The sequence below is a fragment of the Streptopelia decaocto genome (genome assembly GCF_964273445.1).
Source record: "Streptopelia decaocto genome assembly, chromosome: 2".
Lineage (NCBI taxonomy): Eukaryota > Metazoa > Chordata > Aves > Columbiformes > Columbidae > Streptopelia > Streptopelia decaocto.
In genome coordinates this window covers 144571671-144713060 of record NC_138655.1, presented here as the reverse complement: position 1 = coordinate 144713060, position 141390 = coordinate 144571671, and the positions used below count along the sequence as shown (strand labels likewise).

Here is a 141390-nt window from a genome sequence, read left to right as displayed (position 1 = left end):
AGAGTGGCTGGAAAGATGCCTGGCAGAGAGGGATCTGGGGATGTTGATTGACAGGCAGCTGAGTATGAGCCAGCAGTGTGCCCAGGTGGCCAAAAAGGCCAACAGAATCCTGGCTTGTATCAGGAATAGCGTGACCAGCAGGACTAGGGAAGTGATTGTGCCACTGTACTCAGCACTGGTGAGGCCGTGCCTTGAATCCTGTGTTTAGTTTTAGGCTCCTCATCATAAGAAGGACATTGAAGTACTGGAGAGAGTGCAAAGGAGGGCGACAAAGTTGGTAAGCGGCCTGGAGCACAAGTCTGATGAGGAGCGACTGAGGGAACTGGGGCTGTTTATCCTAAAGAAAAGGAGGCTGAGGGGAGACCTTGTTGCTGTCTACAACTACCTGAAAGGAGGCTGTAGCATGGAGGGTGTTGATCTCTTCTCCCAAGTAACAGGTGATAGGACAAGAGGAAATGGCCTCAAGTTGCACCAGGGGAAGTTTAGATTGGATATAAGGAAAAATTTATTCACAGAAAGAGTTGTCAGGCATTGGAACAGGCTGCCCAGGGAAGTGGTGGAGTCACCACTCCTGGAGGTGTTTAAAAGGCCTTTAGATTAGGTTCTTAGGGACATGGTTTAATGCTAGAGTTAGGTTAGGTTATGGTTGAACTCAATGATCCTGAGGGTCTCTTCCAACTGAAATGATTCTATGATTCTGTGAATGTGGAAAAAGAAATTTCAGATTCTACAGAACAGTTTTAGTATCATTGCATTGATGTATTGATAAAATACTTCAGGCCTATAGATTTGACAATTTATATTTGTGAAAATTAGGCAGTTATATACATTATTCTGTTACCTAGTCATTAGCATTTGAAAATGTAATAGCTAAGTTTAAAAGATTGGAATTAAATATTAATAGACATAATAATATACTGTTAACCAGCTTGTAACTGCTAAACATTTCAGACAGGTAATTTTGTACAACTGTGTTAATAATAATCAGAGTTCTTAAAAACAAAACTTGTTTTCTGTGATGTTAGGCTACATTTTTCTTTAATGTCTTTCTTATTGCAGTCTTAAATTAGATTTTAAGCTATTAATATTCTTTTTTGACCTATTTGTTTCTCTTTGTCTTCTTTCCTAATGCCTCTCTTTCCCAGAATTCTTTTTCATCTCTCTTGTTTCATAGTTCTTCATTTTCTGTCACTACACTTTCTCTGTCCCAGAATCACAGTGTTTGTTTCTAGCTTCTGTGTGATCACAGCTCTCCTTTATGCATAGTGTTTTCCTTAGCCAGTTTTTTCTTCTGCTCTATCCTTTGTCTCTTGAATCTTTGTCTTTCTTCTCTATATTCTGAAACATTTTGGCTGAAAAATGCTGATTGTCAAAACCCACAAATTCCTTCTAATCACCAAATGTAATGAGCTTTAGCAAAAGAGCACAGAGGCTCCCGCCAAGCTCTGCTCAGTCATGGAGACTAGCTGAGAACTGTAGTGCTTGTAGGTCACACAACGCCAGCACAGCTCCTTGAGACTTAGCTTTCAGATTTGCCATGAAGCTGTGACTGAGATTGAAAACCTTGGAAAAGTTAGTAATTCCCTTGATCTAAAGCTGGTACTAGTATAAATCTCACCCCTTGAAAAAGCTTTGTGCTGCTTCTTGGGCAAGTAACACTTGGACAGCCAGATGTGCTAGAACTGCATCTATACTGACAAATAATTTTAATGGTGTAGATACTCGCATTTGTTCTTGGGCCTCAGTTCTCTCTCAACTTCGTTGTGTCTCTATTGCTTCACTCACATTCTTTTTTGGAAAAGAGCAAGCAGTTCCTCAAGACAACCCCGAGCAGTTCTGGTGCTGGTTTGTTCCACATGGGCAGTACACATGAGATGGCATGCCCACAGAATTACAGAATGTTAGGGATTGGAAGGGACCTCAAAAGATCATCTAGTCCAATCCCCCTGCCAGAGCAGGAACACCTAGATGAGGTTACACAGGAAGGTGTCCAGGTGGGTTTTGAATGTCTCCAGAATAGGAGACTCCACAACCTCCCTGGGCAGCCTGTTCCAGTGTCTGTCACCCTCAATGAGAAGAAGCTCCTTCTCAAATGTAAGTGGAACCTCTTGTGTTCCAGTTTGAACCCATTACCCCTTGTCCTATCATTGGCTGTCACTGAGAAGAGCCTGGCTCCATCCTCGTGACACTCACCCTTTATATATCAGTAAACATTAATTAGATCACCCCTCAGTCTCCTCTAAGCTAAAAAGACCCAGCTCCCTCAGCCTTTCCTCATAAGGGAGATGCTCTACTCCCTTAATCATCTTTGTTGCCCTGCGCTGGACTCTCTCCAGCAGTTCCCTGTCCTTCTTGAACTGAGGGGCCCAGAACTGGACACAATATTCCAGATGTGGTCTCACCAGGGCAGAGTAGAGGGGCAGGAGAACCTCTACCACGTAACGTCAGGCCACATCTTAGAACATGCAGCGTATGTATTCGGCACCATGCTATAAAAACACCTCTCTCATAGACCAGTGCTATCTTAGGACAAAAACTACAGACTAAGAATATCTAAAATCCACACATGAGCCCCATGGGACCGAACCTGGACCAGTATGAATGCGACCAGTCCACTCTGGAGGTCACTAGTACTGATCAGATAAACTGAATCAGATAAACGTTAATTTCAAATTTATGGAGTCCTGATGGAATCTGCTTAATCTTGTAAACGTTGCATTTAATTTTTTCCAAGGTTTGTTTGTTTGTTTCAGAATTTCAAGTGTATTTCAAATCCATCTGGACTGATACCAAATTTTAAAGGACAAAATTATTCACTAATTGCATATTCTACTGTATTTCAGACAGATCTTTTCCTGTATTTTTTTATCTCCACAACACCAATCGAAGTTGTGGAAATGCAGTAATTCCGGTCCTACAAATGGTGAACTCTAATGAAGGTACCTCCATTGCACAGCAAACGCTCTGCATTGTACTTCATGCTTGTTTAGTTTGATACGATATCTCTAAGGTCAATGGAGAGTTTCTCATTAAGTTCAGTATTCATTGAGATATACCCTCAGTTATCTTCTTATCTAAAAATGGTAAGAATAGACTATATTGATAACATAACAACAGTGTTATCAGTGTTTTTAGTAATAATACAAGCCTCTGTAGAAAAACAGAGTTCTATTATTCTTACCAGCTCTACTTTCATGAATATACACTGTGTTACCTGAATAGATAGGTACTGGAGGAGAGACTGTTAAGATTAGTTGCTTAAATAAGAGGTGAATTTGTCATTTTATACATAGCTAATTGTTGTATCGTCATAGAAACAGATTCATTTTGATGAAAAACCAATCAATGATGAGACCATACTTATTTTTGCTACATTTTTTGCTGATAGTTTATTAAAGAACCAGGCAAATTATTTTTTCATGACAGTGTGACTATCTGGACAGTAGGTATTTGCCTTGAATTTAGCCTGAGTATTGTTATAATTTTATAGTATATTTTATTAAAAAAAAAAAAAAAGAAACTATAAAATATGTGAGCCCTCTTGTGGCCAAAATATCTTCTATGTGTCTTATGAAATCATCGAAGACTGTGTGACCTGGTGACTGAAGTGCCTGAAAAATATCTGGAGAACACTGAATGTAAATTTGGTTAGTACTTCTAATGTCACTTCTCCATCCTTCATAACAATTAAATCAATTTAAATTTTCCCTTACATCTTTCTTAATTTACTGTTTGTAGTTAAAATGCTCATGGAGTTCTGGGTTTGTAACCAGACATAGACAGTGCAAAGAACTTGAAGATTTCTAAAAACTTTGTTCATTCTGATATAAATGCTGTGAAAGGTGCTGGGTAATGTAGAATAGTTTTTGTGAAGATCTTTTTATGATACAGGGTTTTTTTTACTTAAAACTCTTCATGCATATCAATGATTTGAGTCATAGGGCAAAATATGACTATCAGACACAGTTGTCTTTTAGTTATTACTGAACGGGAGCTGAACTCCTATGGTGATTTTGAGGCAGAAAATACTATGTCATTGCCACTTACCACTCTTTCCTCACATATTCAAGGGAAAATAAGCCAAGCCATCCAAACTACATGTTGTTCTTTAACAAAATGTTTGTCACCTGCTACAATATTTTTCATCTTTTTTAAAGTTTTTGTGCTTCTCTTCATTAAAAAGGTCTGTTTCTCTAGTGTAACACCTTTATTTGTGAAGAAAGATGAAAAAATTTTGCAGCTGTTCAAATTACCTCATGAACTGGACCTTGATAAATTAGATATCAGTTTTCATTGATTAGATAAAATATCAGCACTCTGTGGTTAAAGTTATAGTAAATTTACAGACAGGAAAAGGATGGTATTTAAAATTCAAAGTGTCCGTTCTCCTCCTAACAGATTTTTCCACTTCATAAGGTCTGTTACTTCACTCATACATTTAATGTAATATATTAATCTCATTTTAATGCATAAGTGTCTCGTGGATTGCTGAACTCTTACTGGTTACTTGTTCTAATTTTGTTGATCAATGGTATTTGCTTAATTATTTCCCCTGAAGCTTGAAAAATATATTAAAAATGTACATTTTTTGTAACTAGCTATTTTAAAGTTGTGCTGGAGAGTATTGATTACAATACACTAACCTTCTTCTGTATCACAATGTTTGTGGTACTTGTGTAGAATTATTTATTTAAGACACAGCTACATATATGTATGTTAAAGAAATACAAACTATCAACGCATATATTTGTATTTTTCGCGTTTAATCTGGTCTTTCATTTTTGTTTTATGCTATTTTTCTTTGTGTTTGTCACAATGTTTTCTGTAATATGGAACCAGATTAAAGTTGGAGTGTGTTTGTTCATTCTTGTTCTGTTAAACTGTTTCTATTTTTTTCTAAAAAGTGCAACATACATTCACACATCAAAAGAGATGACATATTCAAAAACATACTTTATGTTCATTGTTAAAATGCATTGTATCATTGCATCCTCTGTAAATGCTTGAAGTCAGCTTTGCAAAGAGTCACTGTAGATCAAAGAGAATTGAAGATTTCTAGTATCTGATACCCTATAGAAATTGCCTGCACAGGAAATACACAGGAGTTTGTAGAAAATATGTCAGAAAAGAGGCAAAGATTAGTGAATTTAGCCAGGACAGAAAAAAAATCAAACCTCATATCCATTACTGGTGAAAACTCTTAAGTTTCTCATTTTCAACATTTGAATGAGTATGAATATTTATTGTGCAGAGTAGTGGGTCGTAATTCACAGACTGATTTATTTCTTTAAATAAGAGGAATTCAGCTGCAGTGGTTTTTTACCAGCTTTCAGTGTTATTTTAAATGAAAGCGTCTCCTCAGATCAGCCACTGATGGTGAAATGGCTCTGAACTTGAATTCAACTGATAAATGATCATACAAGACAGACTGAGGCTATGCAGAACTGACATGCTCCATCTATAGTTAAGGGTCTCTTAGATTTACAGCTCTTGAATGAACATCAATCAAATGTCTGCTTCATTATAGTTATTTTGATATTTTGGAGAGTCAATTTCAGCATGTTTTTAATTACTTATCGTAATTCTTAAGAATGGCAACAGGCTAATGTAGGTTAATTTAATGTGAAAGTCTTTCCATTTTGCATACAATTAAGGGTGAGACGTTTCTTAGGCAAACCCCACAATGCCAGTTACCAGTACTTAAATGTACATTTCTCTGTGTGATTAAGTAAAGACAAGACAATGGCTTTGTTGCATTTAATGCTTCATTTCTATCAAAAGAAATCTTTCTAACACAGCAAGACACAGAAACCAGTTCATGCCATGAAGTCAAACGGATTTGATAGTGAAAATTGTGAAACAGAAAGTCGAACAGAGGCAGATTGTCAAAGTTGCATGTGCTCAGCTGCACATGGTACAATCTGGTGTACATAATTTGTGTGTACAAAGAGCACAAAAATGATGTCTTTGCTGGCACACATCACTAGGTAAACATGGCATCCATCTGCACTATATGGATGAACCATAATGACAATTTCAGTTAGTTTGTGAATTCAGACTCGTGCTTGTAGGTTGCCCCTTGTAGCCACCTGACAGAAGGCAGACAGGTCAGGAACTCTGAGGCTGGCCATACGGCCACTCTGGGGACTGCGCATGTTATAAGGTTTAACTCTGCAAGGGCAGCCACCCCCAAAAAGCCAATTGTCCCCTTGGGCAAATGTGTACAATAGGTGAGAGGGAAATTCTGGTCCTTCTTTTTTCCAGGGAAGTTAAATGGGAGAAGAGATTATAGTGCAGTTCCACAGGAACTGAGAGTCCCTTGGAATTTAATTTAAATCCTATAGATTTCAAAAAGGTCTTCAATCAACCCTCCTTTGGATGGACCTGGATTAGCACAACTTCATATTGTTCTTCCAAATCAGACATACAATGCACCGTGCTTGGAAGAAATGAAGAAAATTATTTTGGCAGAATGTAATTGGCAGGTGTAAATGTTTAAAAGTAATTTATTGCATGGCAGTTTGTCCTAAACAGAATAATTATTTTTGTCTCCTTCATAAAGAGTTGTATGTGTTTTGTCCCCTTTCATGCTGTTTGACAGCGTGGTAAGAACTTCAGGGAGAATAAACAAGTGTGGAGCTTCTCAAATTAAAAACATTTTGAGTTTACCATCACTAGCATAATGAATGCTCAAACACGGAGTTGCATTAAAATAGTGCCTTCCAATGATTTTTTTTCTTCCTGACTAAAGTCACTTATCAAATGTAGTTTCAAACATATTTAGCTCTCAATGTAAAAGATGTACAATTCAGCTACAGTCAAGTTAAAACATAATGCCCTGATTTAAGAATGATTATACAGTGATGGCAATTCCATATTCAATGAGAGTCAACAAAATGTTGCATCCTTTTAAGAATCTTCTATTAATGTTGATTTCTCACTTATCAGTTTATATGCCTTAAGCTGCACTGTCTTGAAGTGTGTTTAGTATGTGATTAGCATGTTACTCAGAGGTGGCTTGTCCTGTTTGTGTTTAAAATGATACAGTAGATACAAAGGGATTCAGAAATGGGTTATATTTACCTCCAACTTTGGTATGTAACATCTTTATTTTTTCTAAACATAAATGTTTCAATGTGTTGTGTACTTAATAATTATAACATTTTTTATAACTTTGTGAAGCATAAGGTAAGACTTTTATATATACAGGACTCAACATTTATCATCGTTTCAATGGGAGAATTTCTTAATGTCAGACAATGACTTGCTGCAGACATATATGGCATTTCCCATTTCTCTACAATATGAACTATGATTATTTACATGCATTTTATATAATTGTTTATTTTCTGAAGTATTTAATTTTCAGTTTGTGAGCACAGGTAGAATCTTTATGAGAAATATATGTCACTCAACTGGGATTATTGTTTGAAATTCTGAGATGTAATGTGAACATAAAGGTCTATATGATACAATTATTTATGACAGAAAATGACAGGGATACAGAGGCCAATGTAGAACCGGAAGATATTCAGGTGGAAAAAAGTTACTTTTGAGAAAAGGCTAGTGAAGAATGAGATATTGTTCAGGTTGCTATAGGTGATTACAGAAAATATACCAAGGTTACAAAAATAATGAGTTTTCCATTTTAACCATCAATTCACATAAAGTTAATAAAGAGCAATTTTCAATTCTGTAAACAAGTCTCTGCAAAAGCAAAGGATTAATTGACTTTCAGATGCTTCTCTCAGAAGATAACATGAAAATATCTTAGCAATTTTTTTTAAAGTGCAGCTGATTTAAAAGGAATATTAGATGCTTAAGTGCTTAAAATTATGGGTATTAATAGTCTATATAGTATACTAATGTGTCTAACAGCAGTCAGATTCACTGTATCCATGATTACATGACCTTCTTTAAATTACTGAACTGAATAAAACTAGTTCCTTAAGCAAGATGGTAGGAAAGTGCCTTATCACATCATAACAAATTGCCAGTCAGAACTACATACAGGTATAGGTATAGATATATACAGAAATAGAGACTTGTCTGGATATATTTGTCTGAAATATATAAATATATATCTGAAAATATGCCTGCAAAGGTTAAATTTCTCATTTTTCTATCCTGCAAAAAGGGCATATTGGAAACAATTTTGGTTCTCAAAACTCAGTGGAAAAATGTATTCTTATTTTAATTAAAATTGAGACAGGCCCTGAAATAGTCTCTCCAGAATTAAGGCCTTATTAGGTTTGGCTTAAATGCTGGTAGCTGAAATATCTCTCAGGGGGGTTTCTTCAAGATTCATTCCTAATCTAAGCTCAATAATTTTTTATATAAGTCTCATTCTGTATTTTATAGAGGATTAGCCTCTCTCTGTTTTAATAACAGTTTTAATTTTATTTCTTTTTCCTGGATTTCAGATGAACTTAACCGTAATTTTGGTTTCTAGTTATTTCTGATTGTTTAGGCAGCCAATAGCTTCTAATCATCTTTAATAAGAAAATATTTAGCCTCCAGCACCCAATATATTGCCAGTCTACAGAAAAGCAGAAAAAAAAAGCAAGCTTAATTTCTTAGACTTCCAAATGCAACAAAAATCAACAGTGTTTAAAGATGGTGGGTCTGAAATTTGTGATGCATAGTAACATACTCTGTAATTTAAGTATTTCTTTCTAACTACTTAGCATATAGTTGGACATGGTAATATTTCTCCAGGTCTCTCTTTCTTGTAAGATTTTATAGAGGTTTGATGGATTATCATCTCTTTCTATGAGAAATCACAGATTAACTTAATTCCATTTTAATATTGAATTCTAATAATATCATTGTGAAACCGTGTGCTTGAAAAACATTATGAGAACTTTTTTTAACCCCTAGTTTTGTTTGCTATGTGGCGGGTATCAAAACCATACTTCAACAATAATGCATCAATACTGTAATACCAATCTCTCTTCTCAATATCTCTGCTATTAAAAAAAATTAAAAGTGTGGTAACCATTAAGCACAACACTGTTCATTACATCTCTTAGAATGCTAGTTAGAAGGCTTTTTCTTCTGATATACAATGTCACAGTTTCTTTACCCAAGCCTTATGATTCTTTCTCCAGTGAGATGTTTTAAAAACATCTGCTTAACATCAAGCCTGTGGATAGCACGCTTTTAGTCCCATATCTATTCTTATGGCTAAAACCAGCTATGCACTCTTAAATGTTTTGGTGTAAATAATTCTTCATGCATGTATTTCTCACACGCATGTAGGGAATTCTATATTTGTATCTCGGAATGCATGAGTATCACTTAAACATTTATCTTTGGTTTTGTTCTATACTTTAACCAATGAAAGCTTTTACCTTGGGCATTGTTCTACTCCTCCTTGTTTTCTGTTTCTGTAGCTGTCCTCCAGTCCTTTTTCTGACTCTGTCTGTAAAAGCTACTTTTATTTTGGAATTAGTTAGAGATAGCACGGGTGTGGGGGTTGTTCTGACAGGCTCAGTCCCTGGAACAGTCTTGATCCTGGAAACGTTTAGTTGTCTGTGATGTTTTTCAGCTAGCATTAACTGGCTGGAACTGATAAATAATATGAACTAGGGCAACCACAAGGAGATACTATGTTGTACATCACAGTACTTTACCTTTCTGATTAACCATCTTCTGTTTCCTTCTTCTAGTCAGCTGTTCACTGAGGCCATGAACAAACTGCTACATTCGCTCTGTATGAATTTGGAGCATGGTTTCAGTGTCAGTGTCTGTAAAACTATTCCCCATATAGAAGGCCAAAAAAAGAAATGAACTTGAAGACAACAGAGGTGGTTACATTCAAAAGGACTCGGATGTGTTACATTTGGTGGTATTCATGCTATCGGTAACTATTTTATCTAACCCAGAATTCAAGCAGAGGAGTCTTTTGGGAGCTGAGAAAAGACTTCTTTACTTCTAGATTTTAAGTTTCTTGGTAAATGCCAATGTTTCTGGGAATTCAAGCCAAATGTTATATTATTTTTTTCTAAAAAACAAACAAACAAACAAACAAAGTTCATCTATGTGGAAGGACTTCTGAACTGTCTTCTTTCTCTACTTTCTTCAGCCTCTAACGTGTACAGCAACCTGCTAGTCTTTTGAGACCAATCTGGAAAGTTTCTTGACTGACTGTCACCTCCTTTCTGACACCATTGCTGCAGTAATTTCCACCTGAGTTTTTCACAGAGGAAAAACAGGCATAATAAAGCCTGTGATTCTTTGGTTTTCCAAGTGCAATCTACAACTCCATCTCATATCTAGGTGCCAAATGTTATTTGGCAGTCTTCATGGTCTTTAGCTTACCGAAGTCTCAGCGGAAGAGGGAAGCTATGGAGCTTCAGACAAAGCATAACAAAGCATAAATGCATTTGCATTTCAACCTGGTCAAGAACTCATGGAAAATCTTCTCTGTTCTGTTTTAGCAAGCCAGAAGCACATTTCAGCTTGCAGAATAGTAACATGGACTTGTTTTGATTCTTCAAACCTATCACTCTTACTGAATATTGGCTGAATGAAGAAAAAAATGTAAATTTTTTTTTTGAGATACTGAAAGGTGATCAGCTAAAATGTGACTGTTAAAGTAGAAAGAAACCACACTTTCAGCAACAAGGTTATCGCATTTGCTGGTGGTTTGAAAGAAATGTTGCTAGCTTCAGTGGGACAAAGTGGAACACTAAGGAAAACAACATAATTGAGAATATTCCTATTTCTGAAATACTTCAACAACTGTTCCCTTAACAAGACCATTCTGTCTGCTCGTCTTGTTCTGATGATGCTCAATGTTTATATAATATTATATAAAAATATTTATAGCATTCATAGATACTTGGTAAATGCCTGCTCTAAGCTATTTTAGACCTCATATGTACCCAGGTTCAAAGTTAAGAGTTCAGGTTCATTTTGGAGCTTGTTGGAGTAGACGAGGTGACCAGCTGGGGTAGAGCATGGATTGATCCCACTGTTCACAGGACCCACCTTTGGCATATGGCAGTCTAGAACATGAGATGTTAGTATGCCTTACTCTGATCTTATCATTCAAAGCAGCAAAAACTATTTTTCACTAAGTGGTAGTGGGAAATGTTCCTGTAACCTGAATTTCTTCTCTAGAAAATGCTTCTAAGGTCTGAGAAACTTTGAGTTTCTATATGCCGGGGACCAATTTTCTTTATGTTGTCCTGTGTTTGGCTTTCAGCACTTTTGAAATGGAAAACAAAACAAAACAAACAAAAACCAACCAACCAACCAAACAAACAAACAAACAAAAACAAAACAAAACAAAAAGGCATTAGTTAGTTAAACAAGAATATTCACTGCAGCATCCATGTTACTGAAAGGAAAATATTCCCTAGAAGAGAGAAGATTATTAGAAACAAAGTTCTTGATTAATTTCCTTTAAAGCAATCCTAACCTTGATCCTTTAAAATTATTTTAAAATAGTTAGAATAAATTCATCAGTTCAATTATGCAAAGGAGTATGTTGAAAACTGTTCCTCAACAGAAGATTTCTCCAACATATAGTGATGTTTTGTCTTCTGCATAGAGCATATCTTTCTCATGAATAGTTGATTAGATTGCAGAGTGTAATGTCTGCATGCATAATTGAAGCTATACAGAAATAATTGTTCTAATTAGCAGTGCTATATGTCATTCCACTTACAGACCTGTGCTGCTGGGTGATGTTGCCCTACAGGTTCCCCTCAAAGAGGATATGGGGTATTCTGAAGGAATCCTTGATACTTTTAATTACTCTTTTGCCCTGTGAAGTCTCTTCTTGGCAAGTGATAGACTCTGTGTAATATTCTGTAGTAACTTACCTCACCTGTGCTTCCATGTCTGAGTGAATTTTTAGGTGTCCAGTCTATTTGGCCATAAGAATTTTCTGTTTGCACCTCTGCATGCTCTCTTGTCATAGATACTGCTGCTGGTGGAATTAGTAAGACAGGAAAAGTACTAATTAAATGAGCAATAGTCAAAGAAGAAAAAGAAAAACAAACAAACAAACAAACAAACAAAAACAAACAAACAAAAAACCTAGTCTCACCTCTTCCAAATTTTCAGTATTGACCTTCCTATCTTTAATTGCAAGATACGCTTGCAAAATGCTTTACCTTTCCTCTTTCATGTAATTATTGCCACCGGCTTTCTGTGAAGATTTAACATAATCAGCTGTGGCAGTGTGATAGTATGCACGGATAGAATTAAAGTGGTGTAAGTGGCTTCTTTGCAGAATGTCCAATTTCCACGTATGTTATTGCTGAAGTATTGATACATGATGCTCCATACGGGATTACAATCCCAGAGTCCTTATTCAATACTGACTGCAGGAACTTTCTCTTGATATATGGAGTTTAAAGAGGTGCACTGCTTGGAGTCACAAACTGTGTGAACGTGTATATATAAGCACACACCAAAAGAAGAAAGTTATCAGTAACTGTTTGTCTTCAGATTGATTTATTTCATGTGCATATGCAGATCCTCATGGTCCAACCCACCCTCCTACCTCACCTCCTGAGTCCTCTGAAGACCTAAAACAAACAAGCAAACAAAAAAACCCACCACACAAGCAGACTGTTCTTTCCCAGAGCTTATGATCAGTGTGAGTCAGGGATGAGGAAGGGGCTTCCCTGCCTCCCCAGTCTTGAGCTCTTGGGTTTGTATATCTATAGTAACAGATAACCTACCTTAATGAACAGGAGCAATAAATAAGTACTAGTTAGAAAAATAGAGGTTATTAAAATAAGATTTTTAACTACCAAACATGATAGATAGTCTGTCCAAAACTGGGCAAGGATTTACTCTTCCATTAATAGAAAAGTTTGCTTGATTTGCTTCTCATCAGATGTTCAGGGAGAAAAACTCTGTTAAGTTTCAAACTGAAAATACTATGTTTGAGCTTTCCAAGGGAATATACTTGGGACACTGCTACCCCAGTTCAAGAAATAAATGTCCATATGTTACAAATGCAATTGATTTTTAAATTATGAGGTTTATGTCAAGAATAACAAGCTAGGATTTCTTTTCAAGAGACTGGAGCTCTCATAGCTGGTGCAAACATTAATAAATGCTTCAGGTATATTATTCTTATTTAAAATATCCTTGATTCATTTTCTTGCAAGCTGTCAATTTATGGAAAGATTTTTACATCAGTTCATACATTTTCATTTACTGAAATGAATGTGAATTTCTTTTCTAAAATGGTGAAATGTATCATTTTGATGACACTGGCAAACAGTATGAAAATTAGAAGTTTCAGTGCTCCCCATCAAAGCACCAGTTAAATCATCTCCTGGCTGCATTCACATACCTGTGGATAAATCCATTTAACTGCTTATGCTGAGATAGAATTAATTGCAGTAGATCTTAGGTGGATGCATTATTTAGAACTTTTTCAGACTGGAAAATTGTTCTTAAAAAAAAAATGGCACAATGCTTTAATGCATAAAATGTTCTGTGAATAAATAATAATAATAAAAATAATAAAAAGCACCATCCACCTTAGTGGACAGTGAATTACAATAAAACACTGTATTGTCAGGGAGAGTTAATTCAGGAGAATTAAATGAGATGCCAGCTGTAAAGCATCAGGCATATACAGGCACACAGACTGTCCTGAAGTTACCTCCCTCCCCTCCAAATTGAACTGGTGCACTAGGGAAGATGCCAGGTCTACCCTGCTGTTGGGGGGGGAATGGGGGGGAAACGTTGATTGCACTTCAGTCTGCAACGGGATTGCTTTTTTAGCATGTGTGCTGGACGATATGGAAACGATAAGTCGATGTAAATACAAAATGTGAGTCACTGAGAGCATGGATTGGTTTAGAGTGCTCTGGGCATTTTCTCTGAAAACGATTGCTCCTATTAATAACACGTCGATGAGCACAGACTCTCGGGAGGGAACGAGACACCTGTGAACTTGAGCCCACGTTCAGCCCCGTTTCCTGTCCCTGCTCCAGGCAGCTGCCGGTGGCCGCTCCCCCGAGTCCGCCGTTCAGCACCAGGACACGCTCCGCGCCCGCGGCCGCCTCCGCGGGCCCCGCCCTCCCCTCGGCCGCGGGCCCCGGGGTGGGTTTGTGCTGAGCCCGGGGGCCCACGGCGTGGTGCTCCCGTCCTTCCCCCCGGGGACCACTGTCCGCCCCTGACAGACGCCGTTTCGGTCTCAAATAGACGGCCGGGCAGCGGGCCCGGAGCAGTGTCGTTCTGGCGGGGGCAGGGGGACCTTCTGCGAGGGATGCCACGGGGCTCCTCAGAGCGAGGTGACTTCATGATCTTAACTATATTTTCCCTTTAAAAGCGCCAGATAGACATAACTAGTAGGCATTGCAGGGCAGTTGGACTGGATGACCTTTGAAGGTCCCTTCCGACTCAAACTATTCTATGATTCTGTAATTCTATTCTGTGTGACAGGGTTGCCTAAATGCTCTTCCCAAGCCCGCACCTTGCTGCTTGGCTGTGCCTGGCTCTGTGAGGCAGGTGAGTGAGTGTCCAGTCCCCACAGTCCCCATGGCCGTTGACGACTGGGCCTTTCACAGACAGCAGCAGTGCCGGTGCAGGCACCAGGTTCCTCTGGCGTAGTTTCCCACTACAGACCTGCTGGTATCCAAAGAATCATTGGGATTTTTTTGTTTTCCAGTTTTTAAAGGTGGTCCAAATTACTTATTGCAGATATTTAAAAGAGTATTATTGAAATGGATATTCGATTTGCTTGGCAAAAGCTTGGCAACATTCATCCAGCTGAGCACTTCAGCTTGCCTATGGCTAAGTGGCCTGTCATGTGGATTGGGTCAAAGCTGAGAGTTTTCTCTGGTTTTTATTTGTTTTGGTTTGGTTTGTTGGTTGGTTGTTTTTTTAACTTCAGTCCCACTTGGGAGTAAAGAGGAATATTGGAAATTTATAAATTGCAGCATTAAAAAAATGTGCATATAATAACTTGGATGCATTAAGTCAGGAAATACTGAAAATCTGCACCTAGAGGCACCTTTCAACAACTGAAGGAACATGTCCAGGCCCCAGGATCCCCCACAAACTTTTAATAAAGTGAAAGAGCTCCACTGGGTTCAGTCATCCCTTTACAGGATAAATCATAAAAGTAAAGCTGTGAAGTCATCCCAACCAGGTTCTGGTAGGTGGACTGATAATTAGCGCTGTACTATAGGCAGAAAACTCCAACTCTTGTAAACTCTGTTTCACTTGAATCTGCCATTCAGAAATGATGCTGCATAAGGGATCCACCTTTAGGAATGGCAAAAGGAAGTGTGCAACACTGGAAGGTGAGGTTTTGCCACAGTATTTACTCTCTTCTTTGTTTAAAGATGATAAAACTGAACACCTAACACATCTATGCTTTCCATTGTATAGCATCCACTGCTGTTGATTTTTATGTACTCAGGGAGAGTTTTCTCACAGTCCGGTGTTTGCATCTATTGACTTTGTAATCTGTAGATAGACTCTTAATGAGCAGAAAAGACAAGAATCTCAGAGATAAACCCTTGGAATAACAGTAAGCCTTTACAGCTTGTCAGTAGGAGAAAGCTCAAACATAAATATCTAGTTTACAGAAGTAACACAACTTATTTTGGTAGATTACATTGTTTCTGTTTCAAATTACCCTGTCAATCGAGGAAATAGAGGTTAAGAGGTCATATTTTAAAAAAATGCTTGAAAGGGGTCTTTCAAGGGATTTTTTGTAAATTTCTACCCCATACTCAATTACTTATTTGTGATGGTGCATAAGCTGTACTTTCATGTCAAAGATGCTGATTTTGTTGAATTTCGTTTTACAAAGCCCCTCAAATGGGCAGAAACCCCCTACACGCAGCCTGAAGTGTGCTGGTTTGCCCCACACAGTAGTTCCTGTCAGGTTTTCATCACATCTTCATTTCAAGTTTGATCTTTTATTCCATGTTGGGTAAAGGCTTTGTTGTTGTTTTAAGCCACTTTACTCCAGAGTAGAGGATGCAAAAGCGGCATGGGCTTCTTAAGCAGAAGCGAGGTCAAGTTTGAGAGTCTTCTGTGTTGAGAACTTTTAAAACACTTATTACTCAACAAAGGGTGGGGAGGGAGAAGGATTAGTGTTTAAAGTGTTGAGGCAAAAATCCCCTTGGCCACAGCGGTGCTTGACACCACTGCCGAATATCGGCACAAGCCCTCATGTGAGCCTATAGACGGAAGATGAACCCTTTCGCTTCTCCCACACCCTGTACGTGCCACCACCCCCGTGGCGGCACCCAGGGCAGGAGTGGACCCGTCCCCCGGTGTCCACGGAGCTGGCAGGAGACACACGGCGCCCGCGGCCACCCCGCCGGGCCCCCCTCCGCCTCCTCCGCCGTCGCCCGGGGCCAGGCTGCGCTCCGTGTGGCTGCGGGAGGGCCCCGGTGAGCCCCCCGGCAGCCCACGCGTGCCGCACCGTGGGTCTGGCCGCTGGAGCCCAGGCTTGGCGCAGCCATTGCAGAGGCGGCGGGCAGGCACCGGGGCCCTGGGGCTGCCACCCACTGACGACGCGGAATGCACACGACACATCGTGCCTCAGGCAGAGGCTTTTGTGGGCCCGTGGGTGGTTTTACCCAGAGAGCAGTCTCTGGACCCCGGGGCGGGTGTTTACCATCACTGCCGTCCGCCCCGTCCAGTGCAGAGCGGGGAGGCGGGAGCTGTGCCGGCGGTGTTGCACGGCGGAGACGACTTTATCAGCGGCGTGTGACACGCGGGGACGGCGGAGTGGAGCGTCCTCGCCGTGCGTGGAGCGGCCACGGCCTGCGAAGAGCGGCTGCTCGGCCCCGCTCCTGCCCGCCGCTTCGCTTTTCCAGGGCCCTCGATTCCCCGGCAGCCGGCAAGACGAATAAATTACAAACCCGCATTTAATGTTAGTGACTCTTTAAATGGAATTTTTCATTCAAACTTTGTCATTAAAATAGAAAGGCCTTTTGGTTGTGACCATACAAGCATAATAAATTGTATATGTTTGCGATACTGAATGAATCTTGCCCATATGCTGCACTGCAAGGCTACATGAATGAAGCATTTACCAAATCAGGCCCACCACATTAAACAGAAAAACAATCTTTATTCATGGTAACTTATCAGTTTCAATTAATCAACCTCAACAATAGAAATTCTGATGTGTTCAAGCAACTTGAAAGCAATAGGTCATCTCCCGGGCAGCCATGTTGTGTCTTTGTGCCTATGGTTTCAAACAAAGCAACATCTCCAATAAATGTACATCCCCACACACAGATGTGTGTGCCTATATGTGTATAAACATCTAGGCACGCCAAGGGCCGTAGTATACACCTACGGCTGTACATTGAAATGTTTATCTTTTTGTCATACAAAAAGTAATTGTTTTCTAGTATTTTTTTTGAGCTCTGCAAGTTTAAACAAAAGAAAAGAAATTTCCATTGGATGACCATCCTTTCAGTTTCTCTGCTGCTATGTGAATAGCATTGTGCAAACCATTCCAATGGTATTGAAAAGGGGTAACCATTGGTTTGATTTGGTTACACGGTTTCGTAAAGAGCTCCCTCCCACTGCCTTAGGGTCTGTGAAAGGTCCGTGACCTGTTTAGAACTGCCAAGTGAAATGTCATGTCGCCCCTCCCAAATGGGAGTATCTGCATTCATTTGATCAGTATAAAAAATGATTGGGGATGGCGAGATCAGGGCTTTTGAATTGCAATTTATAGCAGTTTACAAAAATGCACATTGTTGGAAAAGAAAACATGGAAGTGTTTCTTTCTAAATTGCATTACCTGTGAAATGTCATTAGTCTTTTTTTAGGATATCGCATCCTGTTTTTTATGATCTCAGAGAGAGACTTAAACGAAGAAGTTGGGTGTTTGCTTGAGATATGAACGCATACCGCCCTACCTATAGCTGTCTGCGAAGTTTCACCATCAGCTGCTAGAGGAAACGTTTCCCAGGTTGTGTTCATATTTCTGCTGTCATCGCTTGGTGGTACCGTGATTTTCACGAGATCTTGCCGTTTTAGTGAAATGACACGAGGCTGCTGCTTTCCGGGAGGAAGGTTTGCTCAAGTCCGTGGCTCAGCATCCTCCTACCTCCCGTCGAGCGCTTTGACCACTGCCGCCTTGTCCGGGACAGATTCACTGAACGCTTAATTTGTTACTCTTGCAATTGTCTTCGCCGCCATGCACCTTAAAAGGAGGGGAAAAAAAAAAAAAAAAAACAACAAAAAACAAACCGCCACAACCAGAACACCAACACAACCCATAGAAAAAAACCCACCACACGCATACAAAAAATACAAATACAACACACCACGAAACATGAGGGAACGGTTACACTTATTTCAAACTATCAGCCCTGGAACTGGGCCGTTTACCCCGGGGGGCTGGCCGGGTTGCCCTTTCATGCCCCCGAGCGGCGAGCGCGGTGGCCGGGGGAGAGGGTACCCGGGCTGAGTGCCGCCCGGTCCCTCTCTATCCCTTCTCCGCCTCCGTGCCCACCGTCGTCCCCGCATCTCTCGGCACCGGTTTGGAAGTGTCAGCGCTGCCGGTCGTCGCTGTCAGTTGTTGGACCGGGGTAGGGACTGCGGGGTCCGGCCCCACCGGGGCTACTCTGGGCGCCGTGTGGGACAGACAAAGGGTCTGTGAAGGGGAAGAGCGGGGACGCAGGGGTATGGGGGACAGGTGAGAGGCAAAAGCGGCGGCTGAATCTTCCGCAGGTCTGCTCGGGACGGTGGGAACCCATGGCTGGGCTTGGGCCAGGCCCCGAGGGCGGGGGCCTCTAGGAATGCTAGCGGTGGGGCCGGGGGCTGCTCCTCTTCCTTCAGGTGCTGGGATGGATGGCGAAATACCCCCCATCATCTCGCCCCTTCGCCTGGCAGGTGTCCTGCTGCCAGCAGCGCAGGAGGTGGAAGCTTCCTCTGAAAACATCATCCTGCCCTCTGGTCCAGCTCACCACGGCCTTGGCCCAGGGCCAGGTCTCCCTGGGACTCGCCTCCAAGGCCTAGACCCTGTCTTGAGGTGCCCAGTGTTGCTCGGTTAAAAACAAAAGCTCAATAAAATATACCCCCACGTCACTGAGCCTCAGGAGTGGGACCACCATGGCGTTCCGCTGCCACACGGACCCTGGGCAGGTCCTCGCAGGCACAGGGGGCTGCAAGGGCAGCGTGTGTCCTTATATCCGTGTGTCCCTACTTGGGCTGATCCGGATCCAGAAGAGTTGAAGTGTCGCCGGGCAAAAGTTTGACCCTATTTCCACGTCTGTGTTCACTGAGTCCCGGCAGAGATACTCTTCGTAGCTGTTGCCCAAGGCTGAAACGTTTAAACGGGGCAGATAAATTATTAGGAGTAAAAGCCTTGAGCGGCTTAATTGGGAAAAGCGGTCCTGGTTCCAACCAATGTCCGTACAATTGCACACTGCAGTCCACCATTATTCGAGCTTCATCTACTATGCACTATATACCACCGTCTCCAAAGGATTGTTGCCCTAGAAACTTGTTTTAAATCTCCAGCTATATATCAACACCTTGTTTTAGCAGTCCTTGGCTGAATTACAGTTACACAGTTTGGCGCTTCTTTCAAATTTCCTCCCATCAGTTTGGCCAAAGAAAGGAATTTTTCTCCTTTAGAAATGAATTGGCTTAATTAGTAAGTAGATTAATGGCAATTGCTGGTGAGTTGGTTTCCAGCAGAGTTTCACCAGAGAGGGTTAATCGGAGTCAGGTCTGGAATCTTTCCCAGAACTGGCTGCCAGCCATTTCCGTCAACCAATCAACCCCGTAAACAAACGCGCTATCCGCTGAAATAGAGTTTATTTCTTACTGTCATCCCGCTGGAGTCATTTCCCTAAACAGCCGCCACCTCGCAGTGGGTTTGAAATGGATCACCCTGAATGCGGGGCTGCTAATTTCCAGCTATTTCCTCAAAGACTTGGAAGTGTTTCCCCGGCAAGAAAAGATTTGTTGGGCACATCAGCATTCGATAAACATGTAACCTGCTTTCATCAGCCTCTGGCTGAGATTTTTCTCTTCCAAGAAGTTGATAATTTGGGGCAAAAACAATTAACGTCACTGGGCGATCCAAAATTCTTTTCCAAAGCACTGCCTCAAACACGGGGCAAGCAAGAAAAACATCAGCATAGACTTTGACATCATTTTCAGTCTTTCCACTCATTTTTTTCTATACCGATAAAACGCATTCATACTTCGACTTGCAGCTGCATTAGTCTTGAAAAAAAAAAACCCTGCTGAGAAATGCATATAATAGGAAAAACAGATCGGCTGGACAGCAGCGTAATTAATGCCAGAAAGGGCTGAGGCCGGTTTCATAGTTTGTCTTTTGAGGATATCAAGACGAGACCTGGTGAAAAATGACGCATGCTTTAACACTTCAGAAAGCTGGCAACTAGCAGAGCTCCCCCCCTCCGCCCCTCCTTTTTTTTTTAACTTTATGCCTCTGAACAAAGGGGTCGGCAGAACTAGCTAGGTTGTAATGAGTTCTGTGTCCCTAGCACATTAAGTGCATCATGGAAACATATTGTATCGAAATAGTTTGGAGGAGAATACTGGGGATGAAAGAGAAAGGGTGCTTTGATCAGCTCCCTGGGGTCCTGAGTGCGCGCAGACCGACTTGCAAGGACTTATTCAGCTCCAGCGAGACACACTTACAACGCCATTCAAAGAAATTTGCATATCTGTAATTTATCACATTTGTCCCCAACATTTTTGCAAGGTAAATAAAAGTTGGCTGAATAAAAAATATCAATCATCACAGAGCGAGGGAGGGCGAGAGCGGGAGCAGGGTGAAGTGTTTGTTTAACCAGAGTCGGTTTGGAAAACTTGTGCTGAACGCGGGGTAAAACCCACCCCGGAGTGTTTCGCACAGTTTATTTCAAGCCGGCGACTGCGTGTGTGTCTGCGGCCGAAGCTCCGCGCCCCGGCCCGGCCCGGCCCGGCCCCGCGCCCACCCCACAGGGCGCGCAGCTCCGGCACTCCGCCCCCCCCCGCGCAACACCGCGAAGGGCCCGTCCCCTCGGTTCGCTTCCCGGCCTCCGCAGGCCCCCGCAGAAAGCCTGGCAAAACCCAAGTGGACAAGGGGAAGGGGGAAGTTAAAAATCTAACGTCGGGGACGGTCCCCATCAAGGGCCCCGCGCCGGGCCTTGCTCAGCATCAACCGCCGGCGGCGACACCGCCACCGGCGTCTTCAACTTGACCTTGGCGAGGGTTCCGCGCCTTCGCCTCATCTGTCACCCGCGACCAGTGACAGTGATGCATTTCGCGGCATTGTCGGGGCAGGGCATGGGGAGAGCCGTCGGGGACGGGATGGGACAGGATGGGCTGGCCGCGGATCGGGCGCTGTGTCTTCGGGCGGTGGCGGGGAACAAAAGCCATAGCAAGACGCCTGTGCGGCTAATTCCGTGAAAGGCGCGTCCCAGTCCCCCCCGCGGGAAGGTCAGTGTCGCAGGCTGCGCTCCGCCGAGGGGTGCCGCACGGCTCCCCGCATCCCCGGCCCCGCCAACCACGCCGTCGGGGCGCGACTGCGGCCGCTCTTCCAGCCGGCGTGTGCGCCCGGTGCTGACACGTCCCCAGGGCTCTGTGCTTTCCCCTCTTCCCAGAACTCCGCCGAGCCGACGCCACTGGCGGCGGCCATACACCAGCGGGCATGTCCGAGCCCCGCCGGGACCCACAGTGGCTGTCCCCGCCCGCCCCATCGCGTCCCTGGCTACATCTCTTTTCTGCGACTCGGGACAGCTCCCCGTGGCCTCGCCCGTGTAGGGGCTGGCGCCGTCGGGGGTGCTGGTCCCGCTCCGGCGGTGTCCCCTCTGCCATCCGCGAAGGAACCGTCTGCTTTGGGGCCGGGCAGCAGCTCTCGCCCGGGAAATCATTTTTCCCGCGGCCGGAGCGCGGGAGGCTGAGGAGGTGAGCGGCTGTCTGAGCCGTCTCCCGTCCCCGGCGCACTCCGGGGGCAGGGCAGCCGTGGGGCCGCCCGGCGGAGACGTTTTCCGGAATAGGAAGCCACCTCCGCCCGCCCAGCGGGAGCGGAGCTCCTTGGCGGCAGAGAACTCCCCTCCGCCCGGTCTTGCCACCGCGCCCCACGGCGGCAGAAGGCTTGTGGCTCCGTCGGGACGCGGGGCGGTGGCGGCCGCGTGCCACCCCCCGTGCAACCCCTCCGCGCTGCCTCCCCTGGGGAGCGGGCAGCCTCCGCCCGGTGAGGTCGCGTGCTTGGGCCGCGCGGCTGCAACCGGGAATCCTGGAGAGGCGATGATCGGGGGGACCGGGGAGGCCGTGGCCTGTCCAAGCCATGCATGGCAAGGCCGGACAGAACGGCCGGAGCCTCTTATCGCCCTGGGGCTGCCCCGCGGGGCGCCCCGAGAGGAGAGCGTGCGGCGGGGCCGAGCCAACCCTGCCCTCTCCAAGTCGCGGGGCATTACAGGTTGCGCAGAGCAGGTGCACGGGGAGAACGGGGGGACTCAACGGGTCGCGGCAGAGGGCGGAGGCAAGGGGCGCGGGGGCCGGAGCGAGCATGGGGGCGGGCGCTACCGCGGTGCCACCCGGGGGCCCGCTCCGCGCTGTCCGGGTGGGCGCCGCGCCCGTGGCCGGAGAGCCGAACGCTCTCTCCGCAGCCGGCGCCGCCGCCCCAGGGGCCGCCCGGGGGTGGCCCCGTTCTTCTCGGCGGGGCTGCCTCCAGACGGGACCCGGCGGGTCTGCCCGGCGGCCCCTCGCTAGCCAGCCCCCCGGGGCCGCCCTCGGCGCGGCCACCTCTCAGCGACGGCCCCGCCGTCGTTCCCGGGGGCGCCCCGCAGCCGGGCCCCCTCTTGGAGACCTCCATGCGCAACGCGGGCCGGCAAGCGGGAGAGCCCCGCCGCCACCGCCCGCTGTCGCTCCCCGGGACCTCGACGGCGGCGGAGCCTCGGCGGGGGCTGCGGCCGGGAGTCGCCCCCGGCTCGGGGCCGCCCCTCCCGCCTCCTCCGGGCTGCGGCGGCCGCGCGGGGAGCGGCGGGGAGCGGCGGAGCGCACGCGCGCCCGCGCGGGGTTCGGCCCCGCGGCAGGGCGCGCGGCAGCGCGGGGCCCGGGGCAGGCGCGGGCCCGGGGCGTGCGCGGGCGCGGGGCGGCGCGGGGGGGGCGGGCATCGGCGGCGGGGGGGGCGGACACTCCTCCGTGCCCGCCGGGGCGGCCCCCGGGCGCGGCGGCGCGCTCGTCCCCGCCGGGCGGTCTCCGGAGAGGCCAGCGGCGGCCGGGCGCGCCTCGCCTGCAGCCGGAGCCATTCATCCCCCGCCCCTTTGTTCGGCCCGAGAGTAACGCTGTGAATTAAAAGAAATGACAATATTTCGTATCTGCTCGCCCGGCCAGAAGAAGGGCCCTTGAGCCTGGCAAAAATCAGGCGGATCATTCATCGTGCCACCCCGCACCTGTGGGCTTGGCATTGAAAACCCCGCGGACCTCTTCCTATTAAACTTAATTATTCCCCCAAGGCGCACAATGGTTGAAATGGAGCAGGTTGGAGTCTGTTTATTGGTCGTAAATGTTTTTCTGAAGATCTTCTGAATCTCATTGTTAGCTCGTTGTTTGAGGCTGCCCTCTTTCTTTCAGACGAGAGTAGCCTTGGACTTTTCAATTTTCAATCGTAACATCTGCTTAATCGTACGGATCAAAATATGGAGACACAAAACATATGTAATGGTTGATTTGTTAAATCCTGGTAATGAGTTATTAACAAGGGAAAACAATAGGGCAGGATGGTGAGAGCCTTATGGTAACAGAGTCACTTTATGTAACGCCTGACGTTTCCCTTCTTGATAAATGGAACTAAGGTCTGAGCGCCAGGTGATAGCAAGAAAATCAATGTCTTTAGGGGCCGGCACCGAGACTTTTTTTCTATGTGAAAAATTAGGAGACATAAAATTTAATTGGCTGATCAGGGGAAAGCAGTGGTCTTAAGTTTAATTGCCAGTAGGCTTAGCGAGGGAGACAAAACAAGATTTGGGCCTGTTTGTTTGCTTGCATCCCAGCACCGAGTCCAAGTGTATCGTTGAAAATGTGTTTTATTATAACACATGTCATGCTTTACAGTTCCCATATTGTGTAAAGACAATAGTTAATGGTACATTAAAGACAAGCAAACCATGCCAACACGTCTTGGACACATTGTAAGGGCCTCTCTCTTTGCTCGCTTTAGGCAGCTGCAGTCCAGGACCCAGAAGCACAAAAAGAACAAGTTTGAAATACCAGGTGCATCTGAGAGAACCACGACAGGGATTGATATGTTATAGCCCAGGACATGAACCTAGCAATAAAGATATCATTGCGATTGTTTGCGGCTTCCACGCCATGTAAAGCTGGAGGCGCCGGAGCAGGCTGCTTTCTGGCAGCGAAGGCTCTGCCTCCCCGGGCTCCCCCGGCGCCCTCCGCCAAACCCGAGCACCTGTTGGCCAGACCCCGGCCCCGTCGTGGGAATCGCCTCCCGCCCACGCTTCCAGGTCTCGGCAGCGCGGTTTGTTGTGGAGTTATTTAGGACCATTCCCACCGTCTGCGGGATGCTTTGGAAAGCGGGAGGTTTACCAGGGGACACTCAACTGGTGTTTGCTCGACCTCGCAGCTGGTACTCGGTGCCAGCGAGAGATGCGTGAATGAAAGAGGGATGAGATCCCGGGCTGGGGAGGCTTCACGCCCCGCGCCTCGCAGGGCGCTCGCCCGACTGCCAGCAGATGAGAGGCCCTGGGAACCGCGGCGGGACAGGTTCACAGTGCCCGTGGCAGCCCCTGCCTGCGCACAGCGCTGCTGAGGAGGCACGCACGCCTTCCCATCCCCTTGCTGGCTCTGCAGGCCAGCGGACTGGTGCCTCCAGTATTTTGGGCTTCGGTGGGGGTTTTGTTGTTGTCGTTATTAAAAAAAAAAAAACTCAACATATTATTTGAGTGGGAGATTGTGTGTTTCAGATAATTAAATTGTCTTTTCACCTAGAGCATCACGAGTGACGGGTAGTCCTGGGAGGACAGAAACAGCCCGCACACCCAGAGCCCGCACCTCCCTCCTGTGAGACTGTGGGAAGCGAGTCGCCCGCAAGTGCCTCTAACACCTCCCCCCGCGCCGCCCTCCAAGCGGCTCTGGGGATTTCCCCCTCTTTTGTTCACGCCTGCCCCACTTTGCAGCCCCCGTGGCGGTGCGGAGCCGGCAGGTCGGATCGGTCCTGGGCCCCGGACGGGCCTCCCCCGTTCCCCGGGGGCGCCGTCGGGGCATCGCGGCCGTGGAGGGGCGACTCCCGCAGGGGCCGGTGCGGGATTTAGGGCGGGTGGCGGAGGCTCCTGGTGCAGGGCAGGAGCTCGGGGGAAGCGGGGAGCCGCTGTCCAGGGCACGCCGAGGGGCAGCGCTGGATGGGGCAGCGATCATCCCGATTCCCCCCGCTCAAGGAGACGAGCGGGGGAAAGCAGCTGGGAACGGGGGCTGCGTGACTGTCAATCACGCCGGCCCCACGCTGGTCCTTACCGCGCCCAGTCGTGTTCCCCACCGGCAAACCCCCCCAAAGCTGCCGCAAAAGCTGCGAGCCAAGCTTGCGGGAGCCTCCGGGTCCCACCGGGTCCCTTTGGCCCGGGGGACCTGCATAGGCGCTTTCCTCCTACTCTGTGCGGCGGGATTTTGTCGCAAGAGCGCGGCGCTGGGGTGAATGGATGATGAGTCAGTCAAAAGGAGCTGTCAGTCTCTTTGAAGGTTGCGTTTAAAGGGACTTGCCAAGTCAAGACGGGAGAGTGACAAGATAGAGACCCTGGTGTTTTACATGCGAAGGCCGGCTCTTCCGCTTCATCTGCACCATACTAAAGGATGTGTTGAAGCATTGAATCACAAAAAAAGTGGCACGCCAAAGAAAAGGTGCCACATAACAATGATTGTAGTGTTTTAATTGTGGGGGACCGCATCACCAAAGCCAATTGAGACGGACGGGGCTATACACAGAAGGGAACGGTACAACACTTCCATAACTTATAATTAAGCTGAAGTCCGACTAACATTTGACTTTCTAATGAGTGTAATGAGATTACATGCCTGATGGAAGCATTTGTGCAAAAGCGACTTTCTGTGTTTAATGAGGTCCTAATACAGGACAAGATCGAATTATAGGTCGGCTCTTTTTTTCGCTCAAAGAGCCCCGTTTAAGTTCAATGACACCGGTGCCGCCCGCCTCCCGCCCGCTGCCGGACGGGGCGAGGCTCCCAGCCGGGCAGCACCACCGGCAGCCCAGGATAGCACGAAAAATGAGCAAATAAATAAGCAAAGCACCTCCCCGCCCTCGGCCCGGCCTCGCCGTGTTTGTGTGGGTAAGTAGCTCCTCTAATTGCTATTGGAATAGATCCATGCCATCCGCGCTAGGGAACTAAATGTGTCTAACTAGGTTAATGCAATTAGCATGCATGCAACATATTGCTCCCACTTTGCGGCAGCTTTGAAAAAAAAAAAAAAAAGCAACGGAAGGAGCGGGAGAGATGTACAGTATATGATGAGTAATAATTATACCTTGGCTCACCCGGGCCGTTCCCATCCGCCTGGGCACCGCGCGGGGACAGCTCTGCTCCGGCCGTGGGCCGGGCCGGGCATCTGGGGCTCTCCCGGGGGCCGAGCCGTCGAGGCTGAGCCGCGGGTGCCACGGGAAAATCAGCACCTGCAGCGCCGGTCCGAGCCCCCCGCCCCAGCCCCGAGCCGCCCCCCCGCCCCCGCCGGTAGCACTTGCAGCCCCCCGGCCCTGCAGGCCCCTGCCGCCCCCTCCCCTCGATCCCGGGCAGGTGCAGCCCAGCCCCCTCCTCCTCCCTCCCCCCCCCCCCCCGCCCCAGCAGCCGGGCACGCTGAGCTGGGGCTACCAGAGAGACTCTGCCACCAGTTGCACGATGGCTTTGCCATCTCCCCCCGCCAGCCCCCCAGCGGCATCCCCAGGGCCAGTGATGCGGGGGCTGTTTGCCAGGCGCGGTCGGAGCGCGGCCCGCGGAAGGCTGGGAAGCCGGCGAGCCCCAGCGCGGAGCTGCGCACCAGCAAGGACCAAGGCTGCCCGCCCCCCAGGCTGGTCCCCCCTCCTTGGCACTTTTGGGAAGAGCTTTGTCCTGCTCCGGGTAGCGCAACCGTCCCCGTGGAGGCGGGGCTGGGGGAGCAAGGCAGAGACGAGGGCGGAGGAACCCTCTCAAGGTTGGTGTTTCGGGACTCGGGTCTTTCATCTGGAAACCGCGAGCAGCGGCACTGAAAGGAGGGAACCTCATAGAGATAGACAAAGACATCAGTTGGAAGCAGTTCAGGAGAGGATGTCAAAAGGGGTGGAGAGAAGGAGACAGCGTCTCCATCCACTTCCCAGCTGCATAAAAGCAGCCGGACCCGGGGACGGGGCAGAGCGGGGCCGGCACCTGAGCGGAGGGTGCCGGCCGGGATGTGCTCCCGCCCCGCAGGGCCCCGGGGCTCACCCCGCCTGCCCAGGGACCGGGCCGGGCTTTCACTGCCGCGGGATGCGGTGAGGCTCTCGGCAGCCGCCTCCCACAAACACACTGCTCCACAAGTTACAATCCGGGTTTATTATTAACAAACGCAGGAAGAGTCCACGTGCAGCAATAAATTATTTTCCCAGGTTCTGGCTTTTTTTTTTCCCAAAAAAAGGTGCTGGCGGAATAAACCTATTGCATTTTAAAAAATCAGGATAAATTATATAAATTATACATTAAAAACAGACGATTCTACCTCATTATTACTAGTCCATAATAAATAGATAAATAAACTTGATTGCCCTTAGAGTCTGGATCTTAATATACATTTACAATATAGGTCTCTACATACAGCATTGTACAGGGAGGGGCGAGGGCCACCCGCGCGGGGCCTCACGCCACGAAGTCGAAGGGGGGCTCATTCTCGATGTCATTGAGGGACGGTTTGTTGTTCACCTTCCGCGGGTCCTCGGGTGTCCACACTTTGGCTGTCCGGATGATGTTTTGTTCCTTGAGTTGCTTTTCATCAGTCCACGACAGTGAGTGACCGGCCAGAGGGGGGAGTCCGTAGTCGGGGTCGCTCGGGGAGGGAGATCCTGGGGGACAGGGGGGAGAAAGGCAGAGGGTTACTGCTGGGGCCGGGATTCCTGCGGAGCGCGGAGCCGGGCCGCGCCGGGACGGGCTTTACGGGACAGGGCGGGCCGCCACTTACTTGTGCCGCGATGGCAGATGATGATCTTCTTGGGCTGGCTGGGGCTCTCGCTGCTGGCGCTGCGCAGCGGCAGGTCGGACTGCACCAGCTCGCTGAGGAAGTTGATGTACCCGATGGCCAGGCGGAGCGTGTCCACCTTGGAGAGCCGCTTCTCGTAGGGTAGGGTGGGGATGTGCGAGCGCAGCCCCTCGAAGGCGTCGTTGATGGACTGCATCCGCCGCCGCTCTCGCACGTTGGCGGCCTGCCGGAGCTGCTGCAGCTCCGCCTCGGAGCGCACCCGCCGCCGCCGCTTGGCCGAGCCCAGCGCCTGGAGCCGCCCCCCGGGGGACAGCAGCGCCGCGCCCGCCGCCCCGCAGCACTCGTAGGCGAATCCGGGAGAGGCGGGCGACGGCGGGAAGGTGGCGGACGGCGCCGGGCAACGGTAGCCGCCCTCGGGATCGCCGCCGTCGCGGTAGTACTCCTGCAGCTGCCGGCTGAGGAAGTCCACGTCCGTCTCCAGCAGCCCGTCGGCGGCCAGCGCGTCCCGCGGGGGCGGCTCGCGAAAGAAGTCCTCCTCGTCGAAGTAGGGGGGCGAGGAGAAGGCATCCAGTGCCCCGGGGAAGTGCTCCAGCAGCACAGTCTCCATGCTGCGCCCGGTCCCGGTGAGGACGAGACGGGCCGGGGTGGGACGGGGTGGGACGGGGCGGGGGGCAACCCCGCCGGGACGCACTTCCAGCCGCTCCCGCCGGCTCGCTCGCCGAGCCGCCCCGGCGGCGACGGAGCCCCCGCCCCTGCCCTGCCCTCCCTGCCCCTGGGTGGCCGGGAGGCCGGGCCGCTCTCCCGCTCTCCGGGGAGGAGGCCGGAGCCGGCTGGCGCGCCGGGCCGGCACGCGAGGAGTCTTATAACGACATCCCCGGGCGCGTGCCGCTGACCGCCCCCGCCAGCCAATCAGCGTGCGCCGGGGAGGGGGACTGCGGGGGGGACCGGTCCCCCCGTCGGGGGACACCGCGACGCTCCCGCCGCCCGAGGGGTGGCGCTGAGGCGGGGACCTGGGGGAACGGGCGGGCCCGGCGGTTACCCCCGCCCGGCCCCGTCCGGCCCCGCCGGCCAGGGACGAGCCCGGAGCCCGTGGAGCCGCTCAGAGCGGCGCTCCCCGCACGTCGAGCGAGGAGCCCCCGGTCCGCCCCTGCATTTCTCCGCACCAGCCGCTGACCGAAATGGGCGCATTGGCAGCGACCAGAGGGCGGGAGGCGACACCCGACTTCCCCCAGAACTTTTGCTGGACTCCCGGGCCGGCCAGCTCCCGCCAGCGGCAGAGCCGCCGTCGTAGCGGGCGCAGGATGGATCGATGGCGCGGGGTTTCTCGCTGCGTTTGAGCTGAAGACAATTCTACAGTAATATCAAAATAAGTCCTTGTGCCCGGCTGTGCGTTGATTTTGACCACATCGGGCCCTGTTGCGCTTTTCCTTTTCCCACTGCCATTGCCCTCTCAAGACAAGTTATTTTGGCAGTGGCTCTGTTAATAATTTCCTAACTGACTCTCACTGATTAAAGCCTTAAAAATTCTCACTGGGGTGAAATGGATTACCCAGCAGATTAGAGGAGGATTATCTCTGTCATTAGCGCTGCAATAGTTTGTCCGGCAAAGTCTGTCGAGGTTTATCGAAAGTGACTTTCCAGTGTGCCACCAGCACAAGCAGAGATCAAACCCCGAGTGGAAACGTATCCCACTCTATCAGCAGAGCAAGACAGGGCCAGCTCCAGGCGAGTAATAAATGACTCGACTTCAAAGCCGCTAACAACGCCGTGATAACGACAGTGAGACGCGTGAGTCACGGGATGAAACAAAGAGCTTTGCAAGAGCCACTTCTTGGAAAGTCCTGCCTGCAAACAGACCACGCGATAAAACGAGCAGGGAAGGAGGAACCCTTCGTGCGAAGGCCCTGAGGTCCCGCTGCCACCATTCTGGGACGCGGAAACGAAGGGAGTACGTACGTACTGGCCGCAGTACGTAGATAGGGTCTCACGAGTGCCTAGTGTGGGGTATAACCCTTCCCTCGGTCTCCTGAACTGTGACCGTGTTCATGCAACCCTGAGATGCTGCTGGCATCCTGTGCGGCCAGGGCACACAGCTGGCTCCCGCCCAGCTTGCTGCCCACCCGCTCTTCCAGCTCCTCCGGCGGTGCTCGGCGGGGACCCCTCTGAGCCTCACGGAGCACAGCGGGCAGGAAGCCCCTCTGTCCTCCCAACCGTAGCTTGGCAGGAGGGATCCTCCGTCCCCGGACCTCTCCTCCCTACCAGCTCTGACCCACCGAGCCGAGACACTCACCTGGGAGAGCAAACACAGCTTCGGCACTTGCAGATCGTGCATGGGAACTGTGGTGCTTCCATTTCCCCGCCCCGGGGCTCGCCGGGGGCCCGCGCTATGCCCTTATACCGCGGGCATTCCCTGAACCCTCTTTTGTGCTCTCAGCGCCGGCAGGGTAGATGCGTGGGGATCCGCAGCAGCCGGGAGTGAGGCGCTGGTGGGACGGCAGGGACCCGCCATGGAGAGTGGAAGGGCGGAGGACCCCAGGGAAGCTCACGACCCCCCGCATCCCCACGGCCCCCAGGGGCCTCCAGCGCAGCCACAGCCCGTCCCAGAGTCGCGCTGCGCAGCCGAAGCGCGGTCCCCACACCCCTGTGCCATATCACCCGTCAGTAGCCCGGCCCCTAGTCCTGTGCAGACCCCGGGGGACAGGAGCACGTTCCTGGTGCTGCTGGCTCAGCTAGGGCACACCTGGACGTGTGCCCCGTCCCTCCTCACCGCTGTCCCGCGGACCGCGGCTGGGCGGACCGGGCATGCCGGGAAACACCTGAGGTTGGAGAATCTCCTTTTTTGAAAGCAAATGAGCCAGTTCCTTCCCTTCCTGCCTGGCATGACCTTATCCGGGACGAGTGCAGCCCGAGAACGAGCGCTCTGTGTGAAGGCGTCATATCTGGAAACACATGTATAAATTTCTCAGGTATTAAACCCTCTCGGATCTGTGTCACTCTTATCGCGAAACACCCGAAAAAAAGAAGAAAGCAAAACTAAATCTTAACAACATTGAGGTGATTTCGGGGGGATTTCCTTGTCACAGGGCTGGCTCTGTTCCCTCTCCTACATGCCCAAGGAGTCATCAGCCATGGGATGGCGAATCCTTGCTTGTGCCACTCCGGCTGGAGCCGGGCAATTCAAAGCCGGTGAGCGAACTACGTCGAGTGACGCCTGTCACTACCGCACCCACTCGATACACACTCCACACACTCCGACGCTGACCCACGGCCCGCCTACAGCATGTTCCCCAGGTCAGACAGACCAAGCGCTGCCAGATTCAGAGGGGGAGCACCCCCCCCGAAAAAGACCCTTTTCCCTCAAAGCCTCTGCCACCAGCCTTCTCTCAGAACAGCTCTTTGACCACAAGTTTGTCCCTGTCCCTACCCTTCTCCTTGTCCCTGAGGGCGAGACAGGCACAAGGGCATTTATCGTTAGTGTGTTGGTGAAGCATCTTCCCGAGGACCAGGTCTGAAGGAGAAGCAGGATCTCCGCTGTTGATCTAAGAACTGTCTGTGCTCAGAGAGGCTGGGGGAGCCCATGCCCGGAGACTTCCACCCTTCCCCAGGCGCTGGACGGGCGGATGGGCAACGTGTGCCCTGGCCCCACTTTGCTTTGGCGAGCCTTGGTACTGCAAATCCGGGGTGAGCCCTGCCGCGCTGGGCACGGAATGTCACACTGTGGAGGCGGCACAGCAGCAGCACAGGGGGAAGCAGAGGGATTTTTCGGGAACCCACTGTTTCCAAACTACTGGGGACTCAGAGCCTCTCTTGAAATCCTTCAGACCTAGCAGATCTTTGGAAAGTTTGCGTGTAGCCCCCCAGGGGAGATAAGCGATACGCGGGACGCGTCTCGTACAGACAGCCCTTCTCCTTCTCGCCGGGCACGGCTGGGACTCTGCGTGTGCGCCGGGGTGCGAAGGCAATGAAACATCGCTCCCCCCGGCGCTCGGTGCGACGCCCGGCTCAGGGGCAGAAGCGGTCCCCGCCCTTTGCCGAGTTCAGCCCTCGCCCTTGCAGCAACGACGGTTTTAAAGATGAACGATTCCAGTCTTGTACTTCGAGAAATTAGTACGGACCGTCCCCATAAGGAACTGCCTGAGTTGCTGGAAGTCTCCTCTCGGGTTGCTTAAGACATTACGAAAAGGAAGCTTGCGAAAACCAGGACCGGTACCAGCGCAGCCCTGGCCACGGCAACTCACCTGGGCCAGCACTGCTTGTGTCGCAAACGCCTTTCTTTCAATATTTGTCTTGCCCGGGTGTCTCACCCGCCTCCCTCTTGCCCCCCAGGAGGGCTAGCGACGTGCTCAGGGCAACGACACCATCCCGCACCACTCTCCAGCAAAGAAAATACATGACTAGAGCCTGACACTTCGTTATTTCAATTCCCCGAGGGCAGGAACCAGTGAGGGGGGCTCCAAAGGGCACACCGCCTTCCCTCCAGAGTCAATGATGACACGAAAAATCTACCTGGCAGCCTCCTTCACGGGGACCAGGAGTCGCTAAAGGTTTAGAGATGGAGTGGGAGATGGGGACAGGGCAGTGTTGCATGCGGGATCTGGCCCACCAGCCCTCCGTGGGCCCACGCAATGCCCCCCGCCGAGGGCATAATGAGAGGACGCGCAGCCTTGCATCGAGGGGACCTTGAGCGCCCAGGCTGCCGGGTCCTCCGGCCCTGTCTCTGCCGGGGTGCTCGGCGCTGTACACGCCGCGGCCCGAGGAGTCCGAACTTTCACCCAGGGATGCGCCCCGATCCTGGCTGGGAAGGCGATGAGGACCTCCTCCGCGGGTGAGCGGCCCGGCGGCAGCGGCTCTGCTTCTTCAGGACAAAAAGAGCGCCCTGACGCCCAGCGCCCAGCCCTTCCCAGTGACAAGATTCATTTTGGGGTCTCTCGGGGCCGGGCAGCGGGAGCAGTTTCCCCTCCCGCCGGCGCTGCAAAGCGCGCACGAAACCCGGAGACGCTCTGGCACGAAACGTGGATGGAAACGGCCCCTCCGGCGTTCCGACTTCCGCAGCGCCGGCGGCGCTTAGTACGGCGGGCCATGCCAGAGGGTTCGGGCCCCGGCGGGATTCACATTTCCCAGGGATTTGCCCCGACTCCGATAGACACCTTTTCTATCCGTACACCCATACGTCTGGCTGCCTTAGCGCGGACGGGGCGACAAGCCTCTCCCTCCGGGTCACCCACGCAGAAACAAGAGACCGGGAGCTGATCCCCAGTGCCTCCGACGGGGTATAAGCCCCACGGTGATAAGCAGTAGCGCTCGTCCTCGTTGCCGCTTCGCGCCCGCGGAGCCCCGCGTGAATGCTGCGTGGGGAGTGCAGCCCCGCGCTGTCCCCAAGCGGGAAGAGGCAGCCAGGCGCCCCGCTGTCCCCGAGCTCCCCAGCCGCCGCCTCCAAAGTCCCCCATCCAAACGTTCCTCCGCTTCTCCTTTCTGCTACGTTTTGCCCTGACGAGTTAGGAGACAGAAAATGGGTAGAAGGCAGATAAGTGAGCAGGAGCGTGGTCTGAGGTAGAGAGGAGCCACAGGTCCAGTCTTCTGAAATAGCTACAAACTTGTGTCGTGCTCCAGAATAAAGAAACGCATTAGCTAAAGCTAACGTAAAGCCCCAGGTCCCCCAAAGAGACGTCCGTCAGGTTTCCCATTCAGGCCTAAAATCCAGCTCCTACTCTTACATTACCTGCATATTTTTCCTAAGTCTAATTGCTGATCCAATGCCATGAAACCACAGGCATGGAAAGCCAACCAGCGAGAGTCCCCCCCCTTCCTGCTTACAGGCACTACGCTATTTTCTTCTCAAATCTTCGTCTTCACCCTGTCAGAGTTTGGTTAGAAAAAAGGTCGAGGGTCCTAAAAATCACAGGGGGCAAATACCGAATATGGCCATATTTTCCTCAAGATTGTAAAGCCAGCTTCTATTTGCATACTTTGGTGTGCTGAACTCTTTCAGGGATGCAAATTTTGATGCAGGAGGCTTTTAAAAAACGAGTTCGGAGTTCGGCCAACATCTATGTAAACGATATTTTACCAGGGAAGGATTAAAACAAACAAACAAACAAACCGTATTGCGACTCCTGATTTCAAATGGCACGTTATTTAATTGAAAAATATAGCGTCTTCTCAGGTCATTTTACTATTGAAAAAGCGTAATTTAAACTAAGCTTTGCTCAGTGCAACGTTGGGGATTGTGTTTCCTGCTAGTACACTTTTATACAACTTTCCTGCTCTGAAGGCGAGGGGAGAAGACCCGCACGCCTCCCTGGGGCTTCAGGTTGTCCCACCGTACGCCTGACCCCGGGCAGGTCTGCGCGCTGCCAGGCACCGGAGCCCGAAGCCTGCTTTGCAGAGACGTCTGCGGGAGCTCTTTTGCTTCCCGCGGGCCAGCAAAGCCCCACCAGCCTTCACCGCCTCCGGGTTGTGCCCCTTAGCACCCCTGGCCCCCGGAAGCAGGTGCCCGGGACCCGTGCGGCCCTGCGGGCGGCACCCCCGGAGCAGGGACTCATTGGGGGGTGCGAAAGGAGCGGACCTGTCCGCGGCCATCCCTCCCCTTCCCCCGCGGCCACGTGGGACCCATCAATAAGGGGGGGAGAAGCGCTGCCCCCTCGGCATCGCTACCGGAGCGAGCGCGGCGCGGCGGCGGCCCCACAAAAGCGGCGGGGCGGCCCCGGGACCTCGCACGCCCGGTGGAGGGGGAGGCACCTGCAGCCGGGGTCGGCTCGGCTGTGTGCACTCCCCTCCGAGCTGGTACCTGGGCGCTGGGCTGGTAATGCACCATAAACAGCCTCCTTTCAGGCTCTTTCAAGCCGAGATCGCGGAGGTCACCGTGTCTACAAACCCCCCTCTGTCGGCCGCTCGGGCCGGGGTGCCAGCGCGGCAAGCTGGAGAGCAGGCACAGCCCATGGGAATCCCAACACTTGTGCCGCCGGCTCCCCCGGCCCGCCCTTCTCCCCCGCTCTCCCTCCCCGAGAAGCCGCTGAATGTAACAAATGAGCTGCAATCGATCTACGGGCACGGGGGAAAATCAAATTATATGGTGCGGCTGGGCGGCCGCGGCCGGCAAAAGGTGCGGGCGAGCGGCGGGCGGGCTGCCGGCTTCGCTCCGCCGGAGCGCAGGGGCTGCCAGCCCCTGTCCCGCTCCCAGCGGGCTCAGGCACGTTCGGCTTCGCCTCCTGCTGCTTGAAGGGGCCTGAACCTCGCCCGCCACGCCAAGGCAGGAGGTTGCCGGCTGCGAGGGGCTCACCCCACTAAACGCGTCTCCTTGCAGGTTGCTCGGCGTGCGGAAGCGCGACCAGCTACTGCAAAGCACCTGAAGGGGGACAGGATGGGGGAACTCCAGCAAAGTCATGCATTAAAGGTCTGTCCTCTCCTTCTGGTGCTACTTTCAGGTCTCCTTCCTGAGCCCCTCTCCCGAGCTTGGCAAGGGGAAGCAGCCTCGCTCCCGGCATCGGTGCCGCTGAGCCTGTCCCGCACCTGCAGAACCACCCGAGGGACGCACCGCCCCAGCGAGAGGAGAGACAGGCATCCGGCAGCCTGGACGGGCAGCACCGGCCGAAGCCGCGGGTTGTGAGCAGAACGGGTTCGGACAGCGAGCTCGTACCTGAGCCCTTCTCGTGCCCCCCAGACGTGCGTGTGGTGACGGCTCCGCTTGGGAAAAGCCCCGCGCAGGGCCGGCGGTTGTCTGCGGGTCCATGGGAATCTGGCCACTTGTGCCGGCCGCAGCCGGGAGGGGGCTGTGCTTCCTTGACAAAAAGAGACACAATTAAGCAAAATGCTCAATGAACATTATAAATGATGTGCAATCGCCTCGCAGATTGCTTAGCAAATCAAATTATATGGTTGCTCACGGATGATTTCCATGTGGTTTAAAACGCAAACAGGTACTTTCTGATTTTTGAGGAGGTTGTTGGTGTTTTTTTCTTTTTCTAAACACACACACACACAAAAAGCGCAGCGCTTTAAATATTGCAAAGCAATGCCACACGCTGAAAGGCGGCTGTGTGAATATTCACGTTCTCCTTTGTTCGCCCCTGAATTTCACAATAGCCTGGGGAGGGCACGTCCACTGCACTCTTGTAAATTTACCAATCCTTGACTAAAACCGCCAGGCACCTGCTTGGCAGAACACAAAGCTCCCTACTTTTCCAGCAACAATTTACTGTTTCATCAACTTCTAAACTGGCCCGACAACAGAAGGGCTCAAAGCTAATATAATTTAAATCAACGGAGATGGCCGAGTTCAAGGCTCCGCCGGCTGCGGTGGCAGGGCCATGGCTGCCGCCGGGCTCCTGTTGCCGGCGCCGTTCAGGTGCGAGCGGGGCGGGTCGTGCTCTGCCTGCGGGGCGAGCCATGGCTGCACCGCCGGGCCCGGGCCGAAGCGCGGCCGGAGGAGAAGGCAGCCGCCGTGGGGGGTGGGGGTGCTGGCTTTACCGGACGGCCAGGACGCAGTGAGTCCTTTAGGCCATCGCAGAGGAATGGGACAGCAACAAACCCGATCGTGCCCCGCAGAGAACGGGCTCGTAAAGGGACCGTGAGCGGCCCAGAAGGCGCGGGCACGCTGGGAGCCGGGGCCCGCTGCCCCGGGCGGCCCGGAGCCCTAGCCACTCCCCCGCGGGGGATTCGTAAGCAAGGCCACTGGAGAAAAGCAGGATGTAAAAAATCACGTTTTGAGAAGGAGTCCCTTGTTTTCCAGTCCACAAAACCACACATGGGGAGGAGGAATGGCTTCCCAAGACAGCACTCAGCTCTGATCCAGAGGATGTCTCCTTTGAAAAACTACACAAGACTGTCACTCTACCTGCAGAAGGGTTAGTCGACAACAAAGCAAAGCAGGTGACTGTTGATGAAAACGCTAGTTGCACTCCCTTGAGTTTTTAAAAGGGTAACAAGGCTCCCGAACAACAGCTGGCAGGAGACGCTGTGACTTGGTGTTCATTTTTTTATTCCTCACAACTTCTGAGGACTAAGAGCCCTATCCCAATAGATAACAGGGCACCTTTTCATTCCAGTAAACAGCTGCATTACACCATCTTCTCCATAAATATATCCAGGTATAGATTAAATAGAATCATAGGATAGTTTTGGTTGGAAGAGACCCTCAGGAACATTGAGTCCAGCAATTAACCCAACACTATCACTAAATCATGTTCCTAAGAACCTAATCTATGTGTCTTTCAAACACCTCCAGGGATGGCAGTTCAACCACTTCCCTGGGCAGCCTGTTCCAATGCCCGACAACGCTTTCTGGGAAGAAGTTTTTACTGATTTCCCATCTAAACCTCCCCTGGCACAACTTGAGGCTGTTTTCTCTTGTCCTGTCACTTCCTACTCGGGAGAAGAGACCAACACCCTCCATGCTACAGCCTCCTTTCAGGTAGCTGTAGAAATCAGTTTTTCCAGTCATCACTCCTCTTTGTGGGTCAGACACTCCTGTTTTCCGTCCTCATCCCTTGATTTCTTCCTCCCTGGTTTATGCCCATTTGCTCTTGTGCAAATGTGGGTTCCCATGAAAGATCTCAATCTCCACGGGATTTTCCCTCGGGTTTATATACTGCTGCCATGTTCCTTCCCAGTTCTTGTTTTGCTAGGGCAAGCAAAGCCCTAGGATTAGAGTCCTTGTTTCTTTATCATCCAAATCACCTTTCCCTGTCTTTTTCTCCACCTGAGTTAATCTGCTGGGACAACCAGAACCGTAACTGTACGCAGTCGTCCACGACAGACCTTACAGGTCCTTGGAGAATGTTGTCAGCACTTGTCTTTCTGCCAAAAACCCTCACTTCGTACTGTGAGGGTTATATTTACCATTTTCATGGCCATGTTCCTTCAGCAGCTCATGACCACTTTGTCATTAACTAGTGCCTCAAGGTCTTTTTCCTCCTCTCTCTGGTGAGGACTACCGAGGCCACAGCCATAGCACATGTTCTTATGATGCATCCCAAATGGGATGCATTTTAATACTGGATTTCACTCCTTCTTCAGCACTCTGATACTCACAGTCCTGATGCTTCTGATGACTTTTCAAGCCTTCTCCATGCTGGTATGCCCTTCCTGCTCTGCGACTTTGTCAGATGTTGTCAGCAGAGTCCTTCGTTTGTTCTAAAACTGTTCATGAAAATTTTCCATTGAGTCCATAAGAGCAAAGAGATTACTACCCTGGGCTATGGCATAGGTCCGTCCAGTTCCCTCACCTGCCTGTGCCAGTGGCAAGAGCTCAGGGACTTAATTTGCCAGAGATTGTTTCTGTGTCTCTAAGAGCTCTCAATACTTTTCTCTCTCATTTTTCTGTGAATTTGTCTAATGGCTTTTATAACTCAAGCAACAAATTGTTTTATTAAAATTATGAGATACTATTTAGTAGAGCTGAGTTTTAAATTAATAATTCCTGTCTTTGAAATAGATACAAGATTTAGAGATGCAGGTAAAATCAGAGGCCTAAAAGCATCTTAGGGGTCCACATTCCTCAAGGATCTCTCCTCATCTACCATCTAACCCTACAAATTTCCCTTCTGAGGAGACATCCTGCACAGCTGGTGTTTTGTTTAACAGATTTGCTGTAATATGATGTGAAAATGATTCTGAGGATTTTTAGCTAGGAAATGCTGACCTGTCATAGTTGTTCAGTTCCAGAAGAGGATTTCCAGTGGAGACCCCTCAACCCCCACTTCTGAGTGCAGTTAGGTTTTTCTCCAGCCCAGAGTTAGACATCTTACTTTTGTTGGCTCGTTGCTGAGCCCGTTGGCTCACTCTTGCATTCATTGTTGATCACCCGCCTCTCACCATACCAGAAGCCTTGGGGCTGGGTGCCCAGCACCTATAATTTAGGCATTGCAAAACCACACCTCTGCATCCATTTAGCCCTGAGGCTTTTATCTTTGTGGCAAATTATTAACCAAGTCAGGGACATGAAAAACATCTATAGAAGGGGATGCTGCTTTTCCGTTGGAAGCTGTCCACACATGAACAGTACTGTTCCACCTAGCCTTGTAGCTCTTCTCTTATGCTCACCTTCCAGTAGTCACGCGAGAACATTGTTCATTCCACTCTGTGAGAACCTTTCTCATAATGAGGATTGTTTTGATGTCTCCTCTCAATGATCTCCTCCTGAGACTAAGCAAATCCATTGCTTTCAGTGTGTGCTTTTTAAACATCTTAATATTTTTGCTGTTCCCTGTTAATTTCCCTGTAGCTTTTCTTCAAGTGTAATGTCCAAAACCAGACACTGCAGTTAGGTTAAGCCTCACCAGTGCCAAGTAGAGCAGAATAATTACCTCAGTGTTGTATCCAAAACACTGCTGCTAATATATCCCTAAGTGACATTTGGTTTTCTGCATAGGTTTTGTCCTGCTTTACCTGGTTTACAACAGCCAGTCAATCCGTTCCTGCACTATTGCTGCTTTATGAGTTATTCCTCTTTTCACAAACTGGACATTTCCTCTGTCTTTTGTCCCAAGACTGCACTTTGTACTTGTCTTTATTACTGTGCAGTTTATTGATTTCAGGCAAGCTCTCCAATCTGTGAAGATCAATGCAAGTCCTGATCCTGTTCTCCAAACCAAGCTCTCCCAGCCTCTCCCAGCCAGTGCTCCCAGAAGTTGAATTAAATACTCTTTTTTCTAGTAGCCTATTGATTGTTGAAAACATTGAGGCCACAACACTTGCCTGCAGGACCCCACTTGGCATGTTCAGCTTTGACAGTGGACCACAGATGTGTGCTTTGGTATAATTCTAACATTCTGTGCTCATTCTAATCCCAGTTTCAGTTAGATCTCATTACATGGTTTTATTTATAAGAAGAGTAAGGTTTTGATACTAACAAAGTTGACACATATCACGTCTTTGTCTCTATACACTTGGCTAGTTAGTCCTTCAAATAAGGACATGGAATTAATCTGAAGTGATATGTTCTTGATTAATCCATGTTGATAGGTTCTACTGCCTTCTTATCACTTATGTGCTTACGAATTGATTAATAATTGACTCTCATTATCACGGTTATGCTGATGAATTTATACTTCCCAGGATCCTCTTCTTTGCTCTTTTTTGGGCTTGTAAACACATGCCTCTGGCATCAATGTCTTCCAGCAAGTCACTGAGTGTGTGAGTCATCATTCCTTTTAATTTCAGCCAATCAAAAACTGGACACTAATCAGGATAGGGATTCAGTTCCTTACACACAGGAGTATGACACGCACAGCCTGGTATCATGTTAAGTACTATACAGGGTTCAAGACATTTAATTTGGCTCGCAGATATGACACAGGACCCACAGGAGACCTGCACATTTCTGGAACTTCAGCTGGAGCTTCCATGCAGGCTATCCATGTGAGATACCTGAGAGCATCTTGAATGGGACAGGGCATCTACATCTATGTTAGAGTAACTGCATTCTTTAGTATAAGGTGTTCATTAGCAGTCAAGGGGAAAAGATGGGTGTAACAAACCACCGTCAGGAGAAAACTTTCTTAATATGGAGTCTGCTGGCCTTTGGAGAAGCCATGCCTGTTTTACCGGCAATAGAAGGAACAAAAAAAAAAAAAAAGCTGCAAGCTACAGGACTAATATTTAGGCAGCTACGAGTTTTTCAAGGTATTCTGCCATTTCAGTGGTTCAAATGCCTAGCAAGAGTTTTGACATAACCAAATGCCTTGGTCCCAGACTGGCTCATGCTCATTCTGGCTGATTTTCAGCATTGCTGAAGACAACCAGTGTAGGAAGCACATTACTCTGAAGGCTCCTGAAATCTGGAGTGCACTCTTTACATGCTTATAGCTCTGTAACAATTACCAAGAGAACCTGCACTGATTAAACCCTAGCTTGGGTGGTTTTGTTCATTGAGAGGAATCCAGGGTTTTATAACTCAGCCCTACCTATTAAATGCAGAAAACAGCATTTCACTCACTCTCGGGTGCTATAAGGATAACCACATGAAAGCTCAGAGAGATCTGACAGAGTCACATGCACCGAAGGCAGAAGGTTTTGAAGCACCATGTAGTACAGACTGCAATATTGGAAATTCACCTGAGCTGCGCACAGCCCCGAGCTGTATTAACACATTCCTCCAGATCTACAGACAGGACACTTATGGCAGGACACATGTAACACAACAACAAATGCAGTAAATTAAGAAAACATCAAAAATCACATAGATGACAACTGCTTCTTTTTGTTACTGAAACACTCAAGACCTCTTCTGGACATAGTGAGTCCCAAAGGTACAGGAGCACTGTAAATCCACAGGTTGAGCTGCATGCATACACTTATGATCATCTGATGTACAAGATCTTTATGATCAAGGATAGCTGAATTAATGAATGATATACAGTACTGGTGAAGAAGGGGTAGCTGAAGGAAGTAGCCTTTCCCTCATCTGTGTCTTTAATTGCAAGCTGTCAAATCTGTAGGAATAATTCCACTGCCAGTAGCTTACAGGCTGTTTGATTTAATCCATGCCTCCATCGGCTTCCCCATCAACAGAGCCCACAAGGAGTTATAATAGTTCAGATCCAAATAAGCTGCTGCGGTTTCCCACCCCAGCATGAGGACTGAACCCGAATTACCCCAGGCCACCTGTCCCCGCTCACCACTGCAATGTACAGTAGAGGGATTTAGCCCTTATTTGTAATCTTTTGTCTGCAGCCTTGTTGTTTGGGTGGGGCTGCACCTGTTCATGGCGAGTGGGAATCCCTTAATTGCGGCTGCGGGGCTGGGCAGCGGGAGCTGGCCCTGTGCGCTGGCACACAAAGGCTCAGGGGAACGCGTGTGAATTCAGTGCCCTCTTTGTGCCATGCCAACATGCGCTGTGAATCCTCCGCAGGTCTTCACGGCTCAGCTCCTGCATTCCCAGGGCTTCTGCCTGGTATTTCACACACCGGATTGTCCTTGCTTTAGAGGGCAGGGATGCTGCTTCCCTATATTTTGGATTCCCGGGGTTTGCAATTGCTTTGGAATTGTGGCTAAGGTTCGATAACAATAATAGATTTTTAAGGTGTGCTTTGGCTACAGCAATACCAGCTCTTTTCTGTTATCAAATGCAAATTGAGTTTACTTGGTGAGCATACCCCCATTGCTTTGAAGTGTAGTGTTAAGTGATGACAGCTCGAGCCATAAAGATACCCAGGTTATTCACTCTACTGAACGTTCAGAGATGATGTGACCCCGATCTCTTCCTTCACTAATCCCAGTTACCTGCTGAAGCCCCTCTCCACACCCCCTCACTTCAGTGAGTGCCTCATCCCCTCCCTCCCCTGCCCTAGACTACCGTCGACACCTAACCTAAAACTCGCAACACAACAGTTTATTCCACCCTTTCCCACGCCAGCTCCACAACTTCTGCCAGTTTTGGTGACCCCTGACAGGAAAAGCCGGCCAGGCGGCGGGAGCCCCGAGGGTTCGGCCCTGGGGCTCTGCCGCCATCTTGTGCCGCCGCGCGGAACGGCGCAGAGCGGAGCGGCCCCCGGATGGCGCCGCCGCCGCCGCCCGGCCCCGAGGGGGAGCTGGCAGCGGGGCGGGCGCGAAGGCCCCGAGCCTCCGTTCGTGCCGCCAGCCCCTTCGCCGGGGCCGGGCGGGCAGCAGCTGGGCCTCTCGGTGAGACCCCGCAGGTGCAGCGACCTGCCGTGTGCACCATGCCCCGGCCTTTCCACAGCACACCAAAATGGGTCAAACCCCCTCCAAAAAAACAGGCTCGCCAAGGCACAGGAATGTCTGAAACGTTGAGACATGACTAAAACAGACCCGAAAAATGGTTGAAATTTGCTTTCTTGCTAATTTTTGCTGATAACAGTGCTTGCTGTGCCTCAGTGTCTTGTGGGCTTCTGGCTGCAGCCCAGGCTGGTGAATGTTCTTCAGCCCACATTGGTTCAGTGTGGGGACTGAAGCTGGTACCAGATAACGAACGCTTCTGTGAAGATAATGAAAAAGGGGTGTAGCTGGTGGCCTCATGTCATTGCAGCAGAGCTGCAGCCCTGTCCTCCCCTCGCCCCTTGGCCGGGCACAGATGAGGACCCAACATCCACACCTTTGAACCGGTCATTACAGCCGCGAGGATAACCAGGGCTGAGAGCCAGCTGTTCTTGAGTTTATATGGCAAATGAGAGGTTCAGATGTAAGATCGATGGCAATTAAATTGCCACCTGCTATCGCTTTAATCCATATCCCAGATTTGTAAATGTTAAGGGGGGGGGGGGGGGTCTGTTGGCACATGAATACATAAGGACTGCCTTAAAAGGCACAAAGCGTTAGGATTGCATCCCAGTCACCACAAGTAGGGCTGTCCTACTTTTCAGTTTTAGCCTCTGCTGTGAATTTTGGTTCTATTTTTGAACACTTTTGTCCTTAGCTAGGACTTCTATTACCCTATGCTTCCATTAATTAATTAATTAATTAATTAATTTTAGCAAATGCAGACAATTTCATTTTAGGTTTGGCCAGCTCTTTCCAGTTTGGCTTCCTGACAACCTTCTACCATCAAGTGGCCTGCATTCATCTGCATTGTGTCTGATTTTCAGCAGGTCCCTATCTGAGGCCCGTTCCTCCTGGCTGTTACCCAGGTGAGCAGTCCTGCTGCAGTCAGAGTGATAATAGCTGTCAGTAATTGGTGCTTCCACAGGTTTGTAGGGTCAGGGCTGGCTTCTTCCCTGCCTTTGGATAGCGCTAATCTGCTTTCAAGTCACGCTTGAATGCCAAGAATTTTGAAAGGTTTGCTATCAGGTTCCACAAAGGGATATGCTTGGGCAAAACGTTTTGATTTTGATGGAGAGACGCACAAAATAGACTACAATTTGCATAAGGAGCTACTGAGAGAGGAGAACTGAATGAGGGGTCGAGGGAAGGGTTTTCATCGACTTCAAAGAGTATTGGATCAGATCCATGCGGAGCATCTGTAACTTTCTTTGATGCACCAGCAAACTGGAGATAACAAGCCTTTCTTCTCCATATATGCCCTACCTAAGGCATTACATGGAGAAAGACTTTGAGACTGGCAATGGCATAAGCCAGTCTTAGAAGAGAAAGTAGGTGCACATAATCTGTTTGGGAGAAGCTATTTTTTTCTGGGTGATCTAAGGTTGCAGCAGTTTTGAAAGCAAAACCCTAGAGGTCACTGCAGAGCAGCCATTTGAGCTGCTCTGTGTTCTGAAGGAAAATTGTTGAAATATTGTGGAATATTAAAGCAGATTTTTTAAATATGTGCTTTGAGGTGACTCTGAGTAGTCACTGTCCATCCCTCTCCAAAACCACCCAACGACGTGACATGCTCCCACAGAGCAGGGTCCCAAAACTATGCACTGTTATCTTTCTCAGATGGAATGTCACTTTCTTCATGCTACACACTCCACCTCCTATTCCCATCTACTCCCCATCCCACACCTCACTCCATGAGGTCTTCCTGCTGCAGAGTAGCTCGACTTCATCATCCCGACTGCATCGTGTCCTCAGCACCCACAACCTCCCACCCACCGTGGTCCGAACAAATAGTCTTATTTGTCCTTCTCCAGCCAGAAGAACAGTTCTGACAGCAGGTAGGTCCCTGCAGCTACTGCTGTGGTTGCTGCAGGCTGGGAAGTCACCACAAGCACAGCTGACCACATCTAATCAACCATAGTTATCTGTGGAGAGGTGCTTAATGGGCTTAGTTAAAGCCCACAGCATGGGCAGAGTGAAGGAGTTTTACTGTGTCTTGTTGGAGCAGTTAATCTGCTATAGCCATTTTAGGTAAAGTGTTGTGTTTTTTTTTTTTAATTGGTGATTTCTGCATATTTTTCAGGCAGGTGTAGAGCAACAAGGTGAAATCTTGTAGAAAAGAAGATAAATTGGCACAGGGTAATAGAAATAAGAATAGCAACAGGACCAAAATAATAAGCCATCGTAAGAATTTCTACAGCCCTTTTAATCTGTGGATGTCAAACAATTTGCAAGAGCTAAAAAAAACGCAAGTCTCTCAGCAGTGCTCATGCGTCAGAAATACACAGTTTCTTTCACCTATTGCTTAACTGCTGTCACCCCTGAATTAGGACAGAGAAGCTGTTCATTGCTGAAGGCAATGATGCCTTGCAATTTAGGGTATGAGAGGCTAACTCACACTGTAAGACAAGGCAGCATTTAGAGTCTAGAGTGGGCCAGGCCACTGCCTTACAAAAAGAGCCATGGATCTTGAGCACCAAGTGGTCAGGCCCTCAGTTTGACGTCTCAGCTGATAAAACAGGAAAGGTGAAAGCAGGGGCAGAACCAATCTTTTAACAGCTGGCTGTAGGAGAAGACAAATTTGTAAACTGAAAGAGGAACAAAGGAAAAACATTTACCCCCTGCTTTTAATAGAGATTCATTCATAAAAGTAGAGCGAAGGCTACAAGGTCAAAGAAAGTTACATGTGATCTGGTTTTGGGAAATGCCCTTCTTACAGGCCAAGCCCAGAGGCAGAGGCTATTTGGGCTATTGCCAAGGAGAAGAGTCATGGAGGCCATTTTTTTCCTTCTCTGGGGGCCTAAGGAAACTCCAGCTAGATATATTGTACATGACAAGGTTTAATGACCTTTGTTCATAATGGACCTAAGTGTGAATACCCAAGTGCATTCAGGAGAGGCCCAGGACTAAGAGATAATGTAAAGCCTAAAACAGGGAGGGAACATTTTCTGGATTGGGAATAGGGTCATTCCTGGGGCAGCGAATGTGTGAGGGTTCATTTTGCACCTGGTATTCTGATTAACAGTGCGGTCGGTCTCCTGAACTTCCCAAGAATGAACACCTGCTTCTACCTCTGCTCAGATCCTGGCCCTTCGCAAGGCTTTCTCCTTCAGTAATCCCAGAAAATGCATAGACATCCCGTGGCTCTGTCAGAACTGTCACACCAGGGAGGACTGGTCTGAGCTCCCCCATTCCTGGGAGCTCGCGGTCAGCTCTTTAGCTGCCATCCTTTACATGCTTTCAGTCCACCCGCTATGTCCTCATCCTTCAGTTCTGACTCCTTCTGGAAAGGAAAACATGAATTCTCATCTCTCTCTGACTCCAGCACTGTCCTTGGCATTGCCTTTGCCTCTTTCCTAACAGTTGTGCAAACCTCTTTTCTATCCTTTTCCGTTCCTTCCTCCTATCAATAAAATGCTGGGATCCACCCTCTGATCTTCTACCTGAGCAAATATGACCTGGCTATGGGCCACATCTCTGGATCCTATACATCAGCACTGTGGCAGGGCAGCTCAGTCTTTGTTTCTATAACTAAGCAGCCTACTTGAGCATCCCTGATGACTTACTTTTTCATTTTTCCCTATTTCTGTGGCAGCTCCTCTTTCCTGACACGTTTTTTCGGAAGTCACTTTGTAAATGCTGTCTAACTGTGCGAGCAAAGGAGGTGAGCTGGATGAGCACAGCTGATGCCTCCTTTGCCAACCTTCCCAAAGCCTGCAGGCCAGATCCTCACAGTCACCTCCAGCGTGGGCAGGTAGCTGCTGACTCAGATGGGACTGCGTGTTTGATCGTCTCTCTGGTACCAAGGGAAGAGGACTGAGCATATGGAACTAGGAGGATTCAGGCATCAGGTGAGGGTGAGTGCAGCCAAGAAAGCCAGAGCCCAGGGGATACTACAAAGGGATTTCTGAGGTGGAGAGGGGAAGGATACCACAGAGCAAAGGAAAAAAAAAAAAAAAGGAAAAAGAAAAACAACAAAAGAGAAGACAGTAAAAGGGAGTGCAATAATGGGCATGAATTTCTCTTTCTTCTGCCCCATGGCAAGCTGCCAATCCCTTCCACATACATTCCTCAGTGCTACTAAAACCAGTCCCCATGGACACACCTGCCTTGAGAAAAATTCTTTTAGTCTTGAAAAAATCTGGGCACTTCTTCAATAAAGAGCTTTGCTTTTAAACTACTTTGCCTTTGTGAATTTTGGCAGCAGCTCCCACTTGGAGAGCTTTTGAGAACCCTTTCTGTAATCAGATTTCTCTGCCCTGCCCCAGGGGACTGTGGGCAAGTTACTTCCCACAGCTGTCCCTCAGCTTCCTATTCTGTGACATGTGGTTCACCGCCACCTCAAAGGACTGGGGGTAGGCATCGCTTCTGAGTAAAGAGCTGTGAAATCCGTGAGGCTGATGGGGTGCTGAGCATTACATGACATGCTGTGAGGGCAGTGTTACCACAGCTCATCACTTGGATATAGTAGGAGGTGGGACAGGCACAGGAGTCTGTTTTAAAACACTCTGCTACCCAGTGAGAAAAGTCATTAAATGAAAGGAAGGGGAGGAAGTTCAGTTGTGTGGTGACAGGACTCATTTCTTCTATACAGTAGGACAAATGTTGAAGACCAGAAAACACAAACATGCTTGGGAGCATTAGCTAAACCCTTACCTTCTTGTGGAAAATCAGGAAAAAAGCAAAATGCCAACTGTGACTTTTTAAGTTCCTTGTCATGCAGGCTGCCTCCTGAGCCACCTCATACTCGAGATGTTCTGTGGTGGCAAAATAAGTCTCTTTTCTTCTCTTGTTCCAACCAGAATCAGAATAGATTGTCATCAAGCTTAAAAGAGAATCCAAATGATTTGCAGCATGGTACAACAGAGAAGGGCACCACCACAGTTCTGTAGATACGTGGCATTACAATTTCTGGTGAAAGGAGGGTGAAGCTGATAGTAATGCAAGAATAGCCTGCTCCTTCTTTCCTGTCTTGTCTCTGCTCACAAAAAGAGCCATGCTGCGTTTCGAGCAAATAAGTTATTGTTAGCAAGCTGCCTTTCCTCATTTCTACCGAAAGCTGTCGTGGAACAAAGAACATGGGTTCATTTTAGACTGCATGGCAATACGCAGCACAGCCAGTGCATACAGCTGCCTGTTTCCTAACCAAGCCCATACCGCCTTTGCTCTGAGGTCAAGTATTGCTCTTGATGTGCTAAAGTTGCTCTAGTTGTCTGAGCTTTGGTTTTAATATCACAGCTGGAAAAGCATACACTAATTTTACCTCCTCTCTTTCAATATTTCACCTCTCCAAACAATCAAGTACCAAAATAAGTTTTAGAAAAAGCAGGGTCTGGAGATCTGGATGCTGTTAGGAGTCATGCAGAGTCTAATTCTGGCTTGGCTGCAAATCTAATTTGTAGTCTTGAGCAAGTCAATTAAATTCTCATCAAGTCTTCCCTCAGTAAAACTGAGAATAATTACTTGCCTTGTAGAGATGCTGCAAAACCTAAGAAAGTATTTAAATAGTTTGTTTAAGATTTTAAAATATCTTAAGAATTATGTAGAAACCTCAATTAGGATTTATTAAAAGGTTATTTAAAAACACAATGGGATAAAAAGTATCATAATTGAAACTAATTAATGAAATAACAATGTTAAAAAACTTCTGAGATGTGAAGGATGGAACATAATCTGCAGTTGCCTGGCAGAGTATACTCAGCTCAGAGAAGCGATTGCTTTTTGTTTGCTGTGGTGGAACAAAGTGCAGACACATGAAGACATTCTCGTAGCCTATAATACTCTTAATAGTGTCTTCCATTATTATCAATCTTTATTATTCATAACCTTATAACACTTTGGACCTTTAGCTGGGATCTGTCCTGGTGTGTTTGGTACAACACACACGGAAGATAATGAAGTGCCCCAAAGAGCTTACGGTCAGAGGTCCTGAATGTCCAGCAGTTTACGTCACATGGGAATAGACCATCAATGGCAACAGCTCTGTTTATAGATATAAAATTAGTTTGGGTAAATGCATCACAATGGGAGGCAAGTTCAAATACATGACAAGAATTGTCACATGGATTCCCCTGGCAGATGCGTGAAGCACAAGGTAACAGTGGCATCATTGTGGCTGGTGTCACTGCCAGACTACACCAGTTGCTTAGATATGCTCTTTGTGCCCACTGAGAGATGCAAATTTCAGGGAGCAGGCTGGGAAGAAGCAGAGTAACTAAGTGGACTTGCAGAGGCTTAGATGGATCTCCTCATTGATTTTGGCAGCCTGAGATGAAGCACAAATGTATTTGAAGAAAGCTTGGCCTTAAATTAACAAAGACAGACGTGACAGGCAGAGCGTAGGCCAGTACCATCAGCATGTCTAAGACAAAACATGAAGTCAGGACAAGCTGAGATAGATCTTAAAAGTGAAAAATAGAAGTTCAAGCTGATATATAGAGAATAAAAAGCCAGTAGAGGGAATGATGAAACTGAAGACATAGACAGCTTGCAATTTTATACATGCAGATCTTGACACATGCTCAAAATTAATTTTTAACCTAACAGTAATACTCAGCTCAAGAGATAATTAACTCGTACCTAAATGAACCTGGCCCTTCTTCCCCATCTCGCACTGTAAGACAAACAGTAGAAAATAAGGCTGTCAAACATGCTATTTTATGAATGACTACTGAGGAATAATCGATTTGATCCATATCATTTTTCACAAGGGATGATACAATAAAAATACAGATCAGTTAAGAAACCTTTGCCTTATCCCACCACATGAGATTGCTATACAACCAGTTCCATCCACTATCTGATACAGCAGAGAATGGAAGAAAGAGTCAGACATTGCCAAAAAAAAGCATCAGAAGAGCTGACTTGGGAAGTTCACATCCATTTCCTCCACTCACTCCTCCCTTACCTGCCCCACTCCCTTCCTCTCTGCTCAGTCCTGCGTCAGTCATTTGTGTGTCTGTGTTTTAGAAGAGGTGCGAACTGCCCGCAATGCGGAGGGCTGGGAGTGACAAGAGGGCTTCTGGTAGATTTACAGTGAAGTGTAAGGGACAGGATATTCAAACACCTTTTGGTACAGCTACTCTAAACTGTGGGATGCACAGTCACATTGAAAGGTGATGCGCCACTACTCTGATTTTACAGACATGGTGAAACCCAAACCTTCCTCTATTCCTCATTTTCATTTTAATAAGGAGAAAAAGGTTGCTTAGTTCAGTGTCTGGTTTCTTTGGGGCAGCAGAGTTGTGTTTTATGCTGTTTGTTTGGTGATATTGTCAGTGCAGTGACGTTCAGCTCTGTCCTTGGAAATACAGGTCTATTCATATGACTACTTACCTGTAATTAACACTGCACAAGCTGAACTGGGCCTTACAGGACTCTTTCCTCCGGTCATCCTGCTGTGCGAGTGAGGAGGCACCAGCTGCTGCTTAGCCCAAATGTGCAGTTGCACACAATGATGTTTATAGGTGTAAAATAAATGTGCTCTCTGCTCAGGCAAGCTTCCTCTGTCAGCGATAGTTACTGACTTGCCAGTTCACCAAGAGTTGGTCTCCACCAACCATGCACATCCAAGGTACTAAATTTAATGTGTTTTGCATGAGTCTGTGTGTGGGTACTAGTTATGTCAGCTCCATGGTCTGTTTGTTTTGTGTGGCACTCAGCCGCATCTGTAGGAGGTGTCAGTGAGACCCCATATCTGTGGGGACAGCAGGAAACTGGCATTTTGCCACTTCTCTTCCTACTTTCTGCTGCTTGCAGAAGCAAAGAACATTTCAACTTGGTATCCCAGCTCAGAGTCCCTGTACTCAGGCGGGTGCTGGCTTCTCCACTAGCACGTGCCTGAACACAGGTCCAGCTGCGGACACCTTCTAGTCACGCTGCTTTCTGAGACAGTCCTCTCCCGACGGGAAAGGTGAGGAGAGAGGAGAGGGCTGCCTGACTAAATAATGCCTATAAGGGCCAAATGCCCTTTCCAGTAGCTGTGCAAGAGATTTTAAGAAAAAAAAGCAAACAACTCAACCCAAACCAAACAAAACCAACCAACCAACCAAAAGCAAAACAACAAACCCCTCCCAAACAAAACCCCAAACAAACCAAACAAAAAACCCCAAATAACTAAACAAAAAACTGTCCATAAAACCAAACAAAAAACCCAAACAGGCAAACAAACAAAAAAACCCCAGACCAAACCCAACAAAATGAAACAAAACCAAACAATGGCTGGTACCTGAATTCAGAGCATGTGAGGACAGTGATTTCTGTACAACCTGTGAAGACTCTTGGGAGCACAGACCTGAGCAGGCTGGGCATATAGACCCTGGTCAGAGCAGGCAGGCGACAGCAATAGGTGATGCAAAGGCATCTCTGTGTGGCAGAGCACGATACAGCACAGACACAGGAAGCAGTGTGCTGCTGTGGTTAACAGGCACCTCTGATGACACTATGACTGTCACCACCTATGACACTACATAAAACCAGTAGCAGCTTCATTAAAGCTGCTTCACACCTCTGGTGGCCTTTGTGCCATTCTTCTTTAGGCTGGCTGTAGTGATCAGAGTCTTTTAAAAGTTATGAAATTGTACAATTCTCCCGTGGAAAGTGTAGGAGAATGAAAAACTGAGGACATACAAGACAGAAGGAGCAAAAGTAAATTCAGTGCAATAGAGGTCCACTTTCTGAAGACATTAAACAGTTTCAAGACTACACTAGTCTAAGTAAATGAACACACCCTTTTTATTACTGAGGCAACCAAAGTGAGGAGAATGGAAACAGCCTCTTATAGGTAAAGCCAAATGAGATGTTGCCTAGTAACTCTCAGCAGGGAAGCATTTAAACCCAGCCAGTTTAGTGAAGCTGATGTTCTGACTCAGAGATTATTTTCTCTGGAAAAAAAACAACCAAACAAACAAAAAACAAGATGAAAGCAGGAAAGCTCAATTTAACAAACATACAATTTATTTTCTTGTTACACCAAGCCTTGGTGACAGTGCTTGGGAGAACACAGAAGTATTTACAAACTTGTACAAGGAAGAACAGACAAGGCATGTTTTCAACAAAAGCATGTCTTTTTTGATGCTGACTTTTTTTCCCCAAAACACAGTAAATTTCACATTCATTTTTATATTTGGATTCTGAAATACACAAGTGATAACAGAAGTGTGGAGATATTATACAGATTGTTACATTATTATAATGTAAGAGGAAGTTCCTGAAGTAAAATAGCTCTGCTGTTGGACACAAAATCAAAGTCACTGATTTAAAAAAAGAAAGACTTCATGTCTTCACTGGCTCCATTGCCTGGAATAGCTGCAGTTAGACCCTTCTTCAGGACTTGGATTTTACAGGTTTATGGAAAAGTCACTTGGTTTGGCTAAAGGTCTCTCACATCAGGGGAAAACAAAACCCCCTAGCCCCTATTTGGAGATTTGTGTTATTTATTTGGAGATTTGTGTTATTTTTGCTTCTCTTTAGAAGGATACAATGATTTTACGGAAGTAAAAGCCCTGGCATGATCAGCCATGGACATCTGTATTCCTGGTGCCACAACTACTGTTTGGCATAGGCAAGGTCAGGTTGAGGAGAGTATTTCATTTCAGCAGCCTCAATGGAGTTAATGATCGTAGTTACAAATGCACAGATTTTTTTTTTTTTAAATACAATAAGCAGATCAACACTTACATCACACTAACCATGAAAAGGCAGATTACCAAAGAGTTACCACAAATATATATGTGTTATCAACACTGATAGTAGCTCGAAAGCAAAGCTGCAATGGCATAAGTACTAAAATCTGAGTTCTATATTAAAAACATACATTTTTCACAAGCTTGAATGAGCAGTGAAAGGGTGTTCTATAAGCCACAGAGATCCACTTCTCACTGACCAGAGCTGGGTTTGAAGTTTAATGAAACACAGTTGATACAGAACCCCTGTCCAGAAGGTGTGGGACCATCATCAAATGCATGGCCTAGGTGGGCCTCACACTGCAACAGAAATTATGTACCATTATTACCATTATAATTATGGACCAATATTGTGCTGGTATCTACTATGCTATCCTGAGGTAAGCACCTCATATGATTAATTCACTATTGAATTGTGTGGTAGGGAAGTCTTGGGGAGACACTAGAAATGCATCCTGGAGTAATCACCTCTGGCCAGTGGGTGAATATCTGCCCCAGATGAGGAAGTCAAAAGGTACTAATGGCAGAAAGTACAGGAAATAAATGAGCGGATCTAGAATTCTCAATACATAATGAAAATTTCAAATTAATTGAGACTGTCACTGGAGGTCCTTCTCACAGGTCAATTGAGGATTCTCCCCCTCCACATTATTGATGGGAAAAAGACTCAGAATAGCTATTACTGATTCATTATAAAATTGGAAGATTGTCTTCAGCTGAGGTTCTTGAAAGATGTTTGCTGGATATTACTGAAAACATGAACTATGCCATGATAAGGGACTGCAATGAATGCTTGTTACATTTGTAGATAATACTTAATCCTGCTAGAAGGGTCTGCAATTCATTAAACTTGATTGCATACTTTTGTATCTCAACAGATGTAATACACAGCACAGACTCAGGGTTGGGAAGAAATGGCTAGGGCTGTCAGTTCCTTAGAAAAGGAAAGGACCTGGGTATTACAGAATGTCCCAGTACAAGTATGGCTCATGGGTCAGGGAAGGGTAAAGGTGTAAGGACAGCAACATGACCAGGACAGGAATAGCTGCCATGGAAACGTGGTTTCTGTGAAATGAGAGTACCCGTAGAAGATAGCTGTGAAGGTGTCGTGTACCACCAGCACCGTGCAGGGCAGAGGAATGAGCTTTGACTGCTGCAAAGCAAATTTAGTGTTTTCCCCAGTGTCAAAGCAACAGCAGGAAGACATGAAGGTTACAACTACCTAGTGAGGCTGTGGAATCTCCGTCACTGCATATTTTAAGAATAGCTTCAGTAAACCTCTAGCAGGACTGAATTAGGAAGCACCGACCCTGTGATGGGGCAAATCGGTGAACTAAATCTCAGAGTCCCTCCTACTGTCTGTTGTCACATCCTGCAGTTCACCTGAGGTCCTCTGAGTAAATTTTCTGTTTAAACTCCAGGCTTTGGCTATACTTAAACAACTACTGTCCCCAGTCACATAATTTTCTTCACCCAAACCAACTGTCTATATTAGGTATTTAGAAATCTACTAGTGTGCTTCATACCAAGAAGTAAGACAGAATTTTTATTGTGATACTGTAATTCTCACTGTTAGGTTTAGGTAGATTTATTCATGGGCACAAACAAACTTATTTGTTAAGATCTGTGTTTTTGGGTATCACCTCCAAAATAATCATACCTGTTTGCAGACAACTTCAGTTCTAGTTGATCTCAATGAGTTATCTGGTCGTTTCATGGCACTCGTATTATTTTCATCTCTGCCACAAGTACTATAAGACTCAGAAAATTATGGCCATCCAATCCCAGAACTGTACTTCTTTTCTGAGCTATAATGGAAACCAGATTTCCTTGCTAATTAATAACAGAGATGTTACAAAAAAGTCTGGTTTTAATAAGAACATTGACTTTTTCTCCTCATCCCTGTCTTGTACTACTATTAATAATAGTTGGCACAGTAGAAGTTTTCTCACTGGCATCAAACTATGCTGGAAGATCTTTTCTAAAGGGGATTCTTGATCAGCCCACAACAAGAGCTTTTGTCTCACTGTTTCTATGTCACTGACAGGTTGGCATTTTATAAAGCTTGCAAAAAGGTTTGTGCAACAACTGGGTGAACTGTTTAGCTGAATTAAATCTGTAAAGTTGCAGTTTGAAGCCTGGCCCAATGCAGCACAACCTCAGGGGAGAGAGTTTACAAGAAGAAAAGAAGTGTGGAAAACAGCTTGGTCGTCCCACCAGACTGGGCTGGTGTCTGTGATGGCTTCGGCTTGCAGTCAGCCACCAAATCAGTCTGGAAAATCAAATAGAGCCCTACTCAAACCACCAGTCAATGAATGACGAATCCTCACAGCACAAAGATCTACTTTTCCCAGGAGATAACTGCAGCCATCAGAAACAATACTACAGACTGACGACTTGTGAGTGACTCTTGTTAACATCCAGAATCACCAGCCCTGTTTAGTAGCATATTAAAAACTAGAGCTTATTGGGAAATATGATCAGAAAATATTTTGGGGATTTAGCATACAGAAATGAGATAATATCTTCTGTTTAAAGTTGTGCAAGCTTTGATAACAAGTATTTTCTCTTGGCAAAGAGTGACCTAGTGTAAGTTAGAGCTAGAAATGAAGGCAGACTCACATACTATAGGATAAGTGGCCTGGGGACCCGCCACAACTGTTTCCTCCCGATTTCCCATGTTTTAGCCCTATTTCATAAACCCAGTGCTCTTACTGGCATCTAGTGGTGAATGGAGACACCAACATCAGCAGCAGCTTTTTTGTGATCAAGGAGATTAGTACATTAGTTGATATAGAATTTAAAGCAAAATATCTAGTATATATCATGTATATTTTGGTTGGCTAATAATACAGTGAAGAAAAATCTGAAAATCTTATATGCAGGGCCTCTTAGGATGACAAGACAAAAAAGCTGGGCAAAAAGCTTAAAAAATCCAACCCAAAGAACAGTGCATGCTTCAACATGCATTTGATAATTCACTGTGCGCAGCTGCTGAATGACCGAAGGCTGTTTTTTGTGTGGGCTGTTGCTCAGACCTTTACGTCAATCCATGAAGACCCATGAAAAATGTTCTTCTACCTCCTCCCTTCCGTGGAACTGGGGAGAAATAGGACACAGCACAGAGAAGCAAATGTGGTTTGCAGACTCTGTGTTTGTATGAGAAGGTATTTCTTTCTGGCCAAGGAGAGCTCCTTGGCACAAAACCACACAAACACTGTGCCCACCAGCCATAGGGTCCCAAAGAATAACCTGTGCTGTTTCCTTTTTATTTTCAAAATATTTCGATCAGAACTCTTCATTTTTTGAGACGGGGATCCTTCTGCTTATTCATACATAGATACGAGCATCCTCTCTGAAACCCTGTAGAGCTGAGGAAGGTCTTTAATGCTATGTGGGCTTTGCATCTGACCCTGCCTGACTCCATCCCTTACATGCTGCTCACAATACTTAAGTTTATTGTAGATGTTTCCACTGCTAAAGGGTCATTTTTTTGAGCTGTTAAACCAGCTCTCAATAGAAATGGTCTCTGTGGTTTTACTAACAGTAATATCACTTAGATTCCCTAATAGAAACATTTTAGTACCCAAAATATTGCTGTTCGAGATCGCATTTGTCCTTTGAAGTATTTCACCACTTAATTTATGGATAAATGGACTTTCCCTAAACATATGCATTAGATTAGCCTTCGACACACCATTCCTCCAGCACATGTCATTTACTTTGATCCCTATTTCAGTCGTCCTGGATGGAATCCAGATAATTCTAAAAAGTGCTTTTTGCTGTAAGAATCTCAGCTGTAGGTTTATGGTTTGCTGAAGGTTTGAGATTTCATTAAAGCACCACAATTTGCTATCTATAAAGATTAGGGGTTTGTTCCATGTATTTCTCGCTCTTTCAAATGAATATTTGGTAGCAGAAGGTAATAAGTTCTGGTATAAATTTATACACATATGTATACTTTGGAAGAAAGGAGGAAATGCTTCATGTTTACCTGTAGCTAATGATCTAATGCATTTGAAAAAGAAGAGACATTTTTAATGCTCTAGGAAATAAACATGATGAATGAAGGTCTTATCAAATACCATTTTTTCCTCTCATTGTTAGTGGCCTTCACAATATAATGCATTCATGTAAAATGTATTTTCAGACCATTTTTCATATTTAGTAGCTTTCACTTTTCTTAAAAGTTATTTTTCTGTAAGTTTTCATTGTTTGTTTTGTTTTTTAATTTCCCTGTATCAGTCTGTCAGGCTCAGCATTATTTTACACTTTAAACAAAAGTACCTATATTCTCTGAGAGCTGAATACTGCAAAAAGCAACATGACTGGTTATACTATTGTTTTGTTATTAGTTTAGCAGCAGAAGCAATTCCCTGCAGTGCTCATCTCTCTTCATGTTGACCTGTCAATATCTATTGTCTAAAATAAAGGATACCTAAACTAAAGGAACAGTTTAGTAATTTAAAGTTTCTCTAGCTTATCCAAATTTTCCAGAGGTGTTTTTATGTTTTGTATTTGTCTTCAGAATATTCTGCAATGCTGCACTAGCTTCTGAAATAAATTTATTTTTAAATGTTGATTAGCAAATCTCTACAGAAAAATATACATTTAAGCAAATGTTCATATGCATAACATTAGTTTTCAGTGCAGGGCCCAAGAAAACCTAACTGTTCACAATTATCAGCCTCAAATTCTACCATTTAATTGCTTAATTGAGGTTTATTTTTGATACTGCCATTACATTTCCCCCCTTTCTTGCTATCCAGATCTCTCATTCCTCAGCTTCCCATTTGACATTCTGATCTGTGATGCATCCTTTAAAGTCTTCATAGAAATGAGCACATCAGCTGTACTCCATTGAGCTCTCAGCTGGGAATAAATAAAGGCTATTTTCTAGATAAAAAATATGAGGAACTGTCTTTTCTGGTTCAGTTACAGAGAACAGAACACCCTCTGCACATCCTACTCCAAGGCACTGTATTTCCTTTTACTTAGACTTTAATGAAGTTGCAAAATATTTAGTATTGTAAAGAGCACAGAGGTTAATAGCACAGTCATTCACAGTCAGGTTTTAAAACGTAGATGTAACCAAAAAGGCAAAACCAGTGGAATTTAATTTAGGGAACAAGAGGGGCGTGGGGTGAAGAGGAGGGACCCAGCAGTAAGAACATCACAACAGCGGGACCAAGGCAGAGCACAGGTCTCTCCAGCCCAGCAGCGTGAGTGGCAGAAGACTGCAAGAACAGAGCAAACGTACAGTGATACTCATGCATAAATACACATATTTTGTGGCATCTTGTGGCTTAGGAACCTCTTAAACAGGATTATTATCAACCGAAAAGGACCATGTTTGTGCAAGGAGGAAAAGGCAGATCCTAATCTATTATAGCAACTACTGTCTCCTGACCACTGGAGACCCTCATATGCTCAAGAAAAGGGCACATCATGTACCTGTATCACCACAGGTATCCTGGAAATCTTATATATAGCAGTCTGGCACGAAAGGATTGCTCTTCTGACCTACACTTTCCATTTTTCTCATGAAAAGATGCTGCCCCTCCCGCCACAGTTACGGCATTATAAGGATGCTGTGGAATCTAAAGGGTTTTACCTGAACAGTAGGGCCTTGGAGCACATGCAGTAGTATATTCCTGATTCTGTGTTATTGAGATAGATCCCACTAAATGGCTATTAAAAAAGGAAGAAAAGAAAAAAAAAAAAAAGGGAAGTTAATAATGCAGGTCTTTAAAAGCTCACCATCTGGAACGAGCATGGAGGAATCAGATTCAAAACAGAAGAAAAACCATAAAAAGAAGGCTTCACAGGGGGGCTTTGAAGAACAAACACGAGCAGCCCAAAGAAATGAAGGGGAGGATGCCTTTGGATTAATAGTGAAGACTACCCCCTGCCCCCAGAAACTTCGAGACCAGTCAGATGCATAAATCATCCAGGTACCAGGGCTGGAGTCATGACCTCTGAGGAACTTGTGAAAAGTGCAGGATGCCAAAGACCAGGTCTCTGCTATGGAGTGCCACAACTTCAAGGTGTCCCTACAAAGGGACTCTCCTCCTTCCTGCATGGTCTGAAATTGGGATCTTTATTTTACAGATAAGGATTTGGGCACACTTCACATGATTTAATCCCACATTGCATGTGCCTCGCATGCAGAAGTTGTGGCTCTGGGCTAGGGATGACGGTGCTGCACCCACAATGCTACGTGGCCTCCACCAGAGAAGGAAGCAAAATGTGGGGACAAGGTGGGCGGTTGATCTGGCACACAAGGGGTAACTTGGCTCCTGCATATTTTGTAGCAATTCTGTATATAGTAAAAAAAAAAGGAGACTACAGGACAAAATTATGATCTTCTCCCTCCCTCTGGAGTGGCCTCCACTACTGCCACACAGACGGCTGAGCTGGCAGTAAAGTATCCCAGAAAAAAAAAGAAAATAAAAAGAGTGCAGAATGTTTTTCATCTGCAACCCAGCCTGGGTCAGAACAACATCCACCTGGTTCAGTATGTCTAACTTCCAACCACAGGGAGGCAGGGGAAAACCTGTGAAGCAGCTGAGTGATGAGAGCTTCCCAAAGCAGGTTTTTCTCTGCCCATCAGGCAGAGGAGGAGACTTAACCCTGGATAGCATCAGTGCTTTAGCTTACCAGTTCAGTTCTTTTTTCTCTTGTAACATAAAATTACACCTGAGTAAATTTATTTTCCCAGTCTGTAGAGACAGTTGCTTCAGCTTGTTTCATCAGAGAGCCTGTGTCTTCAATTAGATGTAGAAAGTCGTATTATTTTTAATATTGTTTTAATCACTGTTAAGGTGATGCTTTCCATCATCACCTCCATTTCTATGGGTACAGAGAAAACACAGGAGGATAGTTCAGGGACATGAAGAGCAGGAGCGAATGTAGGACTTTGCATCTGCTTTCCATTCTGTGTGCTACATATGAAGAGCAGCTCCAGCACATTGCTTGGGAAGGCTCTGAACAGAAATGGGCACCTATGACCCCAGGCACCACCTGCTCTCCCAGCTCAGCCCTCCCTGGGAATGTTTAAGGCCAGGTTGGATGGGGCTTTGAGCAACCTGTGCTAGTGGAAGATGGCCCTGCCCATGGCAGGGGGGTTGAAACAAGATGACCTTTAAGGTTTCTTCCAGCCCAAACCAGTCAATGATTCTATGACTCTATGATTCTATGATTCTATTCTGGCTTGGGATAACTGCTGGCCTGCTGGTGCTCCTTCCTCATCCCTGGATATTGCTGAAAGGTTTGGTAGTTTGCGTCTTGGAAATCATCAGAAACTAGAACTAGCACACATTCATGGGCTATTAAAGTCTGCCAACTTCCACAAGCCTTGTTGAAAAGTGGTGCTAACAAGGTGCACAGGAAGAAAGTGGTATCTACAGCCCAAGATAAACAGGGCTACGGTTAAATGGGGGACACACAACAGGAGAGCAGAAGTCACAGTGCAAAACTCCAGCAATGCCTGCTATGAGCCTGTACACACTGTGCAGAACATCTATGGTGATATGAGATTGCAATAGAATTAATAGATTGGCTGGAAAACAATGAGTAAAATAGTTTCATTCCTTCCTAATAAAAAATGCTGAGGGGGAAACCACCTCCATGTGCATCTCCCATCAGCATAGCATATGTGAAAAAAGATCAGCTCCTGAGTGATCAATGCTTGCCTATACTCATCTCTTGCAATGCAGAGGAGGAGGCAGCTCCCGAGCACTCTCTGGAGCAGATGAGCTGCTATATCAATGGCACAGGACTGGGCGATATGCTGGACACAGCCAGTTGGCTATGGCCAGTGTCACCCCCCTGTCCTGCCTCACTGGATTTTGTGTGTAATGTGTGCATTCAGCCTAAATAATTGCACCTTATTAAAGCAATGAGTAAAGCACCCGCTTAAATACTGATGCAGCATTTGCAAGTAAAGGTTTCAGTCACTCCTTACTGAGAGGCAAAGAGATCAGCTTAAAAACTGAACAACCACTGTGGCTGTAAATAGACCAAAATCTTTTGAGGCATTTGCTTGCAGACATTATCAATTGGTTTTCAGGAGAACAAGTCTGGTATTTGCATGCGAAAGTGTTCTTACTCTCCTAAATGGATGTTGAAGGCATTGCTCTTAGTTGTATTGATCGAGTAATTGCAAAGGCGATGTGCTATCTAAGTGGCTACTTGTTTATGTGGTGTGATTTGCAGTCACAGCTGCTTTGAGTTGGCCTATAAATATACCTATAATAGGACCTGTATTTTAGTTTGGCCTGCTGTCCTTAAAAGGTAGATCTAAACACAAGTCAATTTGCCAGGTTCAGCCTTAATGCTGCTGTCTGCTTTTTTTCCCAGTAGCTCCATTTCTGATTTGGAATCAGTTCATTGTTACTGAATGATGTGGAAGGAATTGTTTTGACTGCATCTGATAACAAAGCTAGTAATGGTGTTTAATACAAAATTAATGTCTTTTTAGTCTAATTCTTCTAGCCTAATTTTTAAACCAAACCTAAAAAATAGTGTTGTGTCATCAGTCCTGTGTATATACACCTTTTTTTTCGAACCACCCTCATGTCAAAGTCAGTGAGTGTGGTGGCAGCTGAGGACATCCAACACAGCGTATGATCGGTGCTATGGCTGTAATCAAATCCTCTGCTCAGATCCATGGAGCTGTGCACTAATAGACCGACAGCAGCAGGGCTTGCAGGTGATCGCAGTTGCTGTCTGCGACGGCAGGGGAGAGGAGGGCACACAGCTGATTAATCGCTTTGTCCTATATAATGAGACACGGTGGAGTGAAGCCAGAGAACCTCGATAAAAATCCTGGAGATGTGGTGCCTGTGAGTCCTCAAGAACATGATTTAGGATGGTAGGAGAGCAGCGCTGCTGGGCAGGCAGGAGAGGGCTCTGCTGTGGCTCTCGGTGCTGGCAGAGGGAAACGTCTGTGCTGTACGCAGAACATTTTTTCCATGTTCAGCCATTTTGGCAAGTGAAAATCGGAGAAATATCTTTCCAAACACCGTTTGTCTTACCCCTACAGCATCTTGTATCAGTCATTTACCCATGGTTTAGGAGGGAATTTGAACATGTTAGGTAGACTTTGAGGAGGAGACACCACATTTGACAATCGCCCAGTTCTGACAAATGGTGTAGGGCTGGAAAGTGGTAGTGAATGATGATGTTGCTCCCAGGGCTCCCTGCTGCTAACTTCAGCTCAACCATGGAAGAAAAGCATTCCCTTCTGTTCCTGGCCTTGGTCTCAGGCAGGTTTGCTGCTGCTGAGGACAGGTAATCAATGGAGTTCTCCCTGAAGTATCTGGGAAATGAAGGAGAGTGAGAGAAAGTGATTAGTCCCCAAACTTGCATGTTTTAATGTAATTGACATTGATTTAACTGGTGCTTTTTTTAAAGAAAAAAAAAAAAAAAAGAACCATCAATATCTTCCTTGCAGCTCTCCTTTACTGGTACTATCCCAAAATGCAGGAGTTTTGAGACAGTGGGACCTGAACCAACACAGGTCCATGGCTGTGCCACTCTCCTGGGGCTCTGCAGGAGCGGACCAGGGACCTGAGCTGTGCACCTCGGCAGCAGCGGGAGCAGAAAGCATTAGGCCTCATCATCCTTGCTGTTATCCAGTTTATTGCAAGCCCCTCCTTGATTAAAATGAATGCCGTGGTGGGAGAGGCAGATCCTGTTCATCCCAGCACCATGATCCACATTTGAAGCGGTCCACTGGCAGATCAGATCCTCCATTTTTCCCTCCAACAAAAGCCTGGCCTGCAATCCTCCAAAATGGCACGGCAAGTCTTCCTCGAGCGGAAAACAACCCCCCTGGCTGGAGGTATTTAATTTTTCAGATCTTCAGTGCTGAAAAACCAAATGATTGTCCTGTCATGCCTGTAATATTGCCTCCCATGGTTACAGCACATACCAAGCTTCGTAGCTAGGCAGAGAACAGACCTGCATTTCTCCCCATAGACTGGTATAAAAGCCAATTAGGCTGTTACTTAATTTTCCTCCTTTTTTTTTTTAAACACAAGGGGAAGCAGTTAAAAGTCTCCCCTAGCTACATTATATAAATATTCAAGTAAATTCTCCCTGAATTGTAATTCAGTGGGTTTATTGTTAAAAATGTTGCGTGACTCCAGCACACACACAAGCTGCATCCAGGGAAGGGTCAGTCATCAAAAGCACAATGTCTTATTAGCTGTGTGCAGATGGGGAGAAGCTCCTCAGCTCCTCCCGTAGCGTTACCCTGCACCGAGGCAGCAGCAGCAGCCTGTGTGTAGGCGGGTGAAGGCGAGAGTAGGAGGGAAGCGGTCACGGTCCAGACTATCCTGCTAATATTTGTTTGGGCTCTAACCATTTCCCAGCCTGGGCTCTGTCTTGACTGACAGCTTTGGGGACAAGCAGAGCATCACAGAATGCCTACGTGGCAGATACTGAGCAGTCAGCTAGGAAGCGATGAGGTGCAGAAATCAAATGAACCCTGTTCAAATTCAAACTTCTGCTTAAGCAGCTCATGTAAATAAAGACCCTTGACATTACTACATATAGAAGAAAACACTGAAATAGTGGTATTCTTATTTTATATGCATTTGTATGCAATTAGTTTTCCTCTGCTCATTTTGACATACCTAACGTATGCCCCGTCCTATGGGGGGCATTCTCGTTGAAACATAGGGGAGCTCAGCGTACAAGAATTTGACTTGAACCTGTCATATGTAGTGGTACTTTGTGCCCAGGTCCCTGGGGAATGAAGAAAGGTGGACTGGTACGAGCATTTTGGTGGGTAGGTTGTATCTGTTGTGAGGTCCATCTTCCCACGGAAATCCTTGCTGCTTCTGCAGGAGGTGGTCGCAGCAGTGTCTTCCTCAGCAGTGTCTTCCCTCTCCTCTAATAGACTTGGTACAACTACACAGCTGGTTTCTAGCCACTCATACATGAGGAAACTCTCAGCTCCTGGTATATGGAGATACCGTTTCCACATAGAAACACTATCCAAAAATATGTGGCAGTGCTCTGGTTCTGAATTCCAGTGATAGAAAGGGATGTCAGCAGAAGGTATTAGTAGGAGAATTGCCAAAGCATCTTAGAAAAAGGTATCGTTGGTTTCCAGAGACACAGAAAGACTGAACACAGATCAGAACCTCCCTGAAGCTAACCCCTGGATTTTGCTGAGATTCATTTCTGGAGTAGCCTGATGTGATTCAGGTCAAAGGTGTAATCAGAAATAATGAGCGCACAACTTCTTGCCTTCTTTGCTTTATGGTTGTCATGGAGGCACTCCAAAAGACAATTTTAGGCAGACAACAAGTTCCAACACAGACTTTATTCTAGCCGGAAAGGTGTAGACAATAAACCGAGTAGAAACAGGGTTTATACAATTATTTAGCACTCCGACAACATAAAATACAGATTTGTATATCAGTTGAGAAGATTATTGGGGTATGACAACATAAGAATAATGAGGATACACAGCATGCATGCATAGACTAACAAGAAAAAAACTAGAGGCCTCCTTCATTCAAGGATGCCCAGAAGAAATAATGACTTGCCTGGGTTAGACGAGGACTCATTCAAGGATATATACAGCAGAGAAAAACAACCACTCACCCAAATGAGGAGGTGAGGCACACTCAATCCCAGGAAGTCTCCTTAAACAGTGTCCCAGTCTAAGGGGAGGGCTCCAGTTCACAGCCCCACTACTCCAAGAAGACGACTTCAAGGAGGTCTTTGTCAGGGACCCCAATTTATAGCCTGGTCAGAACTGGCTAGGGGCATTAAAACACGGTCCAGAAGCTTCTCAGCTTCTCTGGGTACCTCCTTTGTTGAGGACCCTGTCAATTGACTGAGGGTCCCACCCTTCCTGCCCTGCCCTCCCCCCCCGCCCCCCGAGCCAGGGAGGGGTGAAGTTACCCTGCCCCAAGTGTGAGGAGGACATGACACTCTAGGTGTGTATATGTGGACAGGCACAGTGGGGCACAAAAGTTGCCGAAGAGCCATCAGCTGCCCTATTGAAGGCTCCAGATCTCATCAGGGGGATGTGCAACTGCCACAATGGTTTAATATATTTTTTGCTAATCAGAAGCTATAGGGTACCTAATTATTCTGACCTCTGTTTTTAGAAAAATATAAGTCAAATTCGTGGACTAGCTTAAGCAGGAGCCTTTTGCTGGAGCCTAAGGATGGAATTTAGAGTAGAAGAGAAGAGAAGAGAAGAGAAGAGAAGAGAAGAGAAGAGAAGAGAAGAGAAGAGAAGAGAAGAGAAGAGAAGAGGAGAAGAGAAGAGAAGAGAAGAGAAGAGAAGAGAAGAGAAGAGAAGAGAAGAGAAGAGAAGAGAAGAGAAGAGAAGAGAAGAAGAGAAGAGAAGAGAAGAGAAGAGAAGAGAAGAGAAGAGAAGAGAAGAGAAGAGAAGAGAAGAGAAGAGAAGAGAAGAGAAGAGAAGAGTTCCAGTTGGAAGGGACCTACAGGTTTGGTCCACTGTGACAAATATTTTGAGTTGGATTAGAACAAATGCCTTCCATTGGTCCTGTTCAGCATAAATTATTCTAGGATTCTAAATGCTTTCAGAAATTTCTTGCAAAATGAGTGAAGACATTAATTCAAAGTGAAATGGATATTTTGCAATCACTCTGTGATAGAAAACTCTGTGATGGGGCCACCACTCCAGCTCAATTTCATCCACTTTGAAAAGCAGACACGCACTCTGGGATGGAGTAAGTGCATCTGCAGGGGCAGCTATTGAGAAGCAACAACTCCCAGATATTTTCCTGGACCGCCCCATGCATTCCCTGTATCATACCATCCAAGTTCCTTGAGCCACATGGAGAGTAATAATTACATTCTCCAAGCTTGTGTGTGATTTCTTATGCCTTGTACCTCAAGATGGTGAACAACTGTGATGGTTCTTATTCCACCCAGCACCCAAAGCCTGAACAAAGCATTGAATGAACAGTTATTTAGTAGCAGCCACTGTAGCAGCAGCTTTCTGCAAGTTATCTTAATGGATTTATCACCTTGAACTAAGCCCTGACCATCTGTTCGATCCTCTAATTACAAATGCAGAAAAAAGCTAATTGCATCATAAAAAAAGTGAAATATAAGTGATTTAAGAGTGGGGTATGTCATGCTTCACTCTGCAATTGGGACAAATTGCTCTCCCTTCACTAGACTGATTTCCTTGATAAGAGAGTTTACCTCTTTACCAGTAAACAGGAATTCTGGAGGAGTAGCGCTCACCAGAACAGGTTTTATTCCTGCTCACTCATCTTAAACGTGTTTTAAAATTTGTGATTCACATAAGTGCAGTTGTGAACCATCTTTTCTTCTGTCTTAAATGAGCTCCAAAAGATGTATTTTTAATGCATTTTCTAGTCAGGGAAAGCATAAACTCATGCTCCTTAAAGATCTCCTAAAACTCTACGCTTCCTCCGTCTCACTGTTGCTGTGATGAAGGCACGCCTGGTGGAATTGCCCACTCCTGTTGTGTTGTAGCTCGTCTCCACTGCAATGCTCTTGGTTTGGAAAAGAGGCAGAAAGCGGGGGCTGAGTGCATGCCTTGCCTCTCATGAATGGCCTTACATCTTTTTGTACTGCCACCGCCTGAGGCACCGCCAGCAGCAGCAATGGTTTAGCTGGGAGTTCAGGTTCTGATGCACTTGTGTTGTGTGGGTCAGGACGCTGGGCAACATCTGTCCTCTGGAAATCTTGTACAAAAAATGGATGCAATTGAACAAGTTAAGTTGAGGGGCCAAGAAGTAACATCTCGGTCCTGTCTATTTTTTATGTGGTTCATGCTCCTTCCGCCAGCACCTCTTCCCAGTGTGAGGCCTGGTGCCCTGAGCCTGCAGCAGCTTTGGCAGAGCCCAAAGGCTGCGACTGGGCTCGTGGGGGAGTTTGATGGTGCACATGAACACGCTCCCCCCTCCCTGCAAGAGACACGTGTCTCAGGGCTGGACAGGGAGGCTGGACTCACCTTTTGGTTTCACTTGCATGAGAATTATGGAGTAATGAACAGGACCATTGGTACAGTAGGTGGATAGTGGAGGTAGTGGAGTGGGGAAAATGTCTCAAAATGAATTTGGCATCTAGGTTTTTGGAGGCTTTTTAGTGATTGTGTTGGTGTTGTGTGGTGGTTTTGTTTGGGGTTTTTTTGTTTGTCTCCCCGCCCCCCGCCCCTGTTTAAAACCAGATTGTGGTTTTCTCAAATGCGTATGTTATTTGAAAAATAAGGAACATGTAGTAGGGTGGAAGCAGTGCAAGAGAACACTGTAATTAAAAAAAAACGCCTGAGGGATTTGCAGGCATATAGTGTGCAGTTCTGCTTTGCCTTCCTTAAACTCATTCTTTCAGCAGTATGACCAGAGTGGGTTATAATCCCTGGTCTCCAGCATGCTCACCAGTTACCTGTTGGAAAAAAGAACGTTCTGTCCCCGAGGCATGAGCTGGTTTTCCATTTCATGACAGGGATGGTCTGGCTCAGCACTCCCTGCCCCCACAGGAATGGGAGTTGGGGTTTCCTTTCCAGGGCCCATCTGAGCAACTCTGGGGTGAGCAAAAACTTCTACTCCAGCCTCAAGTGACATCAGGACTGGCCAGATGTGCAGGGACAGCTACTCCTGTGGGAACTTTAGGTTAAGAGCCTTTTAAAGGATAGAGTGTACTGAGTTGCTGCTGCTGCTGCTGTAAATGTTTTGGTTCATATTTGCTGTGTAGGCAGAGAGTAGAAAGGATCAGAGCAGGCTCTAGGTTTTAGACAGACCTCTTGTTTCCACATTATGCTGCCATCCATCTAGCAGTGAAGAATACTTGTACATCAGGTATTGCTGGCATGCATTTCTTTAATTTTTGAGTGGCAAGCAAAGACACCTTCCCAGTACACCTAATGTTCAGTGGCATTTCAGTACCACAGATGAGCCCAGACTTGACTGGTATCTGTGCTGCTGTTTACTGTTGAGGTCCTCTGGTCAGCAAATACACAGCAAGTGGCAACAATGCACTGAATTGGTGGCGACCCCTTTCTTAACCCTCCTCTATTCTTTGGTAACCAAAGCTACAGACTAATCCTTGAGTGCACAGTTGCAGCTTTCAGATCAGAGATTTGGCTCTGAAGAAGGCAACCTGACAAACAGAGCAGCCTGCTACTTGGCACTTATATCACTGCATCCTGAACTCATCCTGCATTTCATGTTATTTTAGAAGTGACACAAACACCTGGCTTGTGGAAACTGTCATGAGGTACTGAGACCCAACATAACATTTGGTGCAGCGATGCAAAGCCCCGGTCCCTGATAGTTCCTGGTACTTCACTTTCTTGTCATTGGGAATTGCTAGAGGAATTTAATATCAGTGTTTATTCTTCCGGCCTCTGACTTTTTTGAATATATTTATGCCTAAGGTCCAGCCCTTAGTCATTTAGCTCTCTTCTTGGTACTGCAGTTCCTAAAACAAGCAAGGTGATCTTGCACCAGCCAAGCATTAGGAGTGCTAGAAGACAGAGTCATAGAAACTCTCCGCTGTGCTTACTTGCAAGGTAGGACTAGAACGAGAACTGGTTGTAAGCAGGGGTTGAGTAAGTGTGTATAGCCTGGGCAAAGGGCTGCATGAGCCACAGGATTGGCTGCCTACTTTATTATGATTGGTTTTCTCGTCTTGCTATATTTTCCACAACATTCATCCAACTTCAGGCAAGAGCTGGCTTCAATTATGCTTTGCACATGTTTTCCATAGATGACATCTCAGCATGTCAGTGAAACACCAATGAGCTGGAAGAACAAGCTGGTTCATTAGCATGCAAATAAGCTCACTCCTTAATGAGAGAAGAGCTTTTACTAGCTCACTGTGTCTCCAATACACTAATTTCTTCCATGTCCTACAAATAACATTTTTATAGGTTGAAGATGTGTGTGCATATCTCTCCCTCCGTGTGTCTGTCACTTCTGCACATACTCTGCCTATACTTGAAATGTAAATTCTGGCTGGGTGATAGTGGACAGGAAAGATAAAGTCATTCCAATATTTCTGATAACTTCCAGTGTCAGAGCCAGTGTTTGTATAATTAGGCAGAAGCAGTCCCCTCCACTCTTGGAGGAAGGACCCTGGCAGCTTGAATCCCATCAGTAGTTGTGGATACTCTGCTCAACATTATGACCCCAAAGCAGCTCCTGGCATCCCCGAACACTCCCCCAGTGTGGTTTGTTGGACAGATGTGTCTTAACATGTAGACTATAAACCTGCAGGAACATGGGGTGAACACAAGCACAGCCAACACAGATCTTCCAGCTCACATGCGCTGATGAGTGTTGCTATACTTGTGCTTCTGCATATGGAAAAGTCCTCCAGAGAAGGTCCAAAAAGAGTAAAATCAAAAAGGAGGGAAGGTGAAAGACAAAGCAGGCTAACAGATGATGCTGTTACACAGGCCAGTATCATGAATAACTTACCAGTCATCTTCAATGGTGCTTTTATTCTATAAATAATAACTTTTTGAACACGTCTTGGTTGTCTCAGCGCTGTGGTTTTCAGCGAGTGTTGTGCTTTCCTGGTTCCCTGCTGGTCTGGCTGTTGTGGCTGGACCACGGTGCAGCAGGCACGGGTGTGTGGCACTGCACGGGCAGCATGTGTCGGGGGCTGTGCTGCCTGGCGTTTCGGGACAGGACACCAACTCTGACCATTGAGCACTGTTCTGGGGTGGCACTTTTTGAGGATGAAGAAGGATAACAGATCTTTTTACTAGTTCAATTCAATTGCAAAAAATGGGAGTGAAGACATGGGAATGAAGGAGTGAAGCTTGGCAGAGGGATTCTTCTAGTTAGGGAAGCTACAAGAGTTTCTTTCCTAGGTCTTGAACTTTGGGCTTGGCTTTGTTGGACACATCCTGCCCTTCAGACTCTTTCTTGGGTGTGTCTTATCTTCTCTAAGATCAGAGCAACAGTGTGTATAAATGAAATGGGCCAAGTCCATGAAGTAAAAAAAGCACCTTCTGGAAATTTGGGCCTTCCACCTAGTGAGGAGTGTTTAGCAGTTCAGGATGGCACAAAGGGGTAATGGCCAAATTCTTTATTGCACAAGAAGACTGTGTGAAGGCCTGGAGTATGAACTGCAATGTCACGTCGAGCATGTAATTTCCAGAGGCAACCTTTTTTGGTCATGATGATCGATGAGTTTTGTACCTCTTGCTTGTTCAGCTATCGCCTGGCAATGGAGTTATCTGTCATGGCATCAGAAGGAAACCTTGACTCATGTTAGGGTTCAGGAAGACCATGGAACTATACAGAGCATCCTGAGATCTACGATACTGATACAGGTTGGGCTTTTCACTGCAACCACTAAGTTTACAGCTAATACGGTAAACTTTAAAGACACCTTATCAGACCTTGTATAATAAGATTCTTGAAATAAGCTGTATATGCTCCTCCATATCTCTTCATTCTAGGAAAAAGATGTAGCTAAATGGTCAGTAATTGTTAATTGTAAATGAATTATTAGGAGCTATTAGGAAAAAAAAAAAAGAGAATACATGACAAACTGTTCCATATTGTATGTCAGTCTAGTCTCATTACTAAAAATATAACTAAAAGAGGTACACATAAGGAACAGCACAGAGTCCACACAAGAAGTGATTCAATATACCCTGCATATAAGTATACTTAGGGAAGAGTATACTGAGGTGAGATAGGACGGAGTCCTGTAAGAAAACAAGCCTTAGGGTGAAGCTAAGCAGGAAATAAATGTCTACTGTCTCTTGTACTACACAAACTAGGAGGTATTAAATGAAAGCAGCAGATAACAAGTTCAGAATAAATAAAATGAGATGCTTCTTTGCACAACTGTAGTGAAGACAGAAAACCTTAAGAGCTGTTAGATACCTTGATACATAAAAAGTCTCTGAATTGCAAACTGCTGAACCTGTGAGAGTACTCAGGAAATCTATAAAATATATTTGTGCCATGTTCTTAACCTTTTCTATATTGACCATTGCTTGAGATGGGTTCCTTGTTGGCTAGAGTCTTGGCTGGAGCCTGGATGTCCATTGTTATGCTTTCTTCTACTTTGCTGTGAAGGCATATGCTGCCTTCAGACTCTGAATTATACAGGATTTTTTTGCTTATTTTCAGTCTTCTGAAGGAAAACAGGTACTGCCAATGAGTTGTTGGGGAGGGGACTCTTGTATAAACCAGCAAGAGAGCTATGAATATAATAAATGTATTAATGCACTTTTCTATCTTAACTAAGTTGACATGCTAGCCAGTAAATATCTGCTGCCTCTGCACAGTCCCCATTTTGACACTCTGTGTTGATAATGAGCTGGATTCATGGAGAAATCAATAATATAATAGAAAAGGTGCAGATTTATGCAAAGGAGCTACAGATGAAATAATATGTCACCATCCAAACCCTGTATTTACTAATAAAAGACTTTTTTGTTTTCCCTGAAGCCAAGTTTGATGTCAAAAATAACAGAATGAAAGCTCCTCTTGGATCTGAAAAGAAACACCTGTTTTGCTCTATGAGCCTTGGATTCTCCTCAGGATCCAGAGTTAATCAGCAACAGAGATTTAGTGGAGGAAGAGATCATTTCAATTTCTACCATGCACAGTTTGAGGGAGTGATGTTCTGCCATTGCTGTAGTGTAGCAGTGGGTAATCAGAAACTATTTGAAATGTGTTAATTCTATAAATTACACAGCAGTTGTTCCCTGCTAGCATAAAGATAAAACAAGTGTAAGTTAACCTCAGTGCTCACACTGCTCAGGCATCAAGGGCAGCAGAAGGGAAGCGTGGAAGCGCTGGCACTGCTGCTGCCAGCAGTCTGTGCTGCCGCTGCGTCTGTTGGGGAAAACCAGAGGAATCCACTTCTGCAGCGACGTTTTTACCAGAAGCACCCTCAGAAACAGGTCGCAGCCAAAAACTGGTCTGAAGAGCCTGGAATCATCTACTTAGAATCCCCTTAGCCACAATGTTCCTGGCACACGTAGAACAAGCAAAGGCAAAGAAGTGTGCAGGGTCAAAGCATTAGTGTCTCTCACACCAAAACCTCTGCTGCAACTCGAAATCACATTGACAATTCCACTGATTTTGGTCTGCTGCTTTGCTGGCTCACATTCTTAGAAAGTTAGAAAACACACCTGACCTTTTACCAACACAGTTCAGTTTTGTGTTTCTTAATATGCAGATGTGCTATATATTAAGCATTGTGTTTTTCAGTGTCAAATAAAAACTAAAATTATTTTTTAAGAAAATGAATGGGAGGGGGAGATGTGTGTGTACACGCATGCATGTGCGGAGTGTCAGGCCCAGATGCTGTGGAACAGAACCTGCAGGAAGCAGGCACTACGAAGTTCAGCACAGTCAGTATGAAGTTGGGTGGCTCCAGTGAACAGGAGGAACAGTGTCATCATGCCTGCTTCTCTCAGAAGCACAGGTATCTCAGCAAAGATGACTTGGAGGTGCTGCTCTCAAATCAGGATCTACAGTCCACATCACTGTCTTGGGATAATCATCTACACACCCTCTCCAAGAAGCTGAGCACATCTCACTTGGTTTTCATTCTGCACAGCTGCAGGCCATGATGCCTGCTTTTGTGGAATTGCCCAGTGGTTACAGCTATGGAGGAATGAACCTTGTTTCAGTTCCTGTCTTTGTTTAAGACATCTTTTCCGTTTCCGGGACAGCACCTAACTAGAGCTTCAAGAAGAGGGAGGAAAAGTGCTTAGTGCCTAGAATATATCGTGGCAACCAGGTAGCTGCAGGCTGTTTTGCTTATGCTTAGAAAGGCATCAAGCCTGACTCCTGTGACTGATCTGCCCACCGAACTATCATGTGAAAGGAAATATGAGGCACTTCCTCATCTGCTCCTCAGAAGAAAGTAGGTGATCACTTCACTCAGGCATGGCCCAAGCCCAAAGGTGTATGCTGGGCATGTCCTGGGAATATTCATCCAGCTCAGCCCTGCAGAAATGTTTGAACACTTTGTTTTCCAATTCAGATCTGGAATCAGTGTGAGCTGGGCTGCTTTTGTTAAGGCTGGGGGGATTCTTCACCAGGGCACAGGCACAGCTGGCAGGTCCCCGGGAAGCATCGAATAAAAAAGTGTGGCATCTCTTGGCTTACTAGACAAATAAACTGCAGTTTTCAAAGTAATAATTCAGGATTTAAGTGTTTATATTCTACCTAGCTCTTGTTTCTGACACCCAACTGCATCGCAATTTTGAAGTGACAGAACTCAGCTAACACAAAGCTAAAATTTGTGAAAGACATAAAACAATCCTCATCCAACATTTCTGGATCATTAAGTTCTGCATTATACATGGTTGTGTAGATCTTTTATAATTTGTTTAGCTAATCATTTTATGTAAAGCAAGCTTATATGTCTAGAATAGAAGTTTCCCAATTTTTATTTTGAAAAACTTACCCTTTTTATGTATATATTTTGACTTCTATTAGAAACAACAGAAATTGCTTTGTTTTTCAAGACCTCCTCAAACAGAATAAGTCACACTTCAACATTATGGTTCCAATACTCAATAATGGAATTCCAGTGTAGGAAAACTGTACAAAATGTAGGAAATTAATTCTTATTTTACTTCCATTTACTGCACTTTCAAAGTTGCAGGTTTCTGTACCCAATCATGCCTGTCAGTGAGAGTGTACCACTTTTCATCAGTCCCCTAGCTGCTACACAGCACTGACAAGAAACACATCCTCACCTTCCACTCACTTCTGCTAGTGTATCGTGCATTTTGTTTCCAGAGTTCTTTTTCATTCTGATGTCTAGAGTACTGCTGAACACAGGGTAGAAAAAATGAACATGAGGCCATATAAGTGAATTTAGAACAGAAAGATTAAGTGTTCCCCAAAGGACTACCAGAAAATCATGCTGCATGTTAGAGGAAGAAGGAAGGGGAGCGGTGGGATCATGCTCATAAACAGTAATGAATACAACAGAAATATACAGAAATAAACCTCCTCAAATGCTTATACAAACATTAAAAAACTAAAAGAACATAGACTTCAATTTTTTTTATCATATTTTTGGTGGGCAGGAAGTAAATGCCTTGTTGGTCGTGTTTTGGTCTTCTGAAATTCAGTTTTGCACAACGTTGTCTGTGTTGGCCTAACTTCTGTACAGCACCTTTTCCTCAGTTTTCCACAGTAAACCCACTTGATAGTGATGCTCCCTGAAATACTCTACTCCAGTAATTCCTGTCAGCTTCCCCTGAAAGTGCTTATTGTAGAGTGCTCTAGCCAGTGTTCCACCTCTTGTAGATGCACCACCACACTTCAGCAACACCACGTTATCCAGGGCTGCAAGAAATACAAATTCCCTGTCTGAAACTGCTGCCTTCTCAGAGTCCATTTTATCTTCAGGTGAATAATAGAGAATTTAAAGGCAGATTCCAAGCAATAACTTATCAATCATCTGTCTTCCCTGTGCCAGGACAAACAGTGTTTACTTTCATCCAGAGTATGTTATTATCTGTAATTATTAACTCTGCCAATTCCAAGAAAAGTAAACTGTATGTTTTCTATAGAGGCTGAAAGTATACCGTTATCTCAGTTCTTCTAATTCTCAGTTCTTGGACTATTTCACACAAAAGACTGCCCAGTTGTTTTTAGGTGACTTGTTAATTCACCATTTGTCACATTTGATTCATAATGTCACATTTTCTTGGTTCATGGACATAAAATTTCTGTAAATGTGCATGGGACTTTAAGGAACATAGTAAAAAATACTGTATTTTGGAAATAATTTAAACCTATTTAATAATCACATACCAAATATTATTGATCTGCCAAATTTTAATCTGTAGTTTTACAGCTTAGTCTTTAAATAGTACAAAAAATTAACAAAATTTTAAAGCACTGGATACCTAAAATATGTTTAATAAAATGTTCAGGACAACATACCAGATATGCCTCTTTTTGATAGCTGGACCTGAAACTCCTTATGTTTCATAAGTATTTGTACTGCAAACATCTTTAAAATAGTTATTTTGGCAAAGTTTGTAAGATGATTAAATATGTTTGTACTGATCTGCCTCTGCACTTCCTTGTTTCATCAAAAAGCCTGGCTCAAACATGAGATCTACAATATACTCTTGAGGAGGAAGCAGAAGCCCAGCTATTCCTTGAGGAGAGTCATCCACCAGTTCAACTTCATTCCAAGCTCTGTTATACTCACCACGAACTAAACTACAGCCAATGCCAATTCTGTCTGCTATCACCTGAAAAGGAAAGGAGTTAATCACAGTCAATACATGTAGTTTCTGTAGTGTACAGCAAGGCCAAGAGACACTTAAAAAGAAAGCAAATATCGGAAAGGCCAAGAGCTTTCCTGAGACAGTCTGTGTAAATGCCTAAAGTGTTCCAAACTGCAAATCTTCATTATTGCTTCTGCTTAAAAAGCGTAGGCTTTTAAATGTTATTTCTACCATATTCTATGCACAACATAAAAAAATATTCATTTTAACTCTTTTCAGACACTGATATATTTGTTTATCAGGCAGTCCTTTGGATCTCAAATGAAGTGCAACATCCACAGTACCCAGCAACGGTTTTTATAGTTGGGAGCCTTATTTCTGAAAAACATTTTGAAGAACCATCTATTCAAGCAATGAGGTGCAGGTACATTGCACACATATAGCCAGTATGAAATGTTAAATGTAAAAACACAACATTTTTATCAGTGTAAGTTTAGCACTGCTGTTTCACTCCAAAGCACACGCCTTGCTTTTCAGCGCTGCAAATGTGGGGAGCAATGAAATGCGAGGCAAGCGTCTGCTAGATGAAACACCTGCCTTTCCTCTGTGCTGTCTCCAACAGACATATAATGGTTTCCAGCTACAAACCTGCTTTCTCAGAATGCATCTGCTGTGAAGGAATGAAATCCTGAAAGATTTGTAACTTGTTACAAATGGACAATGATATCTATTGCTTAGACTGTTGTAGCTTTAAGAGAGATGATCTGTGCCTACACAGGTTTCTTAGGACAGCAGAGGATAAGGGAACATCAGTACTGCTTCAGCACAATTCACATTCTCAAACCTCTATAAAATATGTCAGGAATTTCCCTCCCCACAGACACCATAAATTTAGGATTGTGCTCTTTTTCCTATGTACCATTTCCTAGGTCTTTCCTGCTTAATGTGCTAGACCCTTGCTTCTCTTTTCCTTTCCATCCAAGGAGAGGAGCCCAGCTACCCAAAAACCAAGGAAAAAGGACGGCACAGATAAACAGGCTGCACCGGTAGCTCTTCACATGGAGACAGAAGAAATCAATCTTCCCAGTCTATGAAACTAGACCATAAAAGCTGTCATACCCTGTCATAGAATACTGGATAGATATAGAATAAAAATTGTCCCAACAAGTTTACATTTGCAGCATGGAAAAAAAAGCAAGCTGCATAATTCAGTATTTTACAGTTTGCAGAAAATGTAAAATGTTTTGACTCCAAATCAAATGTATTGGCTCTTTGCCATTTATCAAGTATTCTGCTGATATCACTTAAGACAATTTAATGACAACAAGAATGTTTATAGAAAGAAATAATGCTGGCTTTCATTCATGGGGAAATCAGCTTTGCCAGTACAAAAGGACTTAAATGTATACAAAATATTTTACAATAGTATAAATATTATATTATGCTGATGCAAGTATACTTTTGTTTATAATGTCCATTTAACATCAGTAATGTTATGTTGTAAAATAAATGTTAATGTACCTTGAAAAGTAAGGCCCTGTGGTAGAATGTCCCTTTTTTGACTTTCCCGATAGGAACAATGTTGCATTTCAGTTCAAATTCTATTTCGCTTATGTGAAGTTCCCAGTTGAAGTCATGTAGTTTGTCTCTTTCAATTGAGCCACCCATCTTGTTTGCAACAAACCTGTTCCAATATATACTGGGATCAATTACCTCTATAATTCCTATTGTGTTTATCACAAAAATATATCAAAATGAGATATATACAAGCAGTAATTAAATGACATATAAGACTTCAACACTTTTGCTACGTTTGCTTTGTTTTTTTAATTTGTCAGAGACCTAAACCAAAGTCCAACAGCTGTCAGCGGAGATCCTGGAGAGGTCTAGTATAGGCATAAAGTCCTCAGTGGAAATCATCAATAATGGTGTAATTACTGAGGAAGTAGTTCAGAAGCTAGTGTCTGCCTTTACAGGCAACAGATTACGCCCTACCATTTGTTTGACATAATAATAAAGGCACGAGAATATAGGTAATGATCCCAACATCAGAAAGCAACTATATCCAGAAAGGCTACTTAACCGCTACATGTGCTTTCTTATATTGAAGCCAGTATTTGGGAGGTGGGGGGTGTGTATTTATCCATTAAAAAGAATGGCTCAGTCAACAAATGAGAAGATCAGAACTCACAATCTGTGCAAACGTTGCCAAAAGGTTGTCTTTTGGGTGACTGCAGGCACAGGACCGATTCCTGATGGGTGAGTCCCCACCTCCTCTTACACACATCTTCACCTCTTCTATGCACAGCCCCTGTGCATAAACACCTTTGCTTCCCACAGTGTCCTCAGCCAAAGGCACAAGTATTACTGAGGGCTCTCCCTCTGACAAGGTGTTGCAAAGCTGACATGGGAATCACAAGCCACTGCATCAGACAGGGAGTTAAAACCGCATCACCTCCTCTGCAGTAACTGTGAATAGTTTCTGTCCTCACAGTACGTGCAAGGCAACCTCAAAGGCCATATTTGTCAAAACCCGGGGCCTGAGGAGGTGCAGGATGCAATAGCCTGGGCACAGGGAGTTAGCGCTGAGCAGGCTGGACATGGCGGCTTGAAGTTGGGAATTACTGGGTAAGCATGAAGAATTGAGGGGCTCCAAGCAGTCACTTGTGCTGCTTGTGCCTCTAGCCAGGCCTCAGTGAAGAGAGCAAAGCTGCTTGAGCCTGTGTGCTCACCATGCTTGTGCAAATGAGGATGTGCTGCATTTGTCTGAAAGAAGAGAGCCAGCACGGTTGCTGGTTGCCTCGTCTGCTCAGCCCCTGACCTGTGAGCACAGCAGGAGCTCCGCTCAGGCTGCCTTCTCCTCCCCTTCCTATGCAACACACGCTGCTCAGGCAGATGCTTAAAATGGAATGTACACATAAAAAATACCCACAGAAAACCTTCCACTGATATTTCCCATGATTATTTTGCCGGGTTATGTGCCTGCAAGTATTTCACTGGTGTGTTTGAAGAGTGGATTTGAAAGAGCATTTTATGGATTCCACCTCGAGGAAGGCAGCATGATTTATATACAGCTGGATAGTTAAGGACGAATATCTGTCCTGTCAAATTTTGCAATTGACAGAAAAGTCATTCCTCATACCACATCAGACCACTTCATTAAAAAATGAGAGTTAGTAGAAGAAACAAATTTTGTGAGATCAGCGGGACCTGACGCCGAGCTCTCCAGATTCAGGAGGTAGCCAGGAAACTGCTGAGGTAGGAAAGGTGAAACCCAGGGGAAGATGAAAGCAGACACACTGCTTGGAGATGACAGTGATTGGTGCCCAGGCTGCATTGTCAGTGTAACTAATGAATGACACATTGATAACGACAGTCTGCCCAGGCACCGTTGCAATATTCTGGCACTATTAAATCATCAGGATGTTAACTACAGTAGCACCCAAAAGCAACACTAGAAAAATGTCTTGTGGTTTTGGCTCTATAGGAAGACAAAATAGGAGAGAGTTTCTGTCCCAAGGGGTTTCCAAACCAACTAGGCAAGAGAGACTCTAAGAGAAAGAGCAGACCTGATACATATAAATTGCAATAATCTCAGTACTAGGCTGGAGTTTAGCTTGTGCATTTAGGCTTTGCAGGACCTGGGTCTCCGTTGTTCCTTGAAACAGATGCTGTCTGCAGTTAATGTGTTCATTGCAAAGGATCAGTATAGATATAGAAATGTGAAAAAAATTCAAATTGTCCATATGATTGTTTTCCAAATGATATTTTTTTACCCTTTGATTGCAAGTGACACTTTATTCTTTAAAAAATTAAACTAATTACAACAAAATTAGAAAAAAGAAGCTTAAAATTTAAAATTAAGTCAAAATTCTGGACCAAAGCTGATTTGGATTCCAATTAAGGATGGGAAAAAGAACAAACTTGGAGAAGTTGTTCTTTAATGAGAAAACCGTTGTTTTACCAATTCAACTTATTTGCCTTATTTATGGAGATACAATTCAGTACTCACTGTGCAAGAGCCACAACCTGTTCCCGGGTAGTAGTTAGTGGTAGAATTGCTTTAGAAGCATCATTAATGTAATCCAGTAAAATGAAGTCAGGTGGTGGTAGCCAATGTGAATTTCCTAGATCCTGGACTTTAGACATAATCTCAGTAACTTCTTTCATTTTTTCTTCTTCTTTTTTTCCTTTCCCTCTCCTTACAACGAAAACAATACACACTTATTTAGAATACTGTAATCTCTAAAGTCCAAATTTGAACACAGTAGTTCTCCAACAGGAAAATTTAGACAAACTGATTCAGAGGGAAAGATAGGGGAAATCATTTCTTATGACAACTGATAGTCCAAAATCTACAAAGCTGTAGAAAATATTTGTGGAACTTGTCCTCAGGAGATGGTTAGGAACCAAAAGTCACTAGCTCCATATTAATATTCCTGTAAATTCTCATTGTATGCTTGTTTGTGGCTCTGATATGCTTTTCCCATATATGGATTATCTAGGGGAGAAGACACCTATGTACAGCTACATAATAATAACAAGTTTTTAAGAGAGTACATACGAAACACTTTTAGTCAATTACGGTTTGTTTCATGTGGTCATGAATTAAAAATCGTGAAGTCCCATGAGTTTTTACTCAACACAGATCTGGACTTCAAATAAAGGAACAAGAGCATGGCTGAAATCTTGTCAGGACATGCCAAGCAGTAGTCTCTGCCATTGCAAATCCATGTACTTCAAGCATTATACAAACTACAATATGGTTTGTCAGACAAAGATTTTATAACAGATGTGGTTTTGATGATTTTTTTCATTGCACAGGCAACATTTTTCACTAATGTTCAGAATCTGAAAAATGACTGTGATCCTGAACAGGCACCACAAGCACCTAGCAGAGGTATAACTGGAATTCTTGTTCTCCTTAGCTAGAATACTGTGCATTGCACGAGTGATGCAGCAACTATAAAATCAGTATCTTACCAGAGGCATTATTAAGACCTATACACTCAGAAGGCTTAGGATTTTTCCTTTGTGGGAGCACATGGAACTTGTGTTTTGTAAACATCAAGTATTTTTTCAGCATAGATCCTGAATAATTCTAATGTGAAATATGACAAAATTTCTTTTCTTTGTTTAACAGGTCTGTCTTTTTTTTTTTTTTTTTCCTTTTTACGTCCATAATACTTCTGTCATTCTTGGAAGGATAAAAGAGGAAAAAAGGACTACTAGAGCACAGGAGTCTGGGTAACACTGTCATTATTGTATGCTTTTCAAATTATTCTTAAAATTTTACAATGACCAGCACTCTTAAGATGGAAGGCATTAGACAAAGCAGAAGGGCATATACCATTATCAGTAGTCTAATTCAAGCAATTTGTCTTCAGAATACTTTGCAAACTTTTACCTATTGAGATTTATCATATTCACAAAAAGCCCTTTTCATAGATTTCGTAATGCACATTTTTTAGAAGGATAACCAATTAAGATTTAATCTTCCAATTATAGAAAATTCACCACCCTCTTAAATAAACTGTTCTGGTTATTAATTACACTTATACTTGAAAAAAGCAGGCAAACAGTTTTCTTTATCTAATAAGATTCTATTCAACTATAGCCAGGGGACCTTACAATGCTAGATTAAACAGCTACCTACTTCTCCATTTATACAGTTATGATTTAGTGTTTTCATAACAACAGTTTCCACAAATGGTATAATTCTTGTTACTTGCATTTTTTCTCTTTGCCCACCGCTCTTCCTTTCTATTCTCTCAGTACTTTCTTTTCCCTATAAAAATTGCACTGCTGAATTATAGTGCTATAGCAGAGAATTTGTTCCCTTTTCCTATCTACCCAGTGCTCTTGAGGCGCTCTTATTCTCCTTCTTTCCAGTTTTCAGAAAGACCTGAGAAGAAAAGGTTTGAACAATGGTTTGTTTGTTTTCTTCTGCTTATTTCTCCGAGCTATGACTATGCTCTGTTCCCTGGTGGAAAGGCTGATGGAAGGTGGTCTTCCACACCTGTCTCTACCCTGGTCCTCAATTCTTCAGTTCACCACGTCTGTCTAATACTTACCTCATAAGGAACTGTGGAGTTGCTGTCCTACGGCTCAGTGCTATAAAATAATCAGTAACCATTGCAGTAGAGTTCTACTATCTTTTTTTTCCTATCCTCTTTTTTATCCCCATCTTACTTATCAATGGGAATCACTCCCCTTTCCCAAAGCTGTCTTACCACTTGTGAGACATACTTGATGCAAACCCAAGGGAACACTGCAAAGGAGAACTCATGGCAGTTAATAGTTTCCAAGTTGTTCCCGATTCCTGTTGCAACTTCAGTACAGAAGTCCAATGGGTCACCAGGGAGTCAGTGTGAGGGAGAAGGCAACCAATACAATATCCTACCACCAAAACACAGCCATGACACCTATTTTCTTTCCTTTTCTGTATAGCTTAATGCCTTGGCTGTATTTAGAAAAGAAGCATTGGAAAGTACTTCCTTAACTGCTGTACTGGAACATAGCATGGAATAAATGCACATTTATCAGTCTACATTAAATATTATCTTTTAGCTCAGTCAATGTGTACATCAGATATGCAACTGTTTGATCAAAAATGTTGCTATCTGTCTATGCAAATACATGTCAAGCTATCAACTAGGCACTTCCTCTACATCTAATTCAAACACTTCCAGCAGACAATTACAACTGCCCTTTCTCTTAGCTTTCAACTATGGTTTATATACAGTAGTATCACTTTTTCAAAACAATGGCTTTAAACTGTGTTCAGTAGTACTTTGCAAAATAATGATGAACAGAAACATATGATCAAAGGAAAAAAAAACTGTAGGAAAAAGTCTAAGCATGTTTGAGACTTGGAGTCAGATACTGACCTTCAAATAACTCCCATATATCTCACAAATTAATAATAATAATGATGTATGAATTATGGATTCAGAATGAATGACAATGGGGTTATAAATCATACAACTTGATCATGACATTCAAAAGCAATTATTTCATACTTGAAGAAAGAAGTCTTTGTATCCCTGCGAGTTTACTGTGGGATATTGAGCCAGGTATTTGTTTTTTCCTAAAGAATCTTTTCTGCATTCTGAAAGTGTTACGGTTGCTAACAGAGCAGTAATTTACTGTGTTAATTCACATAAATTTCATTAAAAAGCAACTCTCCAAGGGTTATTACGTTATCTTGTCAGAACAGGTCTGTAAGCTCTGCACAACTGCTTGAGACGATGCAACATGGCCTATGACTCTAGAACATCTAAGATGAAGGAATCCCCCACTGGTGAAGAGCAAACTTGACTGGGGCTCCTGCCTCCTGCTCCCTTTGAGCAAACTGGCGTATGTATGGTAGATCGTGACCAGAGCATGATGGGCGTTGGGAGGACCTGGTAAATGAGCAGAAGCTGGAATAGGCCTGGTAAGATACTCAAGATGCAGCATCTACTCTTTTGCACCCCGAAAGAGGAACCTTCCACAATGCGATTCATAAGATCCATTTCAGGAATCTACTACAAAATGATTTAAGCTGAATTCCAGAAGTGCTTGCAGTCCAAATAGCTAGTCAAATGTAATTATCTGCCTTGTAAGTCAATAACTTTTGGACAAACTTAGTTCACAATTCAGGTCCTGATTTAAGTCAGAACCTCAGCCCTCATAGTGAGTAGCTACTGTCTGTCTACCATCTGCATGTCAGTTCTAAACAAACTGATACACATACAATTCAAAGTGTAATGCCTTAAGCCATTTTCTCTAGTGCTCCTTTTGCTCAGTGAAGACTGTTGTCCAGGTAACTCCTGCTTTTCCTCTGTTGGAGATACCACTGAACTATTGAGATCACAAAGCAGGGTCCAATTTTCTCTTGATTTCATCTCAAGCACACAGATATACATACATACACAGAAACATATAAGCAGTCTACGAAATCAACCATTATCTCTATCAATAAAATGCTTGTAGAGACGGTAGCATATCATAGTCGATGGACGAGCTCCAAGCTAAATATTGCAAACATAGTACCTCAGTTCCTATAACAGACACTCCACCGCTCCCTTTTTTCAAACCCTGCAGCACTTAGCATTTTGTAATGCCCATAACTGACTAGGACTAACAGCTCTGAGGTATGGCCTAAGGCCCCTATACCATAAAATTGGGAAAATTAGGAAGTCAGCACTGGGACCCACAGAAACCAGCATCATAAATGGTCAGCTCACTAAGTTAGCTAACTGAAAAGCCAAGGAGAGTTGTAGGTTACATCACATTCCTATCAAGGACTAGACATCAACCTGTTGATGGTGAGGAAGTTCTATTTGGACTGGTTTTGGGATCCTGAACATTCCACTGGAACTAGGCATGTATGCCTGCCTCTCTGAAAGGCACTGTTGTGGTTGTGATTGTGTTACTGTTTTACATATGGAGTTAGTGGTTCACTTGGTAGACCATGGTTCAGTTTTCTTCCACAGGCAAAATCTAAAAGTTAAGCATTTTATATTAAATGTTATCGAGACAAGGACTAGAACTGTGGTCTTGACTCTCTCAGGTAAGTGCTCTAACAGCTCAAGTAGAAAATTCTGTTTGTTATGCTTCTTCATTAGCAAACAGCTACAATGAACCAGAATGAGATAGCTAAACCCCAAATATCATGTGGTCAGCCATCTGCAGGTGGGAGGGACAGGCTCAGATCCTCTTTCTGTAAAAGAGGGAAATTAATTTCCCACAACAAGGTCAGAGATTCTGACCTATTTGATACAGGCAGACATGCCCACCAGATCAGTTCTACAGAACAAACTGCAGGACTGTACCTAGGGTGTGCGGTGGATGAGAGGGAGCCCTGAAGAGCAATGAATTTTTGTCTGTTGCTGTCAAAACTGGGACAGTTCTGAGCACACTCTTCTCAGCTTTTAGTAATCTATGGAATTTCACTGGAAGAAATTTAATCTAGGAATAAGGATGAATGTAGGCAGTGTAGGAACTTTTTGTCCAAGTTCTAAGCTGAGAAGGAACTTCTATGCTAATTTCCCTGTTTTGTGGTTGTCAAGCTGTAAAATAACAGCATTTCACTGCCTCCTAGGGATGCTGAAAGGAAAACGGCAAAATAAACGGGAGATGTTCAAATACAGCATGAGGAAGGAAGACAAATAATTACTAAGATAGATAAAGGAAGATTACTGCAATTAGGAGGTAGAAGAAAGACTCTGAAAACATGCTTAACAATGTATTTAAGCATTTATACTCTGGTATGAATTTTTCTATAACTATTTCCAATCAGAATTCTCTTTCTAATGTTAGAGAGCCACAACAACATTGGCAAGTAAATCTTAAGACCATACCTTGTTTTTTCTCTACTGCTTTTTCTTGAAAGAGCAGGTGACAAAGGAGTCTGCTCATAAGACGAATCTTGTGCCTTTTCCTCTACTGCAAGGACACTGAAACAGAACAAGATATTTTTGCGTATTATTTGCACAGATAGTATTTGCATCTTGAGCTATGAAAATAGAGTTCTGATTTTAAAGGACAGTAAATATATTCATAGGAAGTACATAAGTGGATGAAATAACATAAGCACTAATAAACTGGATACTGATTCAGGGATCAAAAATGAAGCATTGTACACCAAATGAAGGACACAAAAGGAATTGGGGAGTAAGACTGCTGCTGAGGTACAAAGGCAAGAAGCTGTATCAAAGTCAAAGGAAGAAAACCTGATAGTTAAAGACAACTCCAGGAATCAACAAAGAGCATGGAACTTTAATTTGTCATAGATATTCTCAGACATACTTATGGCGTCATATGCAAGCTTAAAAGGGAAGCTAATGATAATGTAAACCCAATATGTGATGTGTTGACAGAGAACAAGGTTTTGGACTTGCAAAATATTGGTAGAGCATTCTTTGATCTGCGAGACTGTTTACAGGAAATTACTCCCAGTTAAACAAGCCCAATACCAACTTCCTGCATTCAAATCTAAGAAGATTTGTTAGGCTGGCTTCAACTTAAAGAGAAGGAATGGACACAGGTTCTTTATCAAGACTGAAAGCTTGATGCTTGGCTTTGTCTTGCCTCTTGGGATGTTGTGTTAAAAATTCCCTGCATTTGCCTGTACAAGAACATAATCAAATCACAGGTTTCATTGTCGCATGCTGACATTCAGCTTAGATGACATAATTATTATGGCAAATGACAAGCTTTGTTATAACCAATAAAACACCAGGTGACCCACTGCCAGGAATCAAAGGGTGTTAAATGAATAAGTCTTAATGGCTAAATTAAAAAAAAAAAAAAAAGCAAATCAACTGAATAAATCTTTTCTGCCGAGAGGGAAAAAGAATTTATTTTCCAAATTCTTATTTTAGAAAGCATAAAATTCTTGCCTTCTAGGACAGGAAGCACTATACTGAGATGTCTCTATTTTATATATGTGTATGTGTATGCAGTACTTTGTACTGCAAACAGTGGAAACAATGGAAAACATGAGCTATTGCAATAACTGTTGGTAGATCAAACACGACTCACTCTTCTCGTGGTTTAGCATTAATGAAGATTATGGCCCGGCGGTCAGTAAGCTCTTGCATACTCAGTTCCTCCAAAGACAAAAATTTCACTCCAGGTTTTATCTACAAGGAAATTAGAATAAACAATAAAGTGTTCTGATCAGTTAAAGTTGAAGAGAATAAATATATTTAAAAGATATCTCAAGAGTAATATAAAATTCCTAATCTTTAACAGAAGACTGACATAAGAACCTATAAAGCCATTCAAAATGTGAAATTTGTTTCCTCTTAATTTGCATTTTCTTCATCAATTTTCTTATAAAAGATTGTTTATAAATAATTTAATTTGTAATTATTGTTACTGTGTCATTCCAAACAGTTCTAGAATAAGGAAGTGTTCCTGACTCTGGAGACTTTACAAGATAGGATAGAATTTTTAAAAGCAACCAAGTGGTTTAGGAGCAGGTATTTTAATGATTTTCTATAAGACTGGTATTTCTAATTCATTTGGGCATTTTGAAAAGTCCTTCTTGGATTTAAACTGAACACAGCATTAACAAGTGATACAGAGTGGAGTCTTTATACATAAACAGTGCTTTGTGAGAGAACAGATCATGACCAAGGTGAAAACACGAACTCTCTACTTCTTTACGTAAAAGCAAACAAATAAAAAGCCCACAGGTCATTCAGTGTTAGGTTAGTATTACGTATACTGCAGCAAAAGAGACCGGAACTAAGGTCTGAGAAAGGATCTGGAAAGGAACTAGGAGCTGCACAGCTTACATGGGATTGGGAAGAAGATCACAACTGGGGAATAGCATGAAGATGATGAAATCTCAGCCATGCAGAAAGATAATAAAAAGAAATTAGAGTAAAAGATGGGAAACTTCAGGACAAGAAAATAAAGTATTTCATGTAGCCAGATTCAGGCTTTTGCTATAGTACTCTTACTTTTTTGAAATCAAGATGAAAATTTTAAACTTTCTCAGTTGATTAATTTATTTAAAGTAGCTTACCTGACCACAATCATAGAATCCATCAGTAATTATATTACTTGATGATAAATAACCCCTCTGGCTGTACTTTTGGGAAAGATTGTTATCAAACAGTTTTTGCAGAGCAGCTTCACTGAAGTTATTTCTGCGCCATATTGATAGATTAATTTCTTCTAGGATGTCTAAAGCGCTGTTAAAAATAAGAAAAAGGCTAATTCATAATTAAATACCAATTAATTGTCATGACACACTTCAGAGTTAGTTTTCAGCATTGTCAAGGCCAAGACAGATTCATTTCCAAGTGCTGGCCTGGTGCCCTCTGGGCCAGCAAGGAGCTGGCTGTGCTGCACAGAATTCTTTCTCTGGGCGAGGAAAACACCTTGCAATACTCAAAAGCAAAAGCAATTCCTTTAGGCAGTGAAACAGTTACATACGGAAATGCTAACAGGGTGCCCCAACCTTTTATCAGAAAAAACAGGATGCTCTAATCTTTTATCAGAATAAGAGAGATGTAAAATAGAGTAAAAGGAATAATGTTCAGAGCTGACCATATGACAGAGTTCAGGGACCCTCTCTCTCACTCTTCCCATCTCCAACTTGCATTGCAATTTGCAGGCTCCAGTTGTGCATGATGCAGTGTGTGAATCCCTCTGGTTTAGGACTGTCACTGTGTTTGGGCAGAGATTGCAAAACACAGATGAGGATGGCAACACGAGCAGAGTCGTGTCAGCACCACTGGACTGGCAGGACTTTGTGGCATGGAGGTAGAAACAAATAATTGTGGGGAAACAGGAAGACAGGAATTCATTCCTTAAGCTGGTTTTGGTGCTGAAACCCATGTACTGGTAACATCTGACCTGAGTAGCTTAGGAAAAGGCTACTAAGAAGATAAAGGAAGCTGAATCCTTAACCATTCTGTGATTCTGTGATTCTGTGAATCAAGAGACCATAACATAGTGCAGTTTTGGAAAAAAGAGATACATTAATGTGTGTGTGTGTATATATTCAAATTCATATCTGTGTGTATCTATACACACATGCAGACATTCCTTGCATTCTAAGGAATCAATTTTATATATATATATAATGAACTCCACATTTAGACTGCCCATTTCTCTCTGTGAACTACACAGGGAGCCTCAGCTGTGGACATTTACAATGTAGACTTCTGAAGGTATGTCAGATGGATTCCAGAGAGCAAGTTTTTCAGGCAGGGCAAATGACAACCTGCTCTTTGAGAAGAGAGCAATGGGAGAAAATAGTGGAAGAGCAGTACAGGCTATTTGTCACACAGCAAACTGCAAGAAAGTCAGGTAACCTGCAAGTAATGCAGGGAAGAATTTTAAAGGAGAAAATGAGTAGGAAAAGCCTAATGAGTACAGCAGTGTTGAAGACAGATGACATTAGAGGCACAATGGCACAAATGACAAGCCAAAAAGCGATAAATATGGCTGCTACAAAAATTCTTTGAAGACCCAAAAGCCAAAAAAGGACTCACATAGAAATGGAAACACTGACGCTTCCAACAACGAAAAAAAGTAACGGAAAAAAAACGAAGGACCCACAGGCAAAGTGAGATACAACTATTCAGGGACTGAAACAAAAATAAATGTTTCATATGCTGCAAGTCAGAGAGGAAAATATAGGCCTATTGCTCAATGTGGGAAGAAAACTCATAACAGATGGCACAGAAAAGACTGAAGTGTCTGATGCCTTTTTTGCTTCAGTTTTCATAAAAAGGTTGCAAGCAGATGCCTGGCAGTAATACTAACAAGGAGGTGGAAACAGTAGGCTTAACATGTCTAGAATAACTTTGAGGAGACAAAGCTATCAATGCCTGAGGAGACCTACCTTACACTACTCTACAAATCGGCAAAAGCAATCTCTGAACTATTTATAATTATATTTGGAAATTCAGGGAGGACAGGCTAGGTGCCAGAAGAGTGGAGAAGGACTAAGAGAGTATCTAGATTTGAAAAATGAGTAACAAGGAAATAATAGAGATAATTCAGCGAAATTCCAGTATCCAAAGGACACCGTATCGAATTGTTAAACAATCAGTTTGCAAGCAACAAGAGATAAGAGGGTAAGAAATAACCATTATGTATTTGTCAAGAATAAATCGTGTAAACCCAATCTAATCCTTTCTGTGATAGGGTAACTGACTTAATGTATAGGCACTAAGAAGTAGATGTGAGATACTAGTTGACTTTGAGATATGTTTTCACTTTAATAAGTCTTTTCACATATTCCTATTTGAATACTCATGAGTAAGTCAAGGAAATATGATCTGCATGAAAATAACATGAAGTAGTGCCTGACTGGTTGAAAAACTATGCTTAATGTATTATTATCAATAATACGCTGTCAAACTGGAAGGACACATAAATTATAGTCCTACTCCGATACTGTAACAAAGAAGGGATTAAATAAGAACAGTGCTATATGCAAGATACAGAAAGAAATTACTGAGCTTTATCTGATGGTGGTATGACCTCTGCTGAAGTACCTCATCCAGGCTGGAAGACAGCTCTTCAAAAGGGCACAAATAAATGAGAGAAATTCAGAAACGTGTGACAAAATGAAGCAAAGATTTCAATACAAAAATAAGTTTAATGTTTCTACTTTGTCATGGAAAGGAAACTGAGAGAGGGATGTGGAATGTGAGAAAATTCAATAAGTTAAACTCAAATTGCTATAAAAAGGTCATTATTCAATCCCACTGAAAGTAAGACAACATGTAGTTGAATTGATTGGCTGTAAGGGATATTTAGAACTCAAACCCCCCTTCTAATTGTAAGGTTACTTCAGCACTGGAAAATTGTGAAACCCCTTCAGAAATGGTAGTTACATTTAACAAGCAAAAACATGTCAGTGTACCTGATTCAGTCTTACAGTGGGTAGAGGGATAACCTCACCTTTGAGGTCCGCTCCAGACCTAAATTTCTGAGATTCTCACTTTGCAGAATCCCCTCACAGATGGTTTTTAAGTATCGGTGCAGTAATCAGAGAAGCGTCCAGCAGAGGGAGCAGGGCAATTACATATATTTTAATCTAATAACTAAAACAGTCACCCTGTGTAAGGAATCCTGTGCCACAATTCATATAACCTAAAACTACTTTTGTAATTCAGATATTAATATATGGAACTTGGAGATTCTAGGAAGGACTAAAATGGAGCATCTTTTACGTAAAACTTCGGCACATCTGCAGTTTATTGGAACGTAGCCTGTGTGTAATAAGCGTAATTTACTGTATATTGAACTTAGCCTGAATCCTTCATTTCAGTTTCATATGTATGGGGCACTGCAGTTGTAATTTTGGCTGATGTAAGTGCATCTTCAATATAAAGCCTAATTCAGTCACAGAAAAAATAAACGTTTTTATAATTCCAGACAGTTGTCTCTTCAGGCTTGCATTTTTTCTTAAGACTTCTGTTACTTAATTCAATACCATTTCATCTGTAATATCTGTGGTGGAAAAGTAGTTTCTGCTTACCAAAAAGTACAGCTTCACTTGTTACTCTGCTATAAATATGTAAAGATGAACTTTTAATAAGAGTTCTCTCATCAAAATGTTCCCTCTGCCCCTTAATACTATTTCTACTCACCCCAGCCTGCATAGTTCAACAGCAGTTACTTCATCACTTGCACAGACCTTAACAGCCAAACAGGCATTTCTTCTGACTTCTGCATTCTTAGAATGCAGCAGTTCAACGAGGGGTTGCAGTCCACCTGCATTTCTTAGCTATAAAAAAAACCAGAAGAAGACATTGCTACTTACATATTTCATCTGTCCCTGCAAGGACAGCCTGTGAAATTCGTGTTCCAAAACATTCAAGTCTCACAGACAAGCTGTGCTGTGCTGGCGGAATGGCCAGTGGTGGGGATTCTCTGCTCTGTGACCTCTGCAGAGGCTGGGGCTGAAGGGAACTTCAGAGGGGTTCCAGGCACACACCCCTTTTGGCTCTGCCTTGCTTTGAGGTTAAGGGATTGTGGTGTGGAAACTGAAGAGGCTATGCAGCCCAAGCCTGCCACAGAAGTTACACCACTTTTTTCTGTGTTCTGTTGCCTCTTAGCAACTAATTTACATCACAATGTATTTGAATTTGTATTGTACTGTATGTATGACAATCTCATTAACATCCTATTCTCTTGTGTGCTACAGTATCTTTCCTATACACACTGGAGGAAATACTGCTCATTTGGATTTTTGAAGAGAAAAACGTTTTAAGGACACTGAAAGAGGTGTAGATTAATTATCTACGCCCGTTATTCATGTCCTAATTAACAGCCCTGACCCATGAGGAATCCCCAGCTTATGAATGTGTGAAGGCACATAGTATCATCCTTGTTTACGAAAAGAAAATAATATGACCATTGATAAACAGAGGAAAGTGCGACTCATTGGATGCCCTGGTCAAGGGATTAACTATATTTTGAGTTTTGTTTAAATTACATTTACTCTCTGCACATCCAGTATCTTACAAATCAAGGTCAGACATTAGTGTTCAGGCCTTGAAAGTGGGCGACAGAACAACAATGAGGGAAAATAGAGAGGACAGAAGTTCTCATCTTCAAAATAGAGCCGACAGTTGCAACTGAAAGAAACAATGTTTAATGCTCATACACAAAATACAAAGATCCTAGGTAAGCAGAATGCAAACAATCAGGATCTAGAAATGTTACAAACAACCACAACCTCGAAGAAGACTTTTACCTCAGTTCTTGCATCAGCATCACAACCAAATGCAGCCACAGCAAATGCTGCTTTGCTTTGCACTTGGCTGTTGGTCGAGCGCAAGGGTTCTGCAAGTGCACTCATAACACCACAGCCCTGGATAGTTATGCGGAACAGCTCTTGTGTGGCCAGATTTGTTAGCACCGAGGCAGCATTAGCAACAGCTTGATCTCTCTGAGCATTCAGGGTATTTACTAATGGCTTGATTCCTTCAGCCTCAGCAACAGCACTAGCAAAATGAACAAGAAAAAAAGAAATCTCTGTTAATTCGGGCATTTTTTCTTCTTAGTTTGTTATATTTGCCAACTAAATTAGTATTACATTTCAATAATAGCAAATATTGCTTACCTGCAAAAAATTGCAAGAATGTTTATATTCTAAAGCATGCAACCGAAATGTAAAATGGAACTGTGACATCCCTCTTTCCGATGTGTTAACTATATTTATCCCACAGTGTGAAGCTCACGAGGCGTAACCTAAGTAGACAAACCATCACAAACTTCTGGATTCTTCAGCTTATTAGGACTTGGATTCTTTCTGAGGTTTTGAACAAGTGAACGAAATCTTGCATCTTTTAAAAAATGCAGAATTCCTGAATCTTTAGTTCCAGGCAAATGCGTCTGCAGAGTTTTATCACCTCTCCCCATAATCAGTCCAGCACTATTTCTAATGAGGATTATAGTGGCTGGAATATCACATTGTTGTTCTTTGTGCTGTCTCCCTTAATTTCTGTGATCAGATACTTAGGTGGCATAAACACAGTAGGGCAAGTTTCTGCCATTCTTACAGAGTAGGTGTACATGGTGCAGTTCAGGGCAATGCAGAGATTATTGTGCTGGCTTTATACACACTAGTTTAGACAGCAGGAGTACAACAGACACATCAGCATAAAGTTCAGGGCTGGCTACAACTGTGGTTCCACATCAACTAGTCTGTCAGCAGCAAATCCAGTTTAAATATTCCCTCTGCTCCCAGACAATCACTGCAGCCAGGACTTGGAAGGGTGCTTTCCCTCAGCAGTGCTGGGACAAATGCTGGGCTGGCCAAGTTCTGAGCTAGACCCGAAAAACAACCTGTTTGCAAATGAAATTGAGGAATATTGTTGGGATTTTTTGAAGGATTATTTAATAGATTTAGGTTGGAGACCAGCCAAGAAATAACAGTTGAAGAAGCACTAGTTAGGGAATAGTGAGTTCAGGCAGGAGATAGCAAAAGGTACAGGCAGCTGCACTGTTAGAGGACACATTTGCAAATGACTTAAATCTGATGTGCTGCAAAACTAATAGTCAGGTGGGCCAACATCTCAGTCACAGCAGAAGGAACTGGCCTACAAGCCCTTCCTCTGAAGACTGCTATTTTGCTTCCAGCACTCACTTTTAAAAGAAAAAGTCAACTTCATATTTAATATCTGGGATAAAGAATATATTTGAAAGCAGATGGTGACATGGCTTATAGTGATAGTAAATGCTTGACTACAACTGATGCAGACCCTTAAGAGAGAACCTGGCCTGGCTGAGGAGGAACTACCACACACTGACAAATCCGAAAATGCATACGTGCCTGGGTTAACATCTTATTATGTAATCTTTGGTTTCTTTGCCACAGGCAAAAGACTCTATTGATACAAATGTAGTTTATATTCTTCAAATGCCATCAGATATTTCATAACTTAAGAGTTTTGTCAACCTTCTTGCCAAAACTTTCCTTTCTACTAAACAATGGGAACTCATTTCTTTGTCTATATCATCTTATGTCTATATCATCTTAAAATAACTTCAGTGGTATTTTTCCAATGTCATTATAAACCACCACACTATAAAAATGGAATTGTCTTCCGAGTTTGTGTATAAAATCTGATCAAATGATTTGAGGCATATGCCCAATTTACTATCTGCTCTGTTTGTTAAACAAAAGTTGGCAATATTGTTAGCAATGAAAATGCACAGATGGCAATTTGAATTTTCCTTGCAACTGCTTTTTATACCCCCTTTTAGTACATTTCGTTTATATCGAAAACATAACAAAATCTCCTACCTCTATATGAGCATATTTAGGCACTCAACAACAGAAGATTGTACATCTTTTGTAAGTTTCGCAAAATTTCAGTCAACACATTAATAAGATAAATCTGGATGCAAAAATCTTAGTTTTACTATAACAGTGTCTTACCAAAAATCAAACTAACCTTTTGGTAACTTTCACAGTTACAAAATAAACACAAGCTAAGGAGTATTACATATACGAGAAACAGTTATGCTATCAAAGCCTGTCAAGGCATTGATAAAACCAAAAAACCTCAGGAATGCCTTTATGCAGACAGGACAGAAAGCAGAATACATGTCAACCTGTGCTACATAACCCCATCACATGGGCAACACGAGCCCAATCCTACCGTGAACTGGCCTTAGTGCAGGTATCTTCAAACCACATTTTGAGAGAGGTGAATGCAGATACTACGAAGCATACCCAGAATGAATCAGCAGAGGCTGACAGGAGTTGTTAGTCTGGTCTCTGCCTCATCTGGAAGGTGCTGGCAGCTCACAGGCAGTGCTGCAGCGGGGGTGTAAGGAAGGCTGGCAGGTAGGCCCCAGCCCCGGGTTTGGAAACACACGGAAAAGGCAGCAACCCAGGGACTGATGGTGAGTGGCGTTATTAGCTTGGGTGCAGCATAAAGGTGTAGGGCCAGTTTGGTGTTGGCTAATTAATCCTCCTGGAGCACCAATAACTTTAATGCAAGCACTTAGTCTCTGTTCAGAAGTGAACGCCATGTTTTCAGGTGTCCTGCACCGCGCTCCTCAGAGTGTCTTCAATTAGCTGGATTTCCCCCTGAGTGTCCTCCCTCCCCTTCCCTCTTTGATCAGATGAAGACAAGCTGAAAATGTTTTGTTTGGTTGTTGGGGGATTTTTGCTAGTTTGTTTTTGTTTGGTTAGTTTTTTTACTTAGGTAATGCCACTGTATTTCTAGGTTCTCTGGTTAATATTGTCTTTTCTTCCCCATGAAAATTTTATCCAGATTTCCAGCTTCAGGAATGCTGTAGCTCTATCCACGCTGCTGTATATGAAGAAATCCTGGACATCTTGGTTGCACATGTAAGGATCAGCTGCACACCACATGTACCACCAGCTTTCCGGAAAACATCACATTCATAGTATGTGTAACAATGACGTGATGTACCTGCTGGCAAAGTGTGGGAGAGACTCACCATACATGCACACAGCCATGGACAGTGAGGCATGTCCATAAGCTATCAGATTTACAGCATTACACACGATATACATACATACCTTAGTCATGAAAAAAAATAAAAATCAAAGAGTTTTTCCTGTACAATGGATACACAGAAATTCCAGGATTTATGGGACAGATCCACTGCCCATGAAAGTATCAGTGAATCTCACAGGCGTATTATAACCGATACTTCTGCAGTAAGTATAGGACTTAATATTCCTATATTATACCCAGTAACATATGTATTGTCCTGTAGGAAATTCTAATAAACATACAGTCCCTAACAGACTGATTATAGTATGATACATGGAACTGAATGACGTAGTCAATCATATTACAAGCAGATTTACTATGATTTCCATAAAGCCAGCAAGTACACAAGTACTTGACAAAAGAGCAAGGTGACAGCTCCTCGTGCATTCGGAGGTGACCTCGGCGAGGTACAGAGCACAGCCAATTTTCTCAAGTGCCACTCAACTTTGAAAAGGTTGAGAACCACTGATTTAGAAGATCATGCATATTTATTTCAATCCTGTGTTCTATTCCTGTGCAGATTCATTTTGAATCACAGTTTCATGAGTATGGTTTAATCAAGTAGCCCAATGGATCACAAGGCAGAAAGAATTCATGTTAGAGGTAACAACAGCAGGTAATGAGTTGAGGGTAACCAATACCTTTGAGAATAAGATTTTAAGAGGGTGTAAAAACCTGAGGGCAACACATACAGGAGAGGTTATGAGGGAAGAAGGAAGAATGAGGAATCCATAGTTCAGCTCAATCCTACCCCACAGCCTTGTGGAAAACACAGAAATAACGCTGTCACCTTGGGCCACGGGGCCCCAGCTGTTAAAGAGCCAGCAGTGCCTGACCTCAGCAGGGAGCTGAAAGAATGAATATGCTTAGGAGTTTAAGGTGCTGAAATACTACAACACTAAGATCTAAGTATGACGGTCCTCCTTGCCTTCCATCTTGGGCAGACATATGCACTGTGCAGTTTTTTATTACAAGAGAAGTCAGATGAATAAGTTTTTACCAGCATTGTCTCTGCCTGATGTAGATCGGCACTAGCCCCTCTCCCTGCCTCCAGAACCCATCCTGCTTCAGACACGTCCCCCTGAGACAGTGGCTTTATCACTGCTCCCACTGCGGGACTGTATCCACAAGGAAAAATGGAGCCTTGGTTTAGGTGAAAAAAAGTATACACCTCTTGATGTGGAAAAGGAGTCAATTACATAGATCCACAGCTTTTTTTCCTCCATGGTGTGTAAAGATTCAAAATACATCAAATTCCCTAATAATGGAGTGAAAAGATGAAAGAAAACAATGAAAAGGGGAAAAAAAGGATGTTGCCTCTGCCACGTCACCATGTTTTTTTGAAAAGTGGAAGCTATCTGAATTACAAACAAACAAGAAAAAAAATGGGGAAGATAGGTTTAGAAATTATAGAGCTCAAATCAAAGTAAAAATAATTCAAATTTTATTATTTATAAGCACATGGTTTTGATCATTAGAGGGCCTAATCTAACAGGGTTAGGCATTTACCTTAACCAGGGTATAGATGGTTCAGGTACCCTAATGACCTTAACCATGCCCTGTAATGAAACAGTAAAATTCTGATTACAAAATTCTGAATTCAAATTACTGTAGAATAGCTAAAATATTTTTCTCAGGTATCAATGGAAAGGCAAACATTAAAGGGTCAGATAATAAATATTTAATTTAAATTATTACTTTTAAATATACATTGTAACAGGTTATTAAGAAATTTTATTTAAAATTCTCTGGAAGATCACTCAGGACTCAAAGAATAAATAATGGGAGTTTGAAAAAAACAAATGGCTTTTTACTGGAAAACGAAATTAAAAGTTGACAATAAAATCATTGCCAAAAGTTTCACAATACAAACTTATTTTTAAACAGTAACTTCGGAGGTGCAGATGAATTTCACTGAACTAAATATTTCACTGTTTTAGTTGTCTGGGCTGCAATAGGAAAGTTCAGACATTGGTAGAGTGTTGTGAACACAATCATCAGTAAAAACTGGACCAAAGCTCTGTCATGTTTGTTTTTTATTTTTAGGACTGTAAGCTCCCCAGGGGAAGAACCACCTCTTTGTTGGCATCACATCAAGCATAATAATAACTCTGTTTCCTGACCAAGCCTCCTGGCCATGACAAGGAAGATGACGGATTATTTACTTCCTTAGTGCGCAGGGAATGGTCCAGCCAGCTTTGCCTCCTGAAGAGAAGCTTCAGCAGAACAGAGAAAACAACTACCAGTGTTCAAAGAGCTGACAGAAACCCCTGAGCCTGCCACCCCGAGCCCTCACCCAAGCAACCTCCGTGGAGGGGAGGCAGAGGGGACGGGCAGCGTTGCAGCTTCACACCACTGCGTACTCTGGATTGCGCTTAATATACAGTAGTGAGATTGGCACCTCATAAAAATGGTAAAGTAGGTTTGGTTTTGCTTCTTCTACCACAGCTGTACATAAACAGGTTTATACTAAATTATATTTTTATTCACTTCAATGGTCTGCCCCACTTCTGACTGAGGATTTAAGACAATTTCTGCTCAGAAGAAATTCAATTTTTTTCCTCTTCATAAAGGCCATTGGACTCCTTATGGGCTTCATTTTCCAAATGTATTTGCAATTGCATGTTTAATTTCTGTGCAAAATCACTGTGATTGTGTGTGAGGTGCTTAGCTAGCCATTTATGCCTGTGTATATCTCATTTTCATACATAATTGCATGTAAATTATGCATAAGAATTATGCATCTAATTACACACACATTTTTAAAAATCAACTTTATCTGCGTTAAATCGCACGACTTTTTTTTCACACAAGGCATTTTTGATCCAGATTTATTATGTAATTTCTGACTGAGAAATATAATAATCAGAAGTTTGAAAAACCTCAAGAAATATCTTCCTTTGTATCCCTTGAATGTATTAGTATTATTCATTTGCTTTGTTATGCCATCAGAATAATCACATCCAATAAATATCTTCTGCATTTATGAAAAATTTTACTTTGTGATTTAATTATTTTGAAAAGCAATTTATTTGTATATAGTCACTTGTATTTTATTTAAAGACTAGTATTCTGTTTTCTTCATGATACAAGCAAAATTAAAGTCAGTATGTTTATTCTGAGTAAGGGAATCTAGCACAAGAGACCCTGGGGCCCCTTTGTTCTACAATAAAAATATTGACAATATCAACAAACCATATTCATTTTTCATTTAAAGAACTGAACCCTCTATTCCAATTTCTTAATGACAAGTATCTTGTTAAAACATCAACAAATTCCAAACTCAATAAACCTGACGGTCTGGAAGCAATAAAACCTTAAACTGTCTGGGTTAGCTGAGACGGTAATACCTGACTCTCATTTAGCAATACACAGAGATCTTCTAACGTCTGTCATTAAACTCTGACAAAGTTACATAAATCTCCATTCTAAAACTGTAGTATTCCTAGTTTCAAATATTACAGGGGCACTGGTAATGAACGACCTATGCATGATATCTAAGCTTTTCAATTATAATACTATTTGCAAACTTTATCAAGAATTTCTGATACTCGACTATTATGAGAAAGGCGTGAAATTCAGCAATAGAAACCCTTTTTTTCCTTTACAGACCCCAAGTATCTTCAGTCATGAGAAGTTCATGAAAAAGACACTATCCCCCTATCTCTCTTTTTTCTAATACAAGAAGTAGTGCATGCAAAAATCAATAACTCAGCACAAGCATTGAAAGTCTGGAATCCATATTGTTACAAAAGCAAAATAAGGGGGGGATATTCTGGAGTTGCCAGAGCAGCCTTCACGGAGGTGCAGTGGAAGGAAAGGAAGAGCCAAAGCAGGATCCCCACAACAACTCACTCAAACCCAGGGACCAAGAACACAGGGGCTCCTCTTCATCTTTGGAAGCACCAGCTGAGGAAGGACAAAAAAGCTGGGCCAAGTCAGCCTCTCTACAAATAGTGCTTGGACTGTAAAACTTGACCCAATCTTTCACTTCGGGATAAGTCTTTTCTGTACAACTTAGAACTCATCTCAAATGGCAGCAATCCGTTTTGCCTTGCTAAAGGTTCAAGCCCTTATGATGATTCAGAGTGGAGAAACTTATGCTTTTATTTTTCTCCCTTAAAGTTAAATCTCTAAAAAGGACACATACACTACTGTGTTAAGATAAAATTACTGAGGTTGCAAGTCAAAAGGTTTAAAGTTACTTGTGAAAGCTTATTTTTACTCCCTTGTAGTATGACAGTCCAAGTAGACAACACACCACAGTCAGTGCACAGGTTAAATTCACAGCAGGACAGAATTCAGTTTGCATGATCGGCCATAAACCTGCAATACACACTGAAAATAAATAATTTCACATTATACTAAAGTAGGTTAAAACATACACTTAAATCCTTTGCATTTGAGAAATAAGCTACGAAGAAAATTTGCATATAAAAGCACCAATACATTTGTCAGAAATTTACTAAAATGTAAAATAAAACTCTTGCCATTTTTAATTCATAAAAAGTATAATTCATCTCAGTGCATTTCACTGAATGTCATTGTAGGTATACACACTCAAGAGAAAACATGTTATTTGTTCTGCTACATAAAACTCAGTTTTCTCTCCCAGGCTTAGGAGTCTCCATACAGAGAGAAAAGAGTTTTCCCTGATCCCAGAGAACCCTATGGCAGTGAGCTACAGGTGACAATACACTTGCTCTGAGTGAAATTCCAGCCTTCTACAGCTAAGATTAATAGCGATCATACTGCAAGGCTTTGAAGGTAGGAGAGTACAAACAGCCCAAAAGATTTTGCTATATCTAACTGGGGTAGAACTTCTATATAGTTACCGTTATCTCAGTTTAGGAGTGTTCTGTTTTCTGTTTGAACCTATTTTGGATGCAATTAGGTTCTCATGCACCTTAGGGTGTGTGACATGAGATTTGTGTTTGATAGAAATGAATGCTCTGTATTCGTCTCTGTCTTCAATATAAGCCCTGATAGGCAACAGAGTTTAAAAACAAACAAATAGGAAAATGCACAGCACTATTTTTCTTGTGAAAGAAGAGCTGTACTGGGAACAAAGTGCAGTTACACTGTCTGAGTCTATAGAGGGACTTTTCCACATAGCCACACCTTCCCAACTCTAAGAGAAAAAACGAACAGTTTGCTGGGAAATGTTTCGCACCTGCCAGACATCCCAGCATTAGGCCTTGATTCAGCTTTTCTGCCAAGGGAGAATTTACCATAAAATATTTTGCAGTTTTCAATGGACATCAATATGCAACTTTTGAGGAAAAGCTTGTGAGCTTTTGGGTAATGACTGTGTTGCCTTTTTTCTTTAGAAAGTACCCATCACACTATGGATACACAGTAAGAGAAAGTCAAAATAGGAATTTGCTCACGGCCTGAGTTAACTGCTCGTATTGGCACAGAGCTTGGCAGAATGGGCACTAATGCAAAAAATAAAAACACAAACCACAAAACCCAATGAAATCCCTTTACCTTGCAGAACAGTAACTCAAAAACATAATTCTGTCAGTAGGGGTCAGCATTAAAACATACTACCTTTACACAACACAGCTAGTGGCATTCTATTGTTGATTCCCTCCTTCAGAAACACAAACTTATGTTATAAAGAAGAACTATTGAACCATAAAGAGACAAACCCTATGAAATACATATTACCTGTTCTGTTCTTAAATGTAGCTCTTACGTACTAGAAATTTTTGTTCCTGTTCTCATAAAATAACACATATATTCATGCAAATGTATTATCATAGGTAATACTGGCACTTCAATATTGATCCATTTATGGGAACTGGGTTCCATTTGCAGTCTTGAAAGAAAAGCTATAATTAAGTTTCCCATTTTCTATTAGGGAAGATTACAACCTAGTGATATTTCTACCTAGTGATAGTAATAATTACTTCCTAATGATAATAACAAAATTTGAAATATAAGAAAACAGCCATACCAGTCTTAAAAACAATAGAAATCTCTTGTGGATACTGAAAATCTGTGTTTAAGAAGGTGAAGGACTCTCATTACAGGTGAGCATTATCCACATGAAATAGATGGAGGATGTATTTTAGGTTGTTAGATCCGTATATGAATTCCAGTTCGGAATAGATGCAGCACCCATTGAAGTCAAGGGAACAACTCACTTTCTCCTCACTGGACACTGCCCATGACCAGTTCCCAGCCTATTCCCAAATCTTGGAAATCTTGATACACATGAGAAAGCACACATTCAGATGCTGTGATAATGCCTGTAGCTGCCTATACAGACATAAGTTTGCTAACGCAAATAGGTCAGCTGATTCTTGTGAAGAATTCAAGAATTACCTAACGTAAAGCTTGGTGACTTTGCAGTTTTTAGGATGATGCTTTACTCTCTTGACTCCAGATAGTAGAAATATGTAACATAGAAATATGTAACAAGACACTAATTATAAACCCCAGGAGAAATATTCTGCCAGATCATAAGTCTGTTATGTACCACAATTTCCTGCAGCCCTTAGTACAGCTGAACAACAAACAAAATCCCTTTCCTTCTTTCCCCAGACTGAACTCTAACTGAATGCTATAAATTTTGCACATAAAATAAACAATTTAATACAAATATTACTGAGGCTGTTAATTAGTTTTCATGTCCAGTACAAAGCGCTAAATTTCAGAGCATATGTTTTTCTTTAGTGGTAACTCCATTAGGTGCCCAGAATTCAGACATTGCCAGATTTATGAAGACAGCTATTAGAAATGGCATTTGTGCTACAACAACACTGAAGAATAGAGCTAGTCAAATCAACGTCTAATTAACTGGCACACTTGAGATCTTATTTCTATGTGTTACTTCTAACTAACATCATATTTATATTTGATGTGATTAATTTATCCCAAATACAAGAAAAGCAAAAATAATTGATTATACTTTAAATGGGGAAAATAGGCAGAGGCTGAAGTAAAACGTTTCAGCTGTAGTTTGTTGTACAGCACAGAATAATTTATTTTTTTGTCCAATAGATGGCACTGCTGTTTCTTTCTTTGTGTGTAATTTTTCAATTTGTGCATAATGTACATTATTGAAGCGACTGTGCCTACATTTCCCAATGCTTGGACACAGCAAAAAGAGACAGATTTCATAGATTCCTTAAAATGGCATTCTGTTGTCCAAATAACTATACACAGATTTCAATAAAGCAAGTTAATGTTCTGGATTAAAAAATGTGAAGTGGATGCAAATACCCAGCTGAACATAATTCTCTTCTTCCCGGAAGCAGACCCACAGAAACAAATTCTGACACATATATCAAAGACAGCTCAGAGCTATACATGTAGTAACATCCCAAAATAATTTCTTTATCGTATGTAAGTACATGGGATTTTAAACTGCAGTATATTTTGCAATTTTACTTTTATTCAGCCTAATTATTAATGCATTTACAAAGAACTTATCATCAATATACAGCAGAGTTAAAACTGCCATTACTTTATGATAAAATTCTGATAAAAGCGTAACTAGGGTTGTCAAGCCATAAACTATGAGGCATTTGACCACTGCACTTTTTTCTATGTGCTACTGAAGCATGACACAACATCAGCTATGCAGCAAAGCTTACATGCTGAAATATATTAAAAGTTATTTACAGTATTATTCGTGTGTTCTGGTACAGATCATATTAAAAATCCATGTTTTCCAGTAAACTTGAAAACTCAAAATCCTTGATATGGGATTCATGTCATCTTTTGCTCTAGATCTTTGGTTAAAATACTCATGGGAGGCAGAGTCATTCATTAAATCACTCATTTTTGCCAAATCGTGGTTTCTTGGGGACTTGTGTGAAATGACAACCTGGTCTCTGTCCTGTTCATCGTGAACAGGTGTTCTAATTACAAAACCTCCACCATATTTGACACCTTTATTAGCTGTCTTGGTTGAGAAACAAAGGATTGATTGGCTCAGGGTACAGAACTCGCCTTTCATTGCTGTGGGGAAGCACCTAAAGGTCAAGGTTAATATAGATTAGCGGGGGGTAGTATTGCCCATTGCCTATGCTGTTCTTGCGTTATTAATCAATGGAAGACTTTATCCTTATGAGCTAGCTATTGTGGAAGCCTTAATTATACAATTTGGTTTAACTTGTATTTTTTTCCATATTATATGAAAAGCAGACAACACTTCTTGACAAAATATTCCTAACAGAAAAAACAAATCTCCAGCAAAAATAGCCATGTCTTATACTCTGTTTACATTCTGTAACATATGCTGTACAAAATGAAGGGGCAAGGTACACATCCTCCAGTCAATACAATACATGCAAAAATGCTCATGAAATGAAATATGGCAGAACATATGTATATGAGTTCAACAAGATTTAATTTTTGGCTGGCTAGTAAAAAGTTAAAGCATTTAGAGTAAACAGTCTTCCCCTTTACTGTAGACATTTTGTTCTTGCCACATAAGGTCTACCTGCTACTACTAGCTTTATGATTTAATATTCTTGGAGGGTTTATAACAAGGATCTCATCTATAACCAATAAAAGGGCACTAGTCTCATTAGCCTCATTTGGGACTAGAATATCGTCAGTTATACAGCAAAGTCACATCATTATAAAAGTAAATCAGCATCTTCATTATATATACACTTATTTTCTGTGGTTTACAAGACACACACACACAAAATATTCTAGAAAGATACATGATTTTGGTAACCCAATCTAGAACACATTTTCTCCAAATTATTTTCCTTATTATGTGAATGTAAAATAAGTACGGCCAGACAGTCAGTGAGCTGGAACTATACCAATTTCTATCAGCTGAGGGTTCAACTCTATATATTCATTTATAGATCCTAGACATACTTGGACCCTTCTATGACTTATTAATGGTTTTGATTTAGAAATGAAGCTTTGAAGTAATTATATAGTCACGTGGCATTCATCCAATATACATATTTAATGTAAATTATTGCTTCCTGATTTTCACAGAAGACCTATGATTAGATTATCTGGTGCTTCCATATTGTACTTGGAGCTGGACTGCAAAGAGAGAGCAGTCTACGTAAGCCACCTTTACAATTTCCTGACTCTGCACAGCAAGAAACAAATACAAACTCCATTATAATGCAGAGGAACAGAGACAGCAATTTCCCTGCCTGAGGTCTCAGAGAATTGTTCTAGCAGTTGAGCTAAACAATGTCGTGACTATCTCCTTGGCAAAAGAAACTGAATGAATTGGCATGAGCCGCTATACCAACTCAAAACTCTCCGGAGATTCCCTTTTCACAATGTGAAACCTCAAAGGGCTGCACTACGCAAAACAGCTGTAACAGAGCTGAAAGTTTGAACCCTAGACTCCAGTCCTGTGCTCTTTTCATGTGTGTGTGACTCCCACTGACACCAACTGAAGAGTCAAGCACATGAGAGCAGAATATCAGACCAAAAATCTATTATGTGAATCTGAGAATATTATTCTCTTGTGTCAAATTATGGCTCCATCTGGTAACATTAAGTGAATACTGGTGGCTGTTAGAGCTGAATCAATAAATTGAAACAAATAATTTATTTGGTGAGTTTTTTTTACTTTTTCACTTCAAAGAATGCCTGTGAATGGATTACAACTTCCTTGAGTATATTCCAGGAAACTTTTAAGGAATTTTATTTTATGGTTTGTTAGTTACATGTGATTGCTCATATACGTCAGACTGCTCTGTTTCTTTTCCCTGAACAGAACTTTTAATAGAGTTGGGATACCAGAACTCTGCAACTGAGAACAGAATTTAGTTGATACAATTATTTTGGAACTTATAGTCAGCTAATCGTCCTTTGTTAATTATTTTGGATACTGAAATGACACTTCCTTTTCTTTTTAGAGAATGGACTATAAGCATTCTCTTTTACTTGGGAAACAATGAAAAAAAGAGTAAGACAATACCAATATTCAGAATATCTGAGTGCTATCTCCCTCAAGGACTGGGTTTAAATCAGGCAAAAAAGTTGCATGAACCATAAAATTTTAAAGCATACCTTACTGATTTTGAATTTTCAAAAAATATCCCACATCGAATGTCTTAGATCATGAGGCATATTTTCCTCATATGTTCTCTTCAAAACATGATTTATATCTCTGCTTTCATTACATCTGCTTCATACCTTTCCTTGATTAAACAAATGTTAGTAGAAATAGTGTAACTCTTGTAACACTGATGGGAACCAACCTATTCCAGATGACTCATAAGCACCAAAAAGTGCCTTAGAGTCAAATTCAAACAGACCTGCCTTGTGGGATAAGATGAAGCATTCATTAAAAATCAAAATATTATCACTTGTGTTCAGATTAATGTTGGAAACAACAATTTAATTATTGCAGACTCACCTTGCATTACCAGGACTGGCTGCTGTCAAATTAGCTAATGCTGTCACTGCAGCTTCTTTTACCTCTTCACTGTCACTGTTTAGCAACTGTACTAGCTGGGGAATCCCTTTGAAAGAAATAATTGTATACATGAACCTTTAAATAAACTATAGCAATCTGTAAAATTATAATATGTTCCTTATAAAAGGAAAAGCACAGATTCTCAGTTCACCCCTTCCCACCTCACTTACCCTGGAGTCCAAATGCACGTTTGCTAGCTGAATTCTCACACATGGCAGAAACTGCTTGGGAAGCAGCAACTTTAACTCCATCGTTATCAATTTTCAAAAGGTTTATGAGAGACTTCTCAACCTCTTCCTCATTTAAGATTTTTCTAATTTCAGCTTTAAATGAAAAAGAGCAATAGCAATAATATGCATTTGTTTTCGATGAAATGACACGAATCTTATTTCATGTAGTTGTTTCCAACGTAACGCTTACTTTTGATACCATAGAAATGGCAATATTTTGGTAACAGAGGCACCAGCAACTAAGAAATGTGTATGAAGGACCTGATCCAAAACCCAATACACTTCAGGGAACTCTGAATCAAGCCCAAAAGATGACTATTAAATGCAGCTTTAAACATACATAGTCCAACAGAATGGAAAGGTTGTTCTCTGTAAGGCTTAAAACTGCAGAATGCATACAGGCTTGATGAAAACATTTTTTTCCAATTCAACAGGTCATACTTACTCAGGATAATGCTTACTTTGGCTGTTGCTAACAAAATCCAAATGCATAAAATTGAAAAACATACTAGTAATTGTAAAATTGAACTTGGTGGAGTACAAGACAACACACTACAGCAGCCAAAAAGAGGCAACGGGTGTTAAAAATTGAATTTTAAATTCTGCATAGCTTGCAGTTCTTCATTAGTACACACTTTGCAGAGAATTTCAATTTTATGTTTCAGCCTGGTGACACAGGGTTCACTGCTGACCTACATTGCAATGATCTGCAGCAGCTAATGAAGGACTGGGCAACCTCTGGTATCAATCCAGGCTGGGGGATGAAGGGATTGAGAGCAGCCCTGCTGGGAAGGACTTGGGGGTACTGGTGGGTGAGAGATTGGACATGAGCTGGCAATGTGCACTTGCAGCCCAGAAGGCCAGTCGTACCCTGGGCTGCATCAAAAGGAGTGTGGGCAGTAGGTCAAGGGAGGTGATTCAGCCCCTCTGCTCCACTCTGGTGAGACCCCACCTGGAGTCCTGTGTCCAGCTCTGGAGCCCTCAGCACAGGAAAGACATAGGCCTGTTGGAGAGGGGCCAGAGGAGGCCATAAAGATGATCAGAGGGCTGGAACAGCTCTGCTGTGAGGACAGGCTGAGAGAGCTGGGGCTGTTCAGCCTGGAGAAGAGAAGGCTCCGGGGAGAACTCATTGCAGCTTTTCCACGCTTAAAAGGAGCCTATAAGAAGGATGGGGACAGACTTTTTAGAAGGGTGTGTTATGACAGGACAAGGGGTAATGGTTTTAAATTAAGAAAGGGGAAATTCAGGCTAGATACGAGGAAGAAATTTTTTACAATGAGTGTGGTAAAATGCTGGCACCAGTTGCCCAGAGAGGTGGTAGATGCCCCATCCCTGGAGACATTCAAGGCCAGGCTGGATGGAGCTCTGGGCAACCTGATCTAGTTGAAGATGCCCCTGCTCATTGCAGGGGGTTGGACTAGATGAGCTTTGAAGGTCCTTTCCTACAATGTTCTATGTTTTTATATATGTTCTATGATTTTATAACAGATGTTTCCTTCCTCTACACAAGTAACAACAGAGAACATCTACAAAGTATCTACAGACATCTGGCAATTATACTGATAAACTCACTCATCCCCCAAACCAGAAGTACAGGTGTTAGAAAGAGCCCTGAGTGAAGCTTTCTCAGCCAGAAAGGCACTTGACAGCATAGAAGCTCTGCAGTTACAAAGGTCAATAAATATTTGACCATATCCATGACTTAAAGCAGACTAATGACATGCTTCAAGTTATATCTACATGGTAAAATTTTTGAATGTATCAAAGAAATTCAGGAACTGAGAAGTCAGTGGGACATATTTGGAAATCTTACCCATGCTTACTAACGTTTGGAGGGATCATTCCCTTATTTGGACTGTTGTCTTATGAATAAAAAGTTTGAAAAAGAAAGAAAAATATCGTAAGTATCTTTTAAATAAAGCTGAATTTGCTGTGAATAAAAGTAAACAAATAGAAGTCCACAAAGCCAAAGCTTGATTGAAAATCTACTTACAGTAGAAATGACTCAACACACATACACGAGACAGCCATTTTCTCCTCTCTAGCTCAATTTTAAGTATTTTTAGAATCATCAGAGATACACAACTAAAATCACAAAGCAAAAGATGCAACAAATAAAATGGGAAGGATTTTAAGAGTCAGCAGAACATTTGCCACAACACTGACACACATCAGCCAGCTCTCAAGAGAAGGCTTTAACTGGGATTACAGACCATTTTGACACATAATAAAGTATGCCGCTGGCCTGTTGATTGCCAAAGTAGCCCATAATCTCTATAATGATCTCTAGAGGTTCTTCATGCCTCAGTTACTTATTACTATGCAGATTTTCTTAAAAATTATTATTGCTTTTAAAGGCAGTCATGATGATGGGTAAGCATTTAACTTTAGAGATAATTTCTGCCTATACAAAATAATAATAATATGAATAATTCATTTGAGTGAGTGAAAACAGTAATTTAAAATATTTTAAATAAAATAAAGACTTTCAATAATGTGGAAACACAGTTTTGGATTTGAATTTATAGTAATTTTAAATTTAGCTAGCTAGACAGATAGATGAAAATAATTAATATTTTAAGATCTGGGTGCCTATTCTATTTAAGGGATGAATATTTTCTGCTGATCTTCTCTCTGTTTGTATGAGTTGTTTCCTTTGGCTTTTACTGCAGAAAAGAATGTACAATTGAAAAGCATCCTTTGTATTTAAGCACTTCTCATGTCAATGCCAATACCATATTTACAGTGAAGAAATTCTTGACCCATAAGTAATTTAAATATATTGATTTAACATGAAGTAAAATATTCAAGCACACCCAACTAAAAGAGTCTGAAGTACTAACACTTCTGTCCAGTTTTTCATGCACTGACCTGATAATGAGCCAGGCTTTGTTTTTCAATATATTTTCCTATTTCCCCTTCTTACCCCAAAATCATGATCAGATTTCCACTGATTACCTATTCATCTCACTGTCGTCACCTTATGGAATTATTTATACCAATTTCAAATGAAATAAAGTTAATGTTAAATAGTATCATGACCTCTCACTGATCTTGAGTTGAGATAACCCAGATAAATAAAAGCCTGTGTTATGAAAAAGTATATGTTAATCAGGCTATAGAGCATGTTTACTATGCTCCTGTTTGAAAAGATTTGCATTTAGATACACATGAAGAATGGGGAGAGCTTCAAACCAGAAGTTTGGCCGAGCAAGGCCAAACTTTCTCCATAGACACTCCGTAGCATTTTGTAGTTGCTGGTGTGTCTGGCATTGCCAGGGGAAAGTCAGGCCCTCCTTATTCAACAGTCCAGATAAATCCACTCACAGATATTCAATAATTTATAGCATTAAATTATATTTTGCATTCTGAAATGACTGCATTATTTCCTGGGAAAAGAGGGAATCACAGTAAAATTCACCACTACTGTCATTCTGAGCATACAAAATAAAGCCATTGCTAAATTAATATATTAAATTCAAAATTATGTCCTAAAACAAATATTCAGGGGTGAAGGGATAAAGATTATGCATAGAAATAAGATAAATTTTAGTTTACTTTAATAGAGCAGTGTCCTAAAGATGCTGTTTAAAATTGAATATAGTGTTTGTACCATGTAATTGATTCTGAGATTGAGAATAGCTCTTAAGGCAGGGGTGCCAAACTCATTTTCACTGGGGGCCACATCAGCCTCGCGGTTGCCTTCAAAGGGCCAAATGTAATTTTAGGACCATATATATTATAGTCCCTGTCTTAAGGGATACATCTGTCTTACAACAACAAGAACAAAGTCACAGGATCCCTTGCCAAAGGACTGAAAGGGGCATAAAACCAAAATGTTTGCTATGATCACATCTATTAGGAAAAAAAACAAAACCAAAACTAAACTCCATCTGTCAACAATAATAATTTCAAAACCAGACACTGATGGATACTCAGCTGCCAAGATTAAAAAAACAGATAGACACATGTTCTATCATAGCAGAAGTATGTTTCTCTTTTCAAAGAAAAGCAGTATTTTTTTTTCTCAAGTATGCAGGAATTGTTTGTAAAACATAACCACGATTATCAAACTTGAAGAGTGTGGGCTACTGTATGGCTATTGCAAATTCAATGAAAAAGTAATGAAAAACTTACAGCTGTGTTGCATTATCTTGAATTTACATCAAGACAGGTATGAGTATCGTATACATTAGTACTGCACTTTGGACAGACTATTTAGTATATTTACAACCAGGATCCAAACAAACAAGAACTGCAAATATTTCTGGTTTCTTTTTGCACTTGGACCCTTTCTTATAGTGTCTCCAATGTCACTTTTCTTTCCACTGGAAGGTTGACTTCAGACCAGTAGCTCTATGTATTTGAAATAAATTCAATATTTCTGGGGCCATGTGGAGAACCAAGTTTGCTGGACTGTGTCTTCCACTGCACCAGTACAACATGTCGCCCTGTGACGAACTGGTTGTCACCAAAATTCTACAGCTTGGAAGCAAATATTTCAAATCTTCTTTTGATCTATTTTCCCAGCTTGCTTCATCCATACCAACTGTCAGAGGCTGAAGAAGAGAGCAAACCTTTATAATGAAACCACGTTGACTCCATTTGTAAAGAAGTATGACAAGAAGATGCATCTTCACTGACAGTAACATCCCATGGTATAAGATCATTGGCACTACAGTAATATATTATGTGTAGCTTTTGCCACTGTGCTTTAAAAATCTGTTCAGACATGCTTCTACTAAGAGCTGCTAAAATATTAGGCCACAAACACTGAAAAAGGTGTGAAAGAGGACAAGAAGGCTATGCTTATTTGAAAATCAATATGAAAAAGGAGTAAGACACGGTAGAAAGTAGTAGTAGCAAATATAAATCTGCTTAGCAAACTACTTACAAGCCTGTCACAGGACTATAAAAATCACACTGACAGTCCTAAGTAGCACAATAAAATAACAATACAGGAAAATACACAAAGAAAATACTGGCATAGGAAGTTCCCTTCCTATCTTGGATACCTAAACATTATAATAATTAAAATAATTTTCAGTGACTTACAAAGTTTCTGACAGATAAGGATAAAAGCATACAGAAATCCACAGAATATTAAGAAAGGTAGATTCCACTCTTTTCATGTATCATTTGCAATCCAAATAATTGCAAATATTCAGGAAGTCAAACTAAAGAAGGTGAGAAAAGAATTTGAAAGATAAGATGCGAAGAGAAGAAAGGAGGTCTGAAATACTGCAGAGAGATTATTTTAGCCATGTATTAAATTAGATAATGCATTTGTAAAATACACATAAATTAAAGCCATGATTCAACCATGAGATGGTAGAAATATGAATGAAATATTTAAGCTCTACTGTCATAGGTACTGTCATCAAAATCCGTTGACAGAATTACAATCTATAGACAGAAGTAGGTCATTTCTTACATTGCATTTTGTTATCTAGAACTACTAGGCATATGTTGCAACTCAAAAAATAAAGTATGGAAGGAATTTCAAATGTAGATTTATTTAAAGAGCATCCTTGTGGGCAAAAGTGATGAGCATGTCCTGCCTAATTCAGAATTCCTTCTTGAATTATATAAAAGCATATAAAAAAGAACTATAGGATGAATAATTATAAAGAGATGACAATGAAACTATTTAACACCCCTGGGAATATTAATCTGCAAGCCATTTGAAAGACTTTTTTCATGTCCCTGTTAAAGGAATTTGTATTTGAAATTGCCTGACATTTAGACAAGCGGTTGTATGCAAAAAGAAGTCAGCTTGAGATTAAGTCTTAACTGATACTGATGAGAAATAGTGCCAGCAGAGGTGGCTTAAGATAGCAGCTACCTGGCATCACCAAACAAAAGCTAAAGATCGTATTTTCAGAGCTCCATTTTCCTTTTTGTGGACAGCATTTGCAAGAATATATTACATTTAAAAATAGATTGAGGCAAAATCTTAGCATTTTCACACATACACACACATATAGATATATATATATATAGAGAGAGAGCCTAGCATCTAATTGCTGCTCTGATGGCCAAGACTCATCACTGTAATTCATTCTTGTCAGATTTTTCTTCACCAGAAGTACTACCCTCAACCAGATAAGATGGCCTCATTCTCAATGAAAAATTACTTCATAATCAAATTCACATGCATGGATTTTTAAAAAGTCACATACAGTCGTAAGCTGCTTTGGCAATTGCCTTTGCTGCGTTCTTCTGAATATCGGGAACAGTAGAGACTCCTACAAACGACAGCAGCTTTTTAAGGCCTCCTGTCTGCTGCAGCAGTTGCAGAGCGTGCACATCTTCCAGGCAATTTCCCAACACAGCAAGAGCTTCCACATGTAGATCACTGAATTCCTAACAAGGAAAAACCCCAAATAAATAGCCTTCAAATCAGGATTAAAATATCTTTAGCTTTTAACTTTTAGGACAATTGTAATAACTTTCTTTTGAACAGTGTTTTTATATTGCAAAGTACATATTCCCATACTCATATTTTTTGTATAATTTCTTTGATATCCATTAGGATGCAAAACAATTTATCAAAAACAGTAAAAACATCAAAATTCTCCCATTTACACCAAAGTGTGTGAGGCAGGTATTCAGAAAGGACCTGTCACTTTAAAATTTCAAAAATTTCACATATTTCTCTATACATTATATTTCCCATGGTGACATCTGAACTCAAGAAGCACTAAAATGAGTCTCATAGTAACATAAACAATGAAATTTCCAAGGTAGGAAATTAGATGTAAGGCTATTGATATCAAAGTAAATTCAGGAAAAAAAAAACAACGTTCAAACTAGGAAACAGTTCCAGTGTTCAGCATATAATAAAAAATCTTGGGAAAACATGGTATAAAAAGCTACATGGTGAATTTTTTCCGATATTTACAACAGTTGGAGAAATGGACAGTAAATGCAAAATAGTATTACTAATAGCAATAAAGCAATAAAACAAATATAAACATTTTGGTGAATCCTTTTGCTCTCTTTCTTAGTAAGCTAGGTATCCTTGCTTATCCTATTTCTATCATAGTTAGCTCCAAATGAGGAGCTCTTTCTTCTTTTATCACTCTTCTATACCATGAAAAATATTTCTCATTAGTCATACAACATTAGCAGCAAGAACAAAAAGCTTTTAAGATAAGTAAACTGTACATTAGTTTCCAGAATCTTCAGAAGACATTCTAATCCTTTATTTTCCCCCAGTGTTATTCTGGTTTCTGTGTCTTTGCTAATTACTTCTAAGGTTTTAAGGGCTAACAACTGAATAACTGGGTACTCAGATTTCAGTAGTTCCAGCAAGGGTGGAATTACATTCAGTCCACGAACGGCAGCACAGCTTTGAAAATCCTGCAGTAAAATATTCAACAAAGAATGTTACTGATCAAGAATATAACTGTACATCAATTCCTGACTTTACAGAAAGAACATCAAAAATCTGATTTCAAACATACAAAAATAAGTCAATATTCCAGAACCTCCAGTTTGGAAGATTTCTTTCCTTTCAGCTAAGCAATCAACTGAATAATCAAGCCCCACCGACCTCAAATTCCAAGCTTTTTGCACAACTAAAGCACACACTACAGAATCTAGTCCTGTCTAAGGAAGCCTGTTTACTCTTGGTTTTGCCACGTTTGTCTGAACATACATGTTTCTCTGAGAAAGTTTTTAAAATTTAGTTGCATCATTTTTATTTACCTTAGTAGGGGTAAATAGTTTTTGCACTCTACTGTGGTTGCCTGGTTATATCTTCTTTTGTTTTAGTAATTATAAAATGACAATTTAAAATTTCAACTTTAAGCAGTGTATGTGCAGCTTAATAAAAGACTAATAGATTATATTAAAATAGAAAAAACATAAATAAATTACAATTTGCTTTTAAATAGCTTATTGCACATGTGCAGTATGCAATTATCCTTATCAATGTAAGCAAGCACCAGGTGCAGTTATCCAGATATACCCTGCAACAAAGACAGTGAGATAGTAAAAAAGGAGAAAGAGTAAAATGTGATTCTGAATAGACATGCTCTGATGCCCCAAAAGAGATAGAGTTATAAACTGAATTCATTATTGAATTGACTCGCTTAAGCCATGGAAGAGAACTGCCATACAAATGCACCATTCTTTTGCTAAGCAGCATATGGATGACATTAGTACTCAGTGTGAAAGTAGCCAATAACAAATCTATTCCACCGCGTATGGAAAGTAGCTGTTGACAGCATTCGCCTTTCATTACAAAGATGTTCAAAATTGTGACTATGGACTTGCTGGCCAAAACAAGGCACAATGCAATTGCTAGTTCCTTAATTTACAGGATTATTCCAACCTTTTGGATAGACAGGTTATAACTCTCATTAATGAGATTAACATTTTCCAACTAAGAAAACAAATTAATATTTAATTAAAAAAATCTGAATCTTATTCTGATCTCACTTAGAATGCTGTGCAGCACGGCTAATTGCTTTAAGTTCAAGAGAATTAGAGCCAAATCAGCTATATTCCTGACAGACGTGACAATCGAGGACTTGAGTGTAATGTTTTCAAATACATTGATGAACATGGAGGAGTAAAGGAAATAGATATTTTAAAATTATTAACCCCACAGAGAATAGGGAGTGTGGGGCGAAGTGCTTCTCTACCTCTGTAGTTTAAAATGACAACAAAAAACTTTACCTGCACCAGGAGGTAGATACATTCAACTGAATTCTTCTGAACATCAGGATCAGGGCTACCTAGCAGCCTGATAAGTGGTTCTAATCCACCTTGCTCAAATATGTGTACTTTAGTAGTATGTTCAACAGCCATATGTGCTAGACAGAGAGTAGCAAACTCATGGATAACTACATCTTCTGTGGGGAAAAAAAAGAAACTGTTTGATCAAGTTTTATCAGTCACAGTATATGTTCACTAATACAATGGTTTAAAATATTATTTGAGGTCAATAAATAATAGCTGTTAATCATACCTGGCATCTCCAGAAACATGTTGCCCCATCTGTACAACATAAAACACTACTCAGTGAGTAAAAGAGCCACTCCTATAAAAGTAATTACCTATTTAACATGTAATATGACAAATCATAAGTTACAAGGAAAATGCTATCGTCTGATCAAATGGCAATCATAAATTGTATTGTTGCACAAGGAATGAAGATTGCAAGCTACCTTCTGGTGCCAGCTGTGATATAAGTGAATTCGTGACATCCAGTTCCCTTAGTAACTTCTTGACATCATCTACAACGAAATAAATACAAATATGAAGTCTTTTGTTTGGCAGTCTTGGCTGAGTGAAAAAACAGATTCTGCTCCAAGGGAAATGTACTTATGGTTACTCCCAGAGTGACAAAAAGATCTGACTGGGAATGACATACAACTGAAGTTATACCAAGATCATAATGGGCCCAGAAAACAGATAGAACATTTTCAAGTACCAGACAACATCCTTTCACATTTGATATACAGGAAGTTCCTCAATACTTCAAAATATTTGGATCTAGCAGGTTCTGATTAAATATTGCACAGTTTTAGTTATCAAAGTAATCCTCCAACAGTTAAAATTCTTTGTGGTTAAAGTTATCAAACTAAAAGCAATCCTTCCATTATTTGTCAGGTCTCCACTTTCTAATTTTATGCTAATACAGTACAAACTGCAAATTGAAAACATGAATTAGATATGTCTTACTAAAATAACAGTAAAGACTTTCAGAATGCATTTTTATTGTTGTCAATGGCAAACTAGCAAAACCAGAACCACTGGACAGAATAACCAAAAAACATTCTTTGGGACAGACTCCATGTTATGTTACAGGACTGTGTTGTTACTATCAGTACATTATGGTGTTGAAACATAAAAAAAAAAAAAAAAAAAAAAAAGGTAGGAGTTGAATTTACTTTAAAAGAAAAAATACAGTTAAGATGTGAGTATAAATAGAAGATCTTCAGTCATTCAAATCCACATTTGTGCAGCAGGGTTGGAAGCCAAGGTCTGACAGGAGTAACTACGTGCTGGTGCCGAGTTGGAAGTAAGGTAAAGAGCATAAGGTTCGGTGCAACATGAAAAGCAGGTAGCAGCTGATGAAAAGACTTAAAGAGTGGTTAGGATAACACCATGGAAGGCAATTGGGTAGAACATCTACCAAAATAAGACCTGATTAATTATATTAATTAGATGTAAATTCATAAAGCAATATAAAAATAACAGCCACTGAAAGTCAACCTGACATCGCTTATTCTTTCATCTTCAGGTACGTCTGCCTACCACTCACTGCAGCTTGATTATGTGGTGCTCAGCCACCCAGCATGGATGCAATACATCCATTCTCACCTTATAAAAAGGTAGAAGAAAATCTGCATATACTGTGGTTAAATTATTTAATAATGGTATGGCTACAGCAGATATGCTACCTTGCCGTGAATGCAATGTCTCTGGGAGATACTCAAGACTGCTTGAGTTTCACCAGCTCAGGTACACATAATAAAACATTTACAGCAGCACTGACCCACCAAAGAACATGGGTAAATAAGCATGTCAGTGCCTGATAGTTCAGGGCTTTTTTGCCATTAATGCTTGAGCTAGGTACTTTAACACATTTTCTCTGTTATGACTGTAGTTACACTAATGCCTCAAGTAACAACTGATCTTTAACCATAGCATTTTCTGTAGATGATAAATACTACTGTATCCTTCTCTTGCAACTTTTGCAAAAGAGATGAGTCTGTCATGTCCACACCGGTGGCCATCTTACATAGTCAGGCTTTCCCTGATAGACATAATTCCAGTAATGAACTGTTCCAATTTAGCCCCATCGAAACAAAAATAAGAGTTGGTGGAAAATAAACTTGTTGTGTAATTTTTTTTCAAAATCAGTGGAGTTCACTCTAGCTGAATTTGTTCTTTGATTCTGGGCTGTTAATATAGGATTTTTTTTCCCATGGGACACCTACTGCTTTGATGACCACACACATTCACATTGAAAAATACGAAAAAATGGAGACTCTTACGATTAGAAGCCATGATACCAAATACCATGATGGCATTTCTGCGTACAATTGGATCTTCATGTGAGATGAGTTTATATAGATGTTCCACTGCTCCGAGACCAAGAAGTGTCACTTTGTTTTCATCACCTGGAAAGTAGTTAGGTTAAAAGTTCTATAAAAATGCAACAAGCTCACAGTTCTAATGTAACAAATAGCTACCCATCTTTATTTTGGGCTATAGGATCAAAGAACAAAGGACTGGTCAGGACCATGGGAGATCGTCTAATCTATACACCAAATAAAGGTGCCAAATAATAGTATCAAGGATTAATAGTATCTAGGATTAATTCACATTTGTAAAGCAAAGGATGCTTCTGTCCATTGGACACCCAACTCATTTGTTGGAGCCTGCACAAAGGACAGCTTTCAAATTAGCAAAGTACAAGTGAATGATATCATTAAGAATCTCATCTTATTTTCCTCTTTTCTTACCTACCAATTTTATTTTCCTCAAAATAACAGTTAATTCATCCTGCAGATCTGCATGATCTCTCAACTGAAGCAACTACCAGGATTCAGATCATTAAATCCCACCTGAGGTTTCTACCACCTGAGAATGGACCACTTTGTAGCTGCATAGGTTCTGCCCAGGCAAAGAACAGAAGTATTTTTGTATGATTACAGCCTTCTGTTCCTGCTCACTCAAAAAACACAAAACCCAAGAAACAAAATCGCAAACCTACTCCTATTCTCAGTTCCCACAACAGAGTTATAATTAATTTCCTAATGAACCATGCCTGTCCTTTTCTGGCTACAAGTGACCAGTGTGAGAAGAAACCGGAGAACTATGCTCATTCGCAGGCCAAAACACAATTAAAGTACAAGAATTACTTTTTATTGAGGGATGAGACTTAATTTACTAGTAGCATTCAATAAATAAATAAACTGCACAGTGAAAACAACTCCTTCTCTTGTGCCACACCGCAAAGTTACACTCTCATCTTCTAGCAGATTGCAGGAATATCTCCATTAACAATTTAAAGAATTATACATTTAGTAGAAACAGAAAAATTAAGTATCTGTCCTCTTGCAGTGTGCCATATGTTACTGTGGACAGCAGGGAAGGAGCCAACAAGAGTTTATGGTGTGTGGTAAATAGCTGCCTCCCAACAGTCCAAATTCTCTCTTCACATATTCAAAATCTGGTTGCATGCCCTCAGCCAAGCCTGGCATATTAAGCTGAACCTAAACATCTTTCAGAACCCAGTGATTCCTGGACAACTGTTAAAGCCTTCAGCTCTTCTCTCACAACTTTAGCAGTGTTGAGAATTGCCATCAGTACAACAATCAGCACATAAACCCATACATTTTTAAGAAAGCATAAATTAAATGGAAATTAATATTTAAACTGATTAATTATACCAGGAATGCTACCAATGTATACCAGTTTGAGTGGCTGGCACGGAATGAGTAGAAGGCAACTTAGGAAATTATGTGCTACATAATTTTGAGCCTTCATTATACAGTTGTCTTCTGGGTACCCGGAACATGACACTTAGCTATAGATAACACAGGGACCTTTGGAAGATTTGGAACCTTGGGGACTTGTTAGATTCCCAACACATACAGAAATAAGCTTCATCAAGAAGGCTGAGCAGTGTCTGATAAATCAACTGTCACAGAAGTACTGACATAAGAGCTATATGCAAAAATAACAGAAACAGGCTAAAAAGTAATTTTCATTGAAAACTGAACCTTGAAATAACTACTGGTATAAAAGTTTCAAACTGTAAAATAAACAAGAGAACTCTCTCCCCAATGCAGGTCTGTTGCTCATAATAAAACAGATCTAAGTTATATTTAAACCAAGCTCTATTAAACAAGAATGTAAAATTCTACAACGAAATAATAAAAATTTCCTTCAAGTAAACCACAGGACCTCTTTATAACTCCAAATAAAGGTTTGATAGATATTTCAGAAAAATTCCAAAGCCTGACAGAGACCTTTGACATGTAGTTAAGATGTCAGTGCTACGAAACTAATACGTTGTGAACTACTATCAAAATAAACATAAAGCTCACTGCAAAATGACCCACCTTTTGATGCAAATTTATATAGAGCATCACATGCTTTGGCCAAAACTTCCTCTTCAGGAGAACTAAGCATTAGCACAACCGTTGCTGCTGTTTTGCTTTCAATCAATAAAGGATCAAACTACAAACAAAAAAAGGAAAGAACAGTTTGATTTCTACTGAGTCTTCCCATGTGCTGCAGTGGACTTCCATATCTCACCAAAAAAAAAATCTATTTTGAGATCTACACTGAATTAGAAATATTAACATGAGTTGCTATTTACTTGGAGAAATTATTTTTTTAATAACAATTTGAGACATTGCTGAAAAATAAGAGAGAGTAATTGACTTCCAAATATAATCATGGTATCATCCCTTATGAAGATTTTGGGAAAACTTTAACATCTCCCTGTACATCTCGGAAGTCTTGAAGGCAACAAACTATGTAATTCTGTTACATATGTAAGAACATCGTGTGGCTTTGCCTTTGGAACCGAACATGAGAAGTTTCTTTTGAGCAGCTGTGCACAGAGCCTGTGAACTTAAGTGCTGTATAAGGAAGAGGATTTGGCTGCTCTGTGGCATTAATACGTTGTGGTTGCTTTAAAGAAACAAAAGGACTCTTCCTGTGCCTTCCTCAGCTCAGTTCACTTCGTCACCGTGATCTTGTACTAGCTGAATTTTTTCCACGATACAATCCCTGCTCATCCAGCTAGAAATGATCCAAACTATCCATTTCCATTGCTGAACTCTCTCAGAGGCCTTAAGTTACAACAAACCTTGAATTTAACACAGAAATTTAACTGGTTTATAAGCAACAGTATTTCCAACATTCAGTTTGTACTATTTTAAAAAAGCAAGTTAGAAAGAAAGCTACAATTCAAAACCACCTATATGTCTTCGGTTGTGATTTTTGCATACATTTGAGTTCAGAGCCATCAGCAACTGTAGGCTGTTTGCTTTGTTGTTTTGTTTGGTGTTTTTTTTTGCTTCCATCAACTTAACTTAGTTGAAGGTACTACAAAATATGTTTCTAGTCAGACCAAAGACCATCTAGCCCAGTATCCTGTTTGGTCACAGGGGTGGGCAAGCAGACTATTAAACTTGCTTGTGTTCCCTCCTAGACACCCGCACTCTGTAACTGGGAGAACTGGTGATCTAGAGATGTTATCTCTGTGTTCAAAAAGTCCAGAATAAAATTTCCAGCAGTAAATTTGGTAAATAATTTTTGAAGTCATCTGTATTTTAGTCACTCTTAATATTCTGAGACACAAGTATCATGGTTTAAGAGTCATGCAAATAGTTGTGCCTTTTCTTTGCTTTAAACTTAGCTCCTGATAATTTTATTTGTCCTCCACAGTTCATTCACCATAAGAAACAGTGAAATAAATGACACCCCTTTGCCTTCTCTGTATATTCATAATTTTGTAAGTTTCTATTATATTCGCCTCACAGCCATTTCCTTTGGGGAATGAAAAAACCTCTTTGATCTTTCTTAATACAGAAACCACTATCTATTCTTGTTGTCCTTCTCACTATTTTTCTACAGTTCAACTGTACCTTTTCTGAGATGGAAACACCAGAACTGTTACTGGCATTCAACATGTGCCTGTATAATGCATTTGCTAGTGACATGGTGGTTTGCCTTTTATTTCTGGACTTTGAAATGCTGTATTTATTAATTTCCCTACTTAGAAACTGGCTGCCGTTTTCATGAAAGTATCCCCACTGTTTCTGATAGACTGGATGACACAGGTCGCAGAGTAAAACCTCATGACATCCCACTGGCAACCTCTCTCTGTTATGAAATCTGAACAGTGATTTGCTTTCTCACCTTTGCTTTCTATTTTATAACCAGACAGTATTGCATTATTGCCAGGGTAGAAATCTCTTTTTACCTGCTAGTGTTTATGTGAGTGAAGAGGCTCATATAAAAACTTTTTTAAAAGCTAAATAACTGTATCAACCTGATCACAATTATCCACTTGCTCACTGACTCCTCTAAAGAATTCAAATAGATTTCCAAGATCAAACTTTCCTCTACACAAGCAGTATTGATCCTCCCCCATCACTCTAACATTTATCCTTTCCTGCACCAGCCCCCCGCCCCCCTTATGTAACTATTTTAACGCACTAACACGGCATGGAAGACAAACTTTCTGTAATTACTGATGTATTTCTTTTTGAAAATGACATTTTCTGTCATCCATTCCTCTAGTACAAAGGGTACACATTAAATACCTTAAGTAACTGTACCACAATTTCAGATTTTAGTTATTTTTCAGTTAGAACTAGACCTGGGCAAATATTATATATTCATATTTGGGCAATTTCTTCACATTCGTTTTAGTGATTTGCTACATGCTTTTGTCTTTTGGCACAAAAATAAGTGATTTTCCTGTTCTTTTATGACTTTAATAACTTAATTGTGTCCCTCTAAGAAGCTTCTTGCTTCTAGTCAATTTGTAAAAGCTTTATTGCTGTTTTTTGTATCCTTGCTAGTTCACTCCCAAAACATTTTGGTGCATTGTGACATTGTGCTTTTACTTCTCATTTGGAAGTGCAAGCGGCTTTTTGTTTTCCCATTTAGATGTAAATCCCACCTTTTGAAGGATGTATTTATCAGCCATTATTCTATTGTTAAATCATGCTGTCATTTTTTTAAAAATCCTTTAAATTCAAATTAAGTTAAATATTTTTCCTGGAGAAGCCCAATTCTCAGAACAGATAACAGTAATAGACAAATTCTGAAAGGCAGGGAAAACAGAGTCCTTGGGAATACTTTCTGAAACGTATAGGCAATGGCTAGGCTAAGAGATGTGTTTTCCACCTGTTTCTAAAGATCTATAAAAAATAGCGATCATCTGCAATACCATATATTCTCGGAGCATTCCACATGCACAAAGGCTCTCTATTATAAGCCTGTCCATATTATCTCAAGGCATCTTTTCTTGGACTTGACATTTTCATAAGCAGATTATCAATCAGAAGATAATAGTTAATATATCTTTCATTTTGTCTGCATCTCATTTCCTGCCATCTGAAATATCCAGGTGAAATTTAAAGTTTTGAGATTTGATTTTACATGATGACTATTAACAAATTTCTCATAGCTAGAAGACTCTCTTGGTTGACAGTTACAGCTAAACAATGATCTATTTTCATGTTTAATACTGTTTTGTTATACAGCATTCAGGTTTTTTTTTTTTCTCCTGATAGGACTGCTAGAAGAGATACGCTCGTCTGAAGTACAATAAGGGGAAAAACTAAACCAAAACCTGCATATGCCATCTGGACTTCACTCTTTGCAATTTTTTCCTTTTTAGTAGTTTTACTGACATTTTCTGTAATTTTAATGTTTTCATTTGTTTAATATCTTTTCTAACATTATTCATCATTCATTGTAGTAGTTAAGAGGCTGTACCGTGTTCTTCTCCTGAAACTCTAATGTGTCTTTCAGATATAGCAATTGTGGTGCTGCTTGTACTGACTTTCTAGATATTTACTGAAAAAGTCAACTTTTATTACTTTGGAGGGGATTAGCTCACCTGTATGCCTTAAATCTACTGTAATGCCCTTCACTTTTTTTTTTAGATTGCAAAGATACTTAGTTTTAACTCTTTAGGCCTGTTTTAATTAGTCATATTCACATGCACCTTCTTTGTGTCTCCTCCTGATTTTCTACATTATTCATACAGAATTGGCTTTAGATCAATTTATTCTCTCATGTTGAAGTTTTATGTCAAGTCTCCATCCAGAAGGCTTTATTATAGATTGAAGTTTACGAATTACATTTGTAATATTCATCTTCCCACAGAACAGTTGGGCAAAACCTGATATCAATTGCTATGCCTCAGTGACATTATTTATGTCACTGAGGCATAGCAAAATTATTTATGTTTATTTAATATTGAAAGTGTGATGTAGTTTTTTCTGACCAACTTTACTACAACCTTTGAAAAAGCTCTTACAGTACCATCACTCTTCACAGACAAACCCACTGGTTTTTTTTAAACAATGTACTGAACTTCACAGTGAGCCTCATGCTCCTTTTCATCACCTTAGTTATTATCTGGCACAGAATTTATATTATACTCTTTTCAATGTTTCTGTCTCATTTCCCTTACTTCTTTCTGAATAAACCAATTAAACTTTAAAAATACATATATTTTGGACTATTGTCTTTTTGGGGGTCTCTTTGTCCCTTGTGAATTTAGAGAAACTCTTGAAAAGTGGTGCTAGTGTCAGACCCTTAAACTCCACCTTTTGAAAAAAAGTCATATACCACCATTATTCCATGTTTGGCTTCAGCTCCTGTACTTCTCACTGCAGCACTTCCAATGATACCAGAAAAACCTGAACTGTTGCTAAAGACTGTGGGTCTTTGCAAAAGATCCAGAATATGTAGTACTGTCATTCAAAAGATCTGCAAAATTTTGTAATCAGTAAAAAACTCCGAGGATCCATCTAAGCTCTTAACCCTTTCATCCTTAAAAAAAGCGAATGTCTCCACAGTGGAAAAGACAGACAGATTTCCACTTGCTCTTCTCCTTTCTCCTTTGATTTTTACAAATGGAAAGCTAATGCTGTTCTTTAAATAAAAAGAAGCCTGGATTGTTTCATACATTACCATTTGCAAAGCCTGCCAAAGACAACAATCTCAACGAAGAACTACACATGCCCAGTCAGTCTGGTTTGTATGCTGTCCAAGAAAAGCAGAAAACAGAATCATCTTTAAAAGACATTTTTAGAATAATGTGGGTAAGTTAAGAGAGTAAGGAACTATGAAAGGATGGTAGAGCTGGGCCTGTAATTGTGTAATGTTTATTTTATAGCACATAGCAGTTTATAAACTTACCACATCCTTGGGTGGAGGCTCTACTTCCTTCTTCACTTTTTTACCCATTCTAAAAACAAAAACAAAAATAAAAGCAGACAAACAAACTCCCTTCTGTGTTTTAGCAATCAGTCTACCAGTGACTTAGGAAAGCTTTTAAGACAGACTTTCTCATTCATTTGACCCACCTAATCAATTTGAAGATTTCTTTGACATAGTAACTCTATGCAGAATGTTGTCCCTTATAAAGATAATAAACTTCCTAACACTGAAACAAATTTGGTAAAATATATCTGTCAACAAAATACATAACTAAAAAGAAAGATCTGAGACATTACAGGCTCAAGTTGTAATATGGTGCAAATATATATGGCATGCTTTTCTGTAAGCTTGTTTTATCTGCATCTATACATCATACATAAATCACACATGAACTTGAAGGTCCCAGTAGGGTATTTCCCCATGTTTGTCTATACATTCTATGTTGGCAAACATTCTATACAACTGTAGAATGTACAAATAAGTTCTACCTTAAAAATGTGGCTCAAATTCAATTAGAATTCTCTGTTCATATTTCACAGAAGACAAATTCAGGTCTGCAGTTATTAAGAAACAGGTCTGCACAGTACAAATTTCACTGATATAAATAAAGTTACATCTATTTACACTAAGTTTGGCTTGTCTTTTGCTTTTTTCCTTTTAGCACATGTGCATGTGAACCAGGAAGCTGCATCTCACAGCAGCTTCTAAAGCAAGTGGATGTAAGACCTAATTTCATATGCCTCGCAAAACTTCAGCAGAACCTTCCAGTTAAGCTACATGCAGAAGTAAAGTGCCACATGACCCACTAGCACTAGCTATGCATAGAACATAACTCAAGTTCTGCCCAACTTAGGTTTGTTTTAACACTGTGTGAAAGTGAACTGTTAGTGCCCCTTAGTAACTTCTTGGATAGTTCTTGAAGGGAAACCACATATTTACCCTCAAACAGGACTATCCTGACAGTCTCCCTGTGGTGTAAGAGATTATTTTCTAGTGCAATATGAGCTGAAGCCTGGTTGGTTACAAAAGTCAAGGCTATTGTTTGTTGTGTTCAACAAAAATGTGGAGCTCTTCTGGAAGCCCCTGATTTTTTCCAGGTATTGTTCCTCTGCTGGTATCTCAAATAAATTGTAACAGGGAATTAGTGAAACAAGAACATCCTAAAGATGGATTTGAAATATAAAACTTCATAGGCAGATCACTAATCATAGTTTTGAGAGGATGACCCATACCATCAAAGATTCTTCAGCCCTAACCTGCTTTACCCTTGTGCATATATACATACACACATACAAACACATATATACACACACTGGAATTCAGTGTTTCAAAAATTGCAGCTCTGGCTAAAGGGCAAATACAGGCTGGGCAGAGAATGGATTGAGAGTAGCAATGAGGACTTGAGGGTGTTGGTTGATGAGAAGCTCAACATGACTGCACAATGTGTGCTTGCAGCCCAGAAAGCCAACCGTATCCCGGGCTGCATCAAAAGAAAGAGAACCAGCAGATTGAGGGAGGTGATTCTGCCCCTCTGCTCTTGTGAGACCCCACCTGCAAAACTGTGTCCAGCTCTGGGCCCCATAGTATAAGAGGGACATGGACTTGTTGGAGTGAATCAAGGAATAATGGCTTTAAACTGAAAGAGGGTAGATTTAGATTAGATATAAGGAAGAAATTCTTCACCATGAGGGTGGGGAGCCCTGGAACAGGCTGCCCAGAGAAGCTGTGGATGCCCCATCCCTGAGAGTGTTCAAGGCCAGGCTGGATGGGGCTTTGAGCAACCTGGTCCAGTGGAAGATGTCCCTGTCCATGGCAGGGGGGTTGGGATCTCTACAGTCTCTTCCAACCCAAATCATTCTATGAAGTTAACGTGTATAAAAAATAAGCATAAGGACAAATTACTGAGAATATATTCAACAAAACTGATGGACATGCTTTCTGATTTTTGCAGTCACTGTAGAAAATAAGCATCATGCTCACCTACAAGAATCAGCCTTACAAGGACATTCAGGAAATCTGGATTATTTAAATTGTGTTGAATCCTGGTAGGGAGATACGGGCACTTATTTAGAATTATTCAGTTCAGTTTGATTCATTTCAGATACAAATTAAGCTAAAGTCATAAAAAGCCATTTTAATTCTGAATGAGTTTAATTAGGTTTCACCCAAACAATTTTAAAAGTTAATAGATGTAAAAGTATCTATAATGTTGTACAACTAATGTTCACAGGTTCAAATAGTTATACATATTTCAAGACCGTACTAAAGCCTTTAACTGTCTATATTTCTTCACACTGTATAAATACATCCAACTTCCGCGAATATTTTCAAGAAACTAATAGGATTTTCTACATGTTCAGAAAGATTTGGTTCCTTGGTAATACTAAAAAAGCCGTATGAGGACAAAGAGGACAATTACTTTATTGTGGATTATGTCCCTCAGTCTGTTTCTTTGATGCAGTTACTATTCTGGATTTCAATGCAATCTGCCATCAAATGTTGTTAGCTTTGTTCCCATAAAGCTCTCTGTATTCAGCGGTCATTCTCTGACTTGAGGCAACGAGGCACGTGGAATTCTTTGGCTTACTGATAATTAAAAATGTGTCTTCTGCATTGAATTTTAATTATCACAGACAATCAATGTGTACAGGTATTGAAAGGCTACTGACCCATAAAAGAACTTCTTATTCAAATCTCTTTCTTTCCATGATAACTGCATGTTATCTTTTCCTCAGTAGATTTACAGTACACATATCTTTGATTCTCAAATTACTATTCAATATATGTAGAATTCAGAAAAAAATAGTAGCAGGATTTAGATTTTTAAATGTGATTAAATGTTGGGTCTACGTTAACTGAAAAATTAATTTTAAAATCTAAAACTCTATTCACTAGTAATTAAGTGTAATTAATGAGATTAATTAATTAATTTCTGGAGAAATTGACTGCTCATGGCCTGGACAGGTTGGCAGCTGGTCACGAGTGGTGATCCCCAGGGCTCAGTATTGAGGCCAGTTCTGTTTAATATTTTTATCAATGATCTGGACAAGGAGATCAAGTGCACCCTCAGTAAATCTGCAGATGACACCAAGTTGGGTGGGAGTGTTGATCTGCTGGAGGGTAGGAAGGCTCTACAGAGGGATCTGGACCGGCTGGATCGATGAACTGAGGCCAATTGTATGAGGTTCAACAAGGCCAAGTGCTGGGTCCTGCACTTTGGTCACAACAACCCCAGGCAGCGCTACAGGCTTGGGGAAGAGTGGTTGGAAAGCTGCCTGGAGGAAAAGGACCTGGGCATTGAGGTGCTGAAGAAAGTTCAGAGAAGGGCAACGAAGCTGGTGAGGTGTCTGGAGTACAAGTCTGATGAGGAGCAGCTGAGGGAACTGGGGCTGTTTATCCTGGAGAAAACAAGGCTGAGGGGAGACCTTATCGCTGTCTACAGCTACCTGAAAGGAGGTTGTAGCATGAAGGCTGTTGGTCTCTTCTCCCAAGTAGCAAATGACAGAACGAGAGGAAATGGCCTCAAGTTGCACCAGAGAAGGTTCAGATCGGGTATTAGGAAAGATTTATTCACAGAAAGGTTTGTGGCCACTATCCCTGTACTTCACTTTATTCTCTAGAAACCTCTCTGCTCAGTGTGAATAGTTTCTTAGATTGCAAATCTGAGATATCCACTTACCTCTAGTCACTATACTTTTTTTTTTTTTTTTAAATTATGAGATGATGGATGGAAAGTGAGCTTTACCAAAAAAAAAAAAAAAGGGTCTATAAATCAGACTTTGAAATATGAGGAAAGTCTTCTGGTGTTTTTCTGTTCAAAATTCTGAAATCTTATAAACACTTCCTTTACAATATAGAGTGTGTATGTATGAGTCCAGTTGCATACGCTTGAAGTCCACAATATTTTGTGTATTTAAGTCAGGCAATGCATTTAGAAAACATTACTTGTTCCACTTGCATCTTCTGTTTCTAAAACCTTAAATAATGGACACAACAACCTAAGATCCTGCACATACTGAATGTTCGTGAGACATGGGACTAAGAACTCAAACAAATCAAAGACACAGCCAGCTGTGGAACTTACCTCTTAGTCAATGAATCAAAGGTCTCTTCTGAGAGCAATTACTCCTATGGAAAAGCAGTGCAAAGAGAAGGATTTCAGAATAGCTTCTAACCAGTTATTTATTACATGATCCACTTTGCGAATTAATTGTTCCATGCTTTAAGACAGTCTGAAGTCGTGTTACTACAACCTGGCCATGATTTTCAGATTCTTCCCAAAAATGATGCACAAGTGAGATTCTTTTTGTCTTCCAAGTGATAATCACGTAATCTCAATTTAGTCCAGCTAGTTTAAGTGAAGTCTTGCTGTTTCTTCTTGTCTTACAGAATATTTTTTTTCTGCAATAACAGTGAAAATTGCCTATAAATTGGTCATCTTCATTGATTATTTCAACTAATTTCTGTATGGACACTCTAGTTCTGTTGCCTTCCCATGCAATCAAAAGGAACACACTAAAAGTATAAACATAGCATTAGCAGACAATCTCACTCCTTTCTTGAGTCCATAAACTAGTACATTCTTTGTATGCCAGCTTAAATATCATCATCATTCTCAGGTAGCTTTGCCATAATTAAGAGAACCATGTGGAATAATCTTGAAACTCCTTTCTTTCTCCTAAATTCTTCTTTCGGCTTTCTTCTGTACTTCTCCTTAAATATAGGTCAACAGACTCCCCCTGTCCAATGTTGTAATGATAGTGCAAGCATCATTACAAAAAACGGCTTCATAGAAGAAGAGAGTTAAAAAGAGATACCAAGTACCTCTTAATACTCAGTTCCTAGAGATATATGTTTTATGAAAATAATACATTGTATGAGAGACCAATTAAATCAAGACCTTTGAATCTGCCCACTATTTTATCCATGCCCATGTGTATATTAGGCAAAAAATGATCAGGATTAAGTAAAGAATTAGATACTGTGTTACAGACGTTAACTAACCAAACTTAACTAGAATCTGTTCCTAGATACAAGATAGTATTTTATATTTTGATTCAGTTGGACAAAGTTCCTCCCATCGAAGGAAAAAAAAAAGACTATACTCTGATCATTCTGAGAGTTCATTCAAAGATTCAATTCTTTCAAATGATCTATTCATTTTTAAATTATATACACACAAACAAAAAGAGTAATTTAAAAAAATACTGAGATGCAGAGTAGAGTACTCTGCAGACAAACCCTTAAAACCAAAATGAGTTTGTAGTCAGAGGCCAGGGTGAGGAAACAACTATGACAGAGAAAAGGCGGGGATTTCAGGCGAGCTACAAATATTATAAATATTTAAAATTTCAGAACTTTTAAGATACATCAATACTTTTAATTTGAATTCTGATGTCACATTAACATTCAGCTGAGTGCTACTTTCAAAAGCCCAAAGGTAAATGCTTAGATTTTTAACAAAAGCCAAGATTCTCGGGTATTTGATTCTACAACCTGATGCTATGAAAACATGTAAGATTTGCAATAAAATTTTGACTCATGTACAGCCTCTGAGTGATAGCAGTGCCTTTTTTCATACTGCCCAAGGACCATACTTTACTGTTTTCTGGAGCTGAAAAGATTGGTACACCTAGTAAGAAGTGTACTAAGTCAGGAGCATTTCAGTTGTGTTAAGGTCCTAAGCTGTTGAGAGAGAATGTATTTTCCAATTTGTACAGTGTAAAAGATGAGGTATGAATGTCAATAAAAAAAGAAGTAATGGGAATTAAAGATCACGATAGCATTCTTTCCGAACCACAGAATAACTAAGAGGCCTCAACACAAAAAACTTCCTTCAATGAGTAAGAAGTCTTCCACAGCAGATCAGTGTCCTGCCTCCAAAGCAGTAAGAGCCAAATGCTTCTGATAATGCATGAAACCTATCCCAAAAGTCAGATTTCCTCCATCTGTTACAGATTTTTTATTTCCCTAAAGTATGAAGGTTTAGATCTCCTGAAGTTTTAATGTTCTTGCTAACAATACTAGCTAGTTTTACTGTCCACAAAAATGCTTAATCCTTTTACTCTTCATTCTTAGCCTGACATGCTATAGCACAGATCCAATTGTCAAGTGTATTCTGTAAGGAACTATTTCTTAGATTTAAAAAGTATGCAAACAGTTTAAATGTGTTATTAAACTCAACACAACATCCCCTTGTTCTTGTACCACAACTTAAGTTAAAAGATGCCCTGACTTGATCTTTTCTACTTTACTTTAAAATTCCCTGTACATTGTGATTTATAACCTTTCTAAGCTGCCTTAATTATTTTTTTCCATACAACATTTCCAGACATATATGTTTCTTGTTTCCGAGTCCCTCTGTGACTATTAAATCTTTCTCAGGTATGATGAACCTAACATGAAATACCATAATCAATTCTACAACACTACTGATTTATTCCAGTGACATTATAACTTACTGGGTATTAATTTTTATTAAATTTCCTCAATGGAGATTTCACTAAGCATTCCACATATGGTAAACAGGTAATTTTCCAAGTTGATCACAATTAATTTAGGTTCACTGCTCAAGCGTATATTGTTCCAAATACTCCTGACAGTGTAAATGACATTGTTCTCATCAACAATGAATTTTATCTGTCACAGTGCCACCAGTTTCTAGCAGTTTTCTTTAGTCTTAAGATAAATTATTTTGTCTCACCAGAAAATTTTGATTTCTCTATGTTATTGCTCATTTCCAAATTATAATAACATCAGACCTATACTTATATTAACATCAGACCTAGAATCTACCCTTGGAGAATCCAAGCTGTGACAACCTGAATGAAGGAGATTTTTAGAAATTCTGTGTGTGATTTTAAATGTCTCACTGAGATGCACAGTGAAATCCCTCATCCCATGAGAGAGAGACTAAAGTAAAATTGACTTAATCTAAAACAAATGAGAGAGAGCAGTTATGAAACTACGGTCTGAGCAATAATAGCAGGACACTTTTCATACAGAAGTCAAATATGGTCTGCCTTAGGAAGAAAAACATTTTGAAGACGAGTAAAAAGTTAAAGACACTCCTAAGATTTTGGCCAGCTGTGCCAATCTACATGTTTTGAAATGAATGTCTCCTCCTGCGAGTGTCACAGGGACATCGGGTAAAACGGACACTTGGAATCATCAGATTTATTCCCCTCCCCCATCACAGCCATGGCATCACGTTAATCCCATCAGATACCTTCCATGTTGTATCTTAAAAAACATTAGGTATTCTGTTCCCGCTTCTCTTATTAAAAAGCCAACCACTAATCGGACAGCCAGGGACCTTTGAAAATTTTTAGTCTACATTTACTGATGACCAGTTTTCTTTATTCATGTCATGTTCAAACATTGTGGATTACTTTCTTAATATTATTTGTACCAAATATTTATATTATACAATATATACATTATATTCCACACATACTATGTAGTATATATATACACTATATAGAATTAGAATGTATTTGAAGATAACAAACATATCCCCACTGTTTTCATTTGTTAGGTTAAAGGACTCTTCTAATTTCCTCCAAAAAATGCTTCTTCATTCCCCACATCATCCTTATAAGCCTTTTTAAAGACAACCTCTTAAAAACATGGATGACATCAGCCGAACATGGCATCCCAGATGAAGCCTTTCCTGTCTTGTACAAAATTGTACTCACATTTCCTTGTCGACATCGGAAATACCTCAGCTGTGTTACTATCACGTTCGCGACTTTTATGGTTATGTCAAACTGCAAGAGTAGCCCTACCATCTAATTTTAACTGCTCATTTACAAGGCTTTCATACGTTAACAGTAAAACAAACAAACAAAAACCAACCAACCAAACACACACACCCCTCAACTTTTGTTACAATTTACGACAAAAATATAGGCAGCAGGTTGTTTGAAAACAAAAGCAGGAACTAGAGGATATACGAACCCATCTTGGCATTAATCATATGAGCAGAACATTAGACAATCAGAAATCAGCAGTGATAAAAATCACAAAAAATAAAGGAAATATAATAGTAAAAAAAGAAGTGTTGCTTCCAGCAATAAAGGTGAGAAAGTGAGCTTGCTCACAACAGAAAGCAGATGTATTTATCTTGCATAGTTTAAGATAATACAATATCAGACTACCATATATAGAAAATCTCTGGTTAGCAATAAGATTATAAAAGAGTTCTGCTCTACAGATGATGCTCCTCTGCCAGCAAATCTGTACTTGGTTTTGAAATTCTTGTCTGCAGACACCCCAAAGCCTTTAAAACATCATTAAAGTGGGGGTGAGGTTTCCTCCCCAATAGCCTAATCACCTGCTAGTGTTCATCAGGATAACGCTTGTGTATTTAAAATTTTATTCTTTTTTTTTTTTTTTCTCCCCCTCTCATCTATTATCTATACATACCTCATACCTCCATGTTACTGTCACACATAAACTCTATCTATCTGTAGTGCACTGTTCTTTCTTTGTTCATATTGCCTACCCAAATTTTTAAATAACATGCCTTTTCTCTACCATGTAAGTGTCCTTAGGGCAGGTCCACTGCAGTTTCTTGGTTTCCAGTTCACATCTAAGAATACTGGTCATAGTTTTCTTCTGCCGAACTAGCCCACCCATGTCTCTCCCCACCTTTGCTGACAGCAATGCCAAAGCTCCCAGTTTCTAGTAGGAAACAGTGTCAGGAGCACCTAAGTGCAGGATTTTAAATGTTATTTATGTTCACTCTGATATACCTCAGGTGTTATTAAATCTTACAATTTTATTATAAAACTTGCAATTGTCACTGCTTTTCTTAAAGGTGTAGATGCCGTTATCAAGCAGACAGTAAATTGTTGTTGTTGGTGAAAACTTCAACGTATGCCTTTAAAGATAATAATTATAATGAAGAATAATGACTGTTTCTTAACTTTGACTCTCGAAAGTCTGCAGTACCTCGGTTCACGGGTAAAGCACGAAGGGGGCAAACCCCCGGGGCGAGGTTCGAACCAGGGTCCCCACGCCCGCGGGCAGCGGCTCTACCGGCCGCCTCCCGCCCGACGCCGCCCGACGCCGCCGCCCCCTCGCCTTCGTGGCCTTAGGGCTGTAACCGGTGCCTCGCCAGCTACAGAAACTGGATCATTTCTGCTTACTTGGCGCTGGCAGCGCCCAGGCCCTCCGATCTCGCTGTAGCTGCGCCCTTCACCCGCCTCCCCTCAGCCGCGGCGCTGGCTCTCCGCCACGGGCTCCTTGACCCAGCGCCCCTTTCCCCTCGCCTGTTCCGGGCTTGCCGCCGGCCGCCATGGAGAGCCGGGTCGGGAGGGGCCCCCACTCACCCGCCGCGGCCGGGCAGGACGGGACGGGACGGGACGGGACGCGGCCGGGCCAGGACTCACCGTCCGGCGGCCACCACGCAGCCGTGGCCCGGCCGCTGTGTCGCCGGTTGCTAGGAGACGCCTGCGGCGCGTGCGCCGGCCGCCGCGCGGGGCAGCGGGCGGGAAGGTGGGGCCGGGCCCGCCTGAGGGAGCGGGGCCAGACGGGGCCCACCGGCCACTCTGCCCTCCCGCCCTCCTGCCCTCCCGCCTCTGCCCCAGGCGTCCCGGGGTGTTCTTTAAGATGAATTTGCAGGGTCCTTGCGGAGTGATTTCACCAGGACACGTGCATTAATCCATTTCTTCACAATTCATCCCAGCTCCAAAGCGCTGCTGTAATGCGTCTTTGGAGGAAGCATTAAGTCTTTAATATTGATGGCCTGGGGTAGTGATGAAAAGCTAAATCAGTTATTTCTCAGAACTAAAGGAAAAGGCTACTTTCTCACCCAAAGAACACTATTTCTGAAAATTAATAAATGTGTACAGTCTGCCTAAAAATTAAAAGTTTCAGGGAAATGCCTGTCAGAGCATCACCTGTTGTGGCCCCGCTGGCGAGACATGAGCACAGAGCTTTGTCAGAGGGCCAAGAGTCGTCTCCTTTCTATTATCAGCTGTAGGTTCATGATGGAGAAAGCCGTGCTGTACGGATAATTGTGCTATTCTCAGAATAACAATTCCTTGTAGTATTTTCTTTTGCCAGCCAGGGCTATTTTGGAAGAAATACTAAGCCAAATTCTGAAATGAAATAACATTTTCTATTTTGAAATACAGACTGATTGCTATCCATAACTGCAGCAGCAACAGGAAAGAGGCAAATATAATAATTTTGGGGCCTTGAAGTCAAGTAACAAAAGGCAGAGAATTGCAGCTGCTATCAACTCTCTCCTGTGATTCCTTTTTATCACAAAGCTCATTGCTTTCTCCATAGGTTTCTTATAAAGTTGTACTGCAAGTATAAATTTAGTTCTATTTTTTCATGCCATATCAATCTGTTGAGGTCATAGCACAAACAGGTCCTGACCTTGTTGGTTTATACTAACATAAATGTGACTTCCAGCATAACAGAAGAGTTGGTGGGTCATTTTTAGGTGTAAACAAGCCACGTGTGTGAAGGTGTCTCATTCTACTTTTAACATCACCACTCCCCTACAAAATTTACAAAGATGTATAATTACCTTCACTGGAAAACTGAATGTGAGCACATCCCTTCTGTGTTCCTAAGTCCAGTGTTATTTTTTATTCAGTTGTGTGCCCGGGAATTAAAGACCATGAGGACAATGTGGGCACCTACCTACTCCATGGTCTAAACAAGTGTGGTCTTACCATTCTATGGAAATGCAGAGGTTATCCTTTCTGCCTCTACTTTTATCTGTATTTGCCCTGGGTAGAGGCAATCAAGTGCTGTGAGACAGCCATGTAATTGCAGTATTTTTATTATGTTTTGGCACAATCATGCAAATATATAACATATATTTTAAAATCTAATTTTGTGAAAATATTTTAGGGTGTCATTAAGTACCAACATACTAATAAGGAAGGAAAGGAAGAGAACTAATGAGCAGAACAGTTACAAAATATCATGAGAAGTCACAACTGACGAATAGTTATAAATGACAGAAACATTTGATTGAAAAAATACACAAACAACAATCATACAAGTTGCATTAAATATAGATTATGAAAGTGAGGAGCTTTCTAGAGACTAAATACCTAATAATGTGAATAAGGACTTTATTAACCACACGTTTTAATGAAATTTCATTACTTATCTTTTGATAAAGTCAGTATAGAAATTGTGTGCTTTCCTATGAAGGAACGGGGCCAAATATCCTATCAATTTTATTTAATTAAGGCTTCTGCAAAAATGAATCAAGTGTGGGTTAAAAATATATTTGAAAGAATATTGTGGAACAACGCTTTAAATATTTAATTTCAAAAGGGATTTAAATGCATCGTCTGCTACTAAATCAAAGTATTTGTTGAATTTAAGTGTTGGAAATTTGCATGTTGAGGTGTTTGAAATTATCTTTCCAGTGTTACTGAAAGCACCACTGGGGGAGTCATTTCTCATTTCCTGAAACAACAGAAGTGGAATTATTATTTGCTGGATTGCTTGTCTGAAATAATTCTTTTCTCCATTTTTAAAAAAATCAGTCATAATTTATGCTTTAAGAAATACCTGATGACATACAGTACAAACAGTCTTGTCATATAACTTGTTTTATATCAGTCTCAAAAGACACTTAAAAGGAACTTTCCTTTTCTGACAAGAAGCAGCTGGCTTAGGGAGTGATGAATTTACAACATATCATCTTGGCACTTCAGTTTGCTGTATTACTTCACACGTTAAAATACTCAGTATCAATGTAAATGGACCTCTTTCTCTAGGAAAAAAATGGAAATCAAAACAAAGAACAAGCCTTTCATTCTTTTGGCTTGCAAGTGGGATTTGTAAGTCTTCATTTTTCGCAGGCACCCTGCCTGCACCAAGTGTGTGGTGTGGGAGTATTGAAAAATGCCCTCCCAGTGTAGTTGTATTCTCTAGCCAGTTTTTCTTCTATACAGCAGTAAAAATAAATTAACGGATGATTATTTTTAGCAAATGAATTAATCATAGTTTGTAAAGGCAAATTGCATAGCACCATCATTTCGAAACTGATGATCTGCAGCCATAGCTTGTACCCAGATCTACCGCCCGGATCCCTGACTGCTGGTAGTGTGTATAACACCAGCACGTGTGTGCCCATGTACTTAATATCTGCAGACACTCTCAGAAGAGGGCGGGCAAAAGTTTTAAGCTGGGAATTGAGATTGCAGACTTCCTGCATAATCCTGAATAAACTGCGTAAAATGAAACCAGTTTGGTTGTTTAACTGGAATGACCAAATACCTTAGTATTTCTACACTTGAATTTCTGCCTATGAAACTGGACACTTCTGAAGTCCTCATCAGACACAGTGTTTTGAATTGAAGTTCACTAAGGTCTTCAAATACTGTTGGTGGAGCATATAAGCTTTACAAAAATAGAAAGGATAAGCTTAACTGGTATCTGGTAAATCGATAGGTGGCACACTTGTTTCTTAGGGCATCTGTATCCTAAGAAAGTGAGAATCTTTTTTAAGTCACCATGACCATCGTATTTTTTGTTTTTATGAAACAGTGAGTTAGGAGTGACCTCAGTCAGCTAACACAAATGAATGTATACAAGCGTGGTTTTTGTCTAAAGTGATATTTGAAAACTGTAGATGTTACCAGAGATGTTAAGGAGTGACTGTGAGGAATGACTGAAGGAAGGGGTAGCTGAGGAAATAACCTTTTTGACCTTACATCTAACACAGATCAGATAATTCTGCCTGAATACTTTCACAGTCTCTTAGCAAATACATTTTAAAACATCGCTTGTTTCCCCCACACTTATATCCTTTTCAAGGCTAAACTGAATCAATTCTCTGGGATAGTATTAAGTGTCATCTTGGACATGCTAAGTTTGATATTGTGTGTTCTCAGAGGCCATAATCTCTTGTGCTGATGAAGGAATACACAGATTGTGTTTTAAAAAAATGAGATTATTCTTGCCCACATTTCAGTTGACAACTTCAGTCTTCACAGATGAAACACTCTGTAGTGTCCTCAGGACAAATTGTGCTGCCTTGTTTCCGTTCTCATAACAACTCTGATCCTCTGAAGCCTTGCCAAAGCCTGTGTTTCAACAAGGAATGACAACTCTGTTCTTATCTTGGATTTGAAGGCTAGAGTCACAAAATATAGAAGATAGTTTAATGAATATTTTAAAGTTGTTTCAATACTTTAGCATTCAAAATGGAAATTTTTTCTTGGTCAAAGTCTTTGCCCTTTTAGTTATAGGTTTAGAATTCTCAGAATTTGAGGTTTTGGTCCCTTTCTTTTCCTCCCTGTGTTTCTTTCTGGCTCAAAGGGGAAATTGAGCAATTTTTTCACTTTTTGTCAGTTCCTCTTCATTTATCTACTCTGCAATTTACATAAATCTCAACTCAGAAAACAGTACAGAGCACAGAATTACAGTTTCATTTTCCTTTTGTTTACTATGTAGCTTTTGAAAACTTGAGGCAAAATAGGTCTGCAGCTGAGAGAAAGAGAATACACCCTCCATATAAGGATATTTTTTTTTTTAATTTGGAAATCGGAAAATAAATAAACATTTTTAATTTTGAAGTTATACTCCTAAGTCATACAAATAGATTTTCCTGAGAAAGATACTAGTTTGGATGAAAGTCCATTTATTGCTGTGATTTTTTTTTTTTTTAACTGAAAATCTTCTTTACATCTAGAAAATGGGTTCAGAGATGAGAAATTGTATTTTAAATATCAGTCTTTATAAATATTATTTATCACATTCCTTAATCTCAGCTGGGATACCTCTCTCTGCTGTGCTTTCTGATGTTAAGTTGAGAGAGTATGTAAATAGCTTGTTATTACTGAAATATTGTTAAGTCAGATGCAGATATTTAGGTATAGCCAAGTATCTCCAAACTCTTTCCTCTCTTTCCACCTCAGAGTCAGTGGAATTTTTGTGAAAGTAAGAGCATCTATTTGTTACCAACCCTACTAATTTTTAAGGAAACATTCATTTTGGAGTGCTTTTGCCAGACTCAGGCCAGATATGAGAATCTAACATCTTGCTGGGCAACTGCTTAATGAGCCCACGGGTGGCTTGGAAGGTGCCAGCACTGCTGTCTCTGAAGCCTGTTTGTGGTGCCAGGCCTTATTGTTAGAATAGCATGATTCATAGCTTGAATTAGATCTAGATCTATATCTAGATCTATCACCCAAGCTCTTATATTTTTGCTCCTATAAAACCTACACGAAGTGGAAGAGGAGCACAAAAAGCGAGATGAACCATGCTTTAGGTCAGCAAACTTGAAACTGCGTGGCAATAAATGAGGGTCTTGTTTTAACTTGAAATTATTTTGAATTTCACACATTTCCTAGTTGATTACTAGCCAATTCTTGTTTTGGCATTATTTGTGTTGAAATCTATCTTGGCATATTGTCAGCCTACCAAAATGTTACCTATTTCTGGATGTTAAGGAATTGGTCGTCAGTCCACTCGTTTTAGGTGTTTGGCAGAGTGCATTTAGAAGTGTTCGGCAGGGCATCTGCACAGAATTGTTTCAGAGCTGTGTTTAGTTTAGGATGCTGAATAAGAGGCTAACATGTTCTGCAACACAGCCCTCCTTTGTCTTCTGCTTTGCCTGTGTTCAGTTAAGGGTTGTTGGATCTTGCACTCCCTTTGACTCTAGAAGTGGTATTTGTTTTGTACCTGCCCAGTCCTGATTTCTGAGTAGATACAAACAAATGCACCTTATCTATGCTTAAATCAGATAGGACTAAATGCTGTGTGGTTTTGCAAAATCACTGTTGTCCAGAGCAGCAATAATTTGTGTTTAGTTGCCTTACATGATTCATTGAAGGATAGTATGAACTTTTCAGAAAAGTTTAGAAAATCCATAACCTGAGGATGTGGTTTCCAATGCAGAGGGTAATGGTATCGAAAAATGCTTTTACGGCATATAATTGTGTTTTGATCACCTTCCTTATGATTAAGTAGGCATGCAAGTGGCTGTATCTAGGCAGAACAAAGGCTGCCTTTGTGGTACCTTGGGATCTTGTCCTTTTCACCTTTCAGATTCAGGAACCATCCTGCAGAAACCAGAGCAGGGGCAAGAAGGGGAAGGATGCAAGCTAGAGAGTTCATGGGTTTTAGTCCTTGACATGCGACACATGCGGCCAAGCACACTCAAACCAGGGAGCTCAGGAGCACTCCTGGGTCTCTGGTTTAAGCTAATGAGGTGTGGTCCTGTACTGATGCCCAGGACTTTTGTTCTTGAGAGCCTGGTGTTGTGCAACATTCTTTTACTGTAGCACAGAGCAGGATCTGACAAGTTAGTTACTAACTGCAAGTCTCTGTGTTTTGGTGATCATTTAAAATAATTTCTTTACATGACATATACTCTTAATAGACCAACTTTTGTAGAAAACGTGTTGTGGCACACGACACAAAATCAAAGCATTGCATCTTGACCTGTAAAGTTTTGCAAGTCATCTGAGATGGACTAAGTTATAAATGCAACAATAGTATGTATCTGTGTACTATGCACCTCATGCCCTCATTAACCAATCCAAGAAGCCACCAGCAAATGAACGGTTGTTACCAAAAAGCTGTTTTTAGGCCGGATGGTCTTGTCTCCTTTCCATTGCGGTTACCCTGGAGTAAGAGATGCTATCACAGCCAATATAGAATTCGTAGACAGTGTTTAAATGATGCTGGTTTGTATATTGTTTGTATATTTTCTATATTGCCTTCCCTGTGACGTGCAATTGGTTAACATTCAGGTTCTCTATGCTGGAATCAAAATAGACACACAATTGTAAAATCTTATGTGTTTCCAGACAGTTCTTCTTTCCACAACAGCAGAAGTTTCTTTGGTTGTAGTGCCAAGCCTCCCTCCAGACAGCCCTCTCTCAAAAACTATTCAGCTCTGGGCTATATATTACTGCTTGCTATGTGTTGTTTTATCTGCTGCCTTCTATACCTGCTTCAGATCCTCAGTCCATTTCTCCATTTAATAATCCCAAGTATCGACACTTACATCTACGTCCCAGGACCTGGTATGCACATAGCTCGGTCATTGGTATGGTCTACATGTGCTCTATATTTTGGGCAATGGCTCTTAATGTTTCCTGGGTTTGGGTAGTCTCTTGCTCCAAAAAAAAGGGACTTGGTGACTTCTTACATGTATGCTGAACGTATGGCATCTGTCATGCACATACGCTTGCACAAGTAAGCTTTAACAAGCTCTCTTTATAATGTGCCAGCTTCTTCAGTGATTTATAGATTTTTTTTCAATGTAACTGCAAGGTAGTAAGAGCTTAAGGTAATGGTTGGAAACTTAGAATAGCTCAACGAAAAATACAGAAAAAAAGTGGTAAGCAACAGTAATAATAATAGTAAAATAAGCATTTTAAGTAAATAGCACTGAAGTTAGCAAGGAGACTAAGTGGAGTTTGGCCATCCTTAGCACCCGTGACGCAGCGTGCTGTTGTGTTCATGATACATCTGTGTAGTTGCACCAGTCTCTCTACAGACTGTATCTACAGCTGTCTTGATAATATGGAGTCTTTTAAAGATTTACTTAACGATTTGCATGTCAGTTCCGTGTGGCACTGACATTCCATTGTAACTGTGGAATTGCTGCAAGCCCTGGTAAAACAGGAACACATGGACAGAGAAACAGATTAAGTCAGGATTTTACAGCAGATATTTGTAGGCTCTCCTAACTTAACTGAATGAAGGAGCCAGCACTGACTCTGAAGTCAATAATATTTGTATTCATGGTTACAATTATTTTTAATCTCTCCCTAAATCACATTATTTCATTTTTAATGTGCGCTGTTACCTCAGAACGCATTGCTTGTATGTAATTTTACTGTTGATAATCGGGCTGGTGTGATGTGTGTAACAGACCTATATCTTACAGCTCTATCTAATTTGCCCTTACAGGAAGTCATTTTGGTGATTGCTTGGTGGTTTTGTTTTTTCCATTCACTGTGCCAGGAATTAAGACGTGGCAGAAAGAACCACACTTTATTCTGAGCTCTTTTTATAAAGATGCCTGATTTGAAGATGTGCTGGATTTGTGATTATTTACTTTCTAAACATTTAACTAGCACTGCTTTTTATTGCTTGCTGGTTGATTGTGGCTGTGTGTTAAACTTGAGGAGGGAGGAGTACAGCTTCCTTTCTTGCAAAGGGAAATCAGATTTTAAAGACATTTAGAAAATGATGACTGGTGTCTGCTTTCAGACCTTTCAGCATATTTTAATGTTTACCTTCATCAAATTCTATTGGACACTTTCTAGTCTACTGATGACAAAGTTTGTATTTAATAGCTTCTCACTTAAAATTAGGCAAAGGTGACTGTGGTATTTTTTTTCCTTGATCAGCCCAAGTTTTTAGACATGCTTTTTTGTTGCAGTAGCTGGTCACTCAGCCCATGCAGTTAAGCAATGGGTTAACTGTTTCTCTCCTTCTGACAGTTCCTCAGTTGCTATAGATTAGTGGAGCTGACTTCAGCAGAACCAGATCTATTTCCAGCAGCTCAGGATATGGTCTCTTGAGCTATATTAGAATTAAACAAACTTGTCCAATTAGCAACAATTACTTTTGACAGTGAAAGGATAATAGAGGATTTTGCTCACAGGTGTCTGTCTTTGATCTTAGTCCACTGAACCATTTAATGATTCTGTTTGGTTTGGTGCTGGAAGCTATCAACTAGACAAAAACAATTTTTAAAAAATAGTTCTGTAATTTTCAAGGGCCTTTGCCATCAAATGTTCATGCCTAAATCTCTTTCTGAGTGACTCAGGTGGCAGTAGCAGCAAGAATTGCTGCAATGAGAAACAGCAACAAGGAAAGAGATTTGAGGTGCACAGAGGAGGCTGAAATGCATTGCTTGGTGACAAAGCCAAAGCACGAGAAGTCAGAGAAATAAATCAAGGGATGACATTGCTTATTTTGTTGGATTTTCCTATGTTCGTTCAGGAGGCAGAGACATATGCTTAGGATTAAAGCTAATGTGCCTTTCAAACAAAAAATAATTCCCTGGGGTTTATATTTTCTTTTCTCAGAACTCTTGGATTCAACACAAAAATCATTAGCAATTATATGGGAGAAGATAAATCTCCCTTCAGGTCACCCAGACTGGACCTGAAGAATCTGGATGCAACGTTTCTCCAAATGACAGCTCGATACTGCTTCTTATCTCCAGCTAGCTCAGCTCTGCTGTGTAGTGTTACAGTAGAGTTCCTCTATTTTCTTCTGTAAAGTGTTGGTAAATATATACTGAAAAAAAGGCTCAGAGTAACATAGGTACTGCAGACCAACACAGATATACTGACATTCTATAGGACAAGTATTACTTCATATTTTCCAGGCCTATAGAAAACTTCTTTTCTTTTTAAATTTCAGGAATACTCCATGCCCATGTCTGTTCGCTTACTTCACTGTCATGAACAGTAAATCTGTGCACAGTAAGTCGTAATGAATCATGCTTATTAGCAATTAATATCTGATAAAATTTCAAGATTATTAGAAAATGGAAACCAGTGGTAAGGAT

General features: G+C 42.3%; 3 protein-coding genes across 9 annotated transcripts; all 3 read right to left on the bottom strand.

Moving 5' to 3' along the window:
• Positions 1 to 27818: 27818 nt before the first annotated feature.
• Positions 27819 to 28762, bottom strand: PTF1A (pancreas associated transcription factor 1a; the record flags this gene model as incomplete). The annotated part of the gene is made up of 2 exons (XM_082045868.1): positions 27819 to 28021; positions 28138 to 28762. 2 exons carry the CDS (start codon positions 28760 to 28762, stop codon positions 27819 to 27821), a joined length of 828 nt encoding a protein of 275 aa, XP_081901994.1.
• A 23980-nt stretch (positions 28763 to 52742) lies between these two features.
• MSRB2 (methionine sulfoxide reductase B2) lies at positions 52743 to 59240 on the bottom strand (the record flags this gene model as incomplete). The annotated part of the gene is given in 5 exon segments (XM_082044617.1): positions 52743 to 52850; positions 54211 to 54318; positions 54322 to 54358; positions 58165 to 58241; positions 59211 to 59240. Coding segments are annotated over 5 exon segments (360 nt in total), but the record flags the coding sequence as incomplete, so codon positions are not given.
• Positions 59241 to 69718: 10478 nt separating this feature from the next.
• ARMC3 (armadillo repeat containing 3) lies at positions 69719 to 132312 on the bottom strand. Of its 7 annotated transcripts, XR_014183234.1 has the most exons (21): positions 132200 to 132312; positions 126949 to 126992; positions 122844 to 122892; positions 118010 to 118127; positions 115934 to 116059; positions 114098 to 114166; positions 113607 to 113782; positions 112089 to 112283; positions 111101 to 111284; positions 104859 to 105011; positions 104629 to 104734; positions 90983 to 91232; positions 89874 to 90010; positions 86285 to 86453; positions 85291 to 85391; positions 84108 to 84203; positions 78773 to 78961; positions 76282 to 76444; positions 74742 to 74784; positions 73267 to 73341; positions 69719 to 69768 (listed from the first exon to the last, which is right to left on the bottom strand). XR_014183234.1 is itself a non-coding variant. In XM_082044501.1 (20 exons), the coding sequence occupies exons 3-20, from the start codon at positions 122889 to 122891 to the stop codon at positions 73674 to 73676; spliced, it is 2514 nt and encodes an 837-aa protein (XP_081900627.1). In that variant the 5' UTR covers position 122892; positions 126949 to 126992; positions 132200 to 132312; the 3' UTR covers positions 73508 to 73673. The 7 variants fall into 7 exon arrangements, 6 of the variants coding, with proteins under 6 accessions (XP_081900627.1, XP_081900631.1, XP_081900628.1 ...); XM_082044501.1 differs by lacking the exons at positions 69719 to 69768; positions 73267 to 73341 and adding an exon at positions 73508 to 73864; XM_082044505.1 differs by lacking the exons at positions 69719 to 69768; positions 73267 to 73341 and adding an exon at positions 73508 to 73864 and having other exon boundaries at positions 112248 to 112283.
• Between the last annotated feature and the right edge of the window lie 9078 nt (positions 132313 to 141390).

What these genes read in the sequence shown, in the direction of transcription:
- ARMC3 (XM_082044501.1), bottom strand. Translation starts at nt 122,891, where the DNA reads ATGGGTAAAAAAGTGAAGAAGGAAGTAGAGCCTCCACCCAAGGATGTG. An exon ending in AGCCTCCACCCAAGGATGTG is followed by an intron (nt 118,128 to 122,843) that starts GTAAGTTTATAA and finishes TTTTGTTTGTAG; the next exon opens with TTTGATCCTTTATTGATTGA. An exon ending in ATCACAGCTGGCACCAGAAG is followed by an intron (nt 113,783 to 114,097) that starts GTAGCTTGCAAT and finishes TTTTCCCCACAG; the next exon opens with AAGATGTAGTTATCCATGAG.